Consider the following 144,179-nt stretch of genomic DNA (forward strand, 5'->3'; position numbering starts at 1 on the left):
GGGAGAAAGAAAGGGAGGGAGAGAGAGTGATAGAGAGGGAGAGGGAGCAAGAGAGAGGGGGAGAGAGAGGGAGAGAGAGTGAGAGGAAGAGAGAGGGAGGGAGAGGGAGTGAGGGAGAGGCAGAGAGAGCGAGAGAGATGGAGGGGGAGGGAGAGAGAGAGGGAGGGAGGGAGAGGGAGGGAGAGAGATGGAGAGGGAGTGAGAGAGAGGGATAGAGAAGGAGAGAGAGGGAGCGAGAGAGAGGGTGAGGGAACGAGAGAGATACAGAAAGAAAGAAAGGGAGTGAGGGAGAGGGAGTGAGAGAGAGAGAGACAGATAGAAAGGGAACGAGGGAGAGGGAGTGTCGAGAGAGAGAGAGACAGAAAGGGAGTGAGAGACAGGGAGTGAGAGAGAGAGAGACGGATAGAAAGGGAGTGAGAGAGAGGGAGTGAGAGAGAGAGAGACAGATTGAAAGGGAGCGAGGGAGAGCGAGTTAGAGAGAGAGACAGATAGAAAGAGAGTGAGGGAGAGTGAGACAGAGAGATAGACAGATAGAAAGCGAACGAGGGAGACGGAGTTAGAGACAGAGACAGATAGAAAGGGAGTGAGAGAGAGGGAGTGAGAGGGAAAGAGAGACAGATAGAAAGCAAGCGAGGGAGAGGGAGTGAGAGAGAGAGAGACAGATAGAAAGGGAGCGAGGGAGAGGGAGTGAGAGAGAGAGAGACAGATTGAAAGGGAGCGAGGGAGAGCGAGTTAGAGAGAGAGACAGATAGAAAGAGAGTGAGGGAGAGTGAGACAGAGAGATAGACAGATAGAAAGCGAACGAGGGAGACGGAGTTAGAGACAGAGACAGATAGAAAGGGAGTGAGAGAGAGGGAGTGAGAGGGAAAGAGAGACAGATAGAAAGCAAGCGAGGGAGAGGGAGTGAGAGAGAGAGAGACAGATAAAAAGGGAGCGAGAGAGAGGGAGTGAGAGGGAAAGAGAGACAGATAGAAAGGGAAAGAGGGAGAGGGAGTGAGAGAGAGAGAGACAGATATAAAGGGAGCGTGGGAGAGGGAGTGAGAGAGAGAGACAGATAGAAAGGGAGCGAGAGAGAGGGAGTGAGAGAGACAGACAGAAAGGGAGGGAGAGAGATGGAGTGAGAAAGACAGATAGAAAGGGAGAGATGCAGAGAGAGTGAGTGAGAACGAGAGAGAGACAGATAGAAAGGGAGCGAGGGAGAGGGAGTGGGAGAGAGAGAGACAGATAGAAAGGGAGCGTGGGAGAGGGAGTGACAGGGAAAGAGAGGCAGATAGAAAGGGAGCGAGGGAGAGGGAGTGGGAGAGAGAGAGACAGATAGAAAGGGAGCGTGGGAGAGGGAGTGACAGGGAAAGAGAGGCAGATAGAAAGGGAGCGAGGGAGAGGGAGTGAGAGAGGGACAGACAAATAGAAAGGGAGTGAGAGAGAGGGAGTGAGAGAGAGAGAGAAACAGATAGAAAGGGAGCGAGGGAGAGGATTGAGACAGAGAGAGACAGATAGAAAGGGAGCGAAGGAGAGGAGTGAGACAGAGAGAGAGAGGCAGAAATGGAGAGAGGGAGAGCGAGTGAGTGAGAGACAGATAGAAAGGGAGCGAGAGAGAGGGAGTGAGAGGGAAAGAGAGACAGATAGAAAGGGAATGTGGCAGAGTGAGAGAGAGAGAGAGAGAGAGCCAGATAGAAAGGGAGCAAGGGAGAGGGAGTGAGAGAGAGAGACAGATAGAAAGAGTGAGATGGTGAAGGAGTGAGAGAGAGGGAGAGACAGAAAGAAAGGGAGCGAGGGAGATGGAGTGAGTGGGTGAGAGACAAATAGAAAGGGAGCGAGGGAGAGGGAGTGAGAGAGAGAGAGAGATAGAATGGGAGCCAGGGAGAGGGAGTGAGAGAGAGAGAGTGAGACAGATAGAAATGGAGCAAGGGAGAGGGAGTGAGAGAGAGAGACAGACAGACAGAAAGGGAGCGAGGGAGAGGGAGTGAGAGAGAGAGAGACAGATAGAAAGGGAGCGAGGGAGAGTGAGAGAGAGAGAGACAGATAGAAAGGGAGCGAGGGAGAGGGATTGTGAGAGAGAGAGAGATAGAAAGGGAGCGAGGGAGAGTGAGAGAGAGAGAGACAGATAGAAAGGGAGCGAGGGAGAGGGATTGTGAGAGAGAGAGAGATAGAAAGGGAGTGAGGGAGACTGAGTGAGTGAGAGATACAGATAGAAAGGGACAGAGGGAGAGGGAGTGAGAGAGAGAGAGAGACAGACAGAAAGGGAGCGAGGGACTAGGGATTGAGAGACAGAGAGGCAGATAGAATGGGAGTATGGGAAAGGGAGTGAGAGAGAGAGATAGAAAGTGATTGAGAGAGAGAGACAGATAGAAAGGGAGTGAGGGAGAGGTAGAGAGAGAGAGAGAGACAGATAGAAAGCAGTGAGGGAGAGGGAGTGAGAGAGATTGAGACAGATAGTAAGGGAGCGTGAGAGAGGGAGTGAGAGAGAGAGAGAGACAGAGAGAAATGGAGTGAGAGAAAGGGAGTGAGAGACAGAGAGACAGATAGACGGAGCGAGAGAGAGGGAGTGAGAGAGAGATGGAGAAAGATAGAAAGGGAGCGAGAGAGAGGGACTGAGAAAGAGAGAGACAGATAGAAAGGGATCGAGGGGGAGGGATTGAGACAGAGAGAGACAGATAGAAGGAGAGTGAGGGAGAGGGAGTGAGACAGAGAGAGACAGATAAAAAGGGACCGAGGGAGAGGGAGTGAGACATTTAGAAAGGGAGCGAGGGTGAGGGACTGAGAGAGAGAGGCAGATAGAAAGGGAGTGAGGGAGAGGGAGTGAGAGAGAGAGACAGATAGAAAGGGAGTGAGGGAGAGGGAGTGAGAGAGAGAGAGACAGATAGAAGGAGAGTGAGGGAGAGGGAGTGAGAGAGAGAGACAGATAGAAAGGAAAATGAGAGTGGGAGTAAGAGAGACAGAGACAGAAAGAAAGGGAGTGAGGGAGAGGGAGTCAGAGGGAGAGAGACAGATAGAAAGGGAGCGAGAGAGAGAGAGAGAGACAGTTAGAAAGGGAAATGAGAGAGGGAGTGAGAGAGAGAGAGAGAGACATTTAGAAAGGGAAATGAGAGAGGGAGTGAGAGAGAGAAAGACAGATAGAAAGGGAGTGAGGGACAGGGAGTCAGAGGGAGAGAGACAGATAGAAAGGGAGCGAGAGTGAGAGAGAGAGAGACAGTTAGAAAGGGAAATGAGAGAGGGAGTGAGACAGAGAGAGAGAGACATTTAGAAAGGGAGCGAGGGTGAGGGAGTGAGAGAGAGAAAGACAGATAGAAAGGGAGCGAGGGAGAGGGAGTGAGAGAGAGAGACAGATAGAAAGGGAGCGAGGGAGAGGGAGTGAGAGAAATAGAGACATAAAGAAAGGGAAATGAGAGAGGGAGTGAGAGAGAGAGAGAAACAGACAGAAAGGGAGCAAGGGAGAGGGAGTGAGAGAGAGAGGCAGATAAAAAGGGAGTGAGGGTGAGGGAGTGAGAGAGAGGAAGACAGATAGAAAGGGAGCGAGAGAGAGATTGAGAGAGAGAGAGACAGATAGAAAAGGAGCGAGAGAGAGGGAGTGAGAGAGAGAGACAGATAGGAATTGAGTGAGGTTGAGGTAGTGAGAGAGAGACAGACAGAAAGGGAGCAAGGGTGAGGGAATGAGAGAGAGAGACAGATAGAAAGAGAGTGAGGGAGAGTGAGTGAGAGAGAGAAAGACAGATAGAAATGTTCTGAGGGAGAGGGTGTGAGAGAGAGAGAGAGAGACAGAAAGAAAGAGTGAGAAGGTGAGGGAGTGAGAGAGAGAGAGAGAGAGACAGAAAGAAAGGGAGTGAGGGAGAGGGAGGGAGCGAGAGAGAGACAGATAGAAAGGGAAATGAGAGAGGGAGTGAGAGAGAGAGAGAGAGACAGAAAGAAAGGGAATGAGGGCGAGGGAGTCAGAGAGAGAGAGACAGATAGAAATTGAGCGAGGGAGAGTGAGAGAGAGAGAGACAGATAGAAAGGGAAATGAGAGAGGGAGTGAGAGAGAGAGAGAGAGACAGAAAGAAAGGGAATGAGGGCGAGGGAGTCAGAGAGAGAGAGACAGATAGAAATTGAGCGAGGGAGAGTGAGAGAGAGAGAGACAGTTAGAAACGGAAATGAGAGAGGGAGTGAGAGAGAGACAGATAGAAATTGAGCGAGGGAGAGTGAGAGAGAGAGAGACCGTTAGAAATGGAAATGAGAGAGGGAGTGAGAGAGAGTGACAGACAGACAGAAAGGGAGCGAGGGAGAGGGAGTGAGAGAGAGAGAGACAGATAGAAAGAGAAATGATAGAGGGTGTGTGAGAGAGAGAGAGAGAGAGACAGAAAGAAAGGGAGTGAGGGAGAGGGAGTCAGAGAGAGAGAGAGACAGATAGAAAGGGAGCGAGGGAGAGAGAGTGAGAGAGAGAGAGACAGTTAGAAAGGGAAATGAGACAGGGAGTGAGAGAGAGAGAGAGAGAGACAGAAAGGGAGTGAGGGAGAGGGAGTGAGAGAGAGTGAAACAGATAGAAAGAGAGCAAGGGAGTGAGAGAGAGATAGACAGATAGAAAAGCAGTGAGGGAGACTGAGTGAGAGAGAGAGAGAGAGATAGAAAGGGAGTGAGGGAGACTGAGTGAGTGAGAGATACAGATAGAAAGGGACAGAGGGAGAGGGAGTGAGAGAGAGAGAGAGACAGACAGAAAGAGAGCGAGGGAGTAGGGATTGAGAGACAGAGAGACAGATTGAAAGGGAGCGAGGGAGAGGGAGTGAGACAGAAAGGGACAGATAGAAAGGGAGTGAGGCAGAGGGAGTGAGAGAGAGAGAGACAGATAGAAAGTGAGCGAGGGAGAGGGAGTGAGAGAGAAACAGAAAGAAAGGGAGCGAGGGAGAGGGAGTGAGAGAGAGAGAGACAGATGGAAAGGGAGTGAGGGAGAGGGAGTGAGAGAGAGAGAGACAGATGGAAAGGGAGTGAGGGAGAGGGAGTGAGAGAGAGAGACAGATAGAAAGGGAGCGAGGGAGAGGGAGTGAGAGAGAGAGAGACAGATGGAAAGGGAGTGAGGGAGAGGGAGTGAGAGAGAGAGACAGATAGAAAGGGAGCGAGGGAGAGGGAGTGAGAGAGAGAGAGACAGATGGAAAGGGAGCGAGGGAGAGGGAGTGAGAGAGAGAGAGAGAGAGAGATAGAAAGGGAGCGAGGGAGAGGGAGTGAGAGAGAGAGAGACAGGTGGAAAGGGAGCGAGATAAAGGGAGTGAGATTTAGAGAGAGACAAATAGGAAGGGAGAGAGAGAGGGAGTGAGAAAGAGAGAGAGAGACAGATACAAAGGGAGTGAGAGAGGGAGTGAGAGAGAGAGAGACCGATAGAAAGGGAATGAGGGAGATGGAGTGAGAGACAGATAGATAGGGAGCGATGAAGAGGGACTGAGAGAGAGAGAAAGATAGAAAGGGAAAGAGGCAGAGGGACTGAGAGAGAGATGCAGATAGAAAGGCAGCAAGGGAGAGGGAGGGAGAGTGAGAGAGAGACAGATAGAAAGAGAGAGGGGGTGACGGAGTGAGAGGGGGAGAGATAGAAAGGGAGCGAGGGAGAGGGTGTGAGAGAGAGCGAGTCAGATAGAATGGGAGAGAGGGCGAGGGAGTGAGAGAGAGAGACAGATAGAAAGGGAGCGAGGGAGAGAGAGTGAGAGAGAGATAGACAGAATATGAGCGAGGGAGAGGGAGTGAGGGATAGAGAGACAGCGATAATGGGAGCGAGGGAGAGGAAGTGAGTGAGAGAGAGAGAGACAGATAGAAAGGGAGTGAGGGAGAGGGAGTGAAAGAGAGAGGGAAAGATTGAAAGGGAGTGAGGGTGAGGGAGTGAGGGCAAGAGAGACAGATAGAAAGGGAGCGATGGTGAGGGAGTGAGAGAGAGAGAGACAGATAGAAAGAGTGAGAGGGTGAGGGAGTGAAAGAGAGAGAGAGACAGAAAGAAATGAAGTGAGGGAGAGGGAGTGAGTGAGAGAGAGACAAATAGAAGGGGAGCAAGGATAGGGAGTGAGAGAGAGAGAGACATATAGAGAGGGAGCGAAGGAAAGAGAGTGAGACAGAGAGACAGATAGAAAGATTGAGATGGTGAAGCGGTGAGAGAGAGGGAGAGACAGAAAGAAAGGGAGCGAGGGAGATGGAGTGAGTGGACGAGAGACAGATAGAAAGGGAGCGAGGGAGAGGGTGTGAGAGAGAGAGACAGATAGAAAGGGAGCGAGGGAGAGGGAGTGAGAGAGAGAGAGTGAGACAGACAGAAAGGGAGTGAGGGAGATGGAGTGAGAGAGAGAGTGAGACAGATAGAAAGGGAGCGAGGGTGAGCGAGTGAGAGAGACAGATAGAAAGGCAGCGAGGGAGAGGGAGTGAGAGAGAGAGAGCGAGACAGAGAGAAAGGGAGCGAGGGAGAAGGAGTGAGAGAGAGAGTTAGACAGATAGAAAGGGAGCAAGGGAGAGGGAGTGAGAGAGAGAGAGAGACAGATAGAAAAGGAGTGAGGGAGAAGGAATGAGAGAGAGAGAAATAGAAAAGGAGTGAGGGAGACTGAGTGAGTGAGAGAGAGAGACAGATAGAAAAGGAGCGAGGGAGAGGGAATGAGAGAGAGAGGCAGATAGAATGGGAGTGAGGGAGAGGTAGAGAGAGAGAGAGAGACAAATAGAAAGCAGTGAGGGAGAGGTAGTGAGAGAGAGACAGATAGAAAGGGAGCGAGAGAGAGGGAGTGAGAGGGAGAGAGACAGAGAGAAATGGAGCGAGAGAAAGGGACTGAGAGAGAGAGACAGATAGAAAGGGATCGAGGGAGAGGGAGTGAGACAGAGAGAGACAAATAGAAAGGGGGTGAGGGAGAGGGAGTGAGACAGAGAGAGACAGATAAAAAGGGACCGAGGGAGAGGGAGTGAGACAGAGAGAAACAGATAGAAAGGACCGAGAGAGAGGGAGTGAGAGAGAGAGAGAGAGACAGATAGAAAGGGAGTGAGGGAGAGGGAGTGTGAGAGAGAGAGATAGAAATGGAATGAGGGAGAGGGAGTGAGTGAGTGAGAAACAGATAGAAAGGGAGCGAGGGAGAGGGAGTGAGCGAGCGAAAGACAGATATAAAAGGAGCGAGGGAGAGGGAGTGAGAGAGAGAGACAGATAGAAGGGGATCGAGGGAGAGGGAGTGCGAGAGACAGAGACAGATAGAAAAGGAGTGAGGGAGAAGGAGTGAGAGAGAGAGAGATAGAAAGGGAGTGAGGGAGACTGAGTGAGTGAGAGATACAGATAGAAAGGGACAGAGGGAGAGGGAGTGAGAGAGAGAGGCAGATAGAATGGGAGTATGGGAAAGGGAGTGAGAGAGAGAGATAGAAAGGGATTGAGAGAGAGAGACAGATAGAAGGGGATCGAGGGAGAGGGAGTGCGAGAGACAGAGACAGATAGAAAAGGAGTGAGGGAGAAGGAGTGAGAGAGAGAGAGATAGAAAGGGAGTGAGGGAGACTGAGTGAGTGAGAGATACAGATAGAAAGGGACAGAGGGAGAGGGAGTGAGAGAGAGAGGCAGATAGAATGGGAGTATGGGAAAGGGAGTGAGAGAGAGAGATAGAAAGGGATTGAGAGAGAGAGACAGATAGAAAGGGAGTGAGGGAGAGGTAGAGAGAGAGAGAGACAGAAAGAAAGCAGTGAGGGAGAGGGAGTGAGAGAGATTGAGACAGATAGTAAGGGAGCGTGAGAGAGGGAGTGAGAGAGAGAGAGACAGAGGGAAATTGAGCGAGACAATGGGAGTGAGAGAGAGAGAGACAGACAGGGAGCGAGAGAGAGGCAGTGAGAGAGAGAGGGAGACAGATAGAAAGGGAGCGAGGGAGAGGGAGTGAGACAGAGAGAGACAGATAGAAGGGAAGTGAGGGAGAGGGAGTGAGACAGAGAGAAACAGATAGAAAGGACCGAGAGAGAGGGAGTGAGACAGAGAGAAACAGACTAAAAGGGACCGAGGGAGAGGGAGTGAGACAGAGAGAAACAGATAGAAAGGACCGAGAGAGAGGGAGTGAGAGAGAGAGAGACAGTTAGAAAGGGAGCAAGGGTGAGGGAGTGAGAGAGAGAGAGAAAGAAATGGAACGAGGGAGAGGGAGTGATTGAGCGAGAAACAGATAGAAAGGGAGCAAGGGAGAGGGAGTGAGCGAGAGAGAGACAGATAGAAAGGGAGTGAGGGAGAGGGAGTGAGTGATTGAGAGAGACAGATAGAAGGGGATCAAGGGAGAGGGAGTGCGAGAGACACAGACAGATAGAAAAGGAGTGAAGGAGAAGGAGTGAGAGAGAGAGAGAGATAGAAAGGGAGTGAGGGAGACTGAGTGAGTGAGAGATACAGATAGAAAGGGACAGAGGGAGAGGGAGTGAGAGAGAGAGAGACAGACAGAAAGGTAGAGAGGGACTAGGGATTGAGAGACAGAGAGACAGATTGAAAGGGAGCGAGGGAGAGGGAGTGAGTGAGAGAGGGACAGATTGAAAGGGAGCAAGGGAGAGGGAGTGAGAGAGAGAGGCAGATAGAATGGGAGTATGGGAAAGGGAGTGAGAGAGAGAGATAGAAAGGGATTGAGAGAGAGACAGATAGAAAGGGAGTGAGGGAGAGGTAGAGAGAGAGAGAGAGACAGAAAGCAAGCAGTGAGGGAGAGGGAGTGAGAGATATTGAGACAGATAGTAAGGGAGCGAGAGAGAGGGAGTGAGAGAGAGAGCGACAGCGAGAAAAGGAGCGAGAGAGAGGGAGTGAGAGAGAGACAGATAGGAATTGAGTGAGGTTGAGGTAGTGAGAGAGAGACAGACAGAAAGGGAGCAAGGGTGACGGAATGAGAGAGAGAGACAGATAGAAAGAGAGTGAGGGAGAGTGAGTGAGAGAGAGAAAGACAGATAGAAAAGTGGCGAGGGAGAGGGTGTGAGAGAGAGAGAGAGACAGAAAGAAAGGGAGTGAGGGAGAGGGATGGAGCGAGAGAGAGACAGATAGAAGGGGTGTGAGGGAGAAGGAGTGAGAGAGAAAGAGACAGAACGCGAGCGAGGGAGAGGGAGAGAGAGAGAGAGAGACAGATAGAAAGTGAGCAAGGGAGAGGGAGTGAGAGAGAGAGGCAGATAGAATGGGAGTATGGGAAAGGGAGTGAGAGAGAGAGATAGAAAGGGATTGAGAGAGAGACAGATAGAAAGGGAAATGAAAGATGGAGTGAGAGAGAGAGAGAGAGACAGAAAGAAAGGGAACGAGGGAGACGGAGTCAGAGAAAGAGAGACAGATAGAAATTGAGCGAGGGAGAGAGAGAGAGAGAGAGAGAGACAGTTAGAAACGGAAATGAGAGAGGAATTGAGAGAGTGAGACAGACAGACAGAAAGGGAGCAAGGGAGAGGGAGTGGGAGAGAGAGACAGATAGAAAGGGAGTAAGGGAGAGGGAGTGAGAGAGAGTGAGACAGATAGAAAGGTTGTGAGGGAGAGGGAGTGAGAGAGAGAGACAGATAGAAAGGGAACGAGGGAGAGTGAGTGAGAGAGAGAGAGAGATAGAAAGGGAGCGAGGAAGAGGGATTGAGAGTGAGAGAGAGACAAATTGAAAGGGAACGAGGGAGAGGGAGTGAGAGAGAGAGACAGATAGAAAGGGAGCGAGGGAGAGGGAGTGAGAGAGAGTGAGACAGATAGAAAGGGAGTGAGGGAGTGAGAGTGAGAGAGAGAGAGACAGATAGAAGGGGAGCGAGGGAGAGGGAGTGAGAGAGAGAGAGAGACAGATAGAAAGGGAGCGAGGAAGAGGGATTGAGAGTGAGAGAGAGACAAATTGAAAGGGAACGAGGGAGAGGGAGTGAGAGAGAGAGACAGATAGAAAGGGAGCGAGGGAGAGGGAGTGAGAGAGAGTGAGACAGATAGAAAGGGAGTGAGGGAGTGAGAGTGAGAGAGAGAGAGACAGATAGAAGGGGAGCGAGGGAGAGGGAGTGAGAGAGAGCAAGACAGATAGAAAGAGAAATGAGAGAGGGAGTGAGAGAGAGAGAGAGAGACAGAAAGAAAGGGAGTGAGGGAGAGGGAGTCAGAGAGAGAGAGACAGATAGAAAGGGAGCGAGGGAGAGAGAGTGAGAAAGAGAGAGACAGTTAGAAAGGGAAATGAGACAGGGAGTGAGAGAGAGAGAGAGAGAGACAGAAAGGGAGTGAGGGAGAGGGAGTGAGACAAAAAGGGAGCGAGGGAGAGGGAGTGAGAGAGAAAGGGAGCAAGGGAGAGGGAGTGCGAGAGAGAGACAGATAGAAAGGGAGTGAGGGAGAGGGAGTGAGAGAGTGAGACAGATAGAAAGGTTGTGAGGGAGAGGGAGTGAGAGAGAGAGAGATAGAAAGGGAATAAGGGAGAGGGAGTGCGAGAGAGACAGATAGAAAGGGAGTGAGGGAGAGGGAGTGAGAGAGAGTGAGGCAGATAGCAAGGGAGTGAGGGAGAGGGAGTGAGAGAGAGAGAGAGATAGATAGAAAGGGAATAAGGGAGAGTGAGTGAGAGAGAGAAAGATAGAAAGGGAGCGAGGAAGAGGGATTGAGAGTGAGAGAGACAAATAGAAAGGGAACGAGGGAGAGGGAGTGAGAGAGAGAGACAGATAGAAATGGATGAAGGTAGAGGGAGTGAGAGAGAGAGAGACAGATAGAAAGGGAGCGAGGGAGAGGGATAGAGCGAGAGAGAGACAGAAAGGGAGCGAGGGAGAGGGAGTGAGAGAGAGAGTGACAGTTAGAGAGGGAGTGAGGGAGAGGGAGTGAGAGAGATAGACAGGTAGAAAGGGAGCGAGGGAGAGAGAGTGACAAAGATAGACAGATCGAAAGAGAGCGAGGGAGAGCGAATGAGAGAGAGAGAGAAAAAGATAGAAAGGGAGCGAGGGAGAGGGAGTGAGAGAGAGTTAGAGATAGATAGAAAGGGAGTGAGAGACAGGGAGTGAGAGAGAGAAAGAGAGACAGATAGAAAGGGAGTGAGGGAGATGGAGTGAGACAGAGAGAGACAGACAGAAATGGAGCGAGGGAGAGGGAGTGAGAGAGAGACAGACAGGGTGTGAGAGAGAGAGTGAGTGAGAAAGGGAGCGAGGGACAGTGAGTGAGAGAGAGAGAGAGGCTGATAGAAAGAGAGAGACCGTGATGGTTTGAGAGAAAGAGTGACAGAAAGAAAGGGAGTGAGGGAGACGTAGTGAGATAGAGATAGATAGAAATGGAGATAGGGAGAGGGTGTGAGAGAGACAGAGAGAATGGGAGTGAGGGAGAGGGAGTGAGAGAGAGAGAGTTAGATTGAAGGCGAGAGGGAGAGTGAGCAAGAGAGAGAGATAGAAAGGGAGTGAGGGGAGGGAGTGAGAGAGAGTGAGGGAGATACAAAGGGAGCAAGGGAGAGGGAGTGAAGAGAGAGAGAGACATATAGAAAAGGAGTGAGGGACAGGGAGAGAGAGAGAGGGAGAGATAGAAAGGGAGCAAGGGAGAGGGAGTGAGAGAGAGAGAGAGACAGATACAAAGGGAGTGAGGGACGAGGAATGAGAGAGAGAGAGACAGATAGAAAGGGAGTGAGGGAGAATGAGTGAGAGAGAGAGAGAGATAGAAAGGGTGTGAGGGAAAGTGAATGAGAGAGAGACAGATCATAAGAGAGCGAGGGAGAGGGAATGAGAGAGAGAGAGACAAAGATAAAAAGGGTGAGAGGGAGAAGGAGTGTGAGAGAGAGAGACAGATAGATAGGGGGAGAGGGAGTGAGAGAGAGTTAGAGATAGATAGAAAGGGAGTGAGGGACAGGGAGTGAGCGAGAGAGAGACAGACAAAATGGGAGTGAGGGAGAGGGAGTGGGAGAGAGAGAGACAGACAGAGAGGGAGCGAGGGAGAGGGTGTGAGAGAGAGAGTAACAGATAGAAAGGGAGCGAGGGAGAGGGAGTGAGAGAGAGATAGACAGATAGAAAGGGAGCGAGGGAGAGGGTGTGAGAGAGAGAGAGAGAGACAGATAGAAAAGGAGTGAGGGAGAGGGAGTGAGAGAGAGAGAGAGACAGATACAAAGAGAGCAAGGGAGGGGAGTGAGAGAGAAAGACAGATAGAAAGGGAGTGAGGGAGAATGAGCAAGAGAGAGAGAGATAGAAAGGGAGTGAGGGAGAGTAAGAGAGAGAGATTTAGATAGAAAGGGAGTCAGGGAGAGGGAGTGAGAGAGAGAGAGAGAGATAGATAGAAAGGGAACGAGGGAGAAGGAATGAGAGAGAGATACAGTTGAAAGGGAGCGAGGGAGAGGGTGTGAAAGAGAGAGAGAGACAGTTAGAAAGGGAGTGAGGGTGAGGGAGTGAGATAGAGAGAGACAGATAGAAAGGGAGTGAGGGAGAGGTAGTGAGAGAGAGAGAGACAGAAAGGGAGCGAGGAAGAGGGAGCGAGAGAGAGAGGCAGATAGAATGGGAGCGAGGGAGAGGGAGTGAGCGAGAGATACAAATAGAAAGGGAGTGAGGGAGAGGGAGTGAGAGAAAGAGAGACAAATAGAATGGGAGTGAAGGAGAGGGGGTGAGAGAGAGTGAGACAGATAGAAAGGGAGCAAGGGACAGGGGGTGAGATAGAGAGAGACTGATAGAAGCGGAGTGAGGGAGAGGGAGTGAGAGAGAGAGAGAGACAGATAGAAAGGGACCGAAGGTGAGGGAGGGAGAGAGAGAGAGAGATAGAAAGGGAGTGATGGAGAGTGATTGAGAGAGCGCGAACAGATAGAAAGGGAGCGAGGGAGAGGGAGTGAGAGGTATAGAGACAGATAGAAAGGGAGTGAGAGAGAGGGCGTGAGAGAGAGAGAATGACAGATAGAAAAAGAGCGAGAGTGAGGGAGTGAGAGAGAGAGATAGATAGAAAAAGAGCGAGAGTGAGGGAGTGAGAGAGAGGGATAGACAGATTGAAAGGGTGTGAAGGAGAGGGAATGAGTGAGTGGGAAAGATAGAAAGGGAGCAATGGAGAGGCAGTGAGAGAGAGAGAGAGACAGATAGAAAGGCAGCGAGGGAGAGGGTGTGAGAGAGAGGGAGAGATAGAAAGTGAGCGAGGGAGTGGGAGTGAGGGAGAGATAGAGAGGGAGTGAGGGAGAGGGAGTGAGAGAGAGAGACAGATAGAAAGGAGAGAGGGAGACTGAGTGAGAGAGAGACAGATAGAAAGGGAGCGAGGGAGAGGGTGTGAAAGAGAGAGTGACAGATAGAAAGGAGAGAGGGACAGTGAGTGAGAGAGAGAGAGAGAGAGAAAGTGAGTGAGCGAGTTAGAGTGAGAGGGAGAGACAGATACAAATGGAGCGAGGGATAAAGAGAGAGAGATGGATAGAAAGGGATTGAGGGAGAGGGAGTGAGAGAGAGAGACAGATAGAGAGGAAGTGAGGAAGAGGGAGTGGGAGAGAGAGAAAGATAGATGGAAAGGGAGTGAGGGAGAGGGAGTGAGAGAGAGAGAGAGACAGAAAAAAATGGAGTGAGGGAGAGGGAGGGAGAGAAAGAGAGAGACATATAGAAAGGGAGCGAGGGAGAGGCAGTGAGAGAGAGAGACAGATAGAAAGGGAGCGAGGTAGAGTGAGTGAGAGAGAGAGACAGCGAGAAAGGGAACGAGGGAGAGGAATGAGAGAGAGAGAGAGATAGAGAGGGAGTGGGGGAGAAGGAGTGAGAGAGTGAGACAGATAGAAAGGGAAGAGAGGGAGAGGGAGTGAGAGAGATAGAGCGACAGATAGAAGGGGAGCGAGAGAGAGAATGAGAGAGACAAATAGAAAGGGAGCAAGGGAGAGAAAGTGAGAGAGAGAGACAGATAGAAAAGGAATGAGGGAGAGGGAGTGAGAGAGAGAGGGACAGATAGAAAGGGAGCGAGGGAGAGGGAGTGACAGAGAGAGGGAGACAGATAGAAAGAGAGCGTGGGAGAGGGGCTGAGTGAGTGTGGAACAGATAGAAAGGGAGCGAGGGACAGCGGGTGAGAGAGAGAGAGAGACAGATAGAAAGGGTGCGAGGGTGAGGGAGTGAGAGACAGAGACAGATGGAAAGGGAGAGAGAGAGATGGAGTGAGAGAGAGAGAGAGAAAGATAGAAAGGGAGTGAAGGAGAGGGAGGGAGTGAGAGAGACAGATGGAAAGGGAGAGAGGGATAGGGAGTGAGGGAGAGAGAGACAGATAGAAAGGGAGTGAGGCAGAGGGAGTGAGAGAGAGTGACAGATAGAAAGTGATTGAGGGAGATAGAGTGAGAGAGAGACAGATAGAAAGGGAGATAGGGAGAGGGAGTGAGAGAGAGAGACAGATAGAAAGGGAGCGAGGGAGAAGGAGTGAGAGAGTGAGATACAGATAGAAAGGGAGCGAGGGAGAAGGAGTGAGAGAGTGAGATACAGATAGAAATGGAGCGAGGGAGAGGGAGTGAGAGAGAGAGAGACAGATAGAAAGAGAGCGAGGGTGAGGGACTGAGAGACAGAGACAGATGGAAAGGGAGCGAGAGAGAGGGAGTGAGAGAGAGAGAGATGCAGATAGAAAGGGAGTGAGGGAGAGGGAGTGAGAGAGAGAGAGACAAATAGAAATGGAGCGAGGGAGAGGAAGAGAGACAGATAGAAAGGGAGTGAGGGAGAAGGAGTGATAAAGAGAAAGAGACAGACAGAAAGGAGCGAGGGAGAGGGAGTGAGAGAGAGAGAGAGACAGATAGAAAGGGAGTGAGCGAGAGGGAGTGAGAGAGAGACAGAAACAGATACAAAGGGAGCGAGGGAAAGGGAGTGAGAGAGAGAGAGAGACAGATAGGAAGGCAGCGAGGGAGAGGGAGTGAGACAGAGAGAGACAGATAGAAATGGAGTGAGGGACAGCTAGTGAGAGAGAGAGAGACAGACAGAAAGGGAGCAAGGGAGAGGGAGTGAGAGAGAGAGAGACAGATCGAAAGGGAGCGAGGGAGAGGGAGTGAGAGACAGAGTGACAGAGAGAAAGAGAGAGAGGGTGACAGAGTGAGAGAGAGGGTGACAGAAAGAAAGGGAGAAAGGGAGAAGTAGTGAGAGAGAGAGATAGAAATGGAGAGAGGGAGAGTGTGTGAGAGAGACAGAAAGGGAGCGAGGGAGAGTGTGTGAGAGAGAGAGCAAGATAGAAAGCGAGCGAGGTAGATGGAGAGAGAGAGTGAGAGACAGAGAAAAAGGGAGTGAGGGAGAGGTAGTTAGAGAGAGAGATAGATAGAAGGAGAGTGAGCGAGAGAGAGAGAGATAGAAAAGAAGTGAGGGAGAGGGAGTGAGAGAGAGAGAGATGGATACAAAGGGAGCGAGGGAGAGGGTAGTGACATAGAGAGAGACAGATAGAAAAGGAGCGAGGGAGAGGGAGTGAGAGGGAGAGAAAGAGATAGAAAGGGAGCGAGGGAGAGGGAGTGAGAGAGAGAGAGAGAGAGACAGATACAAAAGGAGCGAGGGTGGGGGTGTGAGAGAGAGACAGATTGAAAGGGAGTGAGGGAGAGTGATCGAGAGAGAGATCGAAAGGGAGTAAGGGAGAGTGAGTGAGAGAGAAAGACAGATAGAAAGGGAACGAGGGAGAGGGAATGAGAGAGAGAGAGAGACAGTTGAAAGGGAGCGAGGGAGTGGGAGTGACAGAGAGTGAGACAGATAGAAAGAGAGCGAGGGAGAGGGGGTGATAGAGAGAGAGACAGATAGAAGCGGAGTGAGGGAGAGTGAGTGAGAGAGAGAGAGAGATAGAAAGGGAGTGAGGGAGAGGTAGTGAGTGAGAGAGACAGATAGAAAGGGAGCGAGGGAGACAGAGTGAGAGAGAGAGAGCGACAGATAGAAAGGGAGCGAGAGAGAGAGAGAGAGACAGATAGAAAGGGAATGAGAGAGAGGGTGTGAAAGAGAGAGACAGATAGAAAGGGAATGAGAGAGAGGGTGTGAAAGAGAGAGACAGATAGAAAGGGAGCAAGGGAGAGGGAGTCAGAGAGTTAGAGACAGATAGAAAGCGATTGAGGGAGAGGGAGTGATAGAGAGACAGATAAAAAGGGAGTGAGGGAGAGGTAGTAAGAGAGAGAGATAGAAAGGGAGCGAGGAAGAGGGAGCGAGAGAGCTAGGCAGATAGCATGGGAGCGAGGGAGAGCGGGTGAGAGAGAGTGAGACAGATAGAAATGGAGTGAGGGAGAGGGAGTGAGAGAGAGAGACAGATAAAAAGGGAGCGAGGGAAGGGCGTGAGAGAGAGTGAAACAGATAGAAAGGGAGCAAGGGAGAGCGGGTGAGAGAGAGAGAGAGACAGATAGAAGCGTGGTGAGCGAGGGGGAGTGAGAGAGAGAGAGACAGATAGAAAGGGAGCGAGAGAGAGGGAGAGAAACAGAGAGAGAAAGATAGAAAGGGAATGAGGGAGAATGAGTGAGAGAGAGAGACAGACAGATAGAAGGGGAGCGAGGGTGAGGGATTGAGAGAGTGAGACAGATATAAAGGGAGCGAGGGAGAGTGAGTGAGAGAGAGACAGAGAGAAAGGGAGTGAGGGAGAGGGTGTGAGAGAGAGAGACAGATAGAAATAGAGTGACGGAGAGGGAGTGAGAGAGAGAGAGACAGATAGAAAGGGAGCGAGGGAGAGGCAGTGAGAGAGAGAGAGAGACATATATAGGGAGAGGGAGAGGGAGACAGAGAGACATAGATAGAAATGGAGTGAGGGAGAGGGAGTGAGAGAGAGAAAAACAGACAGAAAGGGAGCAAGGGAGAGGGAGTGAGAGAGAGAGAGACAAATAGAAAGGGAGCGAGGCAGAGGGACCAAGAGAGAGAGAGGCAGATAGAAAGGGAGTGAGGGAGAGGGAGTGAGAGACAGAGAGACAGATAGAAAGAGAGAGAGGGTGACGGAGTGAGAGAGAGAGTGACAGAAAGAAAGGGAGAGAGGGAGAAGTAGTGAGAGAGAAAGAGATAGAAATGGAGAGATGGAGAGGATGTGAGAGAGACAGATAGAAAGGGAGCGAGGGAGAGTGAGTGAGAGAGAGAGAGAGACAGAGAGAAAGGGAGCGAGGGAGAGGAATGAGAGAGAGAGAGAGATAGAGAGGGAGTGAGGGAGAAGGAGTGAGAGAGAGTGAGACAGATAGAAAGGGAGCAAGGGAGAGTGAGTGAGAGAGAGAGAGAGAAATAGAAAAGGAATGAGGGAGAGGGAGTGAGAGAGAGAGACAAATAGAAAAGGAATGAGGGAGAGAGAGATAGAAAGGGAGCGAGGGAGAGGGAGTGACAGAGAGAGAGATAGAAAGGGAGCGAGGGAGAGGGAGTGACAGAGAGAGGGAGACAGATAGAAAGAGAGCATGGGAGAGGGAGTGAGACAGAGAGAGATGGATAGAAATGGAGTGAGGGAGAGGGAGTGAGAGAGAGAGAGTGACAGACAGAAAGCGAGCGAGGGGAGGGAGTGAAAGAGAGACAGATAGAAAGGGAGCGAATGAGAGGTAGTGAGAGAGAGAGAGAGACAGATCAAAAGGGAGCGAGGGTGGGGGAGTGAGAGAGAGAGAGAGAGAAGATAGAAAGGGAGCGAGGGAGAGGGAGTGAGACAGAGAGAGACAGACAGAAAGGGAGTGAGGGAGAGGAAGTGAGAGAGACAGATGGAGAGGGAGCGAGGAAGAGGGAGGGAGAGAGAGAGGCAGATAGAATGGGAGCGAGGGAGAGGGAGTGAGCGAGAGAGACAAATAGAAATGGAGCGAGGGAGAGGGAGTGAGAGAAAGAGAGACAAATAGAATGGGAGTGATTGAGAGGGGCTGAGTGAGTGTGCGACAGATAGAAAGGGAGCGAGGGACAGCGGGTGAGAGAGAGAGATAGAAAGGGAGTGAAGGAGAGGGAGTGAGGGAGAGAGAGAGACAGATAGAAAGGGAGCGAGGGAGAGGGAGTGAGAGAGAGAGACAGATGGAAAGGGAGTGAGAGAGAGAGAATGACAGATAGAAAAGGAGCGAGAGAGAGGGAGTGAGAGAGAGAGAGACAGATAGAAAGGGAGTGAAGGAGAGGGAGTGAGTGAGAGAGACAGATGGAAAGGGAGAGAGGGATAGGGAGTGAGGTAGAGAGAGACAGATAGAAAGGGAGTGAGGCAGAGGGAGTGAGTGAGAGTGACAGATAGAAAGTGATTGAGGGAGATAGAGTGAGAGAGAGACAGATAGAAAGGGAGATAGGGAGAGGGAGTGAGAGAGAGAGAGAGACAGATAGAAAGGGATCGAGGGAGAAGGAGTTTGAGAGTGAGATACAGATAGAAATGGAGCGAGGGAGAGGGAGTGAGAGAGAGAGAGACAGATAGAAATGAGAGAGGGAGAGGGAGTGAGAGAGAGAGGGAGACAGATAGAAAGGGAGTGAGGGAGAGGGAGTGAGAGAGAGAGAGAGACAGATAGAAAGGGAGTGAGGGAGAGGGAGTGAGAGAGAGAGAGAGACAGATAGAAAGGGAGTGAGGGAGAGGGAGTGAGAGAGAGAGAGATAGATAGAAAGGGAGTGAGGGAGAGGGAGTGATAGAGAGAGAGTCATATAAAAAAGGGAGCGAGGGAGAGGCAGTGAGAGGTAGAGAGACAGATAGAAAGAGAGCGAGAGAGAGGGAGTAAGAGAGAGAGAATGACAGATAGAAAAGCAGCGAGAGAGAGGGAGTGAGTGAGAGAGAGAGAGAGACAGATAGAAAGTGTGTGAAGGAGAGGGAGTGAGAGAGAGAGACAGATAGAAAGTGTGTGAAGGAGAGGGAGTGAGAGAGAGAGACAGATAGAAAGGGAACGAGGGAGACAGAGTGAAAGATAGAGAGCGACAGATAGAAAGGGAGCGAGAGAGAGAGAGTGAGAGACAGATAGAAAGGGATCGAGGGAGAAGGAGTTTGAGAGTGAGATACAGATAGAAATGGAGCGAGGGAGAGGGAGTGAGAGAGAGAGAGAGATAGATAGAAAGGAAGCGAGGGAGAGGGTTTGAGGAAGAGAGAGACAGATAGAAAGGGAGTGAGGGAGAGGGAATGAGAGAGAGAGAGACAGATAGAAATGGAGCGAGGGAGAGGGAGAGAGACAGATAGAAAGTGAGTGAGGGAGAAGGAGTGAGAGAGAGAGACAGACAGACAGAAAGGGAGTGAGGGAGAGGGAGTGAGAGAGAGAGAGACCGATAGAAAGGGAGCGAGTGAGAGTGAGAGAGGGAGATGGACAGAGAGAAAGGGAGTGAGGGAGAGCGTTGAGAGAGAGAGACAGATAGAAAAGGAGCGAGGGAGAGGGATGAGAGAGAGAGAGACAGATAGAAAGGGAGCGAGGGAGATAGAGTGAGAGAGAGGCAGATAGAAAGGGAGCGAGGGAGAGGGATGAGAGAGAGAGAGACAGATAGAAAGGGAGCGAGGGAGATAGAGTGAGAGAGAGACCGGTAGAAAGGGAGCGAGCGAGAGTGAGAGAGGGAGATGGACAGAGAGAAAGGGAGTGAGGGAGAGCGATGAGAGAGAGAGACAGATAGAAAGGGAGCGAGGGAGAGGGAGTGAGAGAGTGACAGAGACTTTTACAAAGGGAGCGAGGGAGAGGGAGTGGGAGAGAGAGAAAGATAGATGGAAAGGGAGTGAGGGAGAGGGAGTGAGAGAGAGAGAGAGAGACAGATAGAAAGGGAGCGAGGGAGAGGGAGAGAGACAGTGAAAGACAGATAGAAAGGGAGTGAGGACGAGGGAATGAGAGAGAGTGAGATAGAAATGGAGAGAGGGAGAGTGTGTGAGAGAGACAGATAGAAAGCGAGCGAGGTAGATGGAGAGAGAGAGTGAGAGACAGAGAAAAAGGGAGTGAGGGAGAGGTAGTCAGAGAGAGAGATAGATAGAAGGAGAGTGAGGGAGAGTGAGCGAGAGAGATAGAGATAGAAAGGGAGAGAGGGAGAGGGAGTGAGAGAGAGAGAGACAGATAGAGAGGGAGCGAGGGAGAGGGAGTGAGATAGAGAGAGAGACAGATAGAAAGGGAACGAGGGAGAGAGACAGTGAGAGACAGATAGAAAGGGAGTGAGGAAGAGGGAATGAGAGAGAGAGAGAGACATAAAGAAATGGAGCGTGGGAGAGGGAGTGAGAGAAAGAGAGAGACATATAGAAATAGAGTGAGGGAGAGGGAGTGAGAGAGAGACAGATAGAAAGGGAGTGAGGGAGAGTGAGTGAGAGAGAGAGAGATGGATACAAAGGGAGCGAGGGAGAGGGAGTTAGAGAGAGACAGAGACAGATACAAAGGGAGCGAGGGAGAGCGAGTGAGGTAGAGAGAGACAGATGGTAAATGAGCGAGGGATAGGGAGTGAGAGAGAGAGAGACAGATAGAAAGGGAGCAAGAAAGAGGGAGTGAGAGAGAGAGAGATAGATAGAAAGGGAGTGAGGGAGAGGGAGTGAGAGAGAGAGAGACAGAAAAGGAGTGAAGGATAGGGTGTCAGAGAGTGAGGCAGATAGAAAAGGAGCGAGTGAGAGGGAATGAGAGAGAGACAGATAGAAATTGAGCGAGGGATAGGGAGTGAGAGAGTGAGAGAGATAGATGGAAAGGGAGTGAGGGAGAGGGAGTGAGAGAGAGAGAGACAGGTAGAAAGGGAGCGAGAGAGAGGGAGTGAGACAGAAAGAGACAGATAGAAAGGGAGCGAGGGAGATGGTGTGAGAGAGAGAGAGGGAGAGATAGAAAGGGAGTGAGGGAGAGGGAGTGAGAGAGAGAGAGCCACAGGTAGAAAGGGAGCAAGGGTGAAGGAGTGAGAGAGCAAGAGACATAGAAAGGGAGCGAGAAAGAGGGAGAGAGAGTGAGAGAGAGACAGATAGAAAAGGAGCGAGGGAGAGGGAGTGAGAGAGAGAGACAGATAGAAAGCGAGTGAGGGAGAGGAGTGAGAGGGAGAGAGGGACAGAGAGAAAGGGAGCGACAGAGAGGGAGTGAGAGAGAGGGTCAGATAGAAAGCGAGTGAGGGAGAGGAGTGAGAGGGAGAGAGAGACAGATAGAAAAGGAGCGAAGGAGAGGGTGTCAGAGAGTGAGGCAAATAGAAAAGGGGCGAATGAGATAGAAAGGGAGCGAGAGTGAGAGAGGGACAGATAGAAAGGGAGTGAGGGAGAGGTAGTGAGAGAGAGAGATAGAAAGGGTGTGAGGGAGAGTGAGTGAGAGAGAGACAGATAGAAAGTAAGCGAGTGAGAGGGAGTGAGAGAGAGACAGAGACAGATAGAAAGGGAAATGAGAGAGGGAGTGAGAGAGAGAGAGAGATAGAAAGGGAGCAAGCGAGAGGGAGTGAGAGAGAGAGAACAGATAGAATGGGAGCGAGGGAGAGGGAGTGAGAGAGAGACAGAGACAGATACAAAGGGAGCGAGGGAGAGTGAGTGAGATAGAGAGAGACAGATGGAAAAGGAGCGAGGGAGAGGGAGTGAGAGAGAGAGAGACAGATAGAACGGGAGTGAGGGAGAGGGAGTGAGAGAGAGAGACAGATAGAAAGGAGAGAGGGAGAGGGAGTGAGAGAGAGAGACAGATAGAAAGGGAGCGAGGGATAAAGAGAGAGAGAGAATAGAAAGGGATCGAGGGAGAGGGAGTGAGTGAGTGAGAGAGAGACAGATAGAAAGGGAGCAAGGGAGAGGGAGTGAGAGAGAGAGACAGATAGAAGGGGATCGAGGGAGAGGGAGTGAGAGAGTGAGAAACAGATAGAAAGGGTGCGAGCGAGAGGGAGTGAGATAGAGAGAGATAGATAGAAAGGGAGCAAGGGAGAGGGAGTGAGAGAGTGAGAGACAGAAATGGATCGAGGGAGAGGGAGTGCGATAGAGAGACAGATAGAATTGTGGTGAGGGAGAGGGAGTGAGTGAGAGGGAGAGAGAGAGGGAGCGAGGGAGAGGGAGTAAGATAGCTGGAGAGGGAGAGAGGCAGAAAGAAACAGTGCGAGGGAGAGGGAGTGAGAGAGAGAGAGTCAGTGAGAGACAGATAGAAAGGGAGCGAGTGAGAGGGAGTGAGAGAGAGAGAGATAGAAAGGGAGCAAGGGAGAGGGAGTGAGAGAGTGAGAGACAGAAATAGATCGAGGGAGAGGGAGTGCGATAGAGAGATAGAAATGTAGCGAGGGAGAGGGAGTGAGTGAGAGGGAGAGACAGAGGGAGCGAGGGAGAGGGAGTGAGATAGCTGGAGAGAGAGAGAGGCAGAAAGAAACAATGCGAGGGAGAGGGAGTGAGAGAGAGAGGGAGACAGATAGAAAGGGAGCGAGGGAGAGGGAGTGAGAGAGAGAGCGAGATAGAAACAGAGCGAGGTAGATGGAGAGAGAGACAGAGAGAAATGGAGTCAGGGAGATGGAGTGAGAGAGAGAGAGACAGATAGAAAGGGAGCGAGGGAGAGGTAGTGAGAGAGAGAGATAGAAAGGGTGTGAGGGAGAGGGAGTGAGAGAAGACAGATAGAAAGTGAGTGAGGGAGATGGAGTGAGAGAGAGAGAGATAAAAAGGGAACGAGGGAGTTGTAGAGAGATAGAGAGACAGATTGAACGGGAGTGAGAGAGAGAGATAGAAAGGGACTGAGGGAGAGGGAGTGAGAGAGACAGAGACAGATAGAAAGGGAGCGAGGGAGAGGGTGTGAGAGCGAGAGAGACAGAAAGGGAGTGAGGGAGAGGGAGTGAGAGAGAGAGAGACAGATAGAAAGGGAGCGAGGGAGAGGAATTGAGAGAGAGAGACAGAAAGGGAGTGAGGGAGAGGGAGTGAGAGAGAGAGAGACAGATAGAAAGGGAGCGAGGGAGAGGGTGTGAGAGCGAGAGAGACAGATAGAAAGTGAGCGAGGGAGAGGAATTGAGAGAGAGACAGATAGAACGGGAGTGAAGGAGAGGGAGTGAGAGAGAGAGAGATAGAAAGGGAGTGAGAGAGAGAGATTGAGAGAGTGAGAGACAGATAGAAAGGGAACGAGGGAGAGGGAGTTTGAGTGAGAGAGAGAGAGAGATAGAAAGGGAGTGAGGGAGAGGGAGCGAGGGAGACGGAGTGAGGGAGATTGGGCGAGGGTGACGGGGCGAGCGACACGGGGTGAGGGACAGGGGGCGAGGGAGACAGAGCAATTGAGACGGGGCGAGGGAGACGGTGCGAGGGAGACGGGGCGAGGGAGACGGGGCGAGGGAGACGGGGCGAGGGAGATGGAGCGATGGAGACGGAGCGAGGGAGACGAACGAGGGAGACGGGGCGAGGGAGATGGAGCGAGGGAGACGGAGCAAGGGAGACGGGGTGAGGGAGGCGGTGCGAGGGAGATGGGGCGAGGGAGACGGAGCGAGGGAGACGGGGCGAGGGAGACAGAGCGAGGGAGACGGGGCGAGGGACACGGGGTGAGGGACAGGGGGCGAGGGAGATGGAGCGATTGAGACGGGACGAGGGAGACGGTGCGAGGGAGACGGGGCAAGGGAGACGGAGCAAGGGAGACGGAGCAAGGGAGACGAACGAGGGAGACGGGGCAAGGGAGATGGGACGAGGGAGACGAAGCGAGGGAGGCGGTGCGAGTGAGATGGGGCGAGGGAGACGGGGCGAGGGAGAGGAAGCGAGGGAGACGGTGCGAGGGAGATGGGACGAGGGAGACGGGGCGAGGGAGACGAAGCGAGGAAGATGGGGCAAGGGAGGCGGTGCGAGTGAGACGGGGTGAGGGAGACGGTGCGAGGGAGACGGGGCAAGGGAGACGAAGCAAGGGAGATGGAGCAAGGGAGACGGAGTGAGGGAGATGGGGCGAGGGAGACGATGCGAGGGAGACAGGTCAAGGGAGAGGGAGTGAGGGAGACGGAGCGAGGGAGAGGGAGCGAGGGAGACGGGGCGAGAGAGGCGGTGCGAGTGAGACGGGGCGAGGGAGACGGGGCGAGGGAGACGGAGCGAGGGAGACGGAGCGAGGGAGAGGGAGCGAGGGAGATGGGGCGATGGAGATGGGGCGATGGAGACGGGGCGAGGGAGACGGGGCGAGGGAGACGGGGCGAGGGAGAGGGAGCGAGGGAGACGGAGCGAGGGAGACGGGGCGAGGCAGACGGTGCGAGCGAGACGGAGCGAGGGAGAAGGGGCGAGGGAGACGGTGTGAGGGAGATGGTGCGAGGGAGACGGGACGAGGGAGAGGGTGCGAGGGAGACGGAGCGAGGGAGACGGGGCGAGGGAGACAGAGCGAGAGAGACGGAGCGAGGGAGACGGAGCGAGGGAGACGGGGCGAGGGAGACGGAGCGAGGGAGACGGGGCGAGGGAGACGGGGCGCGGGAGACGGGGCGAGGGAGACGGGGCGAGGGAGACGGAGCGCGGGAGAGAGAGCGAGGGTGACGGGGCGAGGGAGACGGAACGAGGGAGACGGAGCGAGGGAGACGGGGCGAGGGAGACGGAGCGAGGGAGACGGGGCAATGGAGACTGTGCAAGGGAGACGGAGCGAGGGAGAGGGAGCGAGGGAGACGGAGCGAGGGAGACGGAGCGAGGAAGAGGGAGCGAGGGAGATGGAGCGAGGTAGACGAAGCGAGGGAGACGGAGCGAGGAAGAGGGAGCGAGGGAGATGGAGCAAGGGAGACGGAGCGAGGGAGACGGGGCAAGGGAAACGGTGCGAGGGAGACGGGGCGAGGGAGACGGGGCGAGGGAGACGGGGCGAGGGAGACGGAGCACGGGAGAGGGAGCGAGGGAGACGGAGCGAGGGAGAAGGAGTGAGGGAGAGAGAGTGATGGAGAGAGAGCGAGGGAGAGGGAGCGAGGGAGACGGAGCGAGGGAGACGGAGTGAGAGAGTGAGGGAGACGGCACGAGGGAGAGGGGGCGAGGGAGACGGAGCAAGGGAGATGGGGCGAGGGAGACGGAGCGAGGGAGACGGGGCGAGGGAGACGGAGCGAGGGAGACGGAGCGAGCGAGACAGAGCGAGGGAGACGGAGCGAGGGAGACAGAGCGACGGAGACGGAGCGAGGGAGAGGGGGCGAGGGAGAGGGAGTGAGGGAGAGGGGGCGAGGGAGCCGGATCGAGGGAGAGGGAGCGAGGGAGACGGAGCGAGGGAGATGGAGCGAGGTAGAGGGGGTGAGGGAGACGGGGCGAGGGAGATGGTGCGAGGGAGACGGGGCGAGGGAGACGGGTCGAGGGAGACGTGGCGAGGGAGACAGAGCGAGGGAGACGGAGCGAGGGAGACGGGGCTAAGGAGACGGTACGAGGGAGACGGGGCAAGGGAGACAGGGCGAGGGAGATGGAGCGAGGGAGACGTAGCGAGGGAGACGGGGCAAGGGAGACAGAGCGAGGGAGACGGTGCGAGGGAGGCGGGGCAAGGGAGACAGGGCGAGGGAGATGGAGCGAGGGAGACGTAGCGAGGGAGACGGGGCAAGGGAGACAGAGCGAGGGAGACGGTGCGAGGGAGGCGGGGCGAGGGAGACGGGGCGAGGGACATGGAACGAGGGTGACGGAGCGAGGGAGACGGGGCGAGGGAGACGGAGCGAGGGAGACGGAGCGAGGGAGACGGAGCGAGGGAGACGGAGAGAGGGAGATGGGGCGAGCGAGACGGGGCGCGGGAGAGAGAGCGAGGGTGACGGGGCGAGGGAGACGGAACGAGGGAGAGGGAGCGAGGGAGACGGAGCGAGGGAGACGGGGCGAGCGAGACGGGGCGCGGGAGAGAGAGCGAGGGTGACGGGGCGAGGGAGACGGAACGAGGGAGAGGGAGCGAGGGAGACGGAGCGAGGGAGAGGGAGCGAGGGAGAGGGAGCGAGGGAGATGGACCGAGGGAGACGGAGCGAGGGAGACGGAGCGAGGGCGAGGGAGTGAGGGAGATGGACCGAGGGAGATGGACCGAGGGAGAGGGAGCGAGGGAGACGGGGCGCGGGAGAGAGAGTGAGGGTGACGGGGCGAGGGAGACGGAACGAGGGAGAGGGAGCGAGGGAGACGGAGCGAGGGAGACGGAGCGAGGGAGACGGAGCGAGGGAGTGAGGGAGATGGACCGAGGGAGATTGACCGAGGGAGAGGGAGCGAGGGAGAGGGAGCGAGGGAGAGGGAGCGAGGGAGATGGGGCGAGGGACAGGGAGCGAGGGAGACGGGGCAAGGGAGACGGGTCAAGGGAGAGGGAGCGAGGGAGGGGGCGAGGGAGATGGAGTGAGGGAGAGGAGGCGAGGGAGAGGAGGCGAGGGAGACGGTGCGAGGGAGGGGGCGAGGGAGACAGAGCGAGGGAGAGGGAGCGAGGGAGAGGGAGCGAGGGAGATGGGGCGAGGGACAGGGAGCGAGGGAGACGGGGCAAGGGAGACGGGTCAAGGGAGAGGGAGCGAGGGAGGGGGCGAGGGAGATGGAGTGAGGGAGAGGAGGCGAGGGAGAGGAGGCGAGGGAGACGGTGCGAGGGAGGGGGCGAGGGAGACAGAGCGAGGGAGAGGGGGCGAGGGAGAGGAGGCGAGGGAGACGATGCGAGTGAGACAGGGTGAGGGAGACGGTGCGAGGGAGACGGGGCAAGGGAGACGAAGCGAGGGAGACGGGGCGAGGGAGACGGATCAAGGGAGACGGTGCAAGGGAGACGGGGCGAGCGAGACAGGTCGAGGGAGAGGGAGTGAGGGAGACGGAGCAAGGGAGACGGGGCGAGAGAGACTGCGCTAGGGAGACGGTGCGAGTGAGACGGGGCGAGGGAGATGATGCAAGGGAGACGGGGCGAGGGAGACAGGTCGAGGGAGAGGGAGTGAGGGAGACGGAGTGAGGGAGAGGGAGCGAGGGAGACGGAGCGAGTGAGACGGGGCGAGGGAGACGCTGCGAGGGAGACGGAGCGAGGGAGACGGGGAGAGGGAGACGGGGCGAGGGAGACGCTGCGAGGGAGACGGTGCAAGGCAGATGGGGTGAGGGAGATGGGACGAGGGAGAGGGAGCGAGGGAGATGGGGCGAGGAAGATGGGGCGAGGGAGACGGGGCAAGGGAGACGGGGTGAAGGAGACGGAGTGAGGGAGATGGGTCGAGGGAGATGGGGCGAGGAAGATGGGGCGAGGGAGACGGGGAGAGGGAGAGGGAGCGAGGGAGACGGTGCGAGGGAGACGGAGTGAGGGAGATGGGTCGAGGGAGATGGGGCGAGGAAGATGGGGCGAGGGAGATGGGACGAGGGAGATGGGGCGAGGGAGACGGAGTGAGGGAGCAAGGGAGACGGCGCGAGGGAGACAGAGCGAGGGAGAGGGGGCGAGGGAGATGGAGCGAGGGAGATAGAGTGAGGGAGACGGAACGAGGGAGACGGAGCAAGGGAGAGGGGGCGAGGGAGAGGGAGCGAGGGAGAGGGAGCGAGGGAGACGGATTGAGGAAGAGGGAGCGAGGGAGACGGGGCGAGGGAGACGGAGCGAGGGAGATGGAGCGAGAGAGCGAGAGAGACGGAGCGAGGGAGACGGTGCGAGGGAGATGGAGCGAGGGAGACGGTGCAAGGGAGACGGTGCGAGGGAGACGGGGCGAGGGAGACGGGGCGAGGGAGACGGAGCGAGGGAGACGGAGCGAGGGAGATGGGGCGAGGGAGGCAGAGCGAGGGAGACGGAACGAGGGAGACGGGGCGAGGGAGATGGAGCGAGGGAGAGAGAGCGAGGGTGACGGAACGAGGGAGACGGGGCGAGGGAGATGGAGCGAGGGAGAGAGAGCGAGGGTGACGGGGCGAGGGAGATGGAACGAGGGAGACGGAGCGAGGTAGGGGGAGTGAGGGAGACGGAGCGAGGGAGAGGGAACGAGGGAGACGGAGCGAGGGAGAGGGAGTAAGGGAGATGGAGCAAGGGAGACGGAGCGAGGTAGAGGGAGTGAGGGAGACGGAGCGAGGGAGAGGGAGCAAGAGAGAGGGCGAGGGAGCGAGGGAGATGGGGTGAGGGAGACGGATTGAGGGAAATGGAGCGAGGGAGACGGGTCAAGGGAGAGGTAGCGAGGGAGACGGGGCGAGGGAGAGGGAGCGAGGGAGACGGAGCGATGGAGAGGGAGCGAGGGAGAGGGAGCAAGGGAGATGGGGCGAGGGAGACGGTGCGAGGGAGACGGAGCGAGGGAGAGGGAGCGAGGGAGATGGAGCGAGGGAGATGGAGCGAGGGAGAAGGAGTGAGGGAGAGGGAGCGAGGGAGACGGAGTGAGGGAGATGGAGCAAGGGAGACGGGGCGAGGGAGACGGAGCGAGGGAGATGGGACGAGGGAGACAAAGCGAGGGAGGCGGTGCGAGTGAGATGGGGCGAGGGAGACAGAGCGAGGGAGACAGGTCGAGGGAGTGAGGGAGACGGAGCGAGGGAGGCGGTGCGAGTGAGACGGGGCGAGGGAGACGGGGCAAGGGAGACGGAGCGAGGGAGATGGAGCGAGGGAGACGGGGCGAGGGAGACGAAGCGAGGAAGACTGGGCAAGGGAGGCGGTGCGAGTGAGACGGGGTGAGGGAGACGGTGCGAGGGAGACGGGGCAAGGGAGACGAAGCGAGGGAGACGGTGCGAGGGAGACGGGGCGAGGGAGGCGGTGCGAGTGAGACGGGGCGAGGGAGACGGGGCAAGGGAGACGGAGCGAGGGAGACGGAGCGAGGGAGAGGGAGTGAAGGAGATGGGGCGATGGAGACGGGGCGAGGGAGACGGGGCGAGGGAGACGGGGCGAGGGAGACGGGGCGAGGGAGAGGGAGCGAGGGAGACGGAGCGAGGGAGACGGAGCGAGGGAGACGGAGCGAGGGAGACGGAGCGAGGGAGACGGAGCGAGGGAGACGGAGCGAGGGAGAGGGAGTGAGGGAGACGGGGAGAGGGAGCGAGGGAGAGGGAGCGAGGGAGAGGGAGTGAGGGAGATGGGGCGATGGAGACGGGGCGAGGGAGACGGGGCGAGCGAGACGGAGCGAGGGAGAACGGGCGAGGGAGATGGTGTGAGGGAGACGGTGCGAGGGAGACTGGATGAGGGAGAGGGAGCGAGGGAGACGGAGCGAGGGAGACGGGACGAGGGAGAGGGAGCGAGGGAGACAGGGCGAGGGAGACGGGGCGAGGGAGACGGGGCGAGGGAGACAGAGCGAGAGAAATGGAGCGAGGGAGACGGAGTGAGGGAGACGGGGCGAGGGAGACGGAGTGAGGGAGACGGGGCGAGGGAGACGGAACGAGTGAGAGGGAGCGAGGGAGACGGAGCGAGGGAGACGGGGCGAGGGAGACGGGGCGACGGAGACGGGGCGAGGGAGACGGAACGAGGGAGAGGGAGCGAGGGAGACGGAGCGAGGGAGACGGAGCGAGGGAGACGGGGCGAGGGAGACGGGGCGAGGGAGACGGGGCGAGGGAGACGGAACGAGGGAGAGGGAGCGAGGGAGACGGGGCGAGGGAGACGGGGCGAGGGAGACGGAGCGAGGGAGACGGAGCGAGGGAGACGGAGCGAGGGAGACGGAGCGAGGGAGACGGGGCGAGGGAGACGGAGCGAGGGAGACGGGGCGAGGGAGACGGGGCGAGGGAAACGGAGCGAGGGAGAGGGAGTGAGGGAGACGGAGTGAGGGAGACGGAGTGAGGGAGAGGGAGCGAGGGAGAGGGAGCGAGGGAGAGGGAGCGAGGGAGACGGAGCGAGGGAGACGGGGCGAGGGAGAGGGAGCGAGGGAGAGGGAGCGAGGGAGAGGGAGCGAGGGAGAGGGAGCGAGGGAGACGGAGCGAGGGAGACGGAGCGAGGGAGAGGGAGCGAGGGAGAGGGAGCGAGGGAGAGGGAGCGAGGGAGACGGAGCGAGGGAGAGGGAGCGAGGGAGAGGGAGCGAGGGAGACGGGGCGAGGGAGAGGGAGCGAGGGAGAGGGAGCGAGGGAGACGGAGCGAGGGAGAGGGAGCGAGGGAGACGGGGCGAGGGAGACGGGCCGAGGGAGACGGAGCACGGGAGAGGGAGCGAGGGAGAGGGAGCGAGGGAGAGAGAGCGAGGGTGACGGGGCGAGGGAGAGGGAGCGAGGGAGAGGGAGCGAGGGAGACGGAGCGAGGGAGACGGAGCGAGGGAGACGGAGCGAGGGAGAGGGAGCGAGGGAGACGGAGCGAGGGAGACGGAGCGAGGGAGAGGGAGCGAGGGAGATGGGGCGAGGGAGACGGAGCGAGGGAGAGGGAGCGAGGGAGAGGGAGCGAGGGAGAGGGAGCGCGGGAGAGGGAGCGAGGGAGATGGGGCGAGGGAGACGGAGCGAGGGAGAGGGAGCGAGGGAGAGGGAGCGAGGGAGAGGGAGCGAGGGAGAGGGAGCGAGGGAGAGGGAGCGAGGGAGAGGGAGCGAGGGAGAGGGAGCGAGGGAGAGGGAGCGAGGGAGATGGGGCGATGGAGACGGGGCGATGGAGACGGGGCGAGGCAGACGGGGCGAGCGAGACGGAGCGAGCGAGAACGGGCGAGGGAGACGGTGCGAGGGAGACTGGATGAGGGAGAGGGAGCGAGGGAGACGGAGCGAGGGAGACGGGACGAGGGAGAGGGAGCGAGGGAGACAGGGCGAGGGAGACGGAGCGAGGGAGACGGAGCGAGGGAGACGGGGCGAGGGAGACGGGGCGAGGGAGACGGGGCGAGGGAGACGGAGCGAGGGAGACGGGGCGAGGGAGACGGGGCGAGGGAGACAGAGCGAGAGAAATGGAGCGAGGGAGACGGAGTGAGGGAGACGGGGCGAGGGAGACGGAACGAGTGAGAGGGAGCGAGGGAGACGGAGCGAGGGAGACGGGGCGAGGGAGACGGGGCGAGGGAGAGAGAGCGAGGGTGACGGTGCGAGGGAGACGGAGCGAGGGAGACGGAGCGAGGGAGACGGAGCGAGGGAGACGGAGCGAGGGAGACGGAGCGAGGGAGACGGGGCGAGGGAGACGGGGCGAGGGAGACGGGGCGAGGGAGACGGGGCGAGGGAGACGGGGCGAGGGAAACGGAGCGAGGGAGAGGGAGCGAGGGAGACGGAGTGAGGGAGAGGGAGCGAGGGAGAGGGAGCGAGGGAGACGGGGCGAGGGAGACGGGGCGAGGGAGACGGGGCGAGGGAGAGGGAGCGAGGGAGAGGGAGTGAGGGAGACGGAGCGAGGGAGATGGAGCGAGGGAGACGGAGCGAGGGAGAGGGAGCGAGGGAGAGGGAGCGAGGGAGAGGGAGCGAGGGAGAGGGAGCGAGGGAGAGGGAGCGAGGGAGACGGAGCGAGGGAGACGGAGCGAGGGAGACGGGGCGAGGGAGAGGGAGCGAGGGAGAGGGAGCGAGGGAGACGGGGCGAGGGAGACGGGCCGAGGGAGACGGAGCACGGGAGAGGGAGCGAGGGAGATGGAGCGAGGGAGAGGGAGCGAGGGAGAGAGAGCGAGGGTGACGGGGCGAGGGAGAGGGAGCGAGGGAGAAGGAACGAGGGAGACGGAGCGAGGGAGACGGAGCGAGGGAGACGGAGCGAGGGAGAGGGAGCGAGGGAGACGGAGCGAGGGAGAGGGAGCGAGGGAGATGGGGCGAGGGAGACGGAGCGAGGGAGAGGGAGCGAGGGAGAGGGAGCGAGGGAGAGGGAGCGAGGGAGAGGGAGCGAGGGAGACGGAGCGAGGGAGAGGGAGCGAGGGAGATGGGGCGAGGGAGACGGAGCGAGGGAGAGGGAGCGAGGGAGAGGGAGCGAGGGAGACGGAGCGAGGGAGAGGGAGCGAGGGAGAGGGAGCGAGGGAGACGGAGCGAGGGAGAGGGAGCGAGGGAGATGGGGCGAGGGAGACGGAGCGAGGGAGACGGAGCGAGGGAGAGGGAGCGAGGGAGAGAGAGTGAGGGAGGCGGGGTGAGGGAGATGGGGCGAGGGAGAAGGAGCGAGGGAGACTGGGCGAGGGAGATGGGTCAAGGGAGAGGGAGCGAGGGAGGGGTGCGAGGGAGACGGAGCGAGGGAGACAGAGCGAGAGAGACGGATTGAGGTAGACGGAGCGAGGGAGACGGAGCGAGGGAGACGGAGCGAGGGAGACAGAGCGAGGGAGACGGGGCGAGGGAGACGGGGCGAGGGAGACGGGGCGAGGGAGACGGGGCGAGGGAGACGGGGCGAGGGAGACGGAGCGAGGGAGACGGAGCGAGGTAGAGGGGCGAGGGAGACGGTGCGAGGGAGACGGAGCGAGGGAGACGGGGCGAGGGAGACGGAACGAGGGAGAGGGAGTGAGGGATACGGAGCGAGGGAGACGGAGCGAGGTAGAGGGAGCGAGGGAGACGGAGCGAGGGAGACGGGGCGAGGGAGACGGAGCGAGGGAGACGGAGCGAGGGAGATGGGGCGAGGGAGACGGGTCAAGGGAGAGGTAGCAAGGGAGACGGGGCGAGGGAGACGGGGTGAGGGAGACTGTGCGAGGGAGACAGAGCGAGGGAGAGGGAGACAGAGCGATGGAGAGGGAGCGAGGGAGAGGGAGCAAGGGAGATGGGGCGAGGGAGACGGAGCGAGGGAGCTGGAGCGAGGGAGACGGAGCGAGGGAGACGGGGCGAGGGAGACGAGGTGAGAGAGACGGGGCGAGGGAGACGGAGCACGGGAGAGGGAACGAGGCAGACGGAGCGAGGGAGAGGGAGCGAGGGAGAGAGAGCGAGGGAGACGGAGCGAGGGAGATGGAGCGAGGGAGACGGAGCGAGGGAGACGGAGCGAGGGAGAGGGAGCGAGGGAGAGGGAGCGAGGGAGAGGGAGCGAGGGAGAGGGAGCGAGGGAGAGGGAGCGAGGGAGACGGAGTGAGGGAGAGGGAGCGAGGGAGAGGGAGCGAGGGAGACGGGGTGAGGGAGATGGGTCAAGGGAGAGGGAGCGAGGGAGGGGGGGCGAGGGAGACAAAGCGAGGGAGAGGGGGCGAGGGAGAGGAGGTGAGGGAGACAGTGCGAGGGAGATGGGGTGAGGGAGACGGCACGAGGGAGAGGGAGCAAGGGAGACGGAGCGAGGGAGAGGGAGTGAGGGAGATGGGGCGAGGGAGACAGAGCGAGTGAGATGGAGCGAGGTAGAGGGGGCGAGGGAGACGGGGCGAGGGAGACGGTGCGAGGGAGACGGGGCGAGGGAGACGGAGCGAGGGAGACGGAGCGAGGGAGACGGGGCGAGGGAGACGGGGTGAGGGAGACGGTGCGAGGGACACGGGGCGAGGGAGACGGAGCGAGGGAGACGGAGCGAGGGAGCGAGAGAGACGGAGCGAGGGAGACGGGGCGAGGAAGACGGTGCGAGGGAGACGGAGCGAGGGAGACGGTGCGAGGGAGACGGTGCGAGGGAGACGGGGCGAGGGAGACGGGGCGAGGGAGATGGAGCGAGGGAGACCGGGCGACGGAGATGGGGCGAGGGAGACGGAACGAGGGAGACGGGGCGAGGGAGACGGAACGAGGTAGAGGGAGTGAGGGAGACGGAGCGAGGGAGACAGGTCGAGGGAGATGGAGTGAGGGAGATGGAGCGAGGGAGTTGGTGTGAGGGAGACGGACTGAGGGACACGGAGCGAGGGAGATGGGGCGAGGGAGACAGAGCGAGTGAGATGGAGCGAGGTAGAGGGGGCGAGGGAGACGGGGCGAGGGAGACGGTGCGAGGGAGACGGTGCGAGGGAGACGGGGCGAGGGAGACGGAGCGAGGGAGACGGAGCGAGGGAGAGGGAGCGAGGGAGAGAGAGCGAGGGTGACGGGGCGAGGGAGAGGGAGCAAGGGAGAGGGAGCGAGGGAGACTGAGCGAGGGAGACGGAGCAAGGGAGACAGAGCGAGGGAGACGGAGCGAGGGAGAGGGAGCGAGGGAGAGGGAGCGAGGGAGAGGGAGCGAGGGAGACGGAGCGAGGGAGATGCGGCGAGGGAGCCGGAGCGAGGGAGACGGAGCGAGGGAGATGGGGCGAGGGAGACGGAGCGAGGGAGACTGGGCGAGGGAGACTGGGCGAGGGAGATGGAGCAAGGGAGACGGAGCGAGGGAGACGGAGCGAGGGAGAGGGGGCGAGGGAGAGGAGGTGAGGGAGACGGTGCGAGGGAGACAGGGCGAGGGAGACGGAGCGAGGGAGAGGGAGCGAGGGAGACGGAGCGAGGGAGAGAGAGCGAGGGTGACGGGGAGAGGGAGACGGAGCGAGGGAGACGGGGCGAGGGAGACGGAGCGAGGGAGAGGGAGTGAGGGAGAGGGAGCGAGGGAGAGGGAGCGAGGGAGATGGAGCGAGGGAGAGGGAGCGAGGGAGATGGAGTGAGGGAGAGGGAGTGAGGGAGACGGAGCGAGGGAGAGGGAGTGAGGGAGACGGTGTGAGGGAGAGGGAGCGAGGGAGATGGGGCGATGGAGATGGGGCGATGGAGATGGGGCGATGGAGACGGGGCGAGGGAGACAGAGTGAGGGAGACGGAGCGAGGGAGACGTGGCGAGGGAGTTGGGGTGAGGGAGATGGGGCGAGGGAGACGGGGCAAGGGAGATGGGGCGAAGGAGCGAGGGAACTGGGGCAAGGGAGACGGAGTGAGGGAGCGAGGGAGACGGGGTGAAGGAGACGGAATGAGGGAGCGAGGGAGATGGTGCGAGGGAGAGGGGGCGAGGGAGACGGAGCACGGGAGACGGAGCGAGGGAGACGGGGCAAGGGAGATGGGGCGAGGGAGATGGGGCGAGGGAGATGAAGCGAGGGAGATGGGGCGAGGGAGATGGAGCGAGGGAGACGGAGCGAGGGCGACGGAGCGAGGGCGACGGAGCGAGGGCGACGGAGCGAGGAAGACGGGGTGAGGGAGAGGGAGCGAAGGAGTCGGGGCAAGGGAGACGGAGCGAGGGAGACGGGGTGAAGGAGATGGAGTGAGGGAGCGAGGGAGATGGGGCGAGGGAGATGGGGTGAGGGAGATGGGGCGAGGGAGAGAGAGAGAGGGAGACGGAGCGAGGGAGACGGAGTGAGGGAGACGGGGCGAGGGAGACGGAGCGAGGGAGACGGAGCGAGGGAGACGGAGTGAGGGAGACGGGGCGAGGGAGACGGGGCGAGGGAGACGGAGCGAGGGAGACGCGGTGAGGGAGACGGAGCGAGGGAGACGGAGCGAGGGAGACGGTGTGAGGGAGAGGGAGCGAGGGAGACGGAGCGAGGGAGACAGAGCGAGGGAGACAGAGCGAGGGAGAGGGAGCGAGGGAGACGGGGCGAGGGAGACGGGGCGAGGGAGACGGAGCGAGGGAGACGCGGTGAGGGAGACGGACCGAGGGAGACGGAGCGAGGAAGACGGTGTGAGGGAGACGGAGCGAGGGAGACGGAGCGAGGGAGACGGGACGAGGGAGACGGGGCGAGGGAGACGGAGCGAGGGAGACGGGGCGAGGGAGACGGATTGTGGGAGAGGGAGCAAGGGAGACGGAGCGAGGGAGATGGAGCGAGAGAGAGGGAGGGAGATGGGGTGAGGGAGAGAGAGCGAGGGAGCGGGGGCGAGGGAGAGGGAGCGAGGAAGAGGGAGCGAGGGAGACGGAGCGAGAGAGAGGGGGCGAGGGAGAGGGAGTGAGGGAGAGGGTGCGAGGGAGACGGGGCGAGGGAGAGGGAGCGAGGGAGACGGAGCGAGGGAGCGAGGGAGACGGGGTGAGGGAGCGAGGGAGACGGAGCGAGAGAGAGGGGGCGAGGGAGAGGGAGTGAGGGAGAGGGAGTGAGGGAGAGGGTGCGAGGGAGACGGGGCGAGGGAGAGGGAGCGAGGGAGACGGAGCGAGGGAGCGAGGGAGACAGGGTGAGGGAGTGAGGGAGAGGGTGCGAGGGAGATGGGGCGAGGGAGACAGTGCGAGGGAGACGGAGTGAGGGAGAAGGGGGCGAGGGAGACGGGGCGAGGGAGACGGGGCGAGGGAGACGGGGCGAGGGAGAGGGAGCGAGGGAGACGGGGCGAGGGAAAGTGAGAGAGAGTGATGGAGCACGATAGACCAAGAACGAGACGGGGAGAGAGACAGACAGATAGAGAGAAGGAGGTCGGGACAGAGAGATGAGGAGACAGAGAGAAGGAGATAGAGACAGAGAGAGAGAGACAGGCAGATAGAGAGAAGGAGATAGAGACAGAGAGAGAGAGAGACAGGCAGATAGAGAGAAGGAGATAGAGACAGAGAGAGAGAGACAGGCAGATAGAGAGAAGGGGATAGAGACTGAGAGAGGGGGAGACAGAGAGAAGGAGATAGAGACAGTGAGAGAGAGACAGACAGATAGAGAGAAGGGGATAGAGACAGAGGGAGGGGGAGACAGAGAGAAGGAGATAGAGACAGTGAGAGAGAGACAGGCAGATAGAGAGAGAGAGAGACATAAGAAGAAAGCGCCAGGGAGAGAGAGCGAGAAAGGGAGAGACAGGGGGAGAGATGGGGCCGGGGGAAGAGAGAGAGAGACGGAGACAGAGAGAGCGATAGAGAGAGATTTTCTCCATTGGGGAAAGAAAGGGAGAGAAAGGGAAGAAAAGAGGGAAGAGAGAGAGTGTAAAGGGACGGAGAGTGAGAAACCGTGAGGCAGAGATGGGGACAGAGAAATGGAGGGAAAGTGTGAGAGACAGAGAGAGGGAAGGAGGGAGAGAGACAGAGAGAGGGAAGGAGAGAGAGACAGAGAGAGGGAAGGAGAGAGAGACAGAGAGAGGGAAGGAGAGAGAGACAGAGAGAGGGAAGGAGGGAGAGAGACGGAGAGAGGGAAGGAGAGAGAGAGAGAGACGGAGAGAGGGAAGGAGGGAGAGAGACAGAGAGAGAAGGAGAGAGACAGAGAGAGGGAAGGAGAGAGAGAGAGACGGAGAGAGGGAAGGAGAGAGAGAGAGAGAGAGGGAAGGAGAGAGAGAGAGACGGAGAGAGGGAAGGAGGGAGAGAGACGGAGAGAGGGAAGGAGGGAGAGAGACAGAGAGAGGGAGGGAGGGAGAGAGACAGAGAGAGGGAGGGAGGGAGAGAGACAGAGAGAGGGAGGGAGGGAGAGAGACAGAGAGAGGGAGGGAGGGAGAGAGACAGAGCGAGGGAGGGAGGGAGAGAGACAGAGAGAGGGAGGGAGGGAGAGAGACAGAGAGAGGGAGGGAGAGAGACAGAGAGAGGGAGGGAGGGAGAGAGAGGGAAGGAGGGAGACAGACAGAGAGAGGGAGGGAGGGAGAGAGACAGAGAGAGGGAGGGAGGGAGGGAGAGAGACAGAGAGAGGGAGGGAGGGAGAGAGAGGGAAGGAGGGAGACAGACAGAGAGAGGGAGGGAGGGAGAGAGACAGAGAGAGGGAGGGAGGGAGAGAGACAGAGAGAGGGAGGGAGGGAGAGAGACAGAGAGAGGGAGGGAGGGAGAGAGACAGAGAGAGGGAGGGAGGGAGAGAGAGGGAAGGAGGGAGACAGACAGAGAGAGGGAGGGAGGGAGAGAGACAGAGAGAGGGAGGGAGGGAGAGAGACAGAGAGAGGGAGGGAGAGAGACAGAGAGAGGGAGGGAGGGAGGGAGAGTGACAGAGAGAGGGAGGGAGGGAGAGAGACAGAGAGAGGGAGGGAGGGAGAGAGACAGAGAGAGGGAATGAGGGAGGGAGACAGAGAGAGGGAAGGAGGGAGAGAGACAGAGAGAGGGAATGAGGGAGGGAGACAGAGAGAGGGAATGAGGGAGGGATACAGAGAGAGGGAGGGAGGGAGAGAGACAGAGAGAGGGAATGAGGGAGGGAGACAGAGAGAGGGAAGGAGGGAGAGAGACAGAGAGAGGGAGGGAGGGAGACAGAGAGAGGGAGGGAGGGAGGGAGACAGAGAGAGGGAAGGAGGGAGGGAGACAGAGAGAGGGAGGGAGGGAGGGAGACAGAGAGAGGGAGGGAGGGAGAGAGACAGAGAGAGGGAGGGAGGGAGGGAGACAGAGAGAGGGAGGGAGGGAGAGAGACAGAGAGAGGGAATGAGGGAGGGAGACAGAGAGAGGGAGGGAGGGAGAGAGACAGAGAGAGGGAGGGAGGGAGGGAGACGGAGAGAGGGAATGAGGGAGGGAGACAGAGAGAGGGAGGGAGGGAGAGAGACAGAGAGAGGGAGGGAGGGAGGGAGACAGAGAGAGGGAGGGAGGGAGGGAGACAGAGAGAGGGAGGGAGGGAGACAGAGAGAGGGAGGGAGGGAGGGAGACAGAGAGAGGGAAGGAGGGAGGGAGACAGAGAGAGGGAATGAGGGAGAGAGAGAGACAGAGAGAGGGAGGGAGGGAGAGAGACGGAGAGAGGGAATGAGGGAGGGAGACAGAGAGAGGGAGGGAGGGAGAGAGACAGAGAGAGGGAGGGAGGGAGAGAGACGGAGAGAGGGAATGAGGGAGGGAGACAGAGAGAGGGAGGGAGGGAGACAGAGAGAGGGAGGGAGGGAGGGAGACAGAGAGAGGGAGGGAGCAAGGGAGTGTGTTCCCAGTGTGAGTAAAGGAAGGGGAGGGCTGAACTCAGCGTCTCCCGGGCTCCGTTGCTGAAGGAGCGAGGGAGCGGACCTGCCCCTCCCAGGAGAGACGTGTGCGAGGCAGGCTCCCTGCCCTTGTTCTCCTGGTCTCGTCCTTCCGCCCTACGCCGAGTGAGGGGATTGGAGGACAGGCCTCGGACGGCGAATGTGGAGCAGGCCCACTCGGTCCCCTATCTGTATGTCCCCGGCGGGGTGGGGGGAACCCTTGAATCGGATCCCTCCCCTACCCCCCCCCCCCCCCTGACTGTTCGCGCCTCCTCTGACCACCCGCCTCCTCCCCTGACCTCTGTGGGGGTGGGGGGGGGGGGGGTGGCGAGGAGGGAAGGCCCTCAGCCTCCACCTCCGGGAACTGGTCTCTTCGGGCCTACGCTCAACGTTGAAGCCTGCGACCTTTGTTGGTTCCCTTCGCCATTTCCCTTCGGGACAATGACCTCCCCCCACCGCCCCCCCAACTTTTCAATATCTTTCCCCCCCAACCCCCACCCAAAACCTCTACCCCACCCCACCACCCCCACCACCACCACCCCCCCCCCCCCCCCCCCACCACCAACCCCCACCTCCCCCTCCCCCTCCTGGGCTCAATGTCTCTCTTCCCCCACCCCCGCCCCGCCCCCCCCCCCCACACCCTCTCCCCCAACCCCACCTCCCCCCATTTCTTCAACGCGCTAGTTTTACAGTTTCTATATCGTTCTGCTGTCGTGTAACCTCGTCGCGACCTTTAACCCCCTCCGCCCTTTGACCCGGCCTATAGCAGACTGGATTTTCTGTTTAAAGACGAGAATTTTAAGGCACCGTAGTGTCAAGACGCGCAAAAAAAGGATACCATGTAAACTCAAACAAAACCAAGCATGTATATTCTGTGTACGCTGGACCTTCACCGGTGAAACGAAGGTTATCGACCTGATTGTATCCTAACTACCGGTAGGCCTCAGGCTTCTGTTGGCACTCTCCTCACTGACGTCGTGGGGGAGGTGGGGGGGGGGGGGGGGGGGGGGCGCTTTTCCTCCCCTGGGGAGACAATCACGATTTTGGCGCCAATTCTCCCTCCTCCTCCTCCTCCCGCCGACCCCAGCAACGCCGGCCCGCCAGGTCCCGGTGGTTCCAACCCAGGCCCGAAGCCCCAGGGTAGGCCGAGGTCCACGGCGGACCCCCCCCCCCCCCCCCCCCCCACCGTAACCGGCTCTCCGAGACGCGGCCAAGCCTCCGTTAGGCCCAAGGGCCTGGTGGTGGTGGTGGTGGTGGTGGTGGTGTGGAGGTGGGGGGGGGGGGGCGCATCTTGTGCGGCGTGAGGGAGATGCTAAGGCCGCTTCGAAATTCTCGGAGCAGGGCAAGGGGGTGGGGGGGGGGTGGTGGGGTGGGTGGCAGACGGGAGGATCTCCCAGTTGCCCGGGGTTGGGTTGGGGGTCGGGCCGGGGGTTGGATCGGGGTGCGGGGGAGGCTATAGAATTGGCGAGGATGCAACTCGGGCCTTGGCGTAAATTTAGCCTGGACTCGGCGGCGCTTGTTAGGCCCAGCTGGAGGCAGGCTGACTCGGCAAGGGCCCGAGCCGAGATGGGAGGCCCTAAGTTCCTCCTCCTTCAACCAAGTTCTCCGTGCTTTTGCGCCCGGAGGTGAGACGCGTGTGGGATGGGACTGCGGTGGGGAGTGCACAGGAGCCTCTGAAGACCTACTGCCATGATCTAGCTAATAAATGTATGTTTTTCACGCCATCTGAGTCCTCCTTGATGTTCGAAGACACAAGCGCTCGTGGGAAAAGCAAAAGCAAAGGGGCAAAAGTTCACCTCGCTATGATTTCCGGACTCCCTCTCCCGCTTGAAGCAGGAGTCCTTCCTCCTGCCTTTTGACCGGCTCCCGTTCTCCTCCCTCCACCCGGACCCCTCCCTCCGGCATCTCACCCCCCACCCCCCCCTCGATCTTTTCCAACTGTTGACATGACATTGGCCACCTCAAATTTCCTGCCCCTCTCGCCTGCTCTAACCTGCCTCCTTCCACACTCGACCCTACGGGGAACTCAGTTCTTCCTATCTTGACTCCCTTCTCTCTCCCCTTGTCCAGCCTCTTCCCACCTACGTCCGTGATTCCTCTGACACCCTCCATCATATCAACAATTTCCAGTTCCCTGGCCCCAATCGCCTCCTCTTCACCATGGACGTCCAATCCCTCTACACCTCACTCCCCCACCGCGATAGTCTAATGGCTCTCCTCCACTTCACCATGGACGTCCAATCCCTCTACACCTCCATTGCCCACCACGATGATCTGATGGCACTCCTCCTCTTCACCATGGATGTCCAATCCCTCTACACCTCCATCCCCCACCGCGATAGTCTGATGGCTCTCCTCCTCTTCACCATGGACGTCCAATCCCTCTACACCTCTATTGCCCGCCGCGGTGGTCTGATGGCTCTCCTCCTCTTCACCATGGACATCCAATCCTTCTACACATCCATCCCCCACCGGGATGGTCTGATGGCTCTCCTCCTCTTCACCATGGACGTCCAATCCCTCTACACCTCCATCCCCCACCAGGATGGTCTGATGGCTCTCCTCCTCTTCACCATGGACGTCCAATCCCTCTACACCTCCATCCCCCACCGCGATGGTCTGATGGCTCTCCTCCTCTTCACCATGGACATCCAATCCCTCTACACCTCCATCCCCCACCGGGATGGTCTGATGGCTCTCCTCCTCTTCACCATGGATGTCCAATCCCTCTACACCTCCATCCCCCACCGCAATAGTCTGATGGCTCTCCTCCTCTTCACCATGGACGTCCAATCCCTCTACACCTCTATTGCCCGCCGCGGTGGTCTGATGGCTCTCCTCCTCTTCACCATGGATGTCCAATCCCTCTACACATCCATCCCCCACCGCGATGGTCTGATGGCTCTCCTCCTCTTCACCATGGACGTCCAATCCCTCTACACCTCCATCCCCCACCGCGATGGTCTGATGGCTCTCCTCCTCTTCACCATGGACGTCCAATCCCTCTACACCTCCATCCCCCACCGCGATGGTCTGATGGCTCTCCTCCTCTTCACCATGGACGTCCAATCCCTCTACACCTCCATCCCCCACCGGGATGGTCTGAGGGCCCTTAGCTTCTTCCTCGAACAGAGGCCCGAACAATCCCCATCCACCACTACTCTCCTCTGTCTGGCTGAACTTGTTCTCACGCTGAAGAATTTCTCCTTCAACTCCTCTCACTTCCTCCAAATAAAAGGTGTGGCTATGGGTACCCGCATGGGCCCCAGTTATACCTGTCTCTTTATGGGGTATGTGGAACATTCCTTGTTCCAGACCTACTCCGGCCCCCTTCCACAACTCTTTCTCCGGTACATCGATGATTACTTCGGTGCTGCTTCATGCTCTCGTCGGGACCTGGAAAAATTTATTAATTTTGCTTCCAATCTCCACCCCTCCATCATTAGCCCACGGTCCATCTCTGACACTTCCCTTCCCTTCCTTGACCTCTCTCCCTCCATTACTACTAATGGTCTGTCCAACAATATTCATTCCAAGCCTACCGACTCCCACAGCTACCTCGACTACAGCTCCGAACACCCCGCTTCCTGTAAGGACTCCATCCCATTATCTTGGCTCCTTCGCCCTCATCGCATCTGCTCCCATGATGCCCCTTTCCAAAATGGTGCACTTCTGACATGTCTTCCTTAACCGGGGTTTCCCTCCAACAGTGGTTGACAGGGATCTCCTGCAGCTCTGCCCTCACGCCTTCCCCTCCCTCACAGAGCCATGATAGGGTCCCTCTTGTCCTCACTGATCACCCCACCAGCCTTCGCATTCAAAGGATCATCCTCCGCTATTTCCGCCAACTCCAGCATGATGCCACCACCAAACACATCTTCCCCTCACGCCCACTGTCGGAATTCCGCAGCGATCGTTCCCTCTTGGACACCCTTGGTCACTCATCCATCATCCTCAACACCTCAACACCCTCCCACAGCACCTTCCCATTCAACTGCAGAAGGTCCAACAAAACCCTTTACTTGCACTCTCCTCACCTTCGAAGGGCTCAAAGACACTTTTTAAGTGAAGCAGTATTTCATTTGCAGTGACAGAAATATGGTCCACGGCATTCGCTGCTCTCTATTCGGTTTCATCCACATCAGACTCAATAAAAAAAGTTCAGTCCAGAGGTATTCTGAGGTAAATCTCACTCGACACCGTCCCTATCAAACACTCCCAGGGCAGGTACAGCACGGGGTTAGATACAGAGTAAATCTCCCTCTACACTGTCCCCATCAAACACTCCCAGGACAGTACAGCACGGGGTTAGATACAGAATAAATCTCCCTCTACACCGTTCATTCAAAACACTCCCAGGACAGGTACAGCACGGGGTTAGATACAGAGTAAATCTCCCTCTACACTGTCCCCATCAAACACTCCCAGGACAGGTACAGCACGGGGTTAGATACAGAATAAATCTCCCTCGACACCGTTCATTCAAAACACTCCCAGGACAGGTACAGCACGGGTTTAGATACAGAGTAAATCTCCCTCTACGCTGTCCCCATCAAACACTCCCAGGACAGGTACAGCACGGGGTTAGATACAGAGTAACGCTCCCTCTACACTGTCCCCATCAAACACTCCCAGGACAGGTACAGCATGGGGTTAGATACAGAGTAAATCTCCCTCTACACCATCCCCATCAAACACTCCCAGGACAGGTACAGCACGGGGTTAGATACAGAGTAAAGCTTCCCTCTACACCGTCCTCACCTAACACTCCCAGGACAGGTACAGCACGGGGTTAGATACAGAGTAAAGCTCCCTCTACACTGTCCCCATCAAACACTCCCAGGACAGGAACAGCACGGGGTTAGATACAGAGTAAATCCCCCTCTACACCGTCCCCATCAAACACTCCCAGGACAGGGACAGCACGGGGTAAGATACAGAGTAAAGTTGTCTCTACACTGTCCCCATCAAACACTCCCAGGACAGGTACAGCACGGGGTTAGATACAGAGTAAAGCTCCCTCTACACTGTCCCCATCAAACACTCCCAGGACAGGTACAGCACGGGGTTAGATACAGAGTAAATCTCCCTCTACACCGTCCCCATCAAACACTCCCAGGACAGGTACAGCACGGGGTTAGATACAGAGTAAATCTCCCTCTACACCGTCCCCATCAAACACTCCCAGGACAGGTACAGCACGGGGTTAGATAGAGAGTAAATCTCCCTCTACACCGTCCCCATCAAACACTCCCAGGACAGGTACAGCACGGGGTTAGATACAGAGTAAATCTCCCTCTACACTGTCCCCATCAAACACTCCCAGGACAGGTACAACACGGGGTTAGATACAGAGTAAATCTCCCTCTACACTGTCCCCATCAAACACTCCCAGGACAGGTACAGCACGGGGTTAGATACAGAGTAAAGCTCCCTCTACACCGTCCCCATCAAACACTCCCAGGACAGGTACAGCAAGGGGAAGATACAGAGTAAATCGCCCTCTACACTGTCCCCATCAAACACTCCCAGGACAGGGACAGCAAGGGGAAGATACAGAGTAAATCGCCCTCTACACTGTCCCCATCAAACACACCCAGGACAGATAGAGCACGGGGTTAGATACAGAGTAAATCTCCCTCTACACTGTCCCCATCAAACACTTCCAGGACAGGTACAGCACGGGGTTAGATACAGAGTAAATCGCCCTCTACACTGTCCCCATCAAACACTCCCAGGACAGATACAGCACGGGGTTAGATACAGAGTAGATCTCCCTCTACACCGTCCCCGTCAAACACTCCCAGGACAGGTACAGCACGGGGTTAGATACAGAGTAAATCTCCCTCTACACTGTCCCCATCAAACAATCCCAGGACAGGTACAGCACGGGGTTAGATACAGAGTAAATCTCCCTCTACACTGTCCCCATCAAACACTCCCAGGACAGGTACAGCACGGGGTTAGATACAGAGTAAATCTCCCTCTACACTGTCCCCATCAAACACTCCCAGGACAGGTACAGCACGGGGTTAGATACAGAGTAAATCTCCCTCTACACTGTCCCCATCAAACACTCCCAGGACAGGTACAGCACGGGGTTAGATACAGAGTAAATCTCCCTCTACACCGTCCCCATCAAACACTCCCAGGACAGGTACAGCACGGGGTTAGATACAGAGTAAAGATCCCTCTACACTGTCCCCATCAAACACTCCCAGGACAGGTACGGCACGGGGTTAGATACAGAGTAAATCTCCCTCTACACCATCCCCATCAAACACTCCCAGGACAGGTACAGCACGGGGTTAGATACAGAGTAAATCTCCCTCTACACCATCCCCATCAAACACTCCCAGGACAGGTACAGCACGGGGTTAGATACAGAGTAAAACTCCCTCTACACCGTCCCCATCAAACACTCCCAGGACAGGTATAGCACGGGGTTAGATACAGAGTAAATCTCCCTCTACACTGTCCCCATCAAACACTCCCAGGACAGGTACAGCACAGGGTTAGATACAGAGTAAATCTCCCTCTACACTGTCCCCATCAAACACTCCCAGGATAGGGACAGCACAGGGTTAGATAAAGAGTAAACGTCCCACTACCCTGTTTCCATCAAACATTCCCAGGTCAGCTACAGCACGAGGTTAGATACAAAGTAAAGGTCCCTCTACACTGTCCCCATCAAACACTCCCAGGACAGGTACAGCACGGGGTTAGATACAGTATAAATCTCCCTCTACACCATCTCCGTCAAACACTCCCAGGGCAGGTACAGCACGGGGTTAGATACAGAATAAAGCTCTCTCTACACTTACCCCATCAAACACTCCCAGGACAGGTACAGCACGGGGTTAGATACAGAGTAAATCTCCTTCTAAATGGTTCCCATCAAACACTCCGAGGACAGGGACAGCTCGGGGTTGGATACAGATTAATGCTCCCTCTACACCATCCCACTCAAAAACTCCCAGCACAGTTACAACATTGGGTTAGATACAGAGTAAACTCCCTGTACACCGTCCCCATCAAACACTCCCAGGACAGGTACAGCACGGGGTTAGATACAGAGTAAATCTCCCTCTACACCTTCCCCATCAAACACTCCCAGGACAGGTACAGCACGGGGTTAGATACAGAGACAATGTCCCTCTGAACTGTCCCCATCAAACACTCCCAGGACAGGTACAGCACGGGGTTAGATACAGAGTAAATCTCCCTCTACACCGTCCCCATCAAACACTCCCAGGACAGGTACAGCACGGGGTTAGATACAGAATAAATCTCCCTCGACACCGTTCATTCAAAACACTCCCAGGACAGGTACAGCACAGGGTTAGATACAGAGTAAACCTCCCTCTACACTGTCCCCATCAAACACTCCCAGGACAGGTACAGCACAGGGTTAGATACAGAGTAAATCCTCCCTCTACACCTGTCCCCATCAAACACTCCCAGGACAGATACAGCACGGGGTTAGATACAGAGTAAATCTCCCTCTACACTGTCCCCATCAAACACTCCCAGGACAGGTACAGCACGGGGTTAGATACAGAGTAAATCTCCCTCTACACTGTCCCCATCAAACACTCCCAGGACAGGTACAGCACGGGGTTAGATACAGAGTAAATCTCCCTCTACACTGTCCCCATCAAACACTCCCAGGACAGGTACAGCACAGGGGTTAGATACAGAGTAAATCTCCCTCTACACCTGTCCCCATCAAACACTCCCAGGACAGGTACAGCACAGGGTTAGATACAGAGTAAATCTCCCTCTCCACCGTCCCCATCAAACACTCCCAGGACAGATACAGCACGGGGTTAGATACAGAGTAAAGCTTCCTCTACACTGTCCCCATCAAACACTCCCAGGACAGATACAGCACGGGGTTAGATACAGAGTAAAGCTTCCTCTACACTGTCCCCATCAAACACTCCCAGGACAGGTACAGCACGGGGTTAGATACAGAGTAAATCTCCCTCTACACTGTCCCCATCAAACACTCCCAGGACAGGTACAGCACGGGGTTAGATACAGAGTAAATCACCCTCTACACTTTCTCCATCAAACACTCCCAGGACAGGTACAGCACGGGGTTAGATACAGAGTAAATCTCCTTCTACACTGTCCCCGTCAAACACTCCCAGGACAGGTACAGCACAGGATTAGATACAGAGTAAATCTCCCTCTACACTGTCCCCATCAAACACTCCCAGGACAGGTACAGCACGGTGTTAGATACAGAGTAAATCTCCCTCTACACTGTCCCCATCAAACACTCCCAGGACAGGTACAGCACGGTGTTAGATACAGAGTAAATCTCCCTCTATACTGTCCCCATCAAATACTCCCAGGACAGGGACAGCACGGGGTTAGATACAGAGTAAATCTCCTTCTACACTGTCCCCATCTAACACTCCCAGGACAGGTACAGCACGGGGTTAGATACAGAGTAAATCTCCCTCTACACTGTCCCCATCAAACACTCCCAGGACAGGTACAGCACGGGGTTAGATACAGAGTAAATCTCCCTCTACACTGTCCCCATCAAACACTCCCAGGACAGGTACAGCACGGGGTTAGATACAGTATAAATCTCCCTCTACACCATCTCCGTCAAACACTCCCAGGACAGGTACAGTACGGGGTTAGATACAGAATAAAGCTCTCTCTACACTTACCCCATCAAACACTCCCAGGACAGGTACAGCACGGGGTTAGATACAGAGTAAATCTCCTTCTAAATGGTTCCCATCAAACACTCCGAGGACAGGGACAGCTCGGGGTTGGATACAGATTAATGCTCCCTCTACACCATCCCACTCAAAAACTCCCAGCACAGTTACAACATTGGGTTAGATACAGAGTAAACTCCCTGTACACCGTCCCCATCAAACACTCCCAGGACAGGTACAGCACGGGGTTAGATACAGAGTAAATCTCCCTCTACACCTTCCCCATCAAACACTCCCAGGACAAGTACAGCACGGGGTTAGATACAGAGACAATGTCCCTCTGAACTGTCCCCATCAAACACTCCCAGGACAGGTACAGCACGGGGTTAGATACAGAGTAAATCTCCCTCTACACCGTCCCCATCAAACACTCCCAGGACAGGTACAGCACGGGGTTAGATACAGAATAAATCTCCCTCGACACCGTTCATTCAAAACACTCCCAGGACAGGTACAGCACAGGGTTAGATACAGAGTAAATCTCCCTCTACACTGTCCCCATCAAACACTCCCAGGACAGGTACAGCACGGGGTTAGATACAGAGTAAACCTCCCTCTACACTGTCCCCATCAAACACTCCCAGGACAGGTACAGCACAGGGTTAGATACAGAGTAAATCTCCCTCTACACCGTCCCCATCAAACACTCCCAGGACAGATACAGCACGGGGTTAGATACAGAGTAAATCTCCCTCTACACCGTCCCCATCAAACACTCCCAGGACAGGTACAGCACGGGGTTAGATACAGAGTAAATCTCCCTCTACACTGTCCCCATCAAACACTCCCAGGACAGGTACAGCACGGGGTTAGATACAGAGTAAATCTCCCTCTACACTGTCCCCATCAAACACTCCCAGGACAGGTACAGCACGGGGTTAGATACAGAGTAAACCTCCCTCTACACTGTCCCCATCAAACACTCCCAGGACAGGTACAGCACAGGGTTAGATACAGAGTAAATCTCCCCCTACACCGTCCCCATCAAACACTCCCAGGACAGGTACAGCACGGGGTTAGATACAGAGTAAATCTCCCTCTACACCGTCCCCATCAAACACTCCCAGGACAGGTACAGCACGGGGTTAGATACAGAGTAAATCTCCCTCTACACTGTCCCCATCAAACACTCCCAGGACAGGTACAGCACGGGGTTAGATACAGAGTAAATCTCCCTCTACACCGTCCCCATCAAACACTCCCAGGACAGGTACAGCACGGGGTTAGATACAGAGTAAATCTCCTTCTACACTGTCCCCGTCAAACACTCCCAGGACAGGTACAGCACAGGATTAGATACAGAGTAAATCTCCCTCTACACTGTCCCCATCAAACACTCCCAGGACAGGTACAGCACGGGGTTAGATACAGAGTAAATCTCCTTCTACACTGTCCCCATCAAACACTCCCAGGACAGGTACAGCACGGGGTTAGATACAGAGTAAATCTCCCTCTACACTGTCCCCATCAAACACTCCCAGGACAGGTACAGCACGGGGTTAGATACAGAGTAAATCTCCTTCTACACTGTCCCCATCAAACACTCCCAGGACAGGTACAGCACGGGGTTAGATACAGAGTAAAGCTCCCTCTACACCGTCCCCATCAAACACTCCCAGGACAGGTACAGTACGGGGTTAGATACAGAGTAAATCTCCCTCTACACTGTCCCCATCAAACACTCCCAGGACAGGTACAGCACGGTGTTAGATACAGAGTAAATCTCCCTCTACACTGTCCCCATCAAACACTCCCAGGACAGGTACAGCACGGTGTTAGATACAGAGTAAATCTCCCTCTATACTGTCCCCATCAAACACTCCCAGGACAGGGACAGCACGGGGTTAGATACAGAGTAAATCTCCCTCTACACTGTCCCCATCTAACACTCCCAGGACAGGTACAGCACGGGGTTAGATACAGAGTAAATCTCCCTCTACACTGTCCCCATCAAACACTCCCAGGACAGGTACAGCACGGGGTTAGATACAGAGTAAAACTCCCTCTACACCGTCCCCATCAAACACTCCCAGGACAGGTACAGCACGGGATTAGAAACAGAGTAAATCTCCCTCTACACCGTCCCCATCAAACACTCCCAGGACAGGTACAGCACGGGGTTAGATACAGAGTAAATCTCCCTCTACACTGTCCCCATCAAACACTCCCAGGACAGGTACAGCACGGGGTTAGATACAGAGTAAATCTCCCTCTACACTGTCCCCATCAAACACTCCCAGGACAGGTACAGCACGGGGTTAGATACAGAGTAAATCTCCCCCTACACTGTCCCCATCAAACACTCCCAGGACAGGTACAGCACGGGGTTAGATACAGAGTAAAGCTTCCTCTACACTGTCCCCATTACACACGCAGGACAGGTACAGCACGGGGTTAGATACAGAGTAAATCTCCCTCTACACCGTCCCCATCAAACACTCCCAGGACAGGTACAGCACGGGGTTAGATACAGAGTAAATCTCCCTCTACACCGTCCCCATCAAACACTCCCAGAACAGGTACAGCACGGGGTTAGATACAGAGTAAAACTCCCTCTACACCGTCCCCATCAAACACTCCCAGGACAGGTACAGCACAGGGTTAGATACAGAGTAAATCTCCCTCTACACCGTCCCCATCAATCACGCCCACGACAGGTACAGCACGGGGTTAGATACAGAGTAAAGCTCCCTCTACACTGTCCCCATCTAACACTCCCAGGACAGGTACAGCACGGGGTTAGATACAGAGTAAACGTCCCACTACCCTGTTTCCATCAAACATTCCCAGGTCAGCTACAGCACGAGGTTAGATACAAAGTAAAGGTCCCTCTACACTGTCCCCATCAAACACTCCCAGGACAGGTACAGCACGGGGTTAGATACAGTATAAATCTCCCTCTACACCATCTCCGTCAAACACTCCCAGGACAGGTACAGTACGGGGTTAGATACAGAGTAAAGCTTCCCTCTACACCGTCCGCATCAAACAAGCCCAGGGCAGGTACAGCACGGGGTTAGATACAAATAAAGCTCTCTCTACACTTACCCCATCAAACACTCCCAGGACAGGTACAGCACAGAGTTAGATACAGAGTAAATCTCCCTCTACACTGTCCCCATCAAACACTCCCAGGACAGGTACAGCACGGAGTTAGATACAGAGTAAATCTCCTTCTAAATGGTTCCCATCAAACACTCCGAGGACAGGGACAGCTCGGGGTTGGATACAGATTAATGCTCCCTCTACACCATCCCACTCAAAAACTCCCAGCACAGTTACAACATTGGGTTAGATACAGAGTAAACTCCCTGTACACCGTCCCCATCAAACACTCCCAGGACAGGTACAGCACGGGGTTAGATACAGAGTAAATCTCCCTCTAGACCTTCCCCATCAAACACTCCCAGGACAAGTACAGCACGGGGTTAGATACAGAGACAATGTCCCTCTGAACTGTCCCCATCAAACACTCCCAGGACAGGTACAGCACGGGGTTAGATACAGAGTAAATCTCCCTCTACACCGTCCCCATCAAACACTCCCAGGACAGGTACAGCACGGGGTTAGATACAGAGTAAAGCTTCCTCTACACTGTCCCCATCAAACACTCCCAGGACAGGTACAGCACGGGGTGAGATACAGAGTGAATCTCCCTCTACACTGTCCCCATCAAACACTCCCAGGACAGGTACAGCACGGGGTTAGATACAGAGTAAACCTCCCTCTACACCGTCCCCATCAAACACTCCCAGGACAGGTACAGCACGGGGTTAGATACAGAGTAAAAATCCCTTTACACCATCTCCATGAAACACTCCCAGGATAGAACAGCACGGGCTTACATACAGAGTAACGCTTCCTCTACACCATCCCAATAAAATACTCCCAGGAAAGGTACAGCACAGTGTTAGATACAGAGACAATGTCCCTCTGAACTGTCCCAAGCAAACACTCCCAGGATAGGAACAGCACGGGATTAGATGCAGAGTAATTCTCCCTCTACACTGTTCCCATCAAACACTCCCAGGACAGGTACAGCACGGGGTTAGATACAGAGTAAATCTCCCTCTACACTGTCCACATCAAACACTCCCAGGGCATGTACAGCACGGGGTTAGATACAGAGTAAATCTTCCTCCACACCATCCCCATAAAAAACTACCAGGAGAGGTACAGCACGGGGTTAGATACAGAGTAAATCTCCCTCTACACCTTCCCCATCAAACACTCCCAGGACAGATACAGCACGGGGTTAGATACAGAGTAAATCTCCCTCTACACCGTCCCCATCAAACACTCCCAGGACAGGTACAGCACGGGGTTAGATACAGAGTAAATCTCCCTCTACACCGTCCCCATCAAACACTCCCAGGACAGGTACAGCACGGGGTTAGATACAGAGTAAATCTCCCTCTACACTGTCCCCATCAAACACTCCCAGGACAGGGACAGCACGGGGATAGATACAGAGTAAATATCCCTCTACACTGTCCCCATCAAACTCTCGTCTGTGCGCAGTGATGGGGAATGATGAATTCTGTCTCTGCTGTTGGAAGGAGGCACATGAGTTCACAGAGGACACCTGGAACATCTGGAGGACTTTACCAAACACAGGAGCTTCAGTCGAGTTTCATCATCTATTGCATCAACCTGAAGCAATCATCTGTCTGATCTTTACTGAAGCCATAATCGCCAGGGATGGAAAATATGCCATGAATTAATCTGTCATAAGTAAATACCAGCTTAAACGGGGAGAATGAGGGAGAGAGAGAGGAGGGTCAATCATTAGGGAGCGCCGCACTGTCAGAGGGTCAGTACTGAGGGAGAGCCGCGCTGTCGGAGGGTCAGTGCTGAGGGAGAGCCGCACTGTCGGAGGGTCAGTGCTGAGGGAGAGCCGCACTGTCGGAGGGTCAGTGCTGAGGGAGAGCCGCGCTGTCGGAGGGTCAGTGCTGAGGGAGAGCCGCACTGTCGGAGGGTCAGTGCTGAGGGAGAACCGCACTGTCGGAGGGTCAGTGCTGAGGGAGAACCGCACTGTCGGAGGGTCAGTACTGAGGGAGAGCCACACTGTCGGAGGGTCAGTGCTGAGGGAGTGCCGCACTGTCGGAGGGTCAGTGCTGAGGGAGAGCCGCACTGTCGGAGGGTCAGTACTGAGGGGGTGCCGCACTGTCGGAGGGTCAGTGCTGAGGGAGTGCCGCATTGTCGGAGGGTCAGTGCTGAGGGAGAGCCGCACTGTCGGAGGGTCAGTGCTGAGGGAGAGCCGCACTGTCGGAGGGTCAGTGCTGAGGGAGAGCCGCACTGTCGGAGGGTCAGTGCTGAGGGAGAGCCGCACTGTCAGAGGGTCAGTACTGAGGGAGAGCCACACTGTCGGAGGGTCAGTACTGAGGGAGTGCCGCACTGTCGGAGGGTCAGTGCTGATGGAGAGCCGCACTGTCGGAGGGTCAGTACTGAGGGAGAGCCGCACTGTCGGAGGGTCAGTACTGAGGGAGCGCCGCACTGTCGGAGGGTCAGTACTGAGGGAGAGCCACACTGTCGGAGGGTCAGTGCTGAGGGAGTGCCGCACTGTCGGAGGGTCAGTGCTGAGGGAGAGCCGCACTGTCGGAGGGTCAGTACTGAGGGGGTGCCGCACGGTCGGAGGGTCAGTGCTGAGGGAGAGCCGCACTGTCGGAGGGTCAGTGCTGAGGGAGAGCCGCACTGTCGGAGGGTCAGTGCTGAGGGAGAGTCGCAGTGTCGGAGGCTCAGTGCTGAGGGAGCGCCGCACTGTCGGAGTGTCAGTACTGAGGGAGAGCCGCACTGTCGGAGGGTCAGTACTGAGGGAGTGCCGCACTGTCGGAGGGTCAGTGCTGAGGGAGAGCCGCACTGTCGGAGGGTCAGTACTGAGGGAGAGCCACACTGTCGGAGGGTCAGTGCTGAGGGAGCGTTGCAGTGTCGGAGGGTCAGTGCTGAGGGAGCGTTGCAGTGTCGGAGGGTCAGTGCTGAGGGAGAGCCGCACTGTCGGAGGGTCAGTACTGAGGGAGAACCGCACTGTCGGAGGGTCAGTACAGAGGGAGAGCCACACTGTCGGAGGGTCAGTGCTGAGGGAGCGCCGCACTGTCGGAGGGTCAGTGCTGAGGGAGAGCCGCACTGTCGGAGGGTCAGTACTGAGGGAGAGCCGCACTGTCGGAGGGTCAGTACTGAGGGAGTGCCGCACTGTCGGAGGGTCAGTACTGAGGGAGAGCCGCACTCGCGGAGGGTCAGTGCTCAGGGGAGCGCCTGAACCGTCGGAGGGTCAGTGCTGAGGTAGAGCCGCACTGTCGGAGGGTCAGTACTGAGGGAGAGCCGCACTGTCAGAGGGTCAGTACTGAGGGAGAGCCGCACTGTCGGAGGGTCAGTGCTGAGGGAGAGCCGCACTGTCGGAGGGTCAGCACTGAGGGAGATGCCGCACGGTCGGAGGGTCAGTGCTGAGGGAGAGCCGCACTGTCGGAGGGTCAGTGCTGAGGGAGAGTCCGCAGCTGTCGGAGGGTCAGTGCTGAGGGAGAGCCGCACTGTCGGAGGGTCAGTACTGAGGGAGAGCCGCACTGCCGGAGGGTCAGTACTGAGGGAGTGCCGCACTGTCGGAGGGTCAGTGCTGAGGGAGAGCCGCACTGTCGGAGGGTCAGTACTGAGGGAGAGCCACACTGTCGGAGGGTCAGTGCTGAGGGAGCGTTGCAGTGTCGGAGGGTCAGTGCTGAGGGAGCGTTGCAGTGTCGGAGGGTCAGTGCTGAGGGAGAGCCGCACTGTCGGAGGGTCAGTACTGAGGGAGAGCCGCACTGTCGGAGGGTCAGTACAGAGGGAGAGCCACACTGTCGGAGGGTCAGTGCTGAGGGAGCGCCGCACTGTCGGAGGGTCAGTGCTGAGGGAGAGCCGTACTGTCGGAGGGTCAGTACTGAGGGAGAGCCGCACTGTCGGAGGGTCAGTACTGAGGGAGTGCCGCACTGTCGGAGGGTCAGTACTGAGGGAGAGCCGCACTCTCGGAGGGTCAGTGCTCAGGGGGCGCTGAACCGTCGGAGGGTCAGTGCTGAGGTAGAGCCACACTGTCGGAGGGTCAGTGCTGAGGGAGCGCCGCACTGTCGGAGGGTCAGTGCTGAGGGAGAGCCGCACTGTCGGAGGGTCAGTACTGAGGGAGAGCCGCACTGTCGGAGGGTCAGTACTGAGGGAGTGCCGCACTGTCGGAGGGTCAGTACTGAGGGAGAGCCGCACTCTCGGAGGGTCAGTGCTCAGGGGGCGCTGAACCGTCGGAGGGTCAGTGCTGAGGTAGAGCCGCACTGTCGGAGGGTCAGTACTGAGGGAGAGCCGCACTGTCGGAGGGTCAGTACTGAGGGAGAGCCGCACTGTCGGAGTGTCAGTGCTGAGGGAGAGCCGCACTGTCGGAGGGTCAGTACTGAGGGGGTGCCGCACGGTCGGAGGGTCAGTGCTGAGGGAGAGCCGCACTGTCGGAGGGTCAGTGCTGAGGGAGAGTCGCAGTGTCGGAGGCTCAGTGCTGAGGGAGCGCCGCACTGTCGGAGTGTCAGTACTGAGGGAGAGCCGCACTGCCGGAGGGTCAGTACTGAGGGAGTGCCGCACTGTCGGAGGGTCAGTGCTGAGGGAGAGCCGCACTGTCGGAGGGTCAGTACTGAGGGAGAGCCACACTGTCGGAGGGTCAGTGCTGAGGGAGCGTTGCAGTGTCGGAGGGTCAGTGCTGAGGGAGCGTTGCAGTGTCGGAGGGTCAGTGCTGAGGGAGAGCCGCACTGTCGGAGGGTCAGTACTGAGGGAGAGCCGCACTGTCGGAGGGTCAGTACAGAGGGAGAGCCACACTGTCGGAGGGTCAGTGCTGAGGGAGCGCCGCACTGTCGGAGGGTCAGTGCTGAGGGAGAGCCGTACTGTCGGAGGGTCAGTACTGAGGGAGAGCCGCACTGTCGGAGGGTCAGTACTGAGGGAGTGCCGCACTGTCGGAGGGTCAGTACTGAGGGAGAGCCGCACTCTCGGAGGGTCAGTGCTCAGGGGGCGCTGAACCGTCGGAGGGTCAGTGCTGAGGTAGAGCCGCACTGTCGGAGGGTCAGTACTGAGGGAGAGCCGCACTGTCGGAGGGTCAGTACTGAGGGAGAGCCGCACTGTCGGAGGGTCAGTGCTGAGGGAGTGCCGCACTGTCGGAGGGTCAGTGCTGAGGGAGAGCCGCATTGTCGGAGGGTCAGTACTGAGGGAGAGCCGTACTGTCGGAGGATCAGTGCTGAGGGAGAGCCGCACTGTCGGAGGGTCAGTACTGAGGGAGAGCCGCACTGTCGGAGGATCAGTGCTGAGGGAGTTCCACACTCTCAGACGGTCAGTGCTGAGGGAGAGCTGCACTGTCAGAGGGACAGTACTGAGGGAGAGCTGCACTGTCAGAGGGTCAGTGCTGAGGGAGAGCTGCACTGTCAGAGGGACAGTACTGAGGGAGAGCTGCACTGTCAGAGGGTCAGTGATGAGGGAGAGCCGCACTGTCGGAGGGTCAGTGCTGAAGGAGAGCCGCACTGTGTGAAGGTCAGTGCTGAGGGAGTGCCGCACTGTCGGAGGGTCAATACTCAGGGAGCGTCGAACTGTCGGAGGGTCGGTGCTGAGGGAGTGCCGCACTGTCGGAAGGTCAGTGCTGAGGGAGAGCCGCACTGTCGGAGGGTCAGTACTGAGGGAGAGCCGCTCTGTCGGAGGGTCAGTACTGAGGGAGTGCCGCAATGTCGGAGGGTCAGTGCTGAGGGAGAGCCGCACTGTCGGAGGGTCAGTACTGAGGGAGTGCCGCACTGTCGGAGGGTCAGTACTGAGGGACTGCCGCACTTCGGAGGGTCAGTACTGAGGGAGAGCCGCACTGTCGGAGGGTCAGTACTGAGGGAGAGCCGCACTGTTGGAGGGTCAGTGCTGAGGGAGAGGCGCACTGTCGAAGGGTCAGTACTGAGGGAGTGCCTCACTGTCTGAGGGTCAGTGCTGAGGGGGAGCCGCACTGTTGGAGGGTAAGTGCTGAGGGAGAGCCGCACGGTCGGAGGGTCAGTACTGAGGGACTGCCGCACTTCGGAGGGTCAGTAATGAGGGAGAGCCGCACTGTCTGAGGGTCAGTACAGAGGGAGTGCCGCACTGTCAGAGTGTCTGTACTGAGGGAGAGCCGCACTGTCGCAGGGTCAGTACTGAGGGAGCGCCGCAATGTCGGAGGGTCAGTACTGAGGGAGAGCCGCACTGTCGGAGGGTCAGTGCTGATGGAGAGCCGCACTGTCAGAGGGTAAGTACTGAGGGAGAGCCGCACTGTCAGAGGGTCGGTGCTGAGGGAGAGCCGCACTGTCGGAGGGTCAGTGCTGAGGGAGAGCTGCACTGTCGGATGGTCAGTGCTGATGGAGAGCCGCACTGTCGGAGGGTCAGTGCTGAGGGAGAGCCGCACTGTCGGAGGGTCAGTGCTGAGGGAGAGCCGCACTGTCGGAGGGTCAGTACTGAGGGAGAGCCGCACTGTCGGAGGGTCAGTACTGAGGGAGTGCTGCACTGTCGGATGGTCAGTGCTGAGGGAGAGCCGCACTGTCAGATGGTCAGTGCTGAGGGAGAGCCGCACTGTCGGAGGGTCAGTGCTGAGGGAGCGCCGCACTGTCGGAGGGTCAGTGCTGAGGGAGTGCCGCACTTCGGAGGGTCAGTACTGAGGGAGAGCCGCACTGTCAGATGGTCAGTGCTGAGGGAGCGCCGCACTGTCGGAGGGTCAGTGCTGAGGGAGTGCCGCACTTCGGAGGGTCAGTACTGAGGGAGAGCCGCACTGTCAGATGGTCAGTGCTGAGGGAGTGCTGCACTGTCAGAGGGTCAGCGCTGAGTGATAGCCGCACTGTCGGAGGGTCAGTGCTGAGGGAGAGCCGCACTTTCTGAGGGTCAGTGCTGAGGGAGAGCCGCACTGTCGGAGGGTCAATGCTGAGGGAGAGCCGCACTGTCGGAGGGTCAGTGTTGAGGGAGTGCCGCACTGTCGGAGGGTCAGTACAGAGGGAGCGCCGCACTGTCGGAGGGTCAGTACTGAGGGAGAGCGGCACTGTCGGAGGGTCAGTGCTGAGGGAGAGCCGCACTGTCAGACGGTCAGTGCTGAGGGAGTGCCGCACTGTCGGAGGGTCAGTACTGAGGGAGAGCCGCACTGTCAGACGGTCAGTGCTGAGGGAGTGCCGCACTGTCGGAGGGTCAGTACTGAGGGAGAGCCGCACTGTCAGACGGTCAGTGCTGAGGGAGTGCTGCACTGTCAGAGGGTCAGTGCTGAGGGAGAGCCGCACTGTCGGAGGGTCAGTACTGAGGGAGAGCCGCACTGTCAGACGGTCAGAGCTGAGGGAGCGCCGCACTGTTGGAGGGTCGGTGCTGAGGGAGAGACGCACTGTCGGAGGGTCAGTACTGAGGGAGCGCCGCACTGTCGGAGGGTCAGTACTGAGGGAGAGCTGCACTGTCAGAGGGTCAGTGCTGAGGGAGAGCCGCACTGTCGGAGGGTCAGTGCTGAGGGAGAGCTGCACTGTCAGAGGGTCAGTACTGAGGGAGTGCCGCACTGTCAGAGGGTCAGTACTGAGGGCGAGCCGCACTGTCGGAGGGTCAGTGCTTAGTGAGAGCCGCACTGTCGGAGGGTCAGTGCTGAGGGAGAGCCGCACTGTCGGAGGGTCAGTGCTGAGGGAGTGCCACACTGTCAGAGGGTAAGTGCTGAGGGAGAGCTGCACTGTCGGAGAGTCAGTGCTGAGGGAGTGCCACACTGTCGGAGGGTCAGTGCTGAGGGTGAGCCGCACTGTCAGAGGGTCAGTACTGAGGGCGCGCCGCGCTGTCGGAGGGTCAGTGCTGAGGGAGTGCCGCACTGTCGGAGGGTCAGTGCTGAGGGAGAGCAGCACTGTGTGAAGGTCAGTGCTGAGGGAGAGCGGCACTTTCGGAGGGTCAGTACTGAGGGAGGGCTGCACTGTCGGAGGGTCAGTACTGAGGGAGCGCCGCACTGTCGGAGGGTCAGTGCTGAGGGAGTGCTGCACTGTCAGAGGGTCAGTGCTGAGTGATAGCCGCACTGTCGGAGGGTCAGTGCTGAGGGAGTGCCGCACTGTCGGAGGGTCAGTACTGAGGGAGAGCCGCACTGTCGGAGGGTCAGTGCTGAGGGAGAGCCGCACTGTCGGAGGGTCAGTGGTGAGGGAGAGCTGCACTGTCGGAGGATCAGTGCTGAGGGAGAGCCGCACTGTCGGAGGGTCAGTGCTGAGGGAGAGCCGCATTGTCGGAGGGTCAGTACAGAGGGAGATCCGCACTGTCAGACGGTCAGTACTGAGGGAGAGCCGCACTGTCGGAGGGTCAGTACTGAGGGAGAGCCGCACTGTTATAGGGTCGGTGCTGAGGGAGAGACGCACTGTCAGAGGGTCGGTGCTGAGGGAGAGCCGCACTGTCGGAGGGTCAGTGCTGAGAGAGAGCCGCACTGTCGGAGGGTCAGTACTGAGGGAGCGCCGCACTGTCAGTGGGTCAGTGCTGAGGGAGAGCCGCACTGTCGCAGGGTCAGTACTGAGGGAGCGCCGCAATGTCGGAGGGTCAGTACTGAGGGTGTGCTGCACTGTGGGAGGGTCAGTACTGAGGGAATGCCGCACTGTCAGAGGGTCAGTACTGAGGGAGAGCCGCACTGTCGGAGGGTCATTGCTGAGGAAATGCCGCACTGTCGGAGAGTCAGTGCTGAGGGAGCGTTGCAGTGTCGGAGGGTCAGTGCTGAGGGAAAGCCACACTGTCGGAGGGTCAGTGCTGAGGGAGTGCCGCACTGTCAGAGGGTCAGTGCTGAGGGAGAGCCGCACTGTCGGAGGGTCAGTGCTGAGGGAGAGCCGCACTGTCGGAGGGTCAGTACTGAGGGGGTGCCGCACTGTCGGAGGGTCAGTGCTGAGGGAGTGCCGCATTGTCGGAGGGTCAGTGCTGAGGGAGAGCCGCACTGTCGGAGGGTCAGTGCTGAGGGAGAGCCGCACTGTCGGAGGGTCAGTGCTGAGGGAGAGCCGCACTGTCAGAGGGTCAGTACTGAGGGAGAGCCACACTGTCGGAGGGTCAGTACTGAGGGAGTGCCGCACTGTCGGAGGGTCAGTGCTGAGGGAGAGCCGCACTGTCGCAGGGTCAGTACTGAGGGAGAGCCGCACTGTCGGAGGGTCAGTACTGAGGGAGCGCCGCACTGTCGGAGGGTCAGTGCTGAGGGAGAGCCGCACTGTCGGAGGGTCAGTACTGAGGGGGAGCCGCACTGTCGGAGGGTCAGTGCTGAGGGAGAGCCGCACTGTCGGAGGGTCAGTACTGAGGGAGAGCCGCACTGTCGGAGGGTCAGTGCTGAGGGAGAGCCGCACTGTCGGAGGGTCAGTGCTGAGGGAGAGCCGCACTGTCGGAGGGTCAGTTCTGAGGGAGAGCCGCACTGTCGGAGGGTCAGTACTGAGGGAGAGCCGCACTGTCGGAGGGTCAGTGCTGAGGGAGAGTCGCACTGTCGGAGGCTCAGTGCTGAGGGAGCGCCGCACTGTCGGAGGGTCAGTACTGAGGGAGAGCCGCACTGTCGGAGGGTCAGTACTGAGGGAGAGCGCACTGTCGGAGGGTCAGTACTGAGGGAGAGCCGCACTGTCGGAGGGTCAGTGCTGAGGGAGAGCCGCACTGTCGGAGGGTCAGTGCTGAGGGAGAGCCGCACTGTCGGAGGGTCAGTGCTGAGGGAGAGCCGCACTGTCGGAGGGTCAGTACTGAGGGAGAGCCGCACTGTCGGAGGGTCAGTACAGAGGGAGAGCCACACTGTCGGAGGGTCAGTGCTGAGGGAGCGCCGCACTGTCGGAGGGTCAGTGCTGAGGGAGAGCCGCACTGTCTGAGGGTCAGTACTGAGGGAGAGCTGCACTGTCGGAGGGTCAGTACTGAGGGAGTGCCGCACTGTCGGAGGGTCAGTACTGAGGGAGAGCCGCACTCTCGGAGGGTCAGTGCTCAGGGGGCGCTGAACCGTCGGAGGGTCAGTGCTGAGGTAGAGCCGCACTGTCGGAGGGTCAGTACTGTGGGAGAGCCGCACTGTCGGAGGGTCAGGGCTGAGGGAGTGCCGCACTGTCGGAGGGTCAGTGCTGAGGGAGAGCCGCACTGTCAGAGGGTCAGTGCTGAGGGAGAGCCGCACTGTCGGAGGGTCAGTACTGAGGGAGAGCCGCACTGTCGGAGGGTCAGTGCTGAGGGAGAGCCGCACTGTCGGAGGGTCAGTACTGAGGGAGAGCCGCACTGTCGGAGGATCAGTGCTGAGGGAGTTCCACACTCTCAGAGGGTCAGTGCTGAGGGAGAGCTGCACTGTCAGAGGGACAGTACTGAGGGAGAGCTGCACTGTCAGAGGGTCAGTGCTGAAGGAGAGCCGCACTGTCGGAGGGTCAGTGCTGAAGGAGAGCCGCACTGTCGGAGGGTCAGTGCTGAAGGAGAGCCGCACTGTGTGAAGGTCAGTGCTGAGGGAGAGCCGCACTGTCTGAGGGTCAGTGATGAGAGAGTGCCGCACTGTCGGAGGGTCTATACTCAGGGAGTGTCGAACTGTCGGAGGGTCGGTGCTGAGGGAGTGCCGCACTGTCGGAGGGTCAGTGCTGAGGGAGAGCCGCACTGTCGGAGGGTCAGTACTGAGGGAGTGCCGCACTGTCGGAGGGTCAGTGCTGAGGGAGAGCCGCACTGTCAGAGGGTCAGTGCTGAGGGAGAGCCGCACTGTCGGAGGGTCAGTACTGAGGGAGTGCCGCACTGTTGGAGGGTCAGTGCTGAGGGAGAGCCGCACTGTCGAAGGGTCAGTACTGAGGGAGTGCCTCACTGTCTGAGGGTCAGTGCTGAGGGGGAGCCGCACGGTCGGAGGGTCAGTACTGAGGGAGAGCCGCACTGTCGGAGGGTCAGTGCTGAGGGAGAGCCGCAATGTCAGAGGGTCAGAAGTGAGGGAGAGCCGCACTGTCGGAGGGTCAGTGCTGAGGGAGTGCCGCACTGTCAGAGGGTCAGTGCTGAGGGAGAGCTGCACTGTCGGATGGTCAGTGCTGAGGGAGAGCCGCACTGTCGGATGGTCAGTGCTGAGGGAGAGCAGCACTGTCAGAGGGTCAGTACTGAGGGAGAGCCGCACTGTCGGAGGGTCAGTGCTGAGGGAGCGCCGCACTGTCGGAGGGTCAGTACTGAGGGAGAGCCGCACTGTCGGAGGGTCAGTGCTGAGGGAGAGCCGCACGGTCGGAGGGTCAGTGCTGAGTGAGCGCCGCACTGTCGGAGGGTCAGTGCTGAGGGAGTGCCGCACTTCGGAGGGTCAGTACTGAGGGAGAGCCGCACTGTCAGATGGTCAGTGCTGAGGGAGTGCCGCACTGTCGGAGGGTCAGTGCTGAGGGAGTGCTGCACTGTCAGAGGGTCAGCGCTGAGGGAGAGCCGCACTTTCTGAGGGTCAGTGCTGAGGGAGAGCCGCACTGTCGGAGGGTCAATGCTGAGGGAGAGCCGCACTGTCGGAGGGTCAGTGTTGAGGGAGTGCCGCACTGTCGGAGGGTCAGTACAGAGGGAGAGCCGCACTGTCAGACGGTCAGTACGGAGGGAGCGCCGCACTGTCGGAGGGTCAGTACTGAGGGAGAGCCGCACTGTTGGAGGGTAAGTGCTGAGGGAGAGCCGCACGGTCGGAGGGTCAGTACTGAGGGACTGCCGCACTTCGGAGGGTCAGTACAGAGGGAGAGCCGCACTGTCGGAGGGTCAGTACTGAGGGAGAGCCGCACTGTCAGAGGGTCAGTACTGAGGGAGAGCCGCACTGTCAGAGGGTCGGTGCTGAGGGAGAGCTGCACTGTCGGATGGTCAGTGCTGAGGGAGAGCCGCACTGTCGGATGGTCAGTGCTGAGGGAGAGCAGCACTGTCAGAGGGTCAGTACTGAGGGAGAGCCGCACTGTCGGAGGGTCAGTGCTGAGGGAGAGCCGCACTGTCGGAGGGTCAGTGCTGAGGGAGCGCCGCACTGTCGGAGGGTCAGTACTGAGGGAGAGCCGGACTGTCGGAGGGTCAGTGCTGAGGGAGAGCCGCACGGTCGGAGGGTCAGTGCTGAGTGAGCGCCGCACTGTCGGAGGGTCAGTGCTGAGGGAGAGCCGCACTGTCGGAGGGTCAATGCTGAGGGAGAGCCGCACTGTCGGAGGGTCAGTACAGAGGGAGAGCCGCACTGTCAGACGGTCAGTACGGAGGGAGCGCCGCACTGTCGGAGGGTCAGTACTGAGGGAGAGCCGCACTGTTGGAGGGTCGGTGCTGAGGGAGAGACGCACTGTCAGAGGGTCGGTGCTGAGGGAGAGCCGCACTGTCGGAGGGTCAGTACTGAGGGAGTGCCGCACTGTCAGTGGGTCAGTACTGAGCGAGCTCCGCACTGTCGGAGGGTCAGTACTGAGGGAGCGCTGCACTGTCGGAGAGTCAGTGCTGAGGGAGAGCTGCACTGTCGGAGGGTCAGTGCTGAGGGAGAGCTGCACTGTCGGAGGGTCAGTGCTGAGGGAGAGCCGCACTGTCGGAGGGTCAGTGCTGAGGGAGAGCCGCACTGTCGGAGGGTCAGTGCTGAGGGAGAGCCGCACTGTCGGAGGGTCAGTACTGAGGGAGAGCCGCACTGTCAGAGGGTCAGTACTGAGGGAGAGCCGCACTGTCGGAGGGTCAGTGCTGAGGGAGAGCCGCACTGTCGGAGGGTCAGTGCTGAGGGAGCGCCGCACTGTCGGAGGGTCAGTACTGAGGGAGAGCCGCACTGTCGGAGGGTCAGTGCTGAGTGAGCGCCGCACTGTCGGAGGGTCAGTGCTGAGGGAGTGCCGCACTTCGGAGGGTCAGTACTGAGGGAGAGCCGCACTGTCAGATGGTCAGTGCTGAGGGAGTGCCGCACTGTCGGAGGGTCAGTGCTGAGGGAGTGCTGCACTGTCAGAGGGTCAGCGCTGAGTGATAGCCGCACTGTCGGAGGGTCAGCGCTGAGGGAGAGCCGCACTTTCTGAGGGTCAGTGCTGAGGGAGAGCCGCACTGTCGGAGGGTCAATGCTGAGGGAGAGCCGCACTGTCGGAGGGTCAGTGTTGAGGGAGTGCCGCACTGTCGGAGGGTCAGTACAGAGGGAGAGCCGCACTGTCAGACGGTCAGTATGGAGGGAGCGCCGCACTGTCGGAGGGTCAGTACTGAGGGAGAGCCGCACTGTTGGAGGGTAAGTGCTGAGGGAGAGCCGCACGGTCGGAGGGTCAGTACTGAGGGACTGCCGCACTTCGGAGGGTCAGTACGGAGGGAGAGCCGCACTGTCGGAGGGTCAGTACTGAGGGAGAGCCGCACTGTCAGAGGGTCAGTACTGAGGGAGAGCCGCACTGTCAGAGGGTCGGTGCTGAGGGAGAGCTGCACTGTCGGATGGTCAGTGCTGAGGGAGAGCAGCACTGTCAGAGGGTCAGTACTGAGGGAGAGCCGCACTGTCGGAGGGTCAGTGCTGAGGGAGTGCCGCACTGTCGGAGGGTCAGTGCTGAGGGAGCGCCGCACTGTCGGAGGGTCAGTACTGAGGGAGAGCCGCACTGTCGGAGGGTCAGTGCTGAGGGAGAGCCGCACGGTCGGAGGGTCAGTGCTGAGTGAGCGCCGCACTGTCGGAGGGTCAGTGCTGAGGGAGAGCCGCACTGTCGGAGGGTCAGTGTTGAGGGAGTGCCGCACTGTCGGAGGGTCAGTACAGAGGGAGAGCCGCACTGTCAGACGGTCAGTACGGAGGGAGCGCCGCACTGTCAGAGGGTCAGTGCTGAGGGAGAGCCGCACTGTCGGAGGGTCAGTACTGAGGGAGAGCCGCACTGTTGGAGGGTCGGTGCTGAGGGAGTGCCGCACTGTCAGTGGGTCAGTACTGAGCGAGCTCCGCACTGTCGGAGGGTCAGTACTGAGGGAGCGCTGCACTGTCGGAGAGTCAGTACTGAGGGAGAGCCGCACTGTCGGAGGGTCAGTGCTGAGGGAGAGCTGCACTGTCAGAGGGTCAGTACTGAGGGAGTGCCGCACTGTCAGAGGGTCAGTACTGAGGGAGTGCCGCACTGTGGGAGAGTCAGTACTGAGGGAGAGCCACACTGTCGGAGGGTCAGTGCTGAGGGAGAGCCGCACTGTGGGAGTGTCAGTGCTGAGGGAGTGCCGCACTGTCGGAGGGTCAGTACTGAGGGAGTGCCGCACTGTCAGTGGGTCAGTACTGAGGGAGAGCCACACTGTCGGAGGGTCAGTGCTGAGGGAGAGCCGCACTGTCGGAGGGTCAGTGCTGAGGGAGAGCTGCACTGTCGGAGGGTCAGTGCTGAGGGAGTGCCACACTGTCGGAGGGTCAGTGCTGAGGGAGAGCTGCACTGTCAGAGGGTCAGTACTGAGGGAGTGCCGCACTGTCGGAGGGTCAGTACTGAGGGAGAGCCGCACTGTCGGAGGGTCAGTGCTGAGGGAGAGCCGCACTGTCGGAGGGTCAGTACAGAGGGAGTGCCGCACTGTCGGAGGGTCAGTGCTTAGTGAGAGCCGCACTGTCGGAGGGTCAGTACTGAGGGAGAGCCGCACTGTCGGAGAGTCAGTACTGAGGGAGAGCCGCACTGTCAGAGGGTAAGTGCTGAGGGAGAGCTGCACTGTCGGAGAGTCAGTGCTGAGGGAGTGCCACACTGTCGGAGGGTCAGTGCTGAGGGTGAGCCGCACTGTCAGAGGGTCAGTACTGAGGGCGCGCCGCACTGTCGGAGAGTCAGTACTGAGGGAGAGCCGCACTGTGTGAAGGTCAGTGCTGAGGGAGAGCGGCACTGTCGGAGGGTCAGTACTGAGGGAGAGCCGCACTGTCAGAGGGTCAGTGCTGAGGGAGAGCCGCACTGTCGGAGGGTCAGCGCTGAGGGAGTGCCACACTTTCTGAGGGTCAGTGCTGAGGGAGAGCCGCACTGTCGGAGGGTCAGTACTGAGGGAGAGCCGCACTGTCGGAGGGGTCAATGCTGAGGGAGAGCCGCACTGTCGGAGGGTCAGTACTGAGGGAGTGCCGCACTGTCAGAGGGTCAGTACTGAGGGCGAGCCGCACTGTCGGAGGGTCAGTGCTTAGTGAGAGCCGCACTGTCGGAGGGTCAGTGCTGAGGGACAGCCGCACTGTCGGAGGGTCAGTGCTGAGGGAGAGCCGCACTGTCGGAGGGTCAGTACTGAGGGAGAGCCGCACTGTCGGAGAGTCAGTGCTGAGGGAGAGCCGCACTGTCGGAGGGTCAGTACTGAGGGAGAGCCGCACTGTCAGAGGGTAAGAGCTGAGGGAGAGCTGCACTGTCGGAGAGTCAGTGCTGAGGGAGTGCCACACTGTCGGAGGGTCAGTGCTGAGGGTGAGCCGCACTGTCAGAGGGTCAGTACTGAGGGCGCGCCGCACTGTCGGAGAGTCAGTACTGAGGGAGAGCCGCACTGTGTGAAGGTCAGTGCTGAGGGAGAGCGGCACTGTCGGAGGGTCAGTACTGAGGGAGAGCCGCACTGTCAGAGGGTCAGTGCTGAGGGAGAGCCGCACTGTCGGAGGGTCAGCGCTGAGGGAGTGCCGCACTTTCTGAGGGTCAGTGCTGAGGGAGAGCCGCACTGTCGGAGGGTCAGTACTGAGGGAGAGCCGCACTGTCGGAGGGGTCAATGCTGAGGGAGAGCCGCACTGTCGGAGGGTCAGTGGTGAGGGAGAGCCGCACTGTCAGACGGTCTGTACTGAGGGAGTGCCGCACTGTCGGAGGGTCAGTACTGAGGGAGAGCCGCACTGTTAGAGGGTCGGTGCTGAGGGAGAGACGCACTGTCAGAGGGTCGGTGCTGAGGGAGAGCCGCACTGTCGGAGGGTCAGTGCTGAGGGAGAGCCGCACTGTCGGAGGGTCAGTACTGAGGGAGCGCCGCACTGTCAGTGGGTCAGTACTGAGCGAGCTCCGCACTGTCGGAGTGTCAGTACTGAGGGAGAGCTGCACTGTCAGAGGGTCAGTACTGAGGGAGAGCCGCACTGTCAGAGGGTCAGTACTGAGGGAGTGTAGCACTGTCGGAGAGTCAGTGCTGAGGGAGCGTTGCACTGTCGGAGGGTCAGTGCTGAGGGAGAGCCACACTGTCGGAGGGTCAGTGCTGAGGGAGAGCTGCACTGTCAGAGGGTCAGTACTGAGGGAGAGCCGCACTGTCGGAGGGTCAGTGCTGAGGGAGAGCCGCACTGTCGGAGGGTAAGTGCTGAGGGAGAGCTGCACTGTCGGAGGGTCAGTACTGAGGGTGTGCCGCACTGTCGGAGGGTCAGTACTGAGGGAGAGCCGCACTGTCGGAGTGTCAGTGCTGAGGGAGAGCCGCACTGTCAGAGGGTAAGTGCTGAGGGAGAGCTGCACTGTCGGAGGGTCAGTGCTGAGGGAGAGCTGCGCTGTCGGAGGGTCAGTACTGAGGGAGAGCCGCACTGTCGGAGGGTCAGTGCTGAGGGAGAGCCGCACTGTCGGAGGGTAAGTGCTGAGGGAGAGCTGCACTGTCGGAGGGTCAGTACTGAGGGTGTGCCGCACTGTCGGAGGGTCAGTACTGTGGGAGAGCCGCACTGTCGGAGGGTCAGTGCTGAGGGAGAGCTGCGCTGTCGGAGGGTCAGTGCTGAGGGAGAGCTGCGCTGTCGGAGGGTCAGTACTGAGGGAGAGCCGCACTGTCAGAGGTTCAATGCCAAGGGAACGCTGGGAGGAGATGGGTGAGAGGGTTAATCCCCTCTCCGATAGGGGAAGGGGCTGCCCGGTGTGTGTGTGTGTAACTGGGAGGAGGTGGGTGAAAGGGTTAATCCCCTCTCCGATAGGGGAAGGGGCTGCCCGGTGTGTGTGTTTGTAACTGGGAGGAGGTGGGTGAAACGGTTAATCCCCTCTCCGATAAGGGAAGGGGCTGCCCGGTGTGTGTGTGTGTAACTGGGAGGAGGTGGGTGAGAGGGTTAATCCCCCCGCACCTCCGATAGGGGAAGGGGCTGCCCGGTGTGTGTGTGTGTGTAACTGGCAGGGGGTGGGTGAGAGGGTTAATCCCCCCTCCGATAGGTGAAGGGCCTGCTCAGTTTTTTTGTGACTGAGGATGGATCAGGTGAGAGGGTTAATTGTGGAACATGGTACACGTCAGAGTAGTGATGGGAGGTGTGTGGAATTTGAGTTCTCAGCGTACTTGGATCACTTTAGAAAGCTTGTCCTCTGCTGCCTCTCCCTCTTCAACTCTGTCTGGGACTTTCCTGACTTCTACTGTGATGCTGATCTCTCCAGATGGGAGGCTTAGTTCTGGAGGAGACGAGGGGAATACAGACCGTCTCCCTTAGCAGACGTTCTTCCCCAATCTGACCCCGACACACTGAGAGAGAGAGAGACGGAGAGAAAGAGAGACAGGGAGAGGCAGAGAGCGAGGGAGAGAGACAGAGAGAGAGAGACAGAGACAGAGAGAGAAACAGAGAGAGAGAGAGAGAAACAGAGAGAGACAGAGAGAGAGAGAGAGAGACAGAGACAGAGAGAGGCAGAGAGAGAAAGGCAGAGAGAGTGAGACAGAGAGAGACAGAGAGAGAGAAACAGAGACAGACATTGAGAGACAGAGGGAGAGATATAAAAACAGAGAGGGGGGAGCGTGTATGGGACAGAGAGAGAGTGAGAGAGAGAGTGAGAGAGACAGAGCAAGAGACAGACAGAGAGAAACATAGAGAGAGACAGGGAGAGACAGATACTTATAACAGAGAGGGAGAGAATGTAAGGGATGGAGGGAGAGAGAGAGAGAGGGAGACTGTGGTGGGAGGAGAGAGAGTGAAATAAACAGCGAGAGGGAGAAACAGACAGAGGGAGACAGAGAGAGGGAGAGTCAGAGAGAGAGACAGAGAGTCAGAAAGCAAGAGTCACAGAGACAGAGAGAGAGAGACAGAGAGAGAGAGGGAGACAGGGTGAGCACTGTGCCCTGACTCAGACACAAGGCACATTGTTATTCCTGAGAAGGATGTTTGTGAATTCCTGGCTGTCATTGTGTTTAACCCTGTCAACGCTGGGGAGAGGCTTCCAGCAATCTGAAGGTATGTGTACTCACTGTCTCTCATTCCCCCTCTCTCACTCTCTCCCACTGCCTCTCTCTGTCTGAGGCTCTCTGTCTCTCTTTCTCTTTAATCTGTCTGTCATCTCTCCTCTATCTAGCACATTTTGTGGCAAGCTGTTTGTCTGTTTCCCAAATGTCTGACTCCCTGACCTTCCTACATAAAGGGTTTCTGGATTGGATTACAGGGGCCGAGCATCTGGTGAACAATCCCTGCGTAAGAGAGGGTGCATAATACCTCCACCAGTTCCTAATGGGATTCGCTGTGGGAGGCGGGGGGGGGGGCGGTGAATCAGCCCGGGTTCCAGCTCCTGATCCTGTTTACTGACCCCTGGGATGGGGAGGCGGGCGGGTGAATCAGCCCGGGTTCCTGCTCCTGATCCTGTCCACTGACCCCTGGGATAGGGAGCGGTTGCTATTAAGTTCCTAGTAAATTAATGTTGTGTGCATGTGTCTGGCTCTTGGACATATCTGAAGTTAATCTCCTGTGTCTGTTTTTGGTTGAGGTTTGAACCAAGTCTGGCCAATTTCCCGGTTCTGTACTAACTCCTTAACTCCGAGAGCCCGGGGAAGTTGCAGCCAGGGGATTGGCCAAACCTGGGTCATCCAGGCTTGAGCGTCATCATTCAGAGGGTCACAGTTCAAGATGGAGGGTCATAGTTCAAGCAGCTGGCAAGGGGAGGTCAAGCCTGCATCCGCGAACGGTGGCGCAGAGGACGGGCCTGATGCCTTGCCCTGAGCACAGGGGCCTGGGGGTGGGTGGGGGGGGGGGGGTGGCAGGCCTACGGCCTTGGGTTAAGGACAAGGGTTTAGGGGGGCAGGTCTGAGGCCTTGACTGAAAGACAAGGGCCTGGGGTCAGGTCTGAGGCCTTGACTTAAGGACAAGGGCCTGGGGATCAGGTCTGAGGCCTTGACTTAAGGACAAGGGCCTGGGGATCAGGTCTGAGGCCTTGACTTAAGGACAAGTGCCTGGGGATCAGGTCTGAGGCCTTGACTTAAGGACAAGGGCCGGGGGATCAGGTCTGAGGCCTTGACTTAAGGACAAAGGCCTGGGGTCAGGTCTGAGGCCTTGACTTAAGGACAAAGGCCTGGGGATCAGGTCTGAGGCCTTGACTTAAGGACAAAGGCCTGGGGATCAGGTCTGAGGCCTTGACTTAAGGACAAAGGCCTGGGGTCAGGTCTGAGGCCTTGACTTAAGGACAAGGGCCTGGGGATCAGGTCTGAGGCCTTGACTTAAGGACAAAGGCCTGGGGATCAGGTCTGAGGCCTTGGGTTATGTAAAAGGGCCTAGGGGGACAGGTCCAAGGCCTTGACTTAAGGACAAGGGCCTGGGGGTCAGGTTTGAGGCCTTGCCCTGAACACAGTGACCTGGGAGGCAGGTCTGAGGCCTTGGGTTATGGACAAGGGCCTAGGGGGACAGGTCTAAGGCCTTGACTTAAGGACAAGGGCCTGGGGGTCAGGTTTGAGGCCTTGCCCTGAACACAGTGACCTGGGAGGCAGGTCTGAGGCCTTGGGTTATGGACAAGGGCCTAGGGGGACAGGTCTAAGGCCTTGACTTAAGGACAAGGGCCTGGGGGTCAGGTTTGAGGCCTTGCCCTGAACACAGTGACCTGGGAGGCAGGTCTGAGGCCTTGGGTTATGGACAAGGGGCTAGGGGGACAGGTCTAAGGCCTTGACTTAAGGACAAGGGCCTGGGGGTCAGGTTTGAGGCCTTGCCCTGAACACAGTGACCTGGGAGGCAGGTCTGAGGCCTTGGGTTAAGGACAAGGGCCTAGGGGGACAGGTGTAAGGCCTTGCCCTGAGCACAGGGGCCTGGGGGGCAGTCCTCAGGCCTTGACTTAAGGACAAGGGCCTGGGGGTCAGATCTGAGGCCTTGACTTAAGGACAAGGGCTTGGGAGGAAGGCCTGAGGCCTTGCTTGAGGACAGGGCCGGGATAGGTCAGGTGAGGCGGTGGCTGCAGGCCTCGAGGCCTAGAGGGACGGGCCTTTGGCCAACTCAGGACCGGCGAGCCTTCACTCTCTCCCCTCCCCCTCCACAGAGACAGAGGACTCGAGCTGCCGGATCGAGCACGGGCGGGCGGACATCCTGCTGGCCATCGATGGCTCGGGGAGCGTGACGCCCCGCGAGTTCGCCTGGGCCAGGGGCCTGCTGGAGGGGCTGGTGGGCCGGCTGGCGGTGGGGCCCGGGCTGGCGAGGGTGGGCCTGCTGCAGGTGGCGGGCCGGCCGGTCCTCGAGCTGCCCCTGGGAGGCGGGACCTCCCTGGGGGCCGCCCTCCGGGCCCTCGGGGGCCTGCGCCAGCTGCTGGGCGACACCAACTCGGGCCAGGCCCTGGCCTACGCCGCCCGCCGGGCCTGGGGCCCCGACGCTGGAGGTAGGGCCCAGGCCACCCGGCTGCTGCTCTGGGTGACCGACGGCTACTCGAGCGACCGGCCGGAGGAGGCCTCGGGCCTGCTGAGGAGGGCCGGCGTCCACACCTTCGTCGTGACGACGGGCCGGAGGGACGAGGGCCTCAGCCAGTTGGCCAGCCCGACCTCAAGGGACTCCCTCATCTACACGGACCCCGAGGAGCTGCCCGGCCTAGCGGACAGGCTCTGCCGAGCCTTCAGAGGTGAGTCTCTGCTTCTCCTCCTCACTCCTCCTCACTCCTCCTCACTCCTCCACCATCCTCGGCTTCCTCCCTCACCTTCCTACCCCCCCCCTCCCCTCCTGCTCCCCTTCCCTCCCTCCCTCCCTCCCTCTCGGTCCTCCCTCACTCCCTACATCCCTCTCCCCCCCCACTTCCGGCCTCCCTCACTCCCTCCGTCCCTCACTCCCTACATCCCTCCCTCCCTACATCCCCCACACCCTCCCTCACTCCCTACATCCCTCACTCCCTACATCCCCCACTCCCTCCCTCGCTCCCTACATCCCCCACTCCCTCCCACACTCCCTACATCCCCCACTCCCTCCCTCACTCCCTACATCCCCCACTCCCTCCCACACTCCCTACATCCCCCACTCCCTCCCTCACTCCCTACGTCCCCCACTCTCTCCCTCCCAACATCCCAGACCCACTACATCGCTCACTCACTCCCTCACTCCCTACATCCCCCATCCCCTACATCGCTCACTCCCTACCTCACTCCCTACATCCCCCATCCCCTACATCGCTCACTCCCTCCCTCCCTCACTCCCTACGTCCCCCACTCCCTCCCTCCCAACATCCCAGACCCACTACATCGCTCACTCCCTACCTCACTCCCTACATCCCCGCTCCCTCCCTCACTCCCTACATCCCTCTCCCCCCCCACTTCCGGCCTCCCTCACTCCCTCCGTCCCTCACTCCCTACATCCCTCCCTCCCTACATCCCCCACACCCTCCCTCACTCCCTACATCCCTCACTCCCTACATCCCCCACTCCCTCCCTCACTCCCTACATCCCCCACTCCCTCCCACACTCCCTACATCCCCCACTCCCCTCCTCACTCCCTACATCCCCACTCCCTCCCACACTCCCTACATCCCCCACTCCCTCCCTCACTCCCTACGTCCCCCACTCGCTCCCTCCCAACATCCCAGACCCACTACATCGCTCACTCACTCCCTCACTCCTACATCCCCCATCCCCTACATCGCTCACTCCCTACCTCACTCCCTACATCCCCCATCCCCTACATCGCTCACTCCCTCCCTCCCTCACTCCCTACGTCCCCCACTCCCTCCCTCCCAACATCCCAGACCCACTACATCGCTCACTCCCTACCTCACTCCCTACATCCCCGCTCCCTCCCTCACTCCCTACATCCCCCAACCACCACATCGCTCACTCCCTCCCTCCCTCACTCTCTACATTCCCCACTCCCTCCCTCCCTCACTACCTACATCCCCCCATGCCCTACATCTCCACACTCCCTACATCCCCCACTCCCCCCTCACTCCCTACATCCCCCACTCCCCCCTCACTCCCTACATCCCCACTCCCTTCCTCCCTCACTCCCTACATTCCCCACTCCCTACATCCCCCACTCCCCCCTCACTCCCTACATCCCCCACTCCCCCCTCACTCCCTACATCCCCCACTCCCTACATCCCCCACTCCCCCCTCACTCCCTACATCCCCCACTCCCCCCTCACACCCTACATCCCCCACTCCCCCCTCACACCCTACATCCCCCACTCCCCCCTCACACCCTACATCCCCCACTCCTCCCTCACACCCTACATCCCCCACTTCCTACATCCCCCACTCCCCCCTCACACCCTACATCACTCACTCCCCCCTCACACCCTACATCCCCCACTCCCCCCTCACTCCCTACATCCCCCACTCCCCCCTCACACCCTACATCCCCCACTCCCCCCTCACACCCTACATCCCCCACTCCCCCCTCACTCCCTACATCCCCCACTCCCTCCCTCACTCCCTACATCCCCCACTCCCCCCTCACACCCTACATCCCCCACTCCCCCCTCACTCCCTACATCCCCCACTCCCACCTCTCTCATTCCTTACATCCCCCACTCTCTACATCCCTCACTCCCTACATTCCCTACTCCCTAACTCCACCACTCCCTACATCGCTCACTCCCCACGTCGCTCACTCCCTCCCTCCCTCACTCCCTACATCCCTCACTCCCTACATCTCTCACTCTCTCCCTCCCTCACTCCCTACATCCCCCACTCCCTACACCCTACCTCCCTCACTTCTTACATCCCCCACTTCCTGCCTCCCTCACTCCCTACATCTCCCACTCCCTACATCACTCAATCCCACCCTCCCTCACTCACTCCCTCCCTCACTCCATACACAGCCCACTCCCTACATCACTCACTCCCTCCACCCCCCACTCCCTACATCCCTCACTCCTTACATCCCTCACTCCCTACATCCCTCACTCCCTACAGCACCCACTCCCTCTCTCCCTCATTCCTTACATCCCCCACTCTCTACATCCCTCACTCCCTACATTCCCTACTCCCTAACTCCACCACTCCCTACATCGCTCACTCCCCACGTCGCTCACTCCCTCCCTCCCTCACTCCCTACATCCCTCACTCCCTACATCTCTCACTCTCTCCCTCCCTCACTCCCTACATCCCCCACTCCCTACACCCTACCTCCCTCACTTCTTACATCCCCCACTTCCTGCCTCCCTCACTCCCTACATCTCCCACTCCCTACATCACTCAATCCCACCCTCCCTCACTCACTCCCTCCCTCACTCCATACACAGCCCACTCCCTACATCACTCACTCCCTCCACCCCCCACTCCCTACATCCCTCACTCCTTACATCCCTCACTCCCTACATCCCTCACTCCCTACAGCACCCACTCCCTCTCTCTCTCATTCCTTACATCCCCCACTCTCTACATCCCTCACTCCCTACATCCCCCACTCCCTACGCCCCTCACTCCCTACATCCCCCACTCCCTCCCTCACTCCCTACATCCCCCACTGCCTACATCCCCCACTCCCTACGTCCCTCACTCCCTACATTCCCCACTCCTTCCCTCCCTCACTCCCTACATTCCCCACTCCCTCCCTCTCTCACTCCCTTCCTCCCTCACTCCCTACATCCCCCACTCCGTCCCTCCCTCACTCCCTACATCCCTCACTCCCTACATCCTCCCACTCCCTACATCGCTCACTTCCTCACTCCCTCACTCCCTACATCCCCCACTCCCTTCCTCCCTCACTCCCTACATCCCTCACTCCCTCCCCCACTCCCTACATCTCCCACTCCCTACGTCCCTCAGTCCCTACATGCCCCACTCCTTCCCTCCCTCACTCCCTACTTCCCTCACTCCCTACATCCCCCACTCCCTCCCTCCCTCACTCCCTACATCCCTCACTCCCTACATCTCCCACTCCCTACATCGCTCACTTCCTCCCTCCCTCACTCCCTACATCCCTCACTCCCTACATCTCCCACTCCCTACATCGCTCACTTCCTCCCTCCCTCACTCCCTACATCCCTCACTCTCTACATCACCCACTCCCTACATCACTCATTCCCTCCCTCCCTACCTCACACCCTACATCCCGCACTCCCTACATCTCTCACCCCTTACCTCACTCCCTACATCCCCATTCCCTTCCTACATCCCCCACTCCTCCCTCCCTACATCGGTCACTCCCTCCATCCCTCCCTCCCCATACCTCTTTCAGTCCCTCCCTCACTTTCTCTCACTCCCTCCCTCACCCTACCCCTCACCCACTCCCTTATTCCCTCCCTCACTTTCCCTCCCTCTCTCTCTTTCCCTCTCCCCCTCACTCTGTCACTCACTCTCTCCCTCCTCCCTCTCTCACTTACTTCCTCCCTCTCGCTCCCTCACTATTTGCTCAGTGTCATGCACCCTCTCCCACACTCGTCCCTCACTCCACCCTCCCTCCCTCATTCTTCCCTCCCTCCTTCACTCCACCATCCCTCACTCTCACCCTCACTACGCCCTCCCTCCTTCACTCCACCTTCCCTCGATCCCTCCCTTCTTCTCTCCCTCCCTCCTTCTCTCCCTTGCTCCCTCCCTCATTCTGTCCCTTGCTCCCTCCCTCATTCTGTCCCTCACTCCCTCTCTCCCTCATTCTGTTCCTCAGTCCCTCCCTCATTCTTTCCCTCTCGCCCTCCTTCGTTCACTCCCTCACTCCTCCCTCATTCACCCCCTCCCTCAATCTCACCCTCCCTTCTTCACTCCACCCTCCCTCTCTCAATCTCACCCTCCCTCCTCCACTCCACCCTCCCACCCTCAACCTCATCCTACCTCCTTCACTCCACCCTCCCTCCTTCCCTCCTCCCCGCCTCAAGTGTGCCAACCATGATCGATCGCTAACCTCTGACATTTCTCTCCCCTCACCTCCCTCCCCTCCCTACCCCCACGTCCTCCTTCTCCCCCTCACTCCCTCCCTCATTCGCTCCCTCCTTCCTCTCACTCCCTTGTCCACTCCCTCACCCCTCCCTCCCTCCCCCACATTCTCTCCCGCACCCTTCACTCCCTCGTCCTCTCTCTCCACCCTCCCTCACTCCCTCCCTCATCCTAACCCTCACTCCTCACTCACCTCCCTCCCCTCCCTACGCTCCACCTCCTCCTTATCTGCCTCGCTCCCTCCCTCATTCTCTCCCTCCCTTGTCCACTCCCTCACCCCTCCCTCCCTCCCCCTTTCTCCACACTCCCTCACTCCCTCCCTCATTCTAACCCTCACTCCTCCCCGCCTCGAGTGTGCCAACCACAATCAATCGCTAACCTCTGACTTTTCTCTCCCCTCATCCCCCGCCCCGCTCACCTCCCTACCCCCACCTCCTCCTACTCTCCCTCGCTCCCTCCCTCATTATCTCCCTCCCTCCTCTCCCTCCCTTGTCACTCCCTCACCCCTCCTGCCCCCTCTCTCCACCCTCCCTTCCTCCCTCCCACATTCTGTCCCTCATTCCCCCCTCCCTCCCACATTCTCTCCCTCACCCCTCCCTCCCTTGCCCCCTCTCTCCACCCTCCCTCACTGCCTCCCTCGTTCTAACCCTCACTCCTCCCTCCCTCCCACATTCTCTCCCTCACCCTTCCCTCCCCCTTTCTCCACCCTCCCTCACTCCCTCCCTCATCCTATCCCTCCCTCCCTCCCTCCTCTGCCTCCCTTGTCCACTCCCTCACCCCTCCCTCCCTCCCCCCTTTCTCCAACTCCCTCGTTCTCACCTTCCCTCCCCCACTCTCCACCCTCCCTCACTCCCTTCCTCGTTCTAACCCTCACTCCTCCCTCCCTCCCACATTCTCTCCCTCACGCTTCCCTCCCCCTTTCTCCACCCTCCCTCATCCTATCCCTCATCCTTCCCTCCCTCCCCCCTTTCTCCAACCTCCCTCCTTCTCACCCTCACTCCTCCCTCCCTCCTACATTCTCTCCCTCACCCTCCCCTCCCTTGCCCCTTCTCTCCAACCTCCTTCACTCCCTCCCTCGTTCCATCCCTCTCTCCTCCCTCCCTCCCTCCCTCCTCTCCCTCACTTGTCCACTCCCTCACCCCTCCCTCCCTCCCTACTTTCTCCACCCTCCCTCATCCTAACCCTCACTCCTCCCTCCCTCCTCTCCCTCCCTTGTCCACTCCCTCACCCCTCCCTCCCTCCCTCCTTTCTCCACCCTCCCTCATCCTAACCCTCACTCCTCCCTCCCTCCTCTCCCTCCCTTGTCCACTCCCTCACTCCTCCCTCACCTCCCTCCCTTCCCTACGCCCCACGTCCTCCCTCCCTCCATCCCTCCCTCCTCCCCTCCTCGAGTGTGTCGACCGCGATCGATCGCTAACCTCTGACATTTCTCTCCCCTCATCCCCTTCCCCGCTCTCCCCCTCACCTCCCTACCTCTCCCCCCCCCCACCTCCTCCTCCTGTCCCTCCCTCATTCTCTCCCTCCCCTCTCTCTCCTCCCTCCAGAGCTTCTGGTCCCTCCGAGTCTCCGCGCCTCCGATATGACTGAGCCTACCTGGACGTGGACTCCTGCCGGAGAAGGCCGCGTGCTGGAGGAGGACAGTGTCCACGGGGCAGGGTTGCCCCTCGTGCCGCTCACTACCATCGCCACGCCGGCAGGTAGCGGGACAGAGAGAAAGAGAGAGAGTGACGAGCGGGCAAGGGTGGGCGATGGGGAGTGTTTGACTCCGAGGGGGGCGGGCGGTGCCTCGAGGCTCTTGACTCCGCCACGCGGGGACCGTCAGGGCGAGCGTGGGATTGGTGGCCAGTGACTTGCACCGCCCACCACCCCGCCCCACGCCCCACCCCACCCTACCCCCGCACACTCCCCCACGGGTCCGGCAGCCGGAGAGGAAGGGGCTGGGGGAGCGGAAACGCTACAGGGGCTGCAGGAGCTGGCGGCATCGCCAATCGGGAGGCAGAGCTCACCGTTGCTTGTAAAATACCCCAGGGCGTTCCCTCGCACTCTCACTGACACACTCACTGACACACAAACACACTCTCACTGACACACTCACACACACACACTCACACACTCGCTGACACACTCACTGACACACTCACACACTCACTGACACACAAACACACTCTCACACACACACTCACACACACACTCACACACTCACTGACACACTCACTGACACACTCACTGACACACTCACACACTCACTGACACACAAACACACTCTCTCACACACACTCACTGACACACAAACACACTCTCACACACACACTCACTGACACACACTCACACACTCACTGACACACTCACTGACACACTCACACACTCACTGACACACTCACTGACACACTCACACACACACTGGCACACAAACACACTCTCTCACACACACTCACTGACACACAAACACACTCTCACACACACACTCACTGACACACAAACACACTCTCACACACACACTCACTGACACACAAACACACTCTCACACACACACTCACTGACACACAAACACACTCTCACTGACACACTCACACACACACACTCACACACTCACTGACACACTCACTGACACACTCACACACTCACTGACACACAAACACACTCTCACTGACACACTCACACACACACACTCACACACTCACTGACACACTCACTGACACACAAACACACACTCACTGACACACACACACTGACACACTCACTAACACACTCACTGACACACAAACACACACTCACTGACACACTCACACACACACTGACACACTCACTGACACACTCACTGACACACACACACTCACTGACACACAAACACACTCTCACTCACACACTCACTGACACACAAACACACTCTCACACACACACTCACTGACACACAAACACACACTCACTGACACACACACACACACTGACACACTCACTGACACACTCACACACTCACTGACACACAAACACACTCTCACACACACACTTACTGACACACAAACACACACTCACTGACACACACACACTGACACACTCGCTGACACACTCACTGACACACTCACACACTCACTGACACACAAACACACTCTCACACACACACACTCACTGACACACAAACACACACCCACTGACACACTCACACACTCACTGACACACACACACACTCACTGACACACAAACACACACTCACTGACACACAAACACACACTCACTGACACACTCTGACACACAAACACACACTCATTGACACACTCACTGACACACAAACACACACTCACTGACACACTCACACACTCACTGACACACACACACACTCACTGACACAATGACTGACAAACTCTCACACTCACTGACACACAAACACACACTCACTGACACACTCACACACTCAATGACACACACACACACTCACTGACACACAAACACACACTCACTGACACACAAACACACACTAACTGACACACTCACACACTCACTGACACACAAACACACACTCGCTGACACACTCTGACACACAATCACACACTCACTGACACACTCACTGACACACAAACACACACTCACTGACACACACACACTCACTGACACACAAACACACTCTTGCTGACACGCTCACTGTCTCACACACACACACACACTCTCACTGACACACTCACACACTTACTGACACACTCACTGACACACAAACACACACTCACTGACTCACAAACACACACTCACTGACACACACACACTCACTGACACACACACACTCACTGACACAATGACTCATAAACTCTCACACTCACTGACACACAAACACACACTCACTGACACACAAACACACACTAACTGACACACTCACACACTCACTGACACACAAACACACACTCACTGACACACTCTGACACACAAACACACACTCACTGACACACAAACACACACTCACTGACACACTCACACACTCACTGACACACACACACACACTCACTGACACAATGACTGACAAACTCTCACACTCACTGACACACAAACACACACTCACTGACACACTCACACACTCACTGACACACACACACTCACTGACACACAAACACACACTCACACACAAACACACACTAACTGACACACTCACACACTCATTGACACGCAAACACACACTCACTGACACACACACACACTCACTGACACAATGACAAACTCTCAAACTCACTGACACACAAACACACACTCTCACTAACACACTCACTGACACATGCACACACTCTCACTGACACACTCACTCACTGACACACAAACACACACTCAATGAAACACTCACTGACACACTCACACACTCACTGACACACAAACACACTCTCGCTGACATGCTCACTGTCTCACACACACACACACACTCTCACTGACACACTCACACACTTACTGACACACTCACTGACACACAAACACACACTCACTGACACACAAACACACACTCACTAACACACTCACACACTCACTGACACACAAACACACTCTCACTGACACACTCACACACTCACTGACACACAAACACATACTCACTGACACAATGACTGCCAAAGTCTCACACTCACTGTCTCACACACATACACACACTCGCACTGACACACTCACACACTCACTGACACACAAACACACACTCACTGACACACTCACTGACAAACTCTCACACTCACTGTCACACACACACACACACTCACTGACACACTCACACACTCACTGACACACAAACACTCTCACTCACACACTCACTGACACACAAACACACTCTGAAACACTCACTGAAACACTCACACACTCACTGACACACAAACACACTCTCACTCACACACTCACTGACACACATACACACTCTCACACACACACTCACTGACACACAAACACACACTCACTGTCACACACACACATTGACACACTCACTGACACACTCACTGACACACTCACACACTCACTGACACACAAACACACTCTCACTCACACACTCACTGACACACAAACACACTCTCACTCACACACTCACTGACACACAAACACACTCTCTCACACACACTCACTGACACACACACACTGACACACTCACTGACACACTCACACACTCACTGACACACAAACACACTCTCACACACACACTCACTGACACACAAACACACACTCACTGACACACTCACACACACACTGACACACTCACACACTCACTGACACACAAACACACTCTCACTCACACACTCACTGACACACAAACACACTCTCACACACACACTCACTGACACACAAACACACACTCACTGAGACACACACAAACACACTGACACACTCACTGACACACTCACACACTCACTGACACACAAACACACTCTCACACACACACTCACTGACACACAAACACACACTCACTGACACACATACACACTGACACACTCGCTGACACACTCACTGACACACTCACACACTCACTGACACACAAACACACTCTCTCACACACACTCACTGACACACAAACACACACCCACTGACACACTCACTGACACACAAACACACACTAACTGACACACAAACACACACTCACTGACATACTCACACACTCACTGACACACACACTCACTGACACACAAACACACACTCTCACTGACACACTCACTGACACATGCACGCACTCTCACTGACACACTCACACACTCACTGACACACAAACACACACTCAATGACACACTCACTGACACACAAACACACACTCACTGACACACTCACACACTCTCACTGACATGATCACTGTCTCACACACACACACTCTCTCACTGACACACTCACACACTTACTGACACACTCACTGACACACAAACACACACTCACTGACACACAAACACACTCACTAACACACTCACACACTCACTGACACACAAACACACTCTCACTGACACACTCACACACTCACTGACACACAAACACATACTCACTGACACAATGACTGCCAAAGTCTCACACTCACTGTCTCACACACATACACACACTCGCACTGACATATTCATACACTCACTGACACACAAACACACACTCACTGACACACTCACTGACAAACTCTCACACTCACTGTCACACACACACACACCCACTGACACATTCACACACACTCTGAAACACTCACTGACACACTCACACACTCACTGACACACAAACACACTCTCACTCACACACTCACTGACACACAAACACACACTCACACACACACTCACTGACACACAGACACACACTCACTGACACACTCACTGACACACTCACTGACACACTCACACACTCACTGACACACAAACACACTCTCACTCACACACTCACTGACACACAAACACACTCTCACTCACACACTCACTGACACACAAACACACTCTCTCACACACACTCACTGACACACACACACACTGACACACTCACTGACACACTCACTGACACACTCACACACTCACTGACACACAAACACACTCTCACACACACACTCACTGACACACGAACACACTCACACACACACACTCACTGACACACAAACACACACTCACTGACACACTCACTGACACACTCACACACTCACTGACACACAAACACACCCTCTCACACACACACACACTCACTGACACACAAACACACACCCACTGACACACTCACTGACACACAAACACACACTCACTGACACACTCACACACTCACTGACACACACACTCACTGACACACAAACACACACTCACTGACACACAAACACACACTCACTGAAACACTCACGCACTCACTGACACACACACACACACACACTCACTGACACAATGACTGACAATCTCTCACACTGACTGACACACAAACACACACTCACTGACACACTCACACACTCACTGACACACACACACTCACTGACACACAAACACACACTCACACACAAACACACACTAAGTGACACACTCACACACTCACTGACACACAAACACACACTCACTGACACACTCTGACACACAAACACACACTCACTGACACACAAACACACTCTCACACACACACTCACTGACACACAAACACACACTCACTGACACACACACACTGACACACTCACTGACACACTCACACACTCACTGACACACAAACACACACCCACTGACACACTCACTGACACACAAACACACACTCACTGACACACTCACTGACAAACTCTCACACTCACTGTCACACACACACACACGCACTGACACATTCACACACACTCTGAAACACTCACTGACACACTCACACACTCACTGACACACAAACACACTCTCACTCACACACTCACTGACACACAAACACACTCTCACACACACACTCACTGACACACAGACACACACTCACTGACACACACACACACTGACACACTCACTGACACACTCACTGACACACTCACACACTCACTGACACACAAACACACTCTCTCACACACACTCACTGACACACACACACTGACACACTCACTGACACACTCACTGACACACTCACACACTCACTGACACACAAACACACTCTCACACACACACTCACTGACACACGAACACACACACACACACTCACTGACACACAAACACACACTCGCTGACACACTCACTGACACACTCACACACTCACTGACACACAAACACACCCTCACACACACACACACACTCACTGACACACAAACACACACCCACTGACACACTCACTGACACACAAACACACACTCACTGACACACTCACACACTCACTGACACACACACTCACTGACACACAAACACACACTCACTGACACACAAACACACACTCACTGAAACACTCACGCACTCACTGACACACACACACACACACACTCACTGACACAATGACTGACAATCTCTCACACTGACTGACACACAAACACACACTCACTGACACACTCACACACTCACTGACACACACACACTCACTGACACACAAACACACACTCACACACAAACACACACTAACTGACACACTCACACACTCACTGACACACAAACACACACTCACTGACACACTCTGACACACAAACACACACTCACTGACACACAAACACACTCTCACACACACACTCACTGACACACAAACACACACTCACTGACACACACACACTGACACACTCACTGACACACTCACACACTCACTGACACACAAACACACACCCACTGACACACTCACTGACACACAAACACACACTCACTGACACACAAACACACTCACTAACACACTCACACACTCACTGACACACAAACACACTCTCACTGACACACTCACACACTCACTGACACACAAACACATACTCACTGACACAATGACTGCCAAAGTCTCACACTCACTGTCTCACACACATACACACACTCGCACTGACACATTCATACACTCACTGACACACAAACACACACTCACTGACACACTCACTGACAAACTCTCACACTCACTGTCACACACACACACACTCACTGACACACTCACACACTCACTGACACACAAACACACTCACTCACACACTCACTGACACACAAACACACTCTCACACACACACTCACTGACACACAAACACACACTCACTGACACACAAACACACACTAACTGACACACTCACACACTTACTGACACACATACACACACTCACTGACACACTCTGACACACAAACACACACTCACTGACACACAAACACACACTCACTGACACACTCACACACTCACTGACACACAAACACACTCTCACACACACACTCACTGACACACAAACACACACTCACTGACACACACACACTGACACACTCACTGACACACTCACACACTCACTGACACACAAACACACACCCACTGACACACTCACTGACACACAAACACACACTCACTGACACACAAACACACACTCACTGACACACACACACTCACTGACACACACACTCACTGACACACAAACACACACTCTCACTGACACACTCACTGACACATGCACACACTCTCACTGACACACACACACTCACTGACACACAAACACACACTCAATGACACACTCACTGACACACAAACACACACTCACTGACACACTCACACACTCACTGACACACAAACACACTCTCACTGACATGCTCACTGTCTCACACACACACTCTCTCTCACTGACACACTCACTCACTTACTGACACACTCACTGACACACAGACACACACTCACTGACACACAAACACACTCACTAACACACTCACACACTCACTGACACACAAACACACTCTCACTGACACACTCACACACTCACTGACACACAAACACACACTCACTGACACACTCACTGACAAACTCTCACACTCACTGTCACACACACACACACTCACTGACACATTCACACACACTCTGAAACACTCACTGACACACTCACACACTCACTGACACACAAACACACTCTCACTCACACACTCACTGACACACAAACACACTCTCACACACACACTCACTGACACACAAACACACACTCACTGACACACACACACACTGACACACTCACTGACACACTCACGGACACACTCACACACTCACTGACACACAAACACACTCTCACTCACACACTCACTGACACACAAACACACTCTCACTCACACACTCACTGACACACAAACACACTCTCTCACACACACTCACTGACACACACACACTGACACACTCACTGACACACTCACTGACACACTCACACACTCACTGACACACAAACACACTCTCACACACACACTCACTGACACACGAACACACTCTCACACACACACTCATTGACACACAAACACACACTCGCTGACACACTCACTGACACACTCACACACTCACTGACACACAAACACACCCTCTCACACACACACACTCACTGACACACAAACACACACCCACTGACACACTCACTGACACACAAACACACACTCACTGACACACTCACACACTCACTGACACACACACTCACTGACACACAAACACACACTCACTGACACACACACACACACTCACTGACACAATGACTGACAATCTCTCACACTGACTGACACACAAACACACACTCACACACTCACTGACACACACACACACTCACTGACACACAAACACACACAAACACACACTAACTGACACACTCACACACTCACTGACACACAAACACACACTCACTGACACACTCTGACACACAAACACACACTCACTGACACACAAACACACACTCACTGACACAATGACAAACTCTCACACACAGTCACACACACAAACACACACTCACTGACACACAAACACACACTCACTGACACACACACACACTAACACACTCACTAACACACTCACTGACACACAAACACACTCTCACACACACACTCATTGACACACAAACACACACTCACTGACACACTCACACACTCACTGACACACTCACGGACACACTCACACACTCACTGACACACAAACACACTAACACACTCACTGACACACTCACTGACACACAAACACACTCTCACTCACACACTCACTGACACACAAACACACTCTCACTCACACACTCACTGACACACAAACACACTCTCTCACACACACTCACTGACACACACACACACTGACACACTCACTGACACACTTACTGACACACTCACACACTCACTGACACACAAACACACTCTCACACACACACTCACTGACACACAAACACACACTCACTGATACACTCACACACACACTGACACACTCTGACACACTCACACACTCACTGACACACAAACACACTCTCACTCACACACTCACTGACACACAAACACACTCTCACACACACACTCACTGACACACAAACACACACTCACTGACACACACACACACAGACACACTCACTGACACACTCACACACTCACTGACACACAAACACACTCACACAAACACTCACTGACACACAAACACACACTCACTGACACACACACACTGACACACTCGCTGACACACTCACTGACACACTCACACACTCACTGACACACAAACACACTCTCTCACACACACTCACTGACGCACAAACACACACCCACTGACACACTCACTGACACACAAACACACACTCACTGACACACACACACACTCACTGACACACACACTCACTGACACACAAACACACACTCACTGACACACAAACACACACTCACTGAAACACTCACGCACTCACTGACACACAAACACACACTCACTGACACACTCTGACACACAAACACACACTCATTGACACACTCACTGACACACAAACACACACTCACTGACACACTCACACACTCACTGACACAAACACACACACTCACTGACACAATGACTGACAAACTCTCACACTCACTGACACACAAACACACACTCACTGACACACTCACACACTCAATGACTCGCACACACACTCACTGACACACAAACACACACTCACTGACACACAAACACACACTAACTGACACACTCACACACTCACTGACACACAAACACACACTCACTGACACACTCTGACACACAAACACACACTCATTGACACACTCACTGACACACAAACACACACTCGCTGACACACTCACACACTCACTGACACACACACACACACTCACTGACACAATGACTGACAATCTCTCACACTCACTGACACACAAACACACACTCACACACAAACATACACTAACTGACACACTCACACACTCACTGACACACAAACACACACTCACTGACACACTCTGACACACAAACACACACTCACTGACACACAAACACACACTCATTGACACAATGACAAACTCTCACACTCACTGACACACACACTCTCACTGACACACTCACTGACACATGCACACACTCTCACTGACACACTCACACACTCACTGACACACAAACACACACTCACTGACACACTCACACACTCACTGACACACAAACACACTCTTGCTGACACGCTCACTGTCTCACACACACACTCTCACTGACACACTCACACACTTACTGACACACTCACTGACACAGAAACACACACTCACTGACTCACAAACACACACTCACTGACACACTCACACACTCACTGACACACACCCACCTCACTGACACAATGACTGACAAACTCTCACACTCACTGACACACAAACACACTCACTGACACACAAACACACACTAACTGACACACTCACACACTCACTGACACACAAACATGCACTCACTGACACACTCTGACACACAAACACACACTCACTGACACACTCACTGACACACAAACACACACTCACCGACACACTCACACACTCACTGACACACAAACACACACTCACTGACACACTCACACACTCACTAACACGCACACACACTCACTGACACACAAACACACACACACACAAACACACACTAACTGACACACTCACATACTCATTGACACACAAACACACACTCACTGACACACAAACACACACTCTCACTGACACACTCACTGACACATGCACACACTCTCACTGACACACTCACACACTCACTGACACACAAATACACACTCACTGACACACAAACACACACTCACTGACACACTCACACACTCACTGACACACAAACACACTCTCGCTGACATGCTCACTGTCTCACACACACACACTCTCTCACTGACACACTCACACACTTACTGACACACTCACTGACACACAAACACACACTCACTGACACACAAACACACACTCACTAACACACTCACACACTCACTGACACACAAACACACTCTCACAAACACACTCACTGACACACAAACACACACTCACTGACACACACACACACTGACACACTCACTGACACACTCACTGACACACACACACACTGACACACTCACTGATACACTCACACACTCACTGACACACAAACACACTCTCACACACACACACACTCACTGACACACAAACACACACTCACTGACACACACACTGACACACTCGCTGACACACTCACTGACACACTCACACACTCACTGACACACAAACACACTCTCTCACACAAACACACACTGACACACAAACACACACCCACTGACACACTCACTGACACACAAACACACACTCACTGACACACAAACACACACTCACTGAAACACTCACGCACTCACTGACACACAAACACACACTCACTGACACACTCTGACACACAAACACACACTCATTGACACACTCACTGACACACAAACACACACTCACTGACACACTCACACACTCACTGACACACAAACATACTCTCGCTGACATGCTCACTGTCTCACACACACTCTCTCACTGACACACTCACACACTTACTGACACACTCACTGACACACAAACACACACTCACTGACACACAAACACACACTCACTAACACACACACACTCACTGACACACAAACACACACTCACTGACACAATGACAAACTCTCACACTCACTGACACACTCACACACTCACTGACACACAAACACACTCTCACACACACACACTCACTGACACACAAACACAAACTCACTGACACACACACACTGACACACTCGCTGACACACTCACTGACACACTCACACACTCACTGACACACAAACACACTCACTGACACACACACACACTGACACTCTCACTGACACACTCACTGACACACACACACACTGACACACTCACTGACACACTCACACACTCACTGACACACAAACACACTCTCACACACACACACTCACTGACACACAAACACACACTCACTGACACACACACACTGACACACTCGCTGACACACTCACTGACACACTCACACACTCACTGACACACAAACACACTCTCTCACACACACACTCACTGACACACAAACACACACCCACTGACACACTCACTGACACACAAACACACACTCACTGACACACACACTCACTGACACACAAACACACACTCAGTGACACACAAACACACACTCACTGAAACACTCACGCACTCACTGACACACAAACACACACTCACTGACACACTCTGACACACAAACACACACTCATTGACACACTCACTGACACACAAACACACACTCACTGACACACAAACACACTCTCGCTGACATGCTCACTGTCACACACACACACTCTCTCACTGACACACTCACACACTTACTGACACACTCACTGACACACAAACACACACTCACTGACACACAAACACACACTCACTAACACACTCACACACTCACTGACACACAAACACACTCTCACTGACACACTCACACACTCACTGACACACAAACACGCACTCACTGACACACTCACTGACAAACTCTCACACTCACTGTCACACACACACACACACACTCACTGACATACTCACACACTCACTGACACACAAACACACTCTCACAAACACACTCACTGACACACAAACACACTCACTGACACACACACACACTGACACACTCACTGACACACACACACTCTGAAACACTCACTGACACACTCACACACTCACTGACACACAAACACACTCTCACACACACACACTCACTGACACACAAACACACACTCACTGACACACACACACTGACACACTCGCTGACACACTCACTGACACACTCACACACTCACTGACACACAAACACACTCTCTCACACACACACTCACTGACACACAAACACACACCCACTGACACACTCACTGACACACAAACACACACTCACTGACACACTCACACACTCACTGACACACACACTCACTGACACACAAGCACACACTCACTGACACACAAACACACACTCACTGAAACACTCACGCACTCACTGACACACAAACACACACTCACTGACACACTCTGACACACAAACACACACTCATTGACACACTCACTGACACACAAACACACACTCACTGACACACAAACACACTCTCGCTGACATGCTCACTGTCTCACACACACACACTCTCTCACTGACACACTCACACACTTACTGACACACTCACTGACACACAAACACACACTCACTGACACACAAACACACACTCACTAACACACTCACACACTCACTGACACACAAACACACTCTCACTGACACACTCACACACTCACTGACACACAAACACGCACTCACTGACACACTCACTGACAAACTCTCACACTCACTGTCACACACACACACACACTCACTGACACACTCACACACTCACTGACACACAAACACACTCTCACAAACACACTCACTGACACACAAACACACTCACGGACACACACACACACTGACACACTCACTGACACACTCACTGACACACACACACACTGAAACACTCACTGACACACTCACACACTCACTGACACACAAACACACTCTCACACACACACACTCACTGACACACACTCACACACTCACTGACACACAAACACACTCTCTCACACACACACTCACTGACACACAAACACACACCCACTGACACACTCACTGACACACAAACACACACTCACTGACACACACACACACTCACTGACACACACACTCACTGACACACAAACACACACTCACTGACACACAAACACACACTCACTGAAACACTCACGCACTCACTGACACACAAACACACACTCACTGACACACTCTGACACACAAACACACACTCATTGACACACTCACTGACACACAAACACACACTCACTGACACACTCACACACTCACTGACACACACACACACACTCACTGACACAATGACTGACAAACTCTCACACTCACTGACACACAAACACACACTCACTGACACACTCACACACTCAATGACTCACACACACACACTCACTGACACACAAACACACACTCACTGACACACAAACACACACTCACTGACACACTCACACACTCACTGACACACAAACACACACTCACTGACACACTCTGACACACAAACACACTCACTGACACACTCACTGACACACAAACACACACTCACTGACACACTCACACACTCACTGACACACAAACACACTCACTGACACAATGACTGACAATCTCTCACACTCACTGACACACAAACACACACTCACTTACACACTCACTGACACACACACACTCACTGACACACAAACACACACTCACACACAAACACACACTAACTGACACACTCACACACTCACTGACACACAAACACACACTCACTGACACACTTTGACACACAAACACACACTCACTGACACACAAACACACACTCACTGACACAATGACAAACTCTCACACTCACTGACACACTCACACACTCACTGACACACAAACACACTCTCACACACACACACTCACTGACACACAAACACACACTCACTGACACACACACACTGACACACTCGCTGACACACTCACTGACACACTCACACACTCACTGACACACAAACACACTCTCTCACACACACACTCACTGACACACAAACACACACCCACTGACACACTCACTGACACACAAACACACACTCACTGACACACTCACACACTCACTGACACACACACTCACTGACACACAAACACACACTCACTGACACACAAACACACACTCACTGAAACACTCACGCACTCACTGACACACAAACACACACTCACTGACACACTCTGACACACAAACACACACTCATTGACACACTCACTGACACACAAACACACACTCACTGACACACAAACACACTCTCGCTGACATGCTCACTGTCTCACACACACACACTCTCTCACTGACACACTCACTGACACACAAACACACACTCACTGACACACAAACACACACTCACTAACACACTCACACACTCACTGACACACAAACACACTCTCACTGACACACTCACACACTCACTGACACACAAACACGCACTCACTGACACACTCACTGACAAACTCTCACACTCACTGTCACACACACACACACTCACTGACACACTCACACACTCACTGACACACAAACACACTCTCACAAACACACTCACTGACACACAAACACACACTCACTGACACACACACACACTGACACACTCACTGACACACTCACTGACACACACACACACTGAAACACTCACTGACACACTCACACACTCACTGACACACAAACACACTCTCACACACACACACTCACTGACACACAAACACACACTCACTGACACACACACACTGACACACTCGCTGACACACTCACTGACACACTCACACACTCACTGACACACAAACACACTCTCTCACACACACACTCACTGACACACAAACACACACCCACTGACACACTCACTGACACACAAACACACACTCACTGACACACTCACACACTCACTGACACACACACTCACTGACACACAAACACACACTCACTGACACACAAACACACACTCACTGAAACACTCACGCACTCACTGACACACAAACACACACTCACTGACACACTCTGACACACAAACACACACTCATTGACACACTCACTGACACACAAACACACACTCACTGACACACTCACACACTCATTGACACACACACACACACTCACTGACACAATGACTGACAAACTCTCACACTCACTGACACACAAACACACACTCACTGACACACTCACACACTCAATGACTCACACACACACTCACTGACACACAAACACACACTCACTGACACACAAACACACACTCACTGACACACTCACACACTCACTGACACACAAACACACACTCACTGACACACTCTGACACACAAACACACACTCACTGACACACTCACTGACACACAAACACACACTCACTGACACACTCACACACTCACTGACACACACACACACTCACTGATACAATGACTGACAATCTCTCACACTCACTGACACACAAACACACACTCACTTACACACTCACTGACACACACACACTCACTGACACACAAACACACACTCACACACAAACACACACTAACTGACACACTCACACACTCACTGACACACAAACACACACTCACTGACACACTTTGACACACAAACACACACTCACTGACACACAAACACACACTCACTGACACAATGACAAACTCTCACACTCACTGACACACACACTCTCACTGACACACTCACTGACACATGCACACACTCTCACTGACACACTCACACACTCACTGACACACAAACACACACTCAATAACACACTCACTGACACACAAACACACACTCACTGACACAATCACACGCTCACGGACACACAAACACACACTCACTGACACACTCACACACTCACTGACACACAAACACACTCTTGCTGACACGCTCACTGTCTCACACACACACACTCTCACTGACACACAAACACACTTACTGACACACTCACTGACACACAAACACACACTCACTGACACACTCACACACTCACCGACACACACACACACTCACTGACACAATGACTGACAATCTCTCACACTCACTGACACACAAACACACACTCACTGACACACAAACACACACTCACTGACACACTCACACACTCACTGACACACAAACACACACTCACTGACACACTCTGACACACAAACACACACTCACTGACACACTCACTGACACACAAACACACACTCACTGACACACTCACACACTCACTGACACACACACACACTCACTGACACAATGACTGACAAACTCTCACACTCACTGACACACAAACACACACTCACTGACACACACACACTCACTGACACACACACACACTCACTGACACGCACACTCACTGTCACACAAACACACACTCACACACAAACATACACTAACTGACACACTCACACACTCACTGACACACAAACACACACTCACTGACACACTCTGACACACAAACACACACTCACTGACACACAAACACACACTCACTGACACAATGACAAACTCTCACACTCACTGACACACACACTCTCACTGACACACTCACTGACACATGCACACACTCTCACTGACACACTCACACACTCACTGACACACAAACACACACTCACTGACACACACACACTCACTGACACACAAACACACACTCACTGACACACTCACACACTCACTGACACACAAACACACTCTTGCTGACACGCTCACTGTCTCACACACACACACACTCTCACTGACACACTCACACACTTACTGACACACTCACTGACACACTCACACACTCACTGACACACACCCACCTCACTGACACAATGACTGACAAACTCTCACACTCACTGACACACAAACACACTCACTGACACACAAACACACACTAACTGACACACTCACACACTCACTGACACACAAACACACACTCACTGACACACTCTGACACACAAACACACACTCACTGACACACTCACTGACACACAAACACACACTCACCGACACACTCACACACTCACTGACACACAAACACACACTCACTGACACACTCACACACTCACTGACACACACACACACTCACTGACACACAAACACACACTCACACACAAACACACACTAACTGACACACTCACATACTCATTGACACACAAACACACTCACTGACACACAAACACACACTAACTGACACACTCACACACTCACTGACACACAAACACACACTCACTGACACACTCTGACACACAAACACACACTCACTGACACACTCTGACACACAAACACACACTCATTGACACACTCACTGACACACAAACACACACTCACTGACACACAAACACACTCTCGCTGACATGCTCACTGTCTCACACACACACACTCTCTCACTGACACACTCACACACTTACTGACACACTCACTGACACACAAACACACACTCACTGACACACAAACACACACTCACTAACACACTCACACACTCACTGACACACAAACACACTCTCACTGACACACTCACACACTCACTGACACACAAACACGCACTCACTGACACACTCACTGACAAACTCTCACACTCACTGTCACACACACACACACTCACTGACATACTCACACACTCACTGACACACAAACACACTCTCACAAACACACTCACTGACACACAAACACACTCACTGACACACACACACACTGACACACTCACTGACACACACACACTCTGAAACACTCACTGACACACTCACACACTCACTGACACACAAACACACTCTCACACACACACACTCACTGACACACAAACACACACTCACTGACACACACACACTGACACACTCGCTGACACACTCACTGACACACTCACACACTCACTGACACACAAACACACTCTCTCACACACACACTCACTGACACACAAACACACACCCACTGACACACTCACTGACACACAAACACACACTCACTGACACACTCACACACTCACTGACACACACACTCACTGACACACAAGCACACACTCACTGACACACAAACACACACTCACTGACATACTCACACACTCACTGACACACAAACACACTCTCACAAACACACTCACTGACACACAAACACACTCACTGACACACACACACACTGACACACTCACTGACACACACACACTCTGAAACACTCACTGACACACTCACACACTCACTGACACACAAACACACTCTCACACACACACACTCACTGACACACAAACACACACTCACTGACACACACACACTGACACACTCGCTGACACACTCACTGACACACTCACACACTCACTGACACACAAACACACTCTCTCACACACACACTCACTGACACACAAACACACACCCACTGACACACTCACTGACACACAAACACACACTCACTGACACACTCTGACACACAAACACACACTCACTGACACACAAACACACACTCACTGACACACTCACACACTCACTGACACACACACACACACTCACTGACACAATGACTGACAATCTCTCACACTCACTGACACACAAACACACACTCACTGACACACAAACACACACTCACTGACACACTCACACACTCACTGACACACAAACACACACTCACTGACACACTCTGACACACAAACACACACTCACTGACACACTCACTGACACACAAACACACACTCACTGACACACTCACACACTCACTGACACACACACACACTCACTGACACAATGACTGACAAACTCTCACACTCACTGACACACAAACACACACTCACTGACACACACACACTCACTGACACACACACACACTCACTGACACGCACACTCACTGTCACACAAACACACACTCACACACAAACATACACTAACTGACACACTCACACACTCACTGACACACAAACACACACTCACTGACACACTCTGACACACAAACACACACTCACTGACACACAAACACACACTCACTGACACAATGACAAACTCTCACACTCACTGACACACACACTCTCACTGACACACTCACTGACACATGCACACACTCTCACTGACACACTCACACACTCACTGACACACAAACACACACTCACTGACACACACACACTCACTGACACACAAACACACACTCACTGACACACTCACACACTCACTGACACACAAACACACTCTTGCTGACACGCTCACTGTCTCACACACACACACACTCTCACTGACACACTCACACACTTACTGACACACTCACTGACACACTCACACACTCACTGACACACACCCACCTCACTGACACAATGACTGACAAACTCTCACACTCACTGACACACAAACACACTCACTGACACACAAACACACACTAACTGACACACTCACACACTCACTGACACACAAACACACACTCACTGACACACTCTGACACACAAACACACACTCACTGACACACTCACTGACACACAAACACACACTCACCGACACACTCACACACTCACTGACACACAAACACACACTCACTGACACACTCACACACTCACTGACACACACACACACTCACTGACACACAAACACACACTCACACACAAACACACACTAACTGACACACTCACATACTCATTGACACACAAACACACTCACTGACACACAAACACACACTAACTGACACACTCACACACTCACTGACACACAAACACACACTCACTGACACACTCTGACACACAAACACACACTCACTGACACACTCTGACACACAAACACACACTCATTGACACACTCACTGACACACAAACACACACTCACTGACACACAAACACACTCTCGCTGACATGCTCACTGTCTCACACACACACACTCTCTCACTGACACACTCACACACTTACTGACACACTCACTGACACACAAACACACACTCACTGACACACAAACACACACTCACTAACACACTCACACACTCACTGACACACAAACACACTCTCACTGACACACTCACACACTCACTGACACACAAACACGCACTCACTGACACACTCACTGACAAACTCTCACACTCACTGTCACACACACACACACTCACTGACATACTCACACACTCACTGACACACAAACACACTCTCACAAACACACTCACTGACACACAAACACACTCACTGACACACACACACACTGACACACTCACTGACACACACACACTCTGAAACACTCACTGACACACTCACACACTCACTGACACACAAACACACTCTCACACACACACACTCACTGACACACAAACACACACTCACTGACACACACACACTGACACACTCGCTGACACACTCACTGACACACTCACACACTCACTGACACACAAACACACTCTCTCACACACACACTCACTGACACACAAACACACACCCACTGACACACTCACTGACACACAAACACACACTCACTGACACACTCACACACTCACTGACACACACACTCACTGACACACAAGCACACACTCACTGACACACAAACACACACTCACTGACATACTCACACACTCACTGACACACAAACACACTCTCACAAACACACTCACTGACACACAAACACACTCACTGACACACACACACACTGACACACTCACTGACACACACACACTCTGAAACACTCACTGACACACTCACACACTCACTGACACACAAACACACTCTCACACACACACACTCACTGACACACAAACACACACTCACTGACACACACACACTGACACACTCGCTGACACACTCACTGACACACTCACACACTCACTGACACACAAACACACTCTCTCACACACACACTCACTGACACACAAACACACACCCACTGACACACTCACTGACACACAAACACACACTCACTGACACACTCACACACTCACTGACACACACACTCACTGACACACAAGCACACACTCACTGACACACAAACACACACTCACTGAAACACTCACGCACTCACTGACACACAAACACACACTCACTGACACACTCTGACACACAAACACACACTCATTGACACACTCACTGACACACAAACACACACTCACTGACACACAAACACACTCTCGCTGACATGCTCACTGTCTCACACACACACACTCTCTCACTGACACACTCACACACTTACTGACACACTCACTGACACACAAACACACACTCACTGACACACTCACACACTCACTGACACACAAACACACTCTCACTGACACACTCACACACTCACTGACACACAAACACGCACTCACTGCCACACTCACTGCTAAACACTCACACTCACTGTCACACACACACACACTCACTGACACACTCACACACTCACTGACACACAAACACACTCTCACAAACACACTCACTGACACACAAACACACACTCACTGACACACACACACACTGACACACTCACTGACACACTCACTGACACACACACACTGAAACACTCACTGACACACTCACACACTCACTGACACACAAACACACACTCACTGACACACACACACTGACACACTCGCTGACACACTCACTGACACACTCACACACTCACTGACACACAAACACACTCTCTCACACACACACTCACTGACACACAAACACACACCCACTGACACACTCACTGACACACAAACACACACTCACTGACACACTCACACACTCACTGACACACACACACTCACTGACACACAAACACACACTCACTGACACACAAACACACACTCACTGAAACACTCACGCACTCACTGACACACAAACACACACTCACTGACACACTCTGACACACAAACACACACTCATTGACACACTCACTGACACACAAACACACACTCACTGACACACTCACACACTCACTGACACACACACACACACTCACTGACACAATGACTGACAAACTCTCACACTCACTGACACACAAACACACACTCACTGACACACTCACACACTCAATGACTCACACACACACTCACTGACACACAAACACACACTCACTGACACACAAACACACACTCACTGACACACTCACACACTCACTGACACACAAACACACACTCACTGACACACTCTGACACACAAACACACACTCACTGACACACTCACTGACACACAAACACACACTCACTGACACACTCACACACTCACTGACACACACACACTCACTGACACAATGACTGACAATCTCTCACACTCACTGACACACAAACACACACTCACTTACACACTCACTGACACACACACACTCACTGACACACAAACACACACTCACACACAAACACACACTAACTGACACACTCACACACTCACTGACACACAAACAAACACTCACTGACACACTTTGACACACAAACACACACTCACTGACACACAAACACACACTCACTGACACAATGACAAACTCTCACACTCACTGACACACTCACACACTCACTGACACACAAACACACTCTCACACACACACACTCACTGACACACAAACACACACTCACTGACACACACACACTGACACACTCGCTGACACACTCACTGACACACTCACACACTCACTGACACACAAACACACTCTCTCACACACACACTCACTGACACACAAACACACACCCACTGACACACTCACTGACACACAAACACACACTCACTGACACACTCACACACTCACTGACACACACACTCACTGACACACAAACACACACTCACTGACACACAAACACACACTCACTGAAACACTCACGCACTCACTGACACACAAACACACACTCACTGACACACTCTGACACACAAACACACACTCATTGACACACTCACTGACACACAAACACACACTCACTGACACACAAACACACTCTCGCTGACATGCTCACTGTCTCACACACACACACTCTCTCACTGACACACTCACACACTTACTGACACACTCACTGACACACAAACACACACTCACTGACACACAAACACACACTCACTAACACACTCACACACTCACTGACACACAAACACACTCTCACTGATACACTCACACACTCACTGACACACAAACACGCACTCACTGACACACTCACTGACAAACTCTCACACTCACTGTCACACACACACACACTCACTGACACACTCACACACTCACTGACACACAAACACACTCTCACAAACACACTCACTGACACACAAACACACTCACTGACACACACACACACTGACACACTCACTGACACACTCACTGACACACACACACACTGAAACACTCACTGACACACTCACACACTCACTGACACACAAACACACTCTCACACACACACACTCACTGACACACACTCACACACTCACTGACACACAAACACACTCTCTCACACACACACTCACTGACACACAAACACACACCCACTGACACACTCACTGACACACAAACACACACTCACTGACACACACACACACTCACTGACACACACACTCACTGACACACAAACACACACTCACTGACACACAAACACACACTCACTGAAACACTCACGCACTCACTGACACACAAACACACACTCACTGACACACTCTGACACACAAACACACACTCATTGACACACTCACTGACACACAAACACACACTCACTGACACACTCACACACTCACTGACACACACACACACACTCACTGACACAATGACTGACAAACTCTCACACTCACTGACACACAAACACACACTCACTGACACACTCACACACTCAATGACTCACACACACACACTCACTGACACACAAACACACACTCACTGACACACAAACACACACTCACTGACACACTCACACACTCACTGACACACAAACACACACTCACTGACACACTCTGACACACAAAACACACTCACTGACACACTCACTGACACACAAACACACACTCACTGACACACTCACACACTCACTGACACACAAACACACTCACTGACACAATGACTGACAATCTCTCACACTCACTGACACACAAACACACACTCACTTACACACTCACTGACACACACACACTCACTGACACACAAACACACACTCACACACAAACACACACTAACTGACACACTCACACACTCACTGACACACAAACACACACTCACTGACACACTTTGACACACAAACACACACTCACTGACACACAAACACACACTCACTGACACAATGACAAACTCTCACACTCACTGACACACTCACACACTCACTGACACACAAACACACTCTCACACACACACACTCACTGACACACAAACACACACTCACTGACACACACACACTGACACACTCGCTGACACACTCACTGACACACTCACACACTCACTGACACACAAACACACTCTCTCACACACACACTCACTGACACACAAACACACACCCACTGACACACTCACTGACACACAAACACACACTCACTGACACACTCACACACTCACTGACACACACACTCACTGACACACAAACACACACTCACTGACACACAAACACACACTCACTGAAACACTCACGCACTCACTGACACACAAACACACACTCACTGACACACTCTGACACACAAACACACACTCATTGACACACTCACTGACACACAAACACACACTCACTGACACACAAACACACTCTCGCTGACATGCTCACTGTCTCACACACACACACTCTCTCACTGACACACTCACTGACACACAAACACACACTCACTGACACACAAACACACACTCACTAACACACTCACACACTCACTGACACACAAACACGCACTCACTGACACACTCACTGACAAACTCTCACACTCACTGTCACACACACACACACTCACTGACACACTCACACACTCACTGACACACAAACACACTCTCACAAACACACTCACTGACACACAAACACACACTCACTGACACACACACACTGACACACTCACTGACACACTCACTGACACACACACACACTGAAACACTCACTGACACACTCACACACTCACTGACACACAAACACACTCTCACACACACACACTCACTGACACACAAACACACACTCACTGACACACAGACACTGACACACTCGCTGACACACTCACTGACACACTCACACACTCACTGACACACAAACACACTCTCTCACACACACACTCACTGACACACAAACACACACCCACTGACACACTCACTGACACACAAACACACTCACTGACACACTCACACACTCACTGACACACACACTCACTGACACACAAACACACACTCACTGACACACAAACACACACTCACTGAAACACTCACGCACTCACTGACACACAAACACACACTCACTGACACACTCTGACACACAAACACACACTCATTGACACACTCACTGACACACAAACACACACTCACTGACACACTCACACACTCATTGACACACACACACACTCACTGACACAATGACTGACAAACTCTCACACTCACTGACACACAAACACACACTCACTGACACACTCACACACTCAATGACTCACACACACACTCACTGACACACAAACACACACTCACTGACACACAAACACACACTCACTGACACACTCACACACTCACTGACACACAAACACACACTCACTGACACACTCTGACACACAAACACACACTCACTGACACACTCACTGACACACAAACACACACTCACTGACACACTCACACACTCACTGACACACACACACACTCACTGATACAATGACTGACAATCTCTCACACTCACTGACACACAAACACACACTCACTTACACACTCACTGACACACACACACACACTGACACACAAACACACACTCACACACAAACACACACTAACTGACACACTCACACACTCACTGACACACAAACACACACTCACTGACACACTTTGACACACAAACACACACTCACTGACACACAAACACACACTCACTGACACAATGACAAACTCTCACACTCACTGACACACACAATCTCACTGACACACTCACTGACACATGCACACACTCTCACTGACACACTCACACACTCACTGACACACAAACACACACTCAATAACACACTCACTGACACACAAACACACACTCACTGACACAATCACACGCTCACGGACACAGAAACACACACTCACTGACACACAAACACACTCTTGCTGACACGCTCACTGTCTCACACACACACACACTCTCACTGACACACAAACACACTTACTGACACACTCACTGACACACAAACACACACTCACTGACTCACAAACACACACTCACTGACACACTCACACACTCACTGACACACACACACACTCACTGACACAATGACTGACAATCTCTCACACTCACTGACACACAAACACACACTCACTGACACACAAACACACACTCACTGACACACTCACACACTCACTGACACACAAACACACACTCACTGACACACTCTGACACACAAACACACACTCACTGACACACTCACTGACACACAAACACACACTCACTGACACACTCACACACTCACTGACACACACACACACTCACTGACACAATGACTGACAAACTCTCACACTCACTGACACACAAACACACACTCACTGACACACACACACTCACTGACACACACACTCACTGACACACACACTCACTGTCACACAAACACACACTCCCACACAAACATACACTAACTGACACACTCACACACTCACTGACACACAAACACACACTCACTGACACACTCTGACACACAAACACACACTCACTGACACACAAACACACACTCACTGACACACAAACACACACTCACTGACACACACAAACTCACTGACACACTCACTGACACATGCACACACTCTCACTGACACACTCACACACTCACTGACACACAAACACACACTCACTGACACACACACACTCACTGACACACAAACACACACTCACTGACACACTCACACACTCACTGACACACAAACACACTCTTGCTGACACGCTCACTGTCTCACACACACACACACTCTCACTGACACACTCACACACTTACTGACACACTCACTGACACACTCACACACTCACTGACACACACCCACCTCACTGACACAATGACTGACAAACTCTCACACTCACTGACACACAAACACACTCACTGACACACAAACACACACTAACTGACACACTCACACACTCACTGACACACAAACACACACTCACTGACACACTCTGACACACAAACACACACTCACTGACACACTCACTGACACACAAACACACACTCACCGACACACTCACACACTCACTGACACACAAACACACACTCACTGACACACTCACACACTCACTGACACACACACACACTCACTGACACACAAACACACACTCACACACAAACACACACTAACTGACACACTCACATACTCATTGACACACAAACACACTCACTGACACACAAACACACACTAACTGACACACTCACACACTCACTGACACACAAACACACACTCACTGACACACTCTGACACACAAACACACACTCACTGACACACTCACTGACACACAAACACACACTCACCGACACACTCACACAAACACTGACACACAAACACACACTCACTGACACACTCAGACACTCACTGACACGCACACACACTCACTGACACACAAACACACACACACACAAACACACACTAACTGACACACTCACATACTCATTGACACACAAACACACACTCACTGACACACAAACACACACTCTCACTGACACACTCACTGACACATGCACACACTCTCACTGACACACTCACACACTCACTGACACACAAATACACACTCACTGACACACAAACACACACTCACTGACACACTCACACACTCACTGACACACAAACACACTCTCGCTGACATGCTCACTGTCTCACACACACACTCTCTCACTGACACACTCACACACTTACTGACACACTCACTGACACACAAACACACACTCACTGACACACAAACACACACTCACTAACACACTCACACACTCACTGACACACAAACACACTCTCACAAACACACTCACTGACACACAAACACACACTCACTGACACACACACACTGACACACTCACTGACACACTCACTGACACACACACACACTGACACACTCACTGATACACTCACACACTCACTGACACACAAACACACTCTCACACACACACACTCACTGACACACAAACACACACTCACTGACACACACACTGACACACTCGCTGACACACTCACTGACACACTCACACACTCACTGACACACAAACACACTCTCTCACACAAACACACACTGACACACAAACACACACCCACTGACACACTCACTGACACACAAACACACACTCACTGACACACTCACACACTCACTGACACACACACTCACTGACACACAAACACACACTCACTGACACACAAACACACACTCACTGAAACACTCACGCACTCACTGACACACAAACACACACTCACTGACACACTCTGACACACAAACACACACTCATTGACACACTCACTGACACACAAACACACACTCACTGACACACTCACACACTCACTGACACACAAACACACTCTCGCTGACATGCTCACTGTCTCACACACACTCTCTCACTGACACACTCACACACTTACTGACACACTCACTGACACACAAACACACACTCACTGACACACAAACACACACTCACTAACACACACACACTCACTGACACACAAACACACACTCACTGACACACTCACACACTCACTGACACACAAACACGCACTCACTGACACACTTTGACACACAAACACACACTCACTGACACACTCACACACTCACTGACACACAAACACACACTCACTGACACAATGACAAACTCTCACACTCACTGACACACTCACACACTCACTGACACACAAACACACTCTCACACACACACACTCACTGACACACAAACACACACTCACTGACACACACACACTGACACACTCGCTGACACACTCACTGACACACTCACACACTCACTGACACACAAACACACTCTCTCACACACACACTCACTGACACACAAACACACACCCACTGACACACTCACTGACACACAAACACACACTCACTGACACACTCACACACTCACTGACACACACACTCACTGACACACAAACACACACTCACTGACACACAAACACACACTCACTGAAACACTCACGCACTCACTGACACACAAACACACACTCACTGACACACTCTGACACACAAACACACACTCATTGACACACTCACTGACACACAAACACACACTCACTGACACACAAACACACTCTCGCTGACATGCTCACTGTCTCACACACACACACTCTCTCACTGACACACTCACACACTTACTGACACACTCACTGACACACAAACACACACTCACTGACACACAAACACACACTCACTAACACACTCACACACTCACTGACACACAAACACACTCTCACTGACACACTCACACACTCACTGACACACAAACACGCACTCACTGACACACTCACTGACAAACTCTCACACTCACTGTCACACACACACACACTCACTGACACACTCACACACTCACTGACACACAAACACACTCTCACAAACACACTCACTGACACACAAACACACACTCACTGACACACACACACTGACACACTCACTGACACACTCACTGACACACACACACACTGAAACACTCACTGACACACTCACACACTCACTGACACACAAACACACTCTCACACACACACACTCACTGACACACAAACACACACTCACTGACACACACACACTGACACACTCGCTGACACACTCACTGACACACTCACACACTCACTGACACACAAACACACTCTCTCACACACACACTCACTGACACACAAACACACACCCACTGACACACTCACTGACACACAAACACACACTCACTGACACACTCACACACTCACTGACACACACACTCACTGACACACAAACACACACTCACTGACACACAAACACACACTCACTGAAACACTCACGCACTCACTGACACACAAACACACACTCACTGACACACTCTGACACACAAACACACACTCATTGACACACTCACTGACACACAAACACACACTCACTGACACACTCACACACTCACTGACACACACACACACACTCACTGACACAATGACTGACAAACTCTCACACTCACTGACACACAAACACACACTCACTGACACACTCACACACTCAATGACTCACACACACACTCACTGACACACAAACACACACTCACTGACACACAAACACACACTAACTGACACACTCACACACTCACTGACACACAAACACACACTCACTGACACACTCTGACACACAAACACACACTCACTGACACACTCACTGACACACAAACACACACTCACTGACACACTCACACACTCACTGACACACACACACACTCACTGACACAATGACTGACAATCTCTCACACTCACTGACACACAAACACACACTCACTTACACACTCACTGACACACACACACTCACTGACACACAAACACACACTCACACACAAACACACACTAACTGACACACTCACACACTCACTGACACACAAACACACACTCACTGACACACTTTGACACACAAACACACACTCACTGACACACAAACACACACTCACTGACACAATGACAAACTCTCACACTCACTGACACACTCACACACTCACTGACACACAAACACACTCTCACACACACACACTCACTGACACACAAACACACACTCACTGACACACACACAGACACACTCGCTGACACACTCACTGACACACTCACACACTCACTGACACACAAACACACTCTCTCACACACACACTCACTGACACACAAACACACACCCACTGACACACTCACTGACACACAAACACACACTCACTGACACACTCACACACTCACTGACACACACACTCACTGACACACAAACACACACTCACTGACACACAAACACACACTCACTGAAACACTCACGCACTCACTGACACACAAACACACACTCACTGACACACTCTGACACACAAACACACACTCATTGACACACTCACTGACACACAAACACACACTCACTGACACACAAACACACTCTCGCTGACATGCTCACTGTCTCACACACACACACACTCTCTCACTGACACACTCACACACTCACTGACACACAAACACACACTCACTGACACACAAACACACACTCACTAACACACTCACACACTCACTGACACACAAACACACTCTCACTGACACACTCACACACTCACTGACACACAAACACGCACTCACTGACACACTCACTGACAAACTCTCACACTCACTGTCACACACACACACACACTCACTGACACACTCACACACTCACTGACACACAAACACACTCTCACAAACACACTCACTGACACACAAACACACTCACGGACACACACACACACTGACACACTCACTGACACACTCACTGACACACACACACACTGAAACACTCACTGACACACTCACACACTCACTGACACACAAACACACTCTCACACACACACACTCACTGACACACAAACACACACTCACTGACACACACACACTGACACACTCGCTGACACACTCACTGACACACTCACACACTCACTGACACACACACTCACTGACACACAAACACACACTCACTGACACACAAACACACACTCACTGAAACACTCACGCACTCACTGACACACAAACACACACTCACTGACACACTCTGACACACAAACACACACTCATTGACACACTCACTGACACACAAACACACACTCACTGACACACTCACACACTCACTGACACACACACACACACTCACTGACACAATGACTGACAAACTCTCACACTCACTGACACACAAACACACACTCACTGACACACTCACACACTCAATGACTCACACACACACTCACTGACACACAAACACACACTCACTGACACACAAACACACACTAACTGACACACTCACACACTCACTGACACACAAACACACACTCACTGACACACTCTGACACACAAACACACACTCACTGACACACTCACTGACACACAAACACACACTCACTGACACACTCACACACTCACTGACACACACACACTCACTGACACAATGACTGACAATCTCTCACACTCACTGACACACAAACACTCACTCACTTACACACTCACTGACACACACACACTCACTGACACACAAACACACACTCACACACAAACACACACTAACTGACACACTCACACACTCACTGACACACAAACACACACTCACTGACACACTTTGACACACAAACACCACACTCACTGACACACAAACACACACTCACTGACACAATGACAAACTCTCACACTCACTGACACACTCACACACTCACTGACACACAAACACACTCTCACACACACACACTCACTGACACACAAACACACACTCACTGACACACACACACTGACACACTCGCTGACACACTCACTGACACACTCACACACTCACTGACACACAAACACACTCTCTCACACACACACTCACTGACACACAAACACACACCCACTGACACACTCACTGACACACAAACACACACTCACTGACACACTCACACACTCACTGACACACACACTCACTGACACACAAACACACACTCACTGACACACAAACACACACTCACTGAAACACTCACGCACTCACTGACACACAAACACACACTCACTGACACACTCTGACACACAAACACACACTCATTGACACACTCACTGACACACAAACACACACTCACTGACACACAAACACACTCTCGCTGACATGCTCACTGTCTCACACACACACACTCTCTCACTGACACACTCACACTTGACACACTCAGACACACAACACACTCACTGACACACAAACACACACTCACTAACACACTCACACACTCACTGACACACAAACACACTCTCACTGACACACTCACACACTCACTGACACACAAACACGCACTCACTGACACACTCACTGACAAACTCTCACACTCACTGTCACACACACACACACTCACTGACACACTCACACACTCACTGACACACAAACACACTCTCACAAACACACTCACTGACACACAAACACACACTCACTGACACACACACACACTGACACACTCACTGACACACTCACTGACACACACACACACTGAAACACTCACTGACACACTAACACACTCACTGACACACAAACACACTCTCACACACACACACTCACTGACACACAAACACACACTCACTGACACACACACACTGACACACTCGCTGACACACTCACTGACACACTCACACACTCACTGACACACAAACACACTCTCTCACACACACACTCACTGATACACAAACACACACCCACTGACACACTCACTGACACACAAACACACTCACTGACACACTCACACACTCACTGACACACACACTCACTGACACACAAACACACACTCACTGACACACAAACACACACTCACTGAAACACTCACGCACTCACTGACACACAAACACACACTCACTGACACACTCTGACACACAAACACACACTCATTGACACACTCTCGCTGACACACTCACGCACTCACTGACACACAAACACACACTCACTGACACACTCTGACACACAAACACACACTCATTGACACCCTCACTGACACACAAACACACACTCACTGACACACTCACACACTCATTGACACACACACACACACTCACTGACACAATGACTGACAAACTCTCACACTCACTGACACACAAACACACACTCACTGACACACTCACACACTCACTGACACACAAACACACACTCACTGACACACTCACACACTCACTGACACACAAACACACACTCACTGACACACTCACACACTCACTGACACACAAACACACACTCACTGACACACTCTGACACACAAACACACACTCACTGACACACTCACTGACACACAAACACACACTCACTGACACACTCACACACTCACTGACACACACACACACTCACTGATACAATGACTGACAATCTCTCACACTCACTGACACACAAACACACACTCACTTACACACTCACTGACACACACACTCACTGACACACAAACACACACTCACACACAAACACACACTAACTGACACACTCACACACACTCACTGACACACTTTGACACACAAACACACACTCACTGACACACAAACACACACTCACTGACACAATGACAAACTCTCACACTCACTGACACACACACTCTCACTGACACACTCACTGACACATGCACACACTCTCACTGACACACTCACACACTCACTGACACACAAACACACACTCACTGACACACACACACTCACTGACACACAGACACACACTCACTGACACACACACACTCACTGACACACAAACACACTCTTGCTGACACGCTCACTGTCTCACACACACACACACTCTCACTGACACACTCACACACTTACTGACACACTCACTGACACACTCACACACTCACTGACACACACCCACCTCACTGACACAATGACTGACAAACTCTCACACTCACTGACACACAAACACACTCACTGACACACAAACACACACTAACTGACACACTCACACACTCACTGACACACAAACACACACTCACTGACACACTCTGACACACAAACACACACTCACTGACACACAAACACACACTCACCGACACACTCACACACTCACTGACACACAAACACACACTCACTGACACACTCACACACTCACTGACACACACACACACTCACTGACACACAAACACACACTCACACACAAACACACACTAACTGACACACTCACATACTCATTGACACACAAACACACACTCACTGACACACAAAAACACACTCACTGACACAATGACAAACTCTCACACTCACTGACACACAAACACACACTCTCACTGACACACTCACTGACACATGCACACACTGTCACTGACACACTCACACACTCACTGACACACAAATACACACTCACTGACACACAAACACACACTCACTGACACACTCACACACTCACTGACACACAAACACACTCTCGCTGACATGCTCACTGTCTCACACACACACACTCTCTCACTGACACACTCACACACTTACTGACACACTCACTGACACACAAACACACACTCACTGACACACAAACACACACTCACTAACACACTCACACACTGACTGACACACAAACACACTCTCACCGACACATTCACACACTCACTGACACACAAACACGCACTCACTGACACACTCACTGACAAACTCTCACACTCACTGTCACACACACACACACTCACTGACACACTCACACACTCACTGACACACAAACACACTCTCACAAACACACTCACTGACACACAAACACACACTCACTGACACACACACACACTGACACACTCACTGACACACTCACTGACACACACACACACTGACACACTCACTGACACACTCACACACTCACTGACACACAAACACACTCTCACACACACACACTCACTGACACACAAACACACACTCACTGACACACACACACTGACACACTCGCTGACACACTCACTGACACACTCACACACTCACTGACACACAAACACACTCTCTCACACACACACTCACTGACACACAAACACACACCCACTGACACACTCACTGACACACAAACACACACTCACTGACACACTCACACACTCACTGACACACACACTCACTGACACACAAACACACACTCACTGACACACAAACACACACTCACTGAAACACTCACGCACTCACTGACACACAAACACACACTCACTGACACACTCTGACACACAAACACACACTCATTGACACACTCACTGACACACAAACACACACTCACTGACACACTCACACACTCACTGACACACACACACACTCACTGACACAATGACTGACAAACTCTCACACTCACTGACACACAAACACACACTCACTGACACACTCACACACTCAATGACTCACACACACACTCACTGACACACAAACACACACTCACTGACACACAAACACACACTAACTGACACACACACACTCACTGACACACAAACACACACTCACTGACACACTCTGACACACAAACACACACTCACTGACACACTCACTGACACACAAACACACACTCACTGACACACTCACACACTCACTGACACACACACACACTCACTGACACAATGACTGACAATCTCTCACACTCACTGACACACAAACACACACTCACTTACACACTCACTGACACACACACACTCACTGACACACAAACACACACTCACACACAAACACACACTAACTGACACACTCACACACTCACTGACACACAAACACACACTCACTGACACACTTTGACACACAAACACACACTCACTGACACACAAACACACACTCACTGACACAATGACAAACTCTCACACTCACTGACACACACACTCTCACTGACACACTCACTGACACATGCACACACTCTCACTGACACACTCACACACTCACTGACACACAAACACACACTCAATGACACACTCACTGACACACAAACACACGTACTGACACACTCACTGACAAACAAACACACACTCACTGACTCACAAACACACACTCACTGACACACTCACACACTCACTGACACACACACACACTCACTGACACAATGACTGACAATCTCTCACACTCACTGACACACAAACACACACTCACTGACACACAAACACACACTCACTGACACACTCACACACTCACTGACACACAAACACACACTCACTGACACACTCTGACACACAAACACACACTCACTGACACACTTACTGACACACAAACACACACTCACTGACACACTCACACACTCACTGACACACACACACACACTCACTGACACACTCACACACTCACTGACACACAAACACACACTCACTGACACACTCACACACTCACTGACACACAAACACACACTCACTGACACACTCTGACACACAAACACACACTCACTGACACACTCACACACTCACTGACACACACACACACACACACTCACTGCCACAATGACTGACAAACTCTCACACTCACTGACACACAAACACACACTCACTGACACACACACACTCACTGACACACACACACTCACTGACACACAAACACACACTCACACACAAACACACACTAACTGACACACTCACACACTCATTGACACACAAACACACACTCACTGACACACAAACACACACTCACTGACACAATGACAAACTCTCACACTCACTGACACACAAACACACACTCTCACTGACACACTCACTGACACATGCACACACTCTCACTGACACCCTCACACACTCACTGACACACAAATACACACTCACTGATGCACAAACACACACTCACTGACACACTCACACTCACTGACACACAAACACACTCTCGCTGACATGCTCACTGTCTCACACACACACACTCTCTCACTGACACACTCACACACTTACTGACACACTCACTGACGCACAAACACACACTCACTGACACACAAACACACACTCACTAACACACTCACACACTCACTGACACACAAACACACTCTCACTGACACACTCACACACTCACTGACACACAAACACATACTCACTGACACAATGACTGCCAAAGTCTCACACTCACTGTCTCACACACATACACACACTCGCACTGACACACTCACACACTCACTGACACACAAACACACACTCACTGACACACTCACTGACAAACTCTCACACTCACTGTCACACACACACACTCACTGACACACAAACACTCACTCACTGACACACACACTCACTGACACACTCACTGACACACTCACGGACACACTCACACACTTACTGACACACAAACACACTCTCACACACACTCACTGACACACAAACACACACTCAATGACACACACACACTGACACAGTCACTGACACACACACTGACACACACACACTCACTGACACACAAACACACTCTCACACACACAGTCACTGACACACAAACACACACTTACTGACACACTCACTGACACAGAAACACACACTCACTGACTCACAAACACACACTCACTGACACACTCACACACTCACTGACACACACCCACCTCACTGACACAATGACTGACAAACTCTCACACTCACTGACACACAAACACACTCACTGACACACAAACACACACTCACTGACACACTCTGACACACAAACACACACTCACTGACACACTCACTGACACACAAACACACACTCACTGACACACTCTGACACACAAACACACACTCACTGACACACTCACTGACACACAAACACACACTCACCGACACACTCACACACTCACTGACACACAAACACACACTCACTGACACACTCGCACACTCACTGACACACACACACACTCACTGACACACAAACACACACTCACACACAAACACACACTAACTGACACACTCACATACTCATTGACACACAAACACACACTCACTGACACACAAACACACACTCACTGACACAATGACAAACTCTCACACTCACTGACACACAAACACACACTCTCACTGACACACTCACTGACACATGCACACACTCTCACTGACACACTCACACACTCACTGACACAAAAATACACACTCACTGACACACAAACACACACTCACTGACACACTCACACACTCACTGACACACAAACACACTCTCGCTGACATGCTCACTTTCTCACACACACACACACTCTCACTGACACACTCACACACTTACTGACACACTCACTGACACACAAACACACTCACTGACACACAAACACACACTAACTGACACACTCACACACTCACTGACACACAAACACACACTCACTGACACACTCTGACACACAAACACACACTCACTGACACACTCACTGACACACAAACACACACTCACCGACATACTCACTGACACACAAACACACACTCACTGACACACTCACACACTCACAGACACACACACACACTCACTGACACACAAACACACACTCACACACAAACACACACTAACTGACACACTCACTCATTGACACACAAACACACACTCACTGACACACAAACACACACTCACTGACACAATGACAAACTCTCACACTCACTGACACACAAACACACACTCTCACTGACACACTCACACACTCACTGACACACAAATACACACTCACTGACACACAAACACACACTCACTGACACACTCACACACTCACTGACACACAAACACACTCTCGCTGACATGCTCACTGTCTCACACACACACACTCTCTCACTGACACACTCACACACTTACTGACACACTCACTGACACACAAACACACACTCACTGACACACAAACACACACTCACTAACACACTCACACACTCACTGACACACAAACACACTCTCACTGACACACTCACACACTCACTGACACACAAACACATACTCACTGACACAATGACTGCCAAAGTCTCACACTCACTGTCTCACACACATACACACACTCGCACTGACACACTCACACACTCACTGACACACAAACACACACTCACTGACACACAAACACACACTCACTAACACACTCACACACTCACTGACACACAAACACCCTCTCACTGACACACTCACACACTCACTGACACACAAACACGCACTCACTGACACACTCACTGACAAACTCTCACACTCACTGTCACACACACACACTCACTGACACACTCACACACTCACTGACACACAAACACACTCTCACAAACATACTCACTGACACACAAACACACACTCACTGACACACACACACACTGACACACTCACTGACACACACACACACTGACACACTCACTGATACACTAACACACTCACTGACACACAAACACACTCTCACACACACACACTCACTGACACACAAACACACACTCACTGACACACACACACTGACACACTCGCTGACACACTCACAGACACACAAACACACACTCACTAACACACTCACACACTCACTGACACACAAACACACTCTCACTGACACACTCACACACTCACTGACACACAAACACGCACTCACTGCCACACTCACTGACAAACTCTCACACTCACTGTCACACACACACACACTCACTGACACACTCACACACTCACTGACACACAAACACACTCTCGCTGACATGCTCACTTTCTCACACACACACACTCTCTCACTGACACACTCACACACTTACTGACACACTCACTGACACACAAACACACTCAATGACACACAAACACACACTAACTGACACACTCACACACTCACTGACACACAAACACACACTCACTGACACACAAACACACACTCACTAACACACTCACACACTCACTGACACACAAACACACTCTCACTGACACACTCACACACTCACTGACACACAAACACGCACTCACTGACACACTCACTGACAAACTCTCACACTCACTGTCACACACACACACACTCACTGACACACTCACACACTCACTGACACACAAACACACTCTCACAAACACACTCACTGACACACAAACACACACTCACTGACACACACACACACTGACACACTCACTGACACACTCACTGACACACACACACACTGAAACACTCACTGACACACTCACACACTCACTGACACACAAACACACTCTCACACACACACACTCACTGACACACAAACACACACTCACTGACACACACACACTGACACACTCGCTGACACACTCACTGACACACTCACACACTCACTGACACACAAACACACTCTCTCACACACACACTCACTGACACACAAACACACACACACTGACACACTCACTGACACACAAACACACACTCACTGACACACTCACACACTCACTGACACACACACTCACTGACACACAAACACACACTCACTGACACACAAACACACACTCACTGAAACACTCACGCACTCACTGACACACAAACACACACTCACTGACACACTCTGACACACAAACACACACTCATTGACACACTCACTGACACACAAACACACACTCACTGACACACTCACACACTCACTGACACACACACACACACTCACTGACACAATGACTGACAAACTCTCACACTCACTGACACACAAACACACACTCACTGACACACTCACACACTCAATGACTCACACACACACTCACTGACACACAAACACACACTCACTGACACACAAACACACACTAACTGACACACTCACACACTCACTGACACACAAACACACACTCACTGACACACTCTGACACACAAACACACACTCACTGACACACTCACTGACACACAAACACACACTCACTGACACACTCACACACTCACTGACACACACACACACTCACTGACACAATGACTGACAATCTCTCACACTCACTGACACACAAACACACACTCACTTACACACTCACTGACACACACACACTCACTGACACACAAACACACACTCACACACAAACACACACTAACTGACACACTCACACACTCACTGACACACAAACACACACTCACTGACACACTTTGACACACAAACACACACTCACTGACACACAAACACACACTCACTGACACAATGACAAACTCTCACACTCACTGACACACACACTCTCACTGACACACTCACTGACACATGCACACACTCTCACTGACACACTCACACACTCACTGACACACAAACACACACTCAATGACACACTCACTGACACACAAACACACACTCACTGACACACTCACACACTCACTGACACACAAACACACTCTTGCTGACACGCTCACTGTCTCACACACACACACTCTCACTGACACACAAACACACTTACTGACACACTCACTGACACACAAACACACACTCACTGACTCACAAACACACACTCACTGACACACTCACACACTCACTGACACACACACACACTCACTGACACAATGACTGACAATCTCTCACACTCACTGACACACAAACACACACTCACTGACACACAAACACACACTCACTGACACACTCGCACACTCACTGACACACAAACACACACTCACTGACACACTCTGACACACAAACACACACTCACTGACACACTCACACACTCACTGACACACACACACACTCACTGACACACTCACTGACAAACTCTCACACTCACTGTCACACACACACACACTCACTGACACACTCACACACTCACTGACACACAAACACACTCTCACAAACACACTCACTGACACACAAACACACACTCACTGAAACACTCACGCACTCACTGACACACAAACACACACTCACTGACACACTCTGACACACAAACACACACTCATTGACACCCTCACTGACACACAAACACACACTCACTGACACACTCACACACTCACTGACACACAAACACACTCTCGCTGACATGCTCACTGTCTCACACACACTCTCTCACTGACACACTCACACACTTACTGACACACTCACTGACACACAAACACACACTCACTGACACACAAACACACACTCACTAACACACACACACTCACTGACACACAAACACACTCTCACTGACACACTCACACACTCACTGACACACAAACACGCACTCACTGACACACTCACTGACAAACTCTCACTTTCACTGTCACACACACACACTCACTGACACACTCACACACTCACTGACACACAAACACACTCTCACAAACACACTCACTGACACACAAACACACTCACTGACACACACACACACTGACACTCTCACTGACACACTCACTGACACACACACACACTGACACACTCACTGACACACTCACACACTCACTGACACACAAACACACTCTCACACACACACACTCACTGACACACAAACACACACTCACTGACACACACACACTGACACACTCGCTGACACACTCACTGACACACTCACACACTCACTGACACACAAACACACTCTCTCACACATACACTCACTGACACACTAACACACACCCACTGACACACTCACTGACACACAAACACACACTCACTGACACACTCACACACTCACTGACACACACACTCACTGACACACAAACACACACTCACTGACACACAAACACACACTCACTGAAACACTCACGCACTCACTGACACACAAACACACACTCACTGACACACTCTGACACACAAACACACACTCATTGACACACTCACTGACACACAAACACACACTCACTGACACACAAACACACTCTCGCTGACATGCTCACTGTCTCACACACACACACTCTCTCACTGACACACTCACACACTTACTGACACACTCACTGACACACAAACACACACTCACTGACACACAAACACACACTCACTAACACACTCACACACTCACTGACACACAAACACACTCTCACTGACACACTCACACACTCACTGACACACAAACACGCACTCACTGACACACTCACTGACAAACTCTCACACTCACTGTCACACACACACACACTCACTGACACACTCACACACTCACTGACACACAAACACACTCTCACAAACACACTCACTGACACACAAACACACACACACTGACACACTCACTGACACACTCACTGACACACACACACACTGAAACACTCACTGACACACTCACACACTCACTGACACACAAACACACTCTCACACACACACACTCACTTACACACAAACACACACTCACTGACACACACACACTGACACACTCGCTGACACACTCACTGACACACTCACACACTCACTGACACACAAACACACTCTCTCACACACACACTCACTGACACACAAACACACACCCACTGACACACTCACTGACACACAAACACACACTCACTGACACACTCACACACTCACTGACACACACACTCACTGACACACAAACACACACTCACTGACACACAAACACACACTCACTGAAACACTCACGCACTCACTGACACACAAACACACACTCACTGACACACTCTGACACACAAACACACACTCATTGACACACTCACTGACACACAAACACACACTCACTGACACACTCACACACTCACTGACACACACACACACACTCACTGACACAATGACTGACAAACTCTCACACTCACTGACACACAAACACACACTCACTGACACACTCACACACTCAATGACTCACACACACACTCACTGACACACAAACACACACTCACTGACACACAAACACACACTAACTGACACACTCACACACTCACTGACACACAAACACACACTCACTGACACACTCTGACGCACAAACACACACTCACTGACACACTCACTGACACACAAACACACACTCACTGACACACTCACACACTCACTGACACACACACACACTCACTGACACAATGACTGACAATCTCTCACACTCACTGACACACAAACACACACTCACTTACACACTCACTGACACACACACACTCACTGACACACAAACACACACTCACACACAAACACACACTAACTGACACACTCACACACTCACTGACACACAAACACACACTCACTGACACACTTTGACACACAAACACACACTCACTGACACACTCACACACTCACTGACACACACACACACTCACTGACACAATGACTGACAATCTCTCACACTCACTGACACACAAACACACACTCACTGACACACAAACACACACTCACTGACACACTCACACACTCACTGACACACAAACACACACTCACTGACACACTCTGACACACAAACACACACTCACTGACACACTCACTGACACACAAACACACACTCACTGACACACTCACACACTCACTGACACACACACACACACACACACTCACTGACACAATGACTGACAAACTCTCACACTCACTGACACACAAACACACACTCACTGACACACTCACACACTCACTGACACACACACACACTCACTGACACACAAACACACACTCACACACAAACACACACTAACTGACACACTCACACACTCATTGACACACAAACACACACTCACTGACACACAAACACACACTCACTGACACAATGACAAACTCTCACACTCACTGACACACAAACACACACTCTCACTGACACACTCACTGACACATGCACACACTCTCACTGACACACTCACACACTCACTGACACACAAATACACACTCACTGACGCACAAACACACACTCACTGACACACTCACACTCACTGACACACAAACACACTCTCGCTGACATGCTCACTGTCACACACACACACACTCTCTCACTGACACACTCACACACTTACTGACACACTCACTGACACACAAACACACACTCACTGACACACAAACACACACTCACTAACACACTCACACACTCACTGACACACAAACACACTCTCACTGACACACTCACACACTCACTGACACACAAACACATACTCACTGACACAATGACTGCCAAAGTCTCACACTCACTGTCTCACACACATACACACACTCGCACTGACACACTCACACACTCACTGACACACAAACACACACTCACTGACACACTCACTGACAAACTCTCACACTCACTGTCACACACACACACACTCACTGACACACTCACACACTCACTGACACACAAACACTCTCACTCACACACTCACTGACACACAAACACACTCTCACAAACACACTCACTGACACACAAACACACACTCACTGACACACACACTCACTGACACACTCACTGACACACTCACTGACACACTCACACACTTACTGACACACAAACACACTCTCACACACACTCACTGACACACAAACACACACTCAATGACACACACACACTGACAAAGTCACTGACACACTCACTGACACACACACACTCACTGACACACAAACACACTCTCACACACACAGTCACTGACACACAAACACACACCCACTGACACACTCACTGACACACAAACACACACTCACTGACACACTCACACATTCACTGACACACACACACTCTCACTGACACAATGACTGACAAACTCTCACACTCACTGACACACAAACGCACACTAACTGACACACTCACACACTCACGGACACACAAACACACACTCACTGACACACTCTGACACACAAACACACACTCACTGACACACACACACTCACTGACACACAAACACACACTCACTGACACACAAACACACACTAACTGACACACACACACACTCACTGACACACAAACACACACTCACTGACACACTCTGACACACAAACACACACTCACTGACACACAAACACACACTCACTGACACAATGACTGACAAACTCTCACACTCACTGACACACAAACACACACTCACTGACACACTGTGACACACAAACACACACTCACTGACACACAAACACACACTCACTGACACAATGACTGACAAACTCACACACTCACTGACACACAAACACACACTCTCACTGACACACTCACTGACACATGCACACACTCTCACTGACACACTCACACACTCACTGACACACAAACACACACTCAATGACACACTCACTGACACACAAACACACACTCACTGAAACACTCACGCACTCACTGACACACAAACACACACTCACTGACACACTCTGACACACAAACACACACTCATTGACACACTCACTGACACACAAACACACACTCACTGACACACTCACACACTCACTGACACACAAACACACTCTCGCTGACATGCTCAGTCTCACACACACTCTCTCACTGACACACTCACACACTTACTGACACACTCACTGACACACAAACACACACTCACTGACACACAAACACACACTCACTAACACACACACACTCACTGACACACAAACACACTCTCACTGACACACTCACACACTCACTGACACACAAACACGCACTCACTGACACACTCACTGACAAACTCTCACACTCACTGTCACACACACACACACACACTCACTGACACACTCACACACTCACTGACACACAAACACACTCTCACAAACACACTCACTGACACACAAATACACTCACTGACACACACACACACTGACACTCTCACTGACACACTCACTGACACACACACACACTGACACACTCACTGACACACACACACTCACTGACACACAAACACACTCACACACACACACTCACTGACACACAAACACACACTCACTGACACACACACACTGACACACTCGCTGACACACTCACTGACACACTCACACACTCACTGACACACAAACACACTCTCTCACACACACACTCACTGACACACAAACACACACCCACTGACACACTCACTGACACACAAACACACACTCACTGACACACTCACACACTTACTGACACACACACTCACTGACACACAAACACACACTCACTGACACACAAACACACACTCACTGAAACACTCACGCACTCACTGACACACAAACACACACTCACTGACACACTCTGACACACAAACACACACTCATTGACACACTCACTGACACACAAACACACACTCACTGACACACTCACACACTCACTGACACACACACACACACTCACTGACACAATGACTGACAAACTCTCACACTCACTGACACACAAACACACACTCACTGACACACTCACACACTCAATGACTCACACACACACTCACTGACACACAAACACACACTCACTGACACACAAACACACACTAACTGACACACTCACACACTCACTGACACACAAACACACACTCACTGACACACTCTGACACACAAACACACACTCACTGACACACTCACTGACACACAAACACACACTCACTGACACACTCACACACTCACTGACACACACACACACTCACTGACACAATGACTGACAATCTCTCACACTCACTGACACACAAACACACACTCACTTACACACTCACTGACACACACACACTCACTGACACACAAACACACACTCACACACAAACACACACTAACTGACACACTCACACACTCACTGACACACAAACACACACTCACTGACACACTTTGACACACAAACACACACTCACTGACACACAAACACACACTCACTGACACAATGACAAACTCTCACACTCACTGACACACACACTCTCACTGACACACTCACTGACACATGCACACACTCTCACTGACACACTCACACACTCACTGACACACAAACACACACTCAATGACACACTCACTGACACACAAACACACACTCACTGACACACTCACACACTCACTGACACACAAACACACTCTTGCTGACACGCTCACTGTCTCACACACACACACACTCTCACTGACACACAAACACACTTACTGACACACTCACTGACACACAAACACACACTCACTGACTCACAAACACACACTCACTGACACACTCACACACTCACTGACACACACACACACTCACTGACACAATGACTGACAATCTCTCACACTCACTGACACACAAACACACACTCACTGACACACAAACACACACTCACTGAAACACGCACTCACTGACACACAAACACACACTCACTGACACACTCTGACACACAAACACACACTCATTGACACACTCACTGACACACAAACACACACTCACTGACACACTCACATACTCACTGACACACACACACACTCACTGACACAATGACTGACAAACTCTCACACTCACTGACACACAAACACACACTCACTGACACACTCACACACTCAATGACTCACACACACACTCACTGACACACAAACACACACTCACTGACACACAAACACACACTAACTGACACACTCACACACTCACTGACACACAAACACACACTCACTGACACACTCTGACACACAAACACACACTCACTGACACACTCACTGACACACAAACACACACTCACTGACACACTCACACACTCACTGACACACACACACACTCACTGACACAATGACTGACAATCTCTCACACTCACTGACACACAAACACACACTCACTTACACACTCACTGACACACACACACTCACTGACACACAAACACACACTCACACACAAACACACACTAACTGACACACTCACACACTCACTGACACACAAACACACACTCACTGACACACTTTGACACACAAACACACACTCACTGACACACAAACACACACTCACTGACACAATGACAAACTCTCACACTCACTGACACACACACTCTCACTGACACACTCACTGACACATGCACACACTCTCACTGACACACTCACACACTCACTGACACACAAACACACACTCAATGACACACTCACTGACACACAAACACACACTCACTGACACACTCACACACTCACTGACACACAAACACACTCTTGCTGACACGCTCACTGTCTCACACACACACACACTCTCACTGACACACAAACACACTTACTGACACACTCACTGACACACAAACACACACTCACTGACTCACAAACACACTCACTGACACACTCACACACTCACTGACACACACACACACTCACTGACACAATGACTGACAATCTCTCACACTCACTGACACACAAACACACACTCACTGACACACAAACACACACTCACTGACACACTCGCACACTCACTGACACACAAACACACACTCACTGACACACTCTGACACACAAACACACACTCACTGACACACTCACTGACACACAAACACACACTCACTGACACACTCACACACTCACTGACACACACACACACACTCATTGACACAATGACTGACAAACTCTCACACTCACTGACACACAAACACACACTCACTGACACACACACTCACTGTCACACAAACACACACTCACACACAAACATACACTAACTGACACACTCACACACTCACTGACACACAAACACACACTCACTGACACACTCACACACTTACTGACACACACACTCACTGACACACAAACACACACTCACTGACACACAAACACACACTCACTGAAACACTCACGCACTCACTGACACACAAACACACACTCACTGACACACTCTGACACACAAACACACACTCATTGACACACTCACTGACACACAAACACACACTCACTGACACACTCACACACTCACTGACACACACACACACACTCACTGACACAATGACTGACAAACTCTCACACTCACTGACACACAAACACACACTCACTGACACACTCACACACTCAATGACTCACACACACACTCACTGACACACAAACACACACTCACTGACACACAAACACACACTAACTGACACACTCACACACTCACTGACACACAAACACACACTCACTGACACACTCTGACACACAAACACACACTCACTGACACACTCACTGACACACAAACACACACTCACTGACACACTCACACACTCACTGACACACACACACACTGACACAATGACTGACAATCTCTCACACTCACTGACACACAAACACACACTCACTTACACACTCACTGACACACACACACTCACTGACACACAAACACACACTCACACACAAACACACACTAACTGACACACTCACACACTCACTGACACACAAACACACACTCACTGACACACTTTGACACACAAACACACACTCACTGACACACAAACACACACTCACTGACACAATGACAAACTCTCACACTCACTGACACACACACTCTCACTGACACACTCACTGACACATGCACACACTCTCACTGACACACTCACACACTCACTGACACACAAACACACACTCAATGACACACTCACTGACACACAAACACACACTCACTGACACACTCACACACTCACTGACACACAAACACACTCTTGCTGACACGCTCACTGTCTCACACACACACACTCTCACTGACACACAAACACACTTACTGACACACTCACTGACACACAAACACACACTCACTGACTCACAAACACACACTCACTGACACACTCACACACTCACTGACACACACACACTCACTGACACAATGACTGACAATCTCTCACACTCACTGACACACAAACACACACTCACTGACACACAAACACACACTCACTGAAACACTCACGCACTCACTGACACACAAACACACACTCACTGACACACAAACACACACTAACTGACACACTCACACACTCACTGACACACAAACACACACTCACTGACACACTCTGACACACAAACACACACTCACTGACACACTCACTGACACACAAACACACACTCACTGACACACTCACACACTCACTGACACACACACACACTCACTGACACAATGACTGACAATCTCTCACACTCACTGACACACAAACACACACTCACTTACACACTCACTGACACACACACACTCACTGACACACAAACACACACTCACACACAAACACACACTAACTGACACACTCACACACTCACTGACACACAAACACACACTCACTGACACACTTTGACACACAAACACACACTCACTGACACACAAACACACACTCACTGACACAATGACAAACTCTCACACTCACTGACACACACACTCTCACTGACACACTCACTGACACATGCACACACTCTCACTGACACACTCACACACTCACTGACACACAAACACACACTCAATGACACACTCACTGACACACAAACACACACTCACTGACACACTCACACACTCACTGACACACAAACACATTCTTGCTGACACGCTCACTGTCTCACACACACACACACTCTCACTGACACACAAACACACTTACTGACACACTCACTGACACACAAACACACACTCACTGACTCACAAACACACTCACTGACACACTCACACACTCACTGACACACACACACACTCACTGACACAATGACTGACAATCTCTCACACTCACTGACACACAAACACACACTCACTGACACACAAACACACACTCACTGACACACTCGCACACTCACTGACACACAAACACACACTCACTGACACACTCTGACACACAAACACACACTCACTGACACACTCACTGACACACAAACACACACTCACTGACACACTCACACACTCACTGACACACACACACACACTCACTGACACAATGACTGACAAACTCTCACACTCACTGACACACAAACACACACTCACTGACACACACACTCACTGTCACACAAACACACACTCACACACAAACATACACTAACTGACACACTCACACACTCACTGACACACAAACACACACTCACTGACACACTCTGACACACAAACACACACTCACTGACACACAAACACACACTCACTGACACACTCTGACACACAAACACACACTCACTCACACACTCACTGACACACACACACTCACTGACACAATGACTGACAATCTCTCACACTCACTGACACACAAACACACACTCACTTACACACTCACTGACACACACACTCACTGACACACAAACACACACTCACACACAAACACACACTAACTGACACACTCACACACTCACTGACACACAAACACACACTCACTGACACACTTTGACACACAAACACACACTCACTGACACACAAACACACACTCACTGACACAATGACAAACTCTCACACTCACTGACACACACACTCTCACTGACACACTCACTGACACATGCACACACTCTCACTGACACACTCACACACTCACTGACACACAAACACACACTCAATGACACACTCACTGACACACAAACACACACTCACTGACACACTCACACACTCACTGACACACAAACACACTCTTGCTGACACGCTCACTGTCTCACACACACACACACTCTCACTGACACACAAACACACCTACTGACACACTCACTGACACACAAACACACACTCACTGACTCACAAACACACACTCACTGACACACTCACACACTCACTGACACACACACACACTCACTGACACAATGACTGACAATCTCTCACACTCAGACACACAAACACACACTCACTGACACACAAACACACACTCACTGACACACTCACACACTCACTGACACACAAACACACACTCACTGACACACTCTGACACACAAACACACACTCACTGACACACTCACTGACACACAAACACACACTCACTGACACACTCACACACTCACTGACACACACACACACACTCACTGACACAATGACTGACAAACTCTCACACTCACTGACACACAAACACACACTCACTGACACACTCACACACTCACTGACACACACACACACTCACTGACACACAAACACACACTCACACACAAACACACACTAACTGACACACTCACACACTCATTGACACACAAACACACACTCACTGACACACAAACACACACTCACTGACACAATGACAAACTCTCACACTCACTGACACACAAACACACACTCTCACTGACACACTCACTGACACATGCACACACTCTCACTGACACCCTCACACACTCACTGACACACAAATACACACTCACTGACGCACAAACACACACTCACTGACACACTCACACTCACTGACACACAAACACACTCTCGCTGACATGCTCACTGTCACACACACACACACTCTCTCACTGACACACACACTTACTGACACACTCACTGACACACAAACACACACTCACTGACACACAAACACACACTCACTAACACACTCACACACTCACTGACACACAAACACACTCTCACTGACACACTCACACACTCACTGACACACAAACACATACTCACTGACACAATGACTGCCAAAGTCTCACACTCACTGTCTCACACACATACACACACTCGCACTGACACACTCACACACTCACTGACACACAAACACACACTCACTGACACACTCACTGACAAACTCTCACACTCACTGTCACACACACACACACTCACTGACACACTCACACACTGACACACAAACACTCTCACTCACACACTCACTGACACACAAACACACTCTCACAAACACACTCACTGACACACAAACACACACTCACTGACACACACACTCACTGACACACTCACTGACACACTCACTGACACACCCACACACTTACTGACACACAAACACACTCTCACACACACTCACTGACACACAAACACACACTCAATGACACACACACACTGACACAGTCACTGACACACTCACTGACACACACACACTCACTGACACACAAACACACTCTCACACACACAGTCACTGACACACAAACACACACCCACTGACACACTCACTGACACACAAACACACACTCACTGACACACTCACACATTCACTGACACACACACACTCTCACTGACACAATGACTGACAAACTCTCACACTCACTGACACACAAACGCACACTCACTGACACACTCACTGACACACACACACACTCACTGACACACAAACACACACTCACTGACACACAAACACACACTAACTGACACACTCACACACTCACGGACACACAAACACACACTCACTGACACACTCTGACACACAAACACACACTCACTGACACACAAACACACACTCACTGACACAATGACTGACAAACTCTCACACTCACTGACACACAAACACACACTCACTGACACACTGTGACACACAAACACACACTCACTGACACACAAACACACACTCACTGACACAATGACTGACAAACTCTCACACTCACTGACACACAAACACACACTCTCACTGACACACTCACTGACACATGCACACACTCTCACTGACACACTCACACACTCACTGACACACAAACACACAATCAATGACACACTCACTGACACACAAACACACACTCACTGACACACTCACACGCTCACGGACACACAAACACACACTCACTGACACACTCTGACACACAAACACACACTCACTGACACAATGACTGACAAACTCTCACACTCACTGACACACAAACACACACTCTCACTGACACACTCACTGACACATGCACACACTCTCACTGACACACTCACACACTCACTGACACACAAACACACACTCAATGACACACTCACTGACACACAAACACACACTCACTGACACACTCACACACTCACTGACACACTAACACACTCTCACTGACACGCACACTGTCTCACACACAAACACACACTCTCACTGACACACCCGCACACTTACTGACACACTCACTGACACACAAACACACACTCACTAACACACTCACACACTCACTGACACACAAACACACTCTCACTAACACACTCACACACTCACTGACACACAAACACACTCTCACTGACACACTCACACACTCACTGACACACAAACACATACTCACTGACACAATGACTGCCAAAGTCTCACACTCACTGTCTCACACACATACACACACTCGCACTGACACACTCACACACTCACTGACACACAAACACACACTCACTGACACACTCACTGACAAACTCTCACACTCACTGTCACACACACACACACTCACTGACACACTCACACACTGACACACAAACACTCTCACTCACACACTCACTGACACACAAACACACTCTCACAAACACACTCACTGACACACAAACACACACTCACTGACACACACACTCACTGACACACTCACTGACACACTCACACACTTACTGACACACAAACACACTCTCACACACACTCACTGACACACAAACACACACTCAATGACACACACACACTGACACAGTCACTGACACACTCACTGACACACACACACTCACTGACACACAAACACACTCTCACACACACAGTCACTGACACACAAACACACACCCACTGACACACTCACTGACACACAAACACACACTCACTGACACACTCACACATTCACTGACACACACACACTCTCACTGACACAATGACTGACAAACTCTCACACTCACTGACACACAAACGCACACTCACTGACACACTCACTGACACACACACACACTCACTGACACACAAACACACACTCACTGACACACAAACACACACTAACTGACACACTCACACACTCACGGACACACAAACACACACTCACTGACACACTCTGACACACAAACACACACTCACTGACACACAAACACACACTCACTGACACAATGACTGACAAACTCTCACACTCACTGACACACAAACACACACTCACTGACACACTGTGACACACAAACACACACTCACTGACACACAAACACACACTCACTGACACAATGACTGACAAACTCTCACACTCACTGACACACAAACACACACTCTCACTGACACACTCACTGACACATGCACACACTCTCACTGACACACTCACACACTCACTGACACACAAACACACACTCAATGACACACTCACTGACACACAAACACACACTCACTGACACACTCACACGCTCACGGACACACAAACACACACTCACTGACACACTCTGACACACAAACACACACTCACTGACACAATGACTGACAAACTCTCACACTCACTGACACACAAACACACACTCTCACTGACACACTCACTGACACATGCACACACTCTCACTGACACACTCACACACTCACTGACACACAAACACACACTCAATGACACACTCACTGACACACAAACACACACTCACTGACACACTCACACACTCACTGACACACTAACACACTCTCACTGACACGCTCACTGTCTCACACACAAACACACACTCTCACTGACACACCCGCACACTTACTGACACACTCACTGACATACAAACACACACTCACTGACACACAAACACACACTCACTAACACACTCACACACTCACTGACACACAAACACACTCTCACTGACACACTCACACACTCACTGACACACAAACACATACTCACTGACACAATGACTGCCAAAGTCTCACACTCACTGTCTCACACACATACACACACTCGCACTGACACACTCACACACTCACTGACACACAAACACACACTCACTGACACACTCACTGACAAACTCTCACACTCACTGTCACACACACACTCACTGACACACTCACACACTCACTGACACACTCACTGACACACAAACACACACTCTCTCACTGTCACACACACACACTCTCTCTCACTGACACACTCACACACTCACTGACACACACACATTCTGACTGTCACACAAACACACACTCACTGACACACTCACTGACACACAAACACACACTCACTGACACACAAACACACTCTCACACACACACACTCACTGACACACAAACACACACTCACTGACACACACACACACTGACACACTCACACACTCACTGACACACAAACACACACCCACTGACACACTCACTGACACACAAACACACACTCACTGACACACAAACACACACTCACTGACACACTCACACACTCACTGACACACACACTCACTGACACACAAACACACACTCTCACTGACACACTCACTGACACATGCACACACTCTCACTGACACACTCACACACTCACTGACACACAAACACACACTCACTGACACACTCACTGACAAACTCTCACACTCGCTGTCACACACACACTCACTGACACACTCACACACTCACTGACACACAAACACACACTCACTGACACACTCACTGACAAACTCTCACACTCACTGTCACACACACACACTCTCACTGACACACTCACACACTCACTGACACACACACACTCTGACTGTCACACAAACACACGCTCACTGACACACACACTCTCACTGACACACTCACTGACACACTCACACTCTCACTGACACACTCACTGACAAACTCTCACACTCACTGTTACACACACATACACTCTCACTGACACACTCACACTCACTGACACACAAACACACTCCCACTGACACACTGACTGACAAACTCTCATAATCACTGTCTCACACACACACACACACACTCACTGTCACACTCACACACTCACTAAGCCACTCACTGACACACACACACACGCTCTCACTGTCTCACACACACACACTCTCTCTCACTGACCCACTCACACACTCACTGAGCCACTCACTGACACACACACACACGCTCTCATTGTCTCACACACACACACACACGTATACACACTCTCACTGAACTGCTCACATACTCACTGACACACAAACACACGCTCACTGACACACTGACTGACAAACACTCACACTCATTGTCATACACACACACTCTCACTGTCACACACACACACACTCTCACTGACCCACTCACACACTCACTGACACACACACACACTCTCACTGTCACACACACACTCTCACTGACCCGCTTACATACTCACTGTCACACAAACACACTCTCACTGACACACAAACACACTCTCACTGACACACTCACACACTCACTGACAAACAAACACACTCTTACTGACATACTCACACACTCACTGACACACAAACACACTCTCACTGACACACTGACTGACAAACTCTTACACTCACTGACACACTCACACACTCACTGACAAACAAACACACACTCACTGACACACACTTTCACTGACACACAAACACACTCTCACTGACACACTGACTGACAAACTCTCACACTCACTGTCACACACACACACACTCTCACTGACCCACTCACACACTCACTGACACACTCACTGTCACACACACACACACTCTCACTGAACCGCTCACATACTCACTGACACACAAACGCAATCTCACTGACACACTGACTGACAAACTCTCACACTCACTGACACAAACACACACTCTCACTGTCACACACACACACACACACTCTCACTGACCCGCTCACATACTCCCTCTCACACAAACACACTCTCACTGTCACACAAACACACTCTCACTGACACACTCACGCACTCACTGACACACATTCACACTCTCACTGTCACACTCTCACACTCACTAACACACTCATTGACAAACTCTCACACTCACTGTCACACAAACACACTCTCACTGACACACTCACACACTCACTGACACACAAACACACTCTCACTGACACACTGACTGACAAACTCTCATAATCACTGTCACACACACACACACACACACTCTCACTTACCCGCTCACATACTCCCTCTCACACAAACACACTCTCACTGTCACACAAACACACTCTCACTGACACACTCACGCACTCACTGACACACATTCACACTCTCACTGTCACACTCTCACACTCACTAACACACTCATTGACAAACTCTCACACTCACTGTCACACAAACACACTCTCACTGACACACTCACACACTCACTGACACACAAACACACTCTCACTGACACACTCACACACTCACTGACACACAAACACACACTCACTGACACACAAACACACTCTCACTGACACACTGACTGACAAACTCTCACACTCACTGACACACTCACACACTCACTGACAAACAAACACAGTCTCACTGACACACTGACTGACAAACTCTCACACTCACTGTCACACGCACACACACTCTCACTGACCCACTCACACACTCACTGACACACTCACTGTCACACACACACACACACTCTCACTGACCCGCTCACATACTCCCTCTCACACAAACACACTCTCACGGTCACACAAACACACTCTCACTAACACACTCACGCACTCACTGACACACAAACACACTCTCACTGTCACACTCTCACACTCACTGACACACTCATTGACAAACTCCCACACTCACTGTCACACAAACACACTCTCACTGTCACACTCTCACACTCACTGACACTCTCATAGTCACACTCACACTCACTGACAAACTCTCACACTCACTGTCTCACACACACTCACTGACACACACACACTCACTGTCACACTCACACACTCACTGACAAACTCTCACACTCACTGATACATACACACACTCTCATAGTCACACTCACACTCACTGACACACTCACTGACAAACTCTCACACTCACTGTCTCACACACACTCACTGACACACACATGCTCACTGTCACACTCACACACTCACTGACAAACTCTCACACTCACTGATACACACACACACTCTCATAGTCACACTCACACTCACTGACACACTCACTGACAAACTCTCACACTCACTGTCTCACACACACATATTGACTGACACATTCTCACACTTACTGATACACACACACACTCTCTCATAGTCACACTCACACTCACTGACAAACTCTCACACTCACTGTCTCACACACACATATTGACTGACACATTCTCACACTTACTGACACACAAACATACACTCTCACTGACACACTCATTGACAAACTCTCACACTCACTGTCACACAAACACACTCTCACTGTCACACTCTCACACTCACTGACACTCTCATAGTCACACTCACACTCACTGACAAACTCTCACACTCACTGTCTCACACACACTCACTGACACACACACACTCACTGTCACACTCACACACTCACTGACAAACTCTCACACTCACTGATACATACACACACTCTCATAGTCACACTCACACTCACTGACACACTCACTGACAAACTCTCACACTCACTGTCTCACACACACATATTGACTGACACATTCTCACACTTACTGATACACACACACACTCTCATAGTCACACTCACACTCACTGACAAACTCTCACACTCACTGTCTCACACACACATACTGACTGACACATTCTCACACTGACACACAAACACACTCTCACTGACACACTCTCACACTCACTAACGCACAAACACACACTCACTGACACACACACACACTGTCACACTCACACGCTCACTGACAAACTCTCACACTCACTGACACATACACACACTCTCATAGTCACACTCACACTCACTGACACACTCACTGACAAAATCTCACACTCACTGTCTCACACACACATACTGACACACATTCTCACACTGACACACAAACACACACTCACTGACACACACACGCTCACTGTCACACTCACACACTCACTGACAAACTCTCACACTCACTGATACACACACACACTCTCATAGTCACACTCACACTCACTGACAAACTCTCACACTCACTGTCTCACACACACATATTGACTGACACATTCTCACACTTACTGACACACAAACATACACTCTCACTGACACACTCACACACTCACTGACACACTCACTGACACACAAACACACTCTCACTGTCACACAAACACACTCTCACACTCACTAACACACAAATACACACTCACTGACACACTCATGCACTCACTGACACACACACACTCACTGTCACACTCACACACTCATTGACAAACTCTCACACTCACTGATGCACACACACTCTCATAGTCACACTCACACTCACTGACACACTCTCACACTCACTGACAAACACACACACTTACTGACACTCACACACACTCACTGTCACACACACACACTCTCACAATCACTGCCACACACACACACTCTCACACTCACTGTCACACTCACACACTCTCACAATCACTGTCACACTCACACTCACTGACACACACACACTCACTCAGACACAGACACACACTCACACTCACTCACACATACACAAACACTCACTCACAGAGAGTAACTCGCACACAAATGAACTCACTCAGAAACAGAGACACACTCACACACAAACCCTCACACAAACACCCTCACACACACACAGAAGCACTCTCAAACACTCACACTCACACATCCTCACACTCTCACTCACACACTCACTAACCCACACACATATGGACATACTCACACATACACACTCAGACACACACACACAGGTGCACTCAGACATACTTTCACACTCACACACCCACACACCCTTATACATACACATGCGCACACACAGAGAAGCATTCACACAGGCACTCCCAATTGCTAATTCATAAAAACACAGACAAAAATACAGACAGGCCCTACACAGACAGGCTCACACTCACACACACTCACTGTCAAACGTACACACTCACACAGATGCTTGCTCAAACACTAACACACACACACACAGTCACACAACCTCACTCACACAAACTCATACTCACACCAACACATGCACATTTTCACACACAATCTCTCACACAAGTACACACAGAGTTCAGGAGGACTTATGTATAGAATATAATAATCTCAGATGATCGGGAGTGAGCTACAGAATGGAAATTAATTGAGGGGTTCAGGGTGGTTTATGTATAGAATAACAGATACCCGGGAGTGAGTTACAGACTGGAATCTAATCGAGGGGCTCGGGGTGGTTTATATATAGAAAACAGATACCCGGGAGTGAGTTACACACTGGAATCTAATCGAGGGGTTCGGGGTGGTTTATATATAGAATAACAGATACCCGGGAGTGAGTTACAGACTGGAATCTAATCGAGGGGTTCGGGGTGGTTTATATATAGAATAACAGATACCCGGGAGTGAGTTACTGGCTGGAATCTAATCGAGGGGCTCAGGGGGGTTTATATATAGAATAACAGATACCCGGGAGTGAGTTACAGACTGGAATCTAATCGAGGGGTTCGGGGTGGTTTATATATAGAATAACAGATACCCAGGAGTGAGTTACAGACTGGAATCTAATCGAGGGGTTCGGGGTGGTTTATATATAGAATAACAGATACCCGGGAGTGAGTTACAGACTGGAATCTAATGGAGGGGTTCAGGGGGTTTATATATAGAATAACAGATACCCGGGAGTGAGTTACAGGCTGGAATCTAATCGAGGGGTTCGGGGTGGTTTATATATAGAATAACAGATACCCGGGAGTGAGTTACAGACTGGAATCTAATCGAAGGGTTCGGGGTGGTTTATATATAGAATAACAGATACCCAGGAGTGAGTTACAGACTGGAATCTAATCAAGGGGTTCGGTGGGGTTTATATATAGAATAACAGATACGCGGGAGTGAGTTACAGACTGGAATCTAATCGAGGGTCTCCGCGGTGGGGGGCGGGGTTTATATCTCCAATACCCCGGGAGTGAGGTGCTGCGATGAATCGAATCTTTCTTGGTGTGTCAGGTGAGACGGGGCCCAGCCGGTTTTCAGTTCAAGCCCTCTCGGCCTACGTCTTGAGCCTGGAGTGGTTCCCCAGCCCGGACAATGTGAGGCGTTACAGGATCCTCTACGGCCCTTTGAAAGGAGGCCCGATTCGCTCTCTGGATCTGGGCAGCGGTGTGAGCAGCTCTCTGCTGCGACAACTCAGCCCAGACACCTCCTACCTGATCAACATCTCCGTCCTCTACGCTTCGGGCAAGATCGCCTACTTCGCCGTCTCTGGACGAACGCTCCCAGGTACCCGCCGCTCTCACCTACGCCCCCACCCCACCCCTGTTTAACCCACTCCTCCCCCACCCCCCCACCACCCTCCTCGCATTCGTATAGCGACTTTCACTCTGTCAGGAGCGTTGATGAGAAACGGACTTGTCAACAGGAGGTGTCGGCGGTGGTGGGGGTGCCAGGCGAGGTCAGCTTGAAAGGGGTCTCTTAAAGTAGGAGAGAGAGAGGGTCAGAGGGAGAGAGGGACAGAGAGAGAGAGAGAGAGAGAGAGAGAGGCAGAGCGAGAGAGAGCGAGGGAATGAGGGACAGCGACAGTGAGACAGAGAGAGAGAGGTAGAGAGTGAGAGAGGCAGACAGAGAGACAGAGTGAGGGAGAGAGGGACAGAGACAGAGAGGGGGAAGGACAGAGAGGGATAGAGGGACAAATAGAGAGAGAGAGAGACAGACAGACAGACAGAGAGAGAGAGAGACAGGGAGGGAGAGAAAGGGAGGGAGAGAGTTGGAGGGAGAGGGAGAGGTAGAGAGATAGAGAGGGAGAGGGAAAGAGAGGATAAAAGAGAAAGAGGGAGAGACAAAGATAGAGGGGCAGAGGGAGAGAGAGAGACAGAGTAAGACTGAGTGAGAGAAAGAGAGAGATAAAGAGACAGAGAGAGAGACAGAGACAGACAGAGAGAGAGGGAGAGACAGAGAGAGACAGAGAGAGAGACAGAGACAGACAGAGAGAGAGAGAGACAGAGAGAGAGAGAGATAGAGAGACAGAGAACGAGACAGAGAGAGAGAGACAGGGAGAGAGACACAGAGAGACAGAGAGAGAGACACAGAGAGACAGAGAGAGAGAGAGAGACAGAGAGACAGAGAGAGACAGAGAGAGAAACAGTGAGAGAGAGAGAGACAGAGAGAGAGAGAGAGACAGAGAGATAGAGAGAGAGAGAGACAGAGACAGAGAGAGAGAGAGACAGAGAGAGAGACAGAGAGAGAGAGACAGAGAGAGAGAGGGCAACGGTGGGTATAGGTTCAACAACTTTGTGTCCAATTATGGTCGCCATACGTGGACTGATTTTGGAAGGTTGTAGGGGCTGGAGGAGGTTACAGAGATAGTGGTTTAGGGGCTGGAGAAGCTTACAGAGATAGGGAGGGGTGTAGGGACTGGAGGAGGTTACAGAGATAGGGAGGGGTGTAGGGGCTGGAGAAGGTTACAGAGATAGGGAGGGGTGTAGGGGCTGGAGGAGGTTACAGAGATAGTGGTTTAGGGTCTGGAGAAGGTTACAGAGATAGGGAGGGGTGTAGGGACTGGAGGAGGTTACAGAGATAGGGAAGGTTGTAAGGGCTGGAGGAGGTCACAGAGATAGGGAGGGGTGTAGGGGCTGGAGGAGGTCACAGAGATAGGGAGGTGTGTAAGGGCTGGAGGAGGTTACAGAGATAGGGACATGTGTAGAGGCTGGAGGTTACAGAGATAGGGAGGGATGTAGGGGCTGGAGGAGGTTACAGAGATAGGGATGTGTGTAGGGGCTGGAGGAGGTTACAGAGACAGGGAGGGTTGTATGGGCTGGAGGAGGTTACAGAGATAGGGAGGATTGTAGGGACTGAAGGAAGTTACAGAGATAGGGAGGGGTGTAGGGTCTGGAGGAGGTTACAGAGATAGGGAGGGGTGTAGGGGTTGGAGGAGGTTACAGAGTTAGGGAGGGGTGTAGGGGCTGGAGGAGGTTACAGAGATAGGGAGGGTTGTAGGGACTGAAGGAGGTTACAGAGATAGGGAGGGGTGTAGGGTCTGGAGGAAGTTACAGAAATAGGGAGGGGTGTAGGGGCTGGAGGAGGTTACAGAGATAGGGAGGGATGTAGGGGCTGGAGGAGGTTACAGAGATAGGGAGGGTTGTAGGGACTGAAGGAGGTTACAGAGATAGGGAGGGGTGTAGGGTCTGGAGGAGGTTACAGAGATAGGGAGGGGTGTAGGGGCTGGAGGAGGTCACAGAGATAGGGAGGTGTGTAGGGGCTGGAGGAGGTTACAGAGATAGGGACATGTGTAGAGGCTGGAGGTTACAGAGATAGGGAGGGATGTAGGGGCTGGAGGAGTTTACAGAGATAGGGATGTGTGTAGGGGCTGGAGGAGGTTACAGAGACAGGGAGGGTTGTATGGGCTGGAGGAGGTTACAGAGATAGGGAGGGTTGTAGGGACTGAAGGAGGTTACAGAGATAGGGAGGGGTGTAGGGTCTGGAGGAGGTTACAGAGATAGGGAGGGGTGTAGGGGTTGGAGGAGGTTACAGAGACAGGGAGGGGTGTAGGGGCTGGAGGAGGTTACAGAGATAGGGAGGGGTGTAGGTGCTGGGGGAGGTTACAGAGATAGGGAGGGGTGTAGGTGCTGCAGGAGGTTACAGAGATAGGGAGGGGTGTAGGGGCTGGAGAAGGTTACAGTGATAGAGAATGGGGTAGGTGCTGGAGGAGGTTACAGAGATAGGGAGGGGTGTAGGTGCTGGAGGAGGTTACAGAGATAGAGAAGGGGGTAGGGGCAGCAGGAGGTTACAGAGATAGGTAGGGGTATAGGGGCTGGAGGAGTTTACAGAGATAGGGAGGGGTGTAGGGGCTGGAGGAGTTTACAGAGATAGGGATGTGTGTAGGGGCTGGAGGAGGTTACAGAGACAGGGAGGGTTGTATGGGCTGGAGGAGGTTACAGAGATAGGGAGGGTTGTAGGGACTGAAGGAGGTTACAGAGATAGGGAGGGGTGTAGGGTCTGGAGGAGGTTACAGAGATAGGGAGGGGTGTAGGGGTTGGAGGAGGTTACAGAGACAGGGAGGGGTGTAGGGGCTGGAGGAGGTTACAGAGATAGGGAGGGGTGTAGGTGCTGGGGGAGGTTACAGAGATAGGGAGGGGTGTAGGTGCTGCAGGAGGTTACAGAGATAGGGAGGGGTGTAGGGGCTGGAGAAGGTTACAGTGATAGAGAATGGGGTAGGTGCTGGAGGAGGTTACAGAGATAGGGAGGGGTGTAGGTGCTGGAGGAGGTTACAGAGATAGAGAAGGGGGTAGGGGCAGCAGGAGGTTACAGAGATAGGTAGGGGTATAGGGGCTGGAGGAGTTTACAGAGATAGGGAGGGGTGTAGGGGCTGGAGGAGGTTACAGAGATAGGGAGGGGTGTAGGGGCTGGAGAAGGTTACAGTGATAGAGAATGGGGTATTTGCTGGAGGAGGTTACAGAGATAGGGAGGGGTGTAGGTGCTGGAGGAAGTTACAGAGATAGAGAAGGGGGTAGGGGCAGCAGGAGGTTACAGAGATAGGTAGGGGTATAGGGGCTGGAGGAGTTTACAGAGATAGGGAGGGTTGTAGGGGCTGGAGGAGGTTACAGAGATAGAGAATGGGGTAGGTGCTGGAGGAGGTTACAGAGATAGGGAGGGGTGTAGGTGCTGGAGGAGGTTACAGAGATAGAGAAGGGGGTAGGGGCAGGAGGAGGTGATACCTCTGGTTTCTCAGGGATATCTCTCTCATGCATCTTTCTGATTTCAGATCCTCACTGGACAGTGAGCTGGTCACCCTCGGGTTCATTCTCACCATCGGCTGAACCGCTGCGGGTAACCTTCCGACTGGACCAACATCTGCCCACGCCAACCATATCGACATCTCTAAACGGGCAGGAAGAGGTCGCATCTCCCCAATCGACAGACCCTGGCTTCCAACAGCCCTTCCCAACTTCAGGAGTGACCATTCCTGGTGCCCATCTTCTAACCCCAACTTCAGGAGGGACCACTCCTGATGCCCATCCTCTAACCCCAACTTCAGGACTAACCACTCCTGGTGCCCATCATCTAATCTCAACTTCAGGAGGGACCACTCCAGACGCCCATCAACAAATGCCAACTTCAGGAGTGACCACTCCAGCTGCCCATCGATTAATGCCAACTTCAGGAGTGACAACTCCAGATGCCCATTCATTAATGCCAACTTCAGGAGCGGCCACTCCAGCTACCCATCGATTAAACCCAACTTCAGGAGTGACCACTCCAGCTGTCCATCGACCAATGCCAGCTTCAGGAGTGACCACTCAGGCTGCCCATCGACCAATGCCAACTTCAGGAATGACCACTCCAGCTGCCCATCGACCAATGCCAACTTCAGGAATGACAACTGCAGCTGCCCATCGACCAATGCCAACTTCAGGAATGACCGCTGCAGCTGCCCATCCACCAATGCCAACTTCAGGAGTGACCACTCCAGCTGCCCATCCACCAATGCCAACTTCAGGAGTGACCACTGCAGATGCCCATCGATTAAACCCAACTTCAGGAATGACCACTGCAA

The sequence above is a fragment of the Carcharodon carcharias genome, chromosome 40, assembly GCF_017639515.1.
Source record: "Carcharodon carcharias isolate sCarCar2 chromosome 40, sCarCar2.pri, whole genome shotgun sequence".
In the NCBI taxonomy this organism is placed as follows: Eukaryota; Metazoa; Chordata; class Chondrichthyes; order Lamniformes; family Lamnidae; genus Carcharodon; species Carcharodon carcharias.